This window comes from Calidris pugnax, unplaced genomic scaffold (assembly GCF_001431845.1).
Source record: "Calidris pugnax isolate Ruff unplaced genomic scaffold, ASM143184v1 scaffold15, whole genome shotgun sequence".
Classification (NCBI taxonomy): Eukaryota; Metazoa; Chordata; class Aves; order Charadriiformes; family Scolopacidae; genus Calidris; species Calidris pugnax.
This window is the reverse complement of record NW_015090774.1, coordinates 8,963,733-9,101,098: the sequence shown is the minus strand read 5'-3', so window position 1 is coordinate 9,101,098 and position 137,366 is coordinate 8,963,733. Positions and strand designations below refer to the sequence as shown.

Here is a 137,366-nt window from a genome sequence, read left to right as displayed (position 1 = left end):
CCAGCGTTGCGGGGTGAATAATCCGTCCGGAGCGGCGGCACCGGGCTCGGTCAGTCAGTCAGTCATGTTGCGGCCGGGTGTGTGTGCGTGTGTGTGTGTGGTGTGTGCGCGCGCGGCGGGCGGACCGGCGGCGCGTGGGGAGGGAGGCGGGGGCGGGCCGGGGCGGCGCTTCCGCGGCTGTGCCGGTGCGGTGCGCCTGTGCCCGCCGTGCGGGGCGGCCTGGCTGCCTGCCTCTGCGGTGGCCCTACGCCCGGCAAACACGCGTGTCCGCCTTCCAGCCCCCCCACACCCAACGCCCCGCGTCGCCACCTCACCCCGGGTGAGGCGGGGGGGGGGCAACGCGGGGGTCCGCAGGGCTCAGTGACGCCGCGGGGCGCAGAGGGGAACACGCGTGGGTTGGGGGGGGGAAAGCCCAAGTGTCCCCAGGATTGAGCACCGCTCCGGTGTGTTTACACTCACCCTCTGCGGGAGGATTTGTATTTATTCTTCTTTTTTTTTCTCCCTGCCTTTCCCGTGGGGCGGCGGAGCCGGCTGATTTCACTTCCTCATCCTCTTTTTCAGATGCGCGTTTTGTAATTATTATTTTCCAGTGGCTCCAGCGGCATCCCGGCCCAGCGCCCGGCCGGGGAGGGAGGGAGGAAGCGGCGTTTAAGGAGCCTTCTCTGCACCCAAGGCAGCTCCTCATCTGCACCTCTGTGAGAGCAGGAACCATTCCCCTGGAATATTGGGTCAGGGCAGGGGTCAATGATGTGGCACTTAAACGTAATGAATTAAGTTCCCTATTCAATTCAGAAAGAAAGATAAAAAACAGAGGAATAGCCATGTTCTCCGCAACTAATACTTAAGGAGCGTGACAGTCTTCGTGCTATGTTTTTTTCATCCCAATTTATACGGGATCCTTCCTGCATGACATACGAAAGTGAACTATCTTACCTCAGTAAGGACATCATTTGAGTAAATTAAATGACAATTGAGGAGTGACAGACCGCATTTCTATGCCCCATCCCCTCATATGAGGAAAAATAAAATGCATAACTAAATGCACTGAAGGAACACATGGATTTTTGCATACTTAAGTCTCCATAGGAACAAAGCGTGTTCTTCATTCTGTAACACCATTGCTCATCCTGAAACTGAGGGACCCAAAGAAATTTTAACTATTAGTATTATACAGAGAAATGCAGATCAGAATGGAGTCAATAAGAGGTTTAAAAAAAATTCTGGGTAAAACACACTTCCACAAAATACAGCTACAATGTAACAGCAACAATGAGGTTCTGGGGGAATTCTGCATAAGAATTGTGTGTGAGAGCAGCAGCAGTTGTGTCTGTGTCACATTTGATATGAAAGTGTCGGGAAACTGACTACTCATTAGTATGTCTTTACAAAAGCTAAACTTCCAAACAAGGGAGTTCACCATATCTAATTATATTTAAATATAACTCTGTCAATCTGTTCAACACGTTCACAAGACTGTTCTATGAAACATGATAAACCAAACCTAAAGATGTTTCTTCTTGGACCAGATAATAAACCTAAACCAGATAAATATTCTACAGCCACAGAGGAAAGTTTGATGTATGCAGCAGGTGATAGTACCACAATGATACTACATGGACAGAAACAGACATCAACATGGACAGAAAACTGTCATCAACATTTAAAAGGCAAAAAAACCTCATGTGAGACCACCTGAAAAGTAGGTATTTGTTACTGAAAATACCTACCTTCACAATTTGGGAATTGCAAACGAGTACGCGGTAACCAGATCGTTTTACTGAGAGCTCATTCACAACCCAGCGAAGCATTTGAGCATGTACTCAACTCTATGCACATGAGTTGTCTCAATGAAGAGTAGGGTATTTGCCATAACTCAAATTATGGGTCTGCTTAGCCACTTTGTTACGATCAGACAGCCTTGAAGTCGGAGGCAGAGGAATCTGTGTTCTGCTGAATCAGGGTTTTCCCAAGAGTCTTACATCATTTTCAAACTCTGTCTCTAGCCCTCCTCCTTTTTCCTTGTATTCAGCAGAAGATTCCCCGAGCCTCCTAATGGTTAACTCCGACTCTCCAGCACGTTTCTATAAGCTCTCCTGCCTGCCTTTTCCCTGAAAGGTGAGCTCCTGTGATAAAGCAGCACTTCCAGACACACTCACGAGTGATGCTTCCAGTGAAGCCCCCAAGGCTTTGATCAGCCCAGTGACACAGGCAGAGGAACAACAGCCAGCAGCTGGAGGTTGTACAGAATAATCGCAGCTTTTCCAACACTGAATTACATTCTAGTGAATTGGAGGAAAAAAGCTCCAAACATTGTAATAAGCTTCAGCATTGAGCAATACCTCTTTTGAAGTAGGTTTCCTAACAGAGACCCCAGTAGATAGCTACAGGAGGAGGAACACTTCTGGCCACCACACCCTGGACCTGCCCAAGCACACACAACCTGATTCTCTTCTCACACCTCTTTCCTACTGGTATGGCCCCATGACCTCAGCAGAAAGGCTCTCTGTGTGACAGGGCACTTCACCAAAATCTTCACTAAGTCTTGCTATCACAACAAAGCCTTAAGAGGAAATTCTAGATTGAGAGCCGTGCAGATTCACTGGGGAACAAGACATTCTTCTTGACTGAGAAATACGTGTCCTGCAAGTCACCACAGCTGACATGTCTGATTCCCTTGTATCATCTGTCTGCTTTTTCCATTCCCCCTCAGTCTGTGTTTGTTCTTGGTTGCCTGACCAATGATGTCACGTGATCCCAAATGCTTGATGTTGCCTCCTTCCTAAAAAATAAGAGGGATGTAGGTTTTCCCACATTTTTATGGCTTTCTCCCTCCCAACGCATCAGTGTGAATCCATCCCAGGGTAGGCACAGGGGAAGCTGAGGCACATGAGATCAAGTCAAACAGCCACATCCATCAGGGCTGAGAGCACATCACTGTGTAACCTTCTTCAAGGCCTCAGCCCTCCACCAGACAGGCATCTCTGTGTTCCTGAGACAAAGATTTGGCTCAGAGAAGTGCCAGCCTGCCTTATTCAGCAGACCAGACACTCAGTGGTTGTCGGCACAAGTAACGCTGACCTCATGGCGTTTGGGTCTGGCCATAGCTATAAACAGTCCTGTCGGGGTAAAACAGATTAATCTCTGCTTCATAGGAGCATTTTATGAGCCTCAAAGGAACCAGTTCTGGGAGGACAGCTAAGTATGCCAAGGAGTGACTCACAACCACAGGCTGGGAGAGTGAGCTAACCTTGGCAGTGGGGTGCTCCAGGGCATCTTGGGAGGTCCAGGGGATGTACATCTGTATAGACCTCACTAAAGGTTTTTCTCTAACACTACTATTTGAGCCAGGTTGGCATTGGGGGTGTTGCTACTCCACAGCAACCATGAAGCACTTTGATGAGGTTCTGTTTTACCTTATAATCACAGGAGAAGGCAAAGGAGGCCTCCTGTGCCAAATTGCTTCCACTCTTCTTTCAAGAAACATCGCTTCAGTGGAGCAGTCACGCTAATCGATATGTATTGGTTTTGTATTGCATACAATCATATCCACTTACACCTTTGGAGCAAGGATTAAACGAGAACAAGTGACCTTCCACTCGCTGTATAGTGCCACGTATGTGCAATGTACTGAATAAGTACCGTGGCTGAAAACCAGTCAGTTTGTTAGAAGCAATGAATTTTATCATGCTAACACTGAAATCTCAAAGGAGATTGAAGTCCACTTCAGTTAATCATAAAAGAATAGTAATCTGAAGCAGTTTTTAATTTAATGTTCATGGGCTTCGTCGCCTGCTTTTAAACAGGCTGTAAATTGATTTATAGTCTCTGTCACTGGGCTCCCTCAGAGCCAACGGCACAAATGACACCACTTTTTAGGAAGATAACCACCTTCACTACTGAGGTCAGAAAGAACAATTACAATTAGAAGTGGGGAATTTCTATTAATTCAAAGAGAGAAACGCTCCTTACACTCTCAAAATTTAGTTTGTTAAATTGAACAAAGAAAGGGTATTTTACTATCTGTGTAGCAAGATAACTGACATGAGTTTACTCTTGATAAAAAAATCCCCAGTTCAGCATTAAAGAAAGGATCAATGCCCCTGCCCTTGCTTTACTCCTTGTTTAGTCTATTAAAACAGCTCAGTTCTGGCTTCGCAATTTCCTTTCAAACAGTTAACACAGGTACTGTCATCATCCATTGCTGGAAATTGTGATGCCAGAGAATGTATAAACGTACTGCAGAAGGGCAGCAGAAATACTTCTCTTTAGCTAACCAGCTTTGTGAACACATTTTTTTAGCTAGCCCTATTTTAAGCACTGTCAATATGCAACCTTTGTGGCTTTACTGTTATCGGCATAATCAAAATGGTTAAAATCTTGCCTCTAATATTCATATAAATTACCTTAGTGGTATAGTTTATTTACATTTCCATACAGAAACATGCCATAACTGGAGAATTAAGTTTCGCATAAGCGTAAATATATTTATTTAAATGTTTTACTGTCAAAACTGTCACGGTGAAAAATTTCACAGTCCTAATACTCAGAAAGATATTTTCCCAGTAAAATCTGTGCACACTAGCTGAGGGTCTGATCCAACAGTAGGTGTGCAAACTCCTGGTTCTCCCTTGTAATCACTGAAGCTCCACATGGGTATGTAAATCTGAAGGACTCCAAAGGGCTTGGGCATTACATATTTTAATTATATTTTTTTTTCTTCAAACAGCAGCTAATAAAAGCATCCAGTAGCTGGCTCATGCGTTTGCATGCCCTTTTATTTGGACAACAGAAGTCTGCATAAAATCAGTGTTACTTTTCATTGCAAGGTCCTTCACTTGGAGGATACCCATGGCAAAATATTTTGGTTCTCCAGGCTACAAGGGTTTATTTGTTTGTAATTTGTCTGGTCAGATTTGTAATCTTTGTACTTAAATTGTGAAAATACTTTTATTATCTAGGGATTTTTAAAGGTTATTTTTATAACATTTACATGTTTGGCAAAATTGAAGTTGACAAGCATTCTTTTCAGCCTTGTTATGTATCCATTGTACAAAATGGGAATAGGAAGGAAACGTGCTGAAAGGGAAAACTGTATTTCTATTTGAAACAGATTGAGTGTTAGCATTCAAAACACAGTCTGAGGGTGGTATTCTGTACCAGAAAATAGAGGATTATAAAAGAATAATGTATGCCTCATTTTATCATATCTGTGACTCTAATGCATCATCACAGCAGGAGCTTTCCACAATACCACTGAACCTGGGGGGCTGAGCAAATTCTGCATTTAAGTCTCATTAATTAGGTTTGCCTTAGGCCTAAATAGCGACTAAAGTTGTTGAGCGAGTGTGGAATTATGAAAGTTTTCCTTGTATTTTTAGCAAGCACCAACTTCTCTGCTTTGCAGACAAAAGACCACATACAAGACAAAAAAAAAAAAAAAAAGGAGGTAGTCATCACCTGAGACTATGCAGAGGAATGTAGGATGTCCAAGTGTATACATCAATACACGGAAACATCTGAGGTGCACTCATATTACACAATGTAACATCCAACAGACTAGTTAATGGCGTAGATAGACATAGGGCCCTGCAGCCCATCCTTACAACTGTTACAGACACTCCATATCACAGATTTTGCTCGGTACCTTTCGTCCAGGTAGAGCAATGCTGGCTTTCCAGCACCCACTTCCCCAATTCTCCCTTTCATTTCCACTGTATATCTAACTCCTTTCCTGAAATGTCCACGTTTCAGGCAGCCATCCACCGGTACTGACTTTACACAAGAGAAAACATTTGTTTCACTACTTCCTTAGCTTGGTAAATTAAAAAAAAAAAAAAAATAGAAAGAATCTGCTAGTAAGAATATCTAATTAAAATTTAAATATTGGTCAAAGAATAAGAATTAATATCAAAGCCAGAATAATATATTATGTATTTTATACTGTTCAACTGGCTTGGATAATCCATAGTCAACATCTTAGCAACATCCAGAAAAAAATGTGTAAGCTCATTCAGTTACTAATGTTCTTCAGCACAGCCTTTCAGTTTCATCTTCAGTAGGAGGAATTGAGCTGGGAACCATCCTCAGAAAAAATGCACCAAAACTTTTGCACCCCCTCAACACATTATCTCTGTATATCTACTATGTAACAGTCACATTGGTAAAGAATTTGGAGAGCTGTACATGGATGATCACCAGAGCTCTCTCCGGAAGGCAAAGGATTTGGTTAAAACATCAGCTCCACATTTCCCCAGGCATGGGAAAAAAGCATATTAGTCTTTAGCTCTTCAGCAGCCACACAAGCAAACCTGTGTCAGACCTTGAACGCCTGTATAACAGTAAAGATGTACCCAAGTAAAAATTAGAGCATTTAGACTTAACTACCAATTTGGATTTTTTAATCCTGGAGGCAGACTGTTTATGGGCTACTACAGTACGATGTGTCTGAATACTCAGTGAACACATTCCTGTGCCCTGTCTGAGGCTGCAGCTGGAGAGTGGACCTATGGGACTAAATGAGCTGGGAGTCTTGCATTGGAAGCCCCCTGCTGAGCTGCAGGTAGAAGAAAGCTTTCTCAGCCTGACCCTGTTGCCTTTCCCACACCACCCCCCTTACTTTGCATTCGCTACCACGTGCAATGCAGTCTCAGGCTCAGGTGTGTCAATGTGAGATAGCATTTTTTAATTGAGCAGTACTTGCATGGAAATTTGCAAATTTTGTACCAAAGTCTGCCTTGCATTTCACTTTAGGTTGCCATTGTGGCAGGGGCAGCTTTCCTTCATCAGCCCTTGCACTGGGGTGTGTGATCACGAGGCTCCAGGAGAGAAGGCACCAAGCCACAAGCTCTCACAATGTGCAATCAAACCGAGATGCAAAGACATGCTAAGATGCATCCATTTTCCCATTCATGTCTATTGTGCCTAGGCTCATGCTTAGTATTTATGGAAGTGAGGGCATTTTCTTTATTCAAACATCTCATTTTAAAGTTGGATTCAAAAAATATTCTCGTCTCTAATAGAGATGAGATGACAGTTGCTGAAACCCAAGTTGTGATGCTGATTTAAGTGCAACCTCTGCTGCTGGTGGCTGGAAATCTAGTCTGCTTAATGAATTTATTGGGCTTTGGCTCACATGCTAAAGGATATTTATTACTCCATTACATACTCTATTATTACACAGTGTTATTGTTATGAACATCACAAACACCCGTGATGTATAGCTCTGTCATAGTCAGTACGAGGTTAAAAAAAAAAAAAAAAAGTCAGCACACTTCCCCAAATATAGAAATGCTCAGTGTTGCCTCACACGCTGAATATTTGAACAGGCTCATATTTTGGCTCTGGTCCCTGAAGCACATATTCCTTCCTAGGGAACATGCATCTGGAAGAGAGGATCTATGGTAACGGGACAAGGCTGGTGATCAGAGAAAGGCACCAGCTCCCTGCTGCTGCCAACAGCTCTTACCCTGTGGATGTTTCTTTCCCATTTGGTGATCAGTTTTAATGACCTGAAGGATGACAGCAGAAAGGCCTGCTAACTTAATTCTGGGTAGTTTAATTTTTTATGTTATTTATAGTCACATAAATGTGGTAAGTGGCATTAAGCAGCCAAATTTTCTGTAGTGTGAGTTTCAAAAGCATTAGCAAGCGCAGCAGCATGGAGGATGTGGGTAGAGAGGTACCAGTGCCCAAACGTTGCTAAATACATACACTTCACAACTAAATCAATAAGAAAAACTGTTCAAAATACAGAACTTACTTCACTAATACAGGGATAATTCACATCACAACGTCTCCTGACTTTTATATCCCTATTTACTCTTCCCCTGAGTGTAATTTTATACTTACCATGACAATCTTTGAATCATATACAGATAAGTAGGTTCCTTCTAAGATACATGTACAGAGTAGTTAAGAAAAAAAAGATATTTGTTACCATCTATTTGAAGATCAGAGTTTCTCAGATTACTTTAACTTGTCTGTAACTAGACCATTGACAATTAAGTGTCATTGAAATGAACATAAATAAAAATGGAAAATGAAAACCTGAGCGTTGTAGCAAGTAAGATATGCCAGTATATTAAATATGTGTTCATTAATACACACACAAATGCAGTGTGACTTTCCTTCCCAAGGGCAAGAGTAAGTTATGCCTCAACAAGCAGCATGGATTTATGCCCCTAACTGCTCCTCTCTTCAATAAACATTTGTATACCTGCCAGGAAACCTGAGGAAAGCCTTAGTTAATTCCAAGACACCAAGTTAATCTTTGAGGAAAAAAACCCCAACATATTATTCCATTCATTATGATATTAAAAAGCACTAGGACAAACCAAAATATTTTTTTCTATATTGTAGGTATAAGATTGTGGTGGGGTTTGGGGTTTGTTTGTTTTATTGTTTGTTTTTTTCTGTTGTTGTTTTGGGGGTGGTGTTTTGTTTTGTTTTTGGTTTTTTTTTTGTTTGTTGTTTCTTTTTTTAAACACACAAACCTGCAGTTACATATAGGATTCTTTCAGGCAGAAATTGTCACTTATTCTATGGTTTAGCCCAGCAGGATTCTGGTCTTCATTGAAAATATTGGGGATCAAATAAGTCTGAGATATTCTAGAGAGCTAGGAACCTAAATTCTCTTAAAATACTGGAAAACAGATACTAACTCCCACAGACTTCCTCACATATTCCACCCTCAATGGATGTGCACTTTACAACCACAGTTTCTTTTGAATCTATATGAAAGATTTCTTCTGTGAAAAGTAGGACCTCTGAAAATACCAACTGATGCCCACAGATTTTAGTCATAGAATCTATGACTCTCATCTGCGTTATATAAGACCACTAAATTTTAGGCCTTGTAGAAGATATACTGACCCAGTGAAAGAAAAGGCTTGCTATGGAAGCTCACGATCTAACAAACATATTTTGCTAGCACTTAGACAAAGAACACAAACTTGCGTCTCCTCAACTTGATGGCAAAGGTCTCAGTGATTTTAATAGGAGCAGCACTGGAGTTGTATCTATAACCACAGCACTAAACACACCCCCTTTGTAAGGATGGTGCTTATATTTAGAGTCCCAAGAGTTTCTCCCTGCTTCTTTGCCAAAACAGGAATTTAGGCATTAGCTATTAGGAATGGAGCGGGGCTTGAAACTGTATTTTAAAGCACCTGTAGCATTAATAGCCAGAACATAAAATCCAGATGGGAGAACAATTACTGTCTAATAGGTCTTAAAAGAAAAAGGTAATTACACATATTTGGGGCCTGACCTAAGCATTGTTAACTGCTTTTTTTTCTTGAGATGTTTTTGTCTGCAGAAATGAGCCGCCATTCCTTAACAACTGCTCCCACAGTAGTAGAGGTGGCAATAAAGATGAAATATTAAATTTTGTTCTTCTACAATAATGGCTTTTTAATACAAAAGATAGTAAAATATAAAAACATTTTTTAAAACTATATATATTCTAAATCTACAAATACTTAACACATATCCCTGTAGGCAGAGGCAGGATTTTGTCCTGTTCCAACTTTCACCGCCTAGCTTCTCCACAGAGACACGCTCTCAGAAGCACTAAACAGAACAAATGATTTATTTTTTGCAAACGGAGAAGTGTCTTTAAAAATTACTTAAACTTGCCTTCAAAATGCACGCAGACATTTCTGAATTATCATTGATACTATAAGCTGTGTTCAAACAAAACTCGCTGTTAGGCTCAACTATCAACATCACTCCGCTTGAGCTTTTAAATAGTGTGAAAAAAAGAGGGTGGGAGAAGAAAGGCAGCAGAAGTGCTAATGCAATTGTTTGATGTGTGTATACAAGAGGCAGAGAGGAGGAGGCAGGCGTTCTGCTAGGCAGGCTGCTGGCAATGGGAACGGCTGCGCTTTATATGTCTTCCCTTTCCCGCACCCTTTTTAGCGGAAAATAATTACAGCTATTCATAAAAATCATACCATTGATTTTATTGGTCTAATATTGCTATTACTTACATCTCCACTGAGGAGTCCGTTTTCCACTGATTTCTCTTCTGTCCCTCACTGAGGAGCGTGCATACCCAGAGAAGAGAGTCACGAACGCGCCTGCCCCTGCGCCATTCGGTGTGGCAGTTTGCCAATGGAGAGTGACTGACTTCACTTCAAAATATTTTCTGTTTAATTAGTGTGAAAAAAACCCAGCCACCTAATTATCTGAAAGGACCATGCAGGTTCCTTTACAATGAGGGAAATAATGCCAGTGACGTTCTCTAGTGCAGGGATATCTAGGTTATTTTATCAGAAGACTGATCAGATAACAGGTTTGGCTATGAAGCCTTGAGGTTCATGACTGCCCTTCTAGGAGGATGCTCTGTTAGGATTTGAACCCTCAAAGCCTGGGTTCAACCATTTCCCCTGCAAGAAATATTCCTCCCAGCCTACTGCCTGCACCTTCCCTGTGCAGCTTCCGAAACCTTCAGCAAGACATTTAACAGATAAAACCTGTTAAAGGAATCAGGACTTGAGGGTTAGCAAATAAGTGGGTAAATCTGAAGCAGGTGTATCCTCAGCACAGCGCTAATAATAGAAATAGTGTCCAGTTTTGCAGTACCCTTTCTGGGTCCAACATCCTATATCTACCAAAAATCAATTGGAAAATTACTTTTGCCTTCAATGTTGGGTTCACCGCAATCTATTTGCTCCTTGGACTTGATCCAGACTCACTTATTTCTATTCCACTTACATTAATCTAATTACACATGGAAGTTGGGCTGAGGGCTGAAGCTGGTTTGTGGAACAGTTCTTTTTCTTCTAATAAAATGCCTAAAAATACTATTTCTGCATGCTGTATATAAACTAGTCCATTGATTTATGATAAAATTGTAGAATTTGAAATGCACACTGAAATGTTTTACTCCCACAAAAAAAAAAAAATCATTTTCTTTTGCAATAGAAAGCCCATTACATCAATAGACTTTTATGTGTGCATGGGTGCAAAGTTCAGGAGTTTTACATAAAACTATCTGGATCTTACTTCTTATATTGAGGCAATATACTCTGACCTACCACAGGATGAATTTCTCAACATTCAGGTTCTAGTGTTTACTCAGCACTTAAAGGAGAGATGATGTTCATCACTGGTTGGAAAACTCATTTGTGCCCATTATTACAGCATTTATAGAAGAAAGCATCCTGACACTTATTGTAGAGCAAGATTTTCTTGAGGGAAAAAAACCACACACAGAGGCAGAACGCCTCCAGGGCCTCACTGTGGTTCTGCCAAGGGCCAGGTTTGCAGGTCAAAAACAAGGGCTCCTTTCAACTTCATTCAGGGACTACTGCTACCCCTCTGTATCAGGCTGGCTGCTGCTGTGGCCAGCTTGTAAATATGGTTTTGACATTGGTATGTGGAGAACTGCATATATAGGGGTGCCCAAAAGAGCTAAAGCTGTTTGAAGGCATGGCAAGTACCAAAACATCTAGTAGTGCAGTGAGAGGGTTGAGCCAGAGTCACATTTAGATCCCTGGCTCAATCTGGCTCTCTGACGTTCAGGTAGGCATAGTAAACTAGAAGCTATTTTCTATTTTTCCCAGTCTACATCGCATAAATAACTCCATATTTATTAGCCTGGTCTTTCACATCTACAGACAAGAGCAGTAACCTGTGGAGCCAGCATCCAGTTATTTCTTTCTCAAGGTACCTTCAGGTAAACACCTCGAAAAGAATAAACCATGGGAGACCTCAGCTCTCCAGAATATCTACTAGCCTGTTTGTCAGGACAGCCCTTCTGAGGAGTAAATCATAGGGATTCATGCTTTTGTGAAACTGGTAGGGCAGGAACGTGAACTTGGGCGTCTCACATGCAGCTGCCATACTCACAAGCCATTGGAAACTGGGCAATGTTGTGCTACGTCCCTCCACCCAGTCCCCACCGGGCAGGAATAATTTAGGTCAGAAGGGATCTCAGGAGGTCATCTGGTTCAAGCCCTGCTCAAGGCAGGGCCAGCTTCAAAGATGTATCCAACTAACCTCACATTTTGGAATAAACTCCCACAAAAGGGTCACACCATGGATCCCAAATGAAGGGGTTGGATGGCACATACGTAAACTCCAGTTCTTTCTTCTGATGTTCACTTCCTAGCTGTTACAAGTAATATGGGCTTTTCTGCTTTCAGAAGATCTCTTCCTCAGAATTTCTTTTTCTTACTTTTTTCCAAGGGAGCCTGGATTCCCAATTTAGGCCTGAATGCTAAATGCACTTCGAGTTTTGAGACACATGAGGAAGCACTGAGAAGTGACCCTAACCTGCTGAGCACCCTGGCTCCCCTGCAAGCTCTGCAGCACCTTTACCATGATGGGCATTTGCCTGCAGACCCTTCAAGACGTCAAACCAGTTCCTGCAAAAAGGGGATTGCCAGATAAAGTCATCAGGCAAAGGACAGACCACAATCAGTGGCTCTGGTATTACAGCTCTACCAGTGCTTTTACCTTTGGTATATTACTGCAAATAGTAGAGACACCCCACTCACAGCGTTTCACAAGGGATTTTATGAAGCACACTGTTTGCTGATTTTTCAATATCAGATATTAAAAAAAAAACAGTAAAACCTTACAAATATAAGCAGATCTTTACACTGGAAATACAGACTGAAACCTTAGCTAAAAGCTATTCTTCTGATAACCGATTCCAACAAAATCCTATTAGGATGTGAAGTATTATTTGAATAAGAAAATACAGGACAGAATGCGAGTGAAGATGATTATGGAGGAAAAGCCATAGGTACAGTAGGAGAAAGTATGAGTCAATACCAGTCACCCTAACACATGACAGAGCTTGTGATGTGGTAAAGAGCTGCGAGGGAAAGACTCTGGACTGACCAGCCTCTTCCTAAGCTGCCAAAAATTCTGAGGAAAATAAGGAAAATTGAACAAATGAAAGCATTTGAACATTAGCCTGGTAGCTACGCAGTTAATTAATTGCAATGGGTTAGAACCAATGGGCAGGAAGTGTCACATAATTTTTTTCCCCTCCATCTGTGGAGCCCAACCAAAGCCTTGGTCACCCAGTTCGTGACCAAAGGGTAGTGATTTACCAGTCAGTTATAGCTACAGCTAGACATAGCATAAACTCTAAGCTGAATCAAACTGTACTTTAAGGCATAACCTTAGATGAATCAGGTGATCATCTTGTTTCACAACTATTCCACCTAGATACCTTGATGCATCTGATTATTATAAACTAATTAATAGGGGAGTTGGTCTGGTAGCCAAAAGCCTGTTTTCTCACAACGGATGATGAGGAGTGCTGAAGTTTTGGTATGGCTACAGTGAATGCGATGGTCCGAGAGCTCATCCATGCTCTGCTGACACACAGCCACAGGAATCTGTATATATCTTGTGCCAGAAATAAATATGCTTTGATCTCTTTAGTGAACTTTGGTATGGCTACAGTGAATGCGATGGTCCGAGAGCTCATCCATGCTCTGCTGACACACAGCCACAGGAATCTGTATATATCTTGTGCCAGAAATAAATATGCTTTGATCTCTTTAGACCACGAGAAGCACAGCAGAACCAGATATTCAAGTTTGGCCGCCTCCTGGGAAACTGAATACCATCTCTTTGACCAGAGCACCTCCTCTCCCTCAGGGAGAGGCCGGGCTGGGTGCAAAGGCTAAGAGGAGAGGAGGGTCCTGGTCAGCCCATGGGGCTGGAGAGCTGCTTTGCCCTGGCTGTGTTCTCCATGCTTGCCACCTCCTTCAAGCATTGCCATGATTTAAGAGTGTCTGAGCAGTTTCTCACTGTCCTGCTTCTTCCTTTATCCCAGAGTGCGGCTTGAAGCCAGCACACATGACCTTCCCATAGCATCTCCTCATTTCTTTTTAAGTGGTATATGACACATACACTTGAATCCCATTTATGAACAAAAAACCCCACCCTTCTGAACAACACATCATTTTTAGGAAAAAGAAAATATTTCTAACAATACTATGTCAGTCCATTGAACTAATGCAAACCCATGTTTATCAGTAACAGCTAGTAATAACAAGTAATAACATTGCATATCTGAGATGTTTCCTTCTGTCTGCTAATCATATTACAGAGAAAGGTGAAATCATGTTCTATAATACAAACTGGGAATACCCTAGGAAAAGAAAGCCTATGTATTTAATTATTCTTTGCCACTGTGCGTTCAATCAAATCTTCTATCATAGTTGACAAGGCTAACTTTACACCTTCCTGTTGTTTTGTCACATAAAAACAGGGTATCATTCCACTGGGGAAAATAATTGTCAACAATAAAGAGGTGGTTTCTTTGACATTTGCTAAGATATTGCTGAAAAATCTCTTTAGTATGGATCACTTCACCTCACTGAGTAGGAGAACTGACTGGAAACTAAGCTCTGAAGCCTGATGCCTACCATTGTGTCTAATATGAAAATGCAATATCTACATTTCCCATAGCTTAGAAAAAGGCATACCCCCTGCCAGGCAAAATACACATGCATGTACTCTGTGTTCTCTGCCTCAAGTTCATGCTGCAATGTAAGAACTGGCTGTTCACAGATATTTAAATTCTATTCATGGGGGGGGAGGTGGGGTGTCTGTTGAGGGAGGATGGGGGGGAGAAGGGGACAGGAAAAATAGCACAAAGATCAAGATGAATATGCCTGCAACACCAGAATAATTTTTAGACTGGTTCAGAAAGCTAATCTTGAAAGTCCAGTTACAGTGAAAGCCCAGTGGCAGTTCCATATCCATAAAGTTAAGGAGTACTTCTCATTAAAATACTCTGTGGCACATAGCTCATATCTCAAAGCTAAATAAACCTTTGCAGCAGAGGGAGAAGGAACCTCAATCGTATTGCCTGACCTGACTCTCATTTGCCAACATTGCACATGACACATTCCCAAAAGCCACGGTTTTGTAGGGATCTTGAATTTTCTTAATTTCATGAAAAAATTGTTACACATTAGACTACGAAGCACATGGTTAGGTAGTTTGTCTATGGTTATCTGATAATGTATGACAATTTACAGTGATTGTCTACAGAGCTAAACACTTGCAGTGTCATCAAAATTAGTAACTGGGGTTTTACTTCACATGCAAATTAAGAAGCATGAAGAAATTAAGGAGATAGATACTGCAATTTCTTTTTTTTTTTTAATAATACTCAGGCAGATGAAAGAAGAATCTCAGAATGGTGTTTCATCTTTTCTGCCTTTTTTAAATCAACATCATGGCTACATTATGCATGGGCTTCCTCAGTCTGCACAAGAATAACTTAAATAACTGAGCGATCATATCTTAGTTCTTCCAATGCAGTACCAATTGGGCTAGGTCAGCTGGTGCTTATAAGAAGCAAAAGAGATGATACACCTTCCTTCAGTTTTCCATGGTGTTTGAGGTTCTCTGAGCCAAACCTGTCCTTGGCTTCTGCTGTAGGTTCTGGGAGGTGATGATAATTTTGGAGTCTGCTTGAATAAGCCCCCTTCAGACCAACCCACTGGTGCTCCCTTAGTGCCTGCCTGGAAGGAGCAGGAATAACAGCAGGAAAAACATAGCCCCGGTATCCCTTCCAGGGATTCCTGGGTATATATATTGCCCCGGTATTCCTGGGCAAAGCAGGAGCTGCTTTGTATTCTGATTTACAAATACTGAAGCCATACATTTAACTTTGCCTTATGTTTTCCATCTTCTTTTTCAATTTGCTGTTGGCCCCTACACTTAAAACTATTACCTCATTAACAAAGGCCAAGTACCAGCCTATTACCTTTAGTGCTTAAAGTCCCACCATTTCCAGTGATCTTTATTGCTCAGCTAACCTTAAATAATCTTGAATAGCTGCTGCTGCTTCTTTGTGCTGCTTTGACCACATTAAAATAAACCTTGCAGATGCTGGCTTACAAAAGAACAGCATTTACTACAACATGAACAGGGTTGGACCATGTGCCAGGTGTTTCCTTTTAAGCTGCATTTATGTTAAACACTCAAGTGTTGCATACATCACTGTGGATTAGTAACAAAAAAATGTTTCCATTATTTCTTTCAAGTCACTTCCTTTGCTAAAAGCTCGTCCTAATTTTTTTTTTTTTTTTCCCAGAGAACTACCCCTCTATATGTATTTATTGTAAATCTCTGTGGTATGCAGAAAGCTGAGACAAGGTTAGTAATAATTAAAACTAATTGTGAAACTTAATTACAATAGAATAGAATAAACATCAACAGTAATATCTGCATTAAAATACACTGTCTATAGGTGTGTGCATTTAAGCACTTACAGACAGCGTCAGATATTTCTTGTAGCTGCATATGGGTTTACCACCTAAGCAATTTACAGCATGTGTGAATTCATGGTAAACTATTTTAAGAGTGAAGCAATTAATGTCACTAGATAATTGCACAGCACAAATGGCAACACAGCCAGTGTCCATGTAAGCACTAGGGAAAAAAAAAAAAAAAAAAAAAAGATCGTAAGGACCAGTAGTGTTTCAGAGCCATATCAGATTAATTCAGAAGGGAGAATTAAATTGTTATGCCCTATTTATGTTTTAGATATAGAAGTCACAAAACAAATGAATGCTTATCCTTGGAATTCATTCTACTTGATACTCTGCTTTTCATAAAACCCATGGCTTGCCTGCATTCATGAACTACCCCATTGTAAATCAGATGCCACTTGACAGGGCATCTTTATATTCCAACTTTTAGTGAAGCAGAGCATCAATTGCTAAGGATTGCCAAGTCAATATGAGAATGTACATAAATGAGAGCAGGTGTATCCACAGAAAATGTGGTCAAGCACTCCTATTGTTATTTCAAGCCCATGAGGAGACAGACCTGTATTTCACTTAACCTCTTTACACTCCATTTTATATTTACAAAATTGAGTTGATGGCTGCAGATAACTGCAGGGTGATTTGTGGTTACAAGCTCAAACAAGGGTCCGGAGCTCCAGGGTCTGCACGGGGATCTTCCACCAGGACTGGTAGCAACCTCCATGCACTCAGTGTATTCATACCTCTCTTTAAAATCAGGTAAAGGTACTGCCTTATCTTGGCAAAGCTTTGTGTTTTTAATTAAACAAGAGGTAATTTACATTTAAAATAGTACTGTAACTGGCAGTTTTGCATTGATTGGATTAAAGCAGCAGTAAAAAGTAAAAAGAAGAGTAAAATCATAGGAATTATCTGTTATGTGGGTATGAAAACAGCATAACAGAAAGTTAGCCAAGGATCAGATCATCGTGTTACTAACTCAGGTAGGCCCACATGCTAATGGGTTGGAAATATCCCACCACACAGACTGAACAAGTTGAAGTAATGCTACAAAAAGCTTTGAAAGTTTTACCAGGAGTTGCAAAATAAGAAATTGAGTCTAGATTGTTTTCTGCCAGTACATTTTTTCCTTGTTGCCAACTATCAAGTCGTTTCAGCTCTGTCTATCAAAAGAAGCCATCAGGATACACAGAGGGTTTGGAAGGCCCTGTGCCTGTTAACAAGCCCATAATAGATAAATCTAGATGTGCCCATTTCACTTCTGTTATGAGACCACTGCAAGGTGGTTTGACAGGGAAAACCAAAGCTAACAGGCGTCATATGCAGAGTCCCAGATAACGTACTGACCCCCAAGAGCTAGCTCAGTGCAAACTGTCATGAGCTGCCTGAGTCTAAGTTTACCCAAAAGCAGCCTGGGAGTATCATGGTGAGCCTAAAAGCCTTCACCATTTTTGAACAAAAGTCTCTTCCTTAGCAATGTCAGTCATTCCCAGACTTCCTAGAACAAGCTGACACCCAGCACTTTCCAATGTGGGGAAAAGAAAAATTTAAAATTGCATCTTCATCATCTTCAGATGCCATCGTCTTATCAGGCATCCCCAGGGCTCTCCCAGAGACCAAACTTGGAAACTGTACAACAGCGCTGCCTCAAGCATGACCCCAGGCATAGCCAGAGGCCGTCCATCAGATCTCCAGCAGCAGGAGGCAGCTTCAAACAGGCGCAGATGGACGTTTGCAGACAGACTGTCAGGGTGCTGGGGAAGACACCCTGTGCATGGGAGGAGGTTGGACATGGAAGACTCAAGTCCACAGCCATTCTTCCTTCTTCCTGCGATTGCCATACCCGTACATCGCTGATGTGCGTTATCAGAAGCACGTGTTTGCAGAAGCATTAGCAATAATAAAATCCCTCAGTATGAGCAATCCAAAGATGGTTATGAGAGAGGGGGAAGGGTCTATTACCAGTCTTTTCACCTTTTTGCTGAGCTCTACCCTCATTTCATAAGCAGCACAGGGTTGTAACTACAGCCCACATTAGTGGGAATTACTGTACACTGACATGTCACAAACAAAACCGATCCTTTACCTTCTGAGCTGGCTCCTGTTTTATTTTCTTCCACAATGAAACATAAATTTTGTTTAGCCTACTTTATATAGCTAATTTTAAGCTATTTATTATAATATTTTCTTTTCAGAACCTTGGAAATATTCACAATGAATAGTTAGCAACAGTAAAGCACATACATTATTTGCTTTAGAGAAATTATGTTTGCTTTCAAGGCCAAAGCAGGGTGAGATTGGTTTTGGGAGGCACTTTACATCTGCAGCTCAAATGTATGGGGTGGGGATGAACTATGTAGTAAATGCTTGGGTCCAGTTGCAAGCTGCTTCCTAAGTGAGGACCTGCACTAAATTTGAGACAATTCCCTGCAACAGGTAATGGTATCAAAAAGGAAGAAGGCTCTACGCACTTGCTATGTCCCTTCTGCCCAAGTACACTTCACTCTTTCCTTAGGCTGCTACAGCATTTTGTATAGGAGTAGGAACATTTGAATATGCATTTAGAAATCACTTTAACCTACCAGTCAACAGAGGACCATGTCAGCCCTAACCATAGCTATTATAATCTAAGCATGTGATAAACCAAAAATTTCCTTAATACAGTTCTTTCAGTGGGAGATGGTATTTAAAAAAACAAAAACAAGTCAGCCTGAGCCTGACTGCACTGGCCAATAGAAGTATGCAGCACCACTGTGGGTCTACACAAAGAAAGCTTTAAATCATTTTCATGTCCTGTAGCTCTAGATCCACTCCCCAATCCCGTGGCTGTCACAGCACTGACTCAGACTGAAGGACACCAGGAATTTTCAGGACTGCACCTGCCCTCGGAGAGGTCAATGGCACATGAAATAGCGTAGTGACAATGTGACATACGGCAGCGTCTGCATGACACAAATGAGATTTTACATCCCATTCTACAGGGACAATCACCAAATATCTTAGAAATGCCCATCACCTTGTCCGAGTTGTCAAACAGTCACTGATGAACAGGATCACATAACAACAATAAGAATCTATTTGCCATATGAGGCCCAGGCATAGTGAAATGTTTTAACAAGGCAACACACTTAAATCATCTTTTCTCAACTGCAAAATAGATTTCAGAGTTTGTTATGACGCCTCTAGTTCCTGAGCTCAGTAAAGGGTCCTGCATTAGCCAGAGTCATCTCACATGATACCTTTACCTGAACTCAAGATTCAGCAATGCTTAGGAAATCAGTTCTTACAAGTTTTTACTGACCACAGTACACAACTCCACCTTTCTGACAACTGCTTTAGCTAGAACAGGAAACTGCATTTGATCCTGCTCCAAGAGAGCAATCTGGTGGCTCCTTTCATATATCAAAGGACAAAATGATACCTCTAATATTTTTAAGCTCACTACTTAAGAGGAGATATTATAAATATCTCATATGAACTCACATACTTTACTAGGTTAGTGTTAAAATCTAATCTAGAAATGTCTACATGAAAAGTAGGTTTTGCTTGAGCCATATCTCTCCTTTAAAAAGATATCCAGATCTAAGGATGCCAAATGAAGGAAAAACCAGTTTTTTCCCCAGGCATTTTTATTCCAGTGGCTAATTGCTCTTAAAAGTAAATATTAAAATTTATAATTTGCTTTCTGGATTACTCAGAATAATTTGATCCTTATACTATTCATTTTTTATGTTGCTTTTAATAAGCAACAGACAGCAGGCTGGGGAAGGGAAGCAAGCTGTATTTTCTGCAGGAGGCGGCGAGTAGAAATGAGAAAACCCCAGGAAAACACAGATCCACCACTGAATGGCAAAATTTTCACAATGTGAAAACCTAGAGAGCTCCACTGAGCACACTAATTGTGCCAATTTAGACTAGTTGGTAACTAGATTTTATTTTTAATGTTTAAATCTATTTTAACTTATTTGAGTTTCTGCAACTGGCAAAATATCTGAGCAGAGTCTGGAAAAAGGCTTGCAACTTTCCCAGCAATAGTTTTGTAGCTTGAAGAGAGATTCTCCCAAGAATCACTTAAATTTACTCCAGGTTGAAGTTTTACATTTAGATCAGCAAAGGACTCTTGTTCCAATACTCAGAATACAGCTGCTCACACAAGAGACATTCACAGCCATAATTCAAGTCAGCTTATACAGCTCTGAAAATGCAAATTAAATCTTGAGAGATGTGACTCCATAGGTTTGAAATCTTGTACTATTAAACAGTAATTCACTCTCTCCAGCTGTCCCATATAATTAAGCCATACACCACTGTAGAACCTGAAGGCTGTAGAGATGTTGAATACAACATTTACCTCCCTACAGCAAGAAGCCAGTGGAGGAGCAGGGAAGGGATCAGCAGCTTTGTCACTTACTGCAACAGAGGTGTCTGCTATAATTAATGGTTAGATATTCTCCATCTTGAGAAGTTTTTCACAGGCCAGTGATTAAAAAACAGTAAGAAAACCATGGGTTTTCACAGGTTTCTGCTTGCATGTGTGCTTATCATCAGAGGCATGTTTTAGTATGTGTTTGCCAGAATACAGACAAACGCATCACATTTTTAGAACAGGAATAATATTTTAGCAGGAGCATCAGCAGCAGGTGCAAAGCTATCTATTGTTCCTGATGTGGCACACCTTTTCAAAATAAGCAGAAAGAGGCAAGTTCTGTCTCACCCAGTTATATTCATTTTTGGCATCTCAGAGTGACATGACATAGCAGAAAAGTTAGGGTACTTTTACATCAACTGATAGATGAGTTCAGGTTTTAAATCCAGATTAGTAAAAGCAGTTACCTTCTAGCACTTTTTCCCTTTTTTTTTTTTTTTATTTGGCAGCTATAGAGAATAATATATTCTCCCATAGCAGCTTAACAGATCACTAGTATGTCCAGGTGTTTGATACTCAGTTTTATGGCCTGTTTGTCACCTGAAACCAGAAGTTTGATTTTTAGAGCCAGCATCTTCAAAATTCCCAGCCACCTAGCAGAAAAGTTTCATGTTTGCTGCTTAGCTCTTACCTAAACTACCTCCCAGCCTCCAGAAAGACAACCTGGCAGCAGCAGCCTGTGTCCCTAACTTATACTCCCTATGGGCTCTGGAGGGGGCAGACAGGTAAGTTTGATGACACCAATAACCCCTAGGATTCACATGGCAAGCCCTTGATTTTCAGAAACAGGAAAGCAATAATTCCCTGGGTACATTTTATGATATATTAGTTTATTTTTTGTTTCTGACTGTGAATCCACAGACTTCAATGAAATGAAAACAGTAAAACAACTGATCTTTTTTAAACTCTATAATTTTTTTCCCCAATGAAGCTTCTATTTCGTGAGATTAACCTTAAAGCAGTGAGACCAAAGAATTATACCAATATGAACAAATGTAACTATGTAGAAAGTACGGACGTCATGAATTTATAAGGCTGAAGAAACACTTTTATGGAAAGTAGATCGCAACACAAGTCAGAGTAGATAATATCGCATACAGTATGCCCAGAACTTATCAACTGTTCAGTATTTTCTTAGGAAGCTCAGAAGTTAAAATTAAAATCACTAGAGAAACAAGTTCCAGTTTGCCTGCCTTGTATGGTCTAGTGCACCCCTAGCTCTGGGCGTCAATGAGAAGGCAGTTGCGACAAGACAGCAAAACAGTAATTCTGAGATCTGAGAAGTCCTTGACAGGATATAGCAAGACGTGCACTGCAGCACTGTATTTGCTGACTTCTTGGACCACACAGACTCTTGGAAAAAAAAGGAAAAAAAGAAGAAAGTTTGTATCTTCTTTTAAACAGCAACACAGAGGAACCATTTTTCTGTGTTCTGTATGTTCTCTTTTTGCCTTAGCAGTAAGTAACATTCGTACAGTACCTCTGCAGAAAGAATCTTGAAAGAGAGCCATAACTTCCTAAAAAGATTTGAGAATAGACACTAGTGACACCTTCATTAATAGAAATGGAATCTACCAAATAAGAATTTCTGTCACTATCATACATGTATCTCAGCAGAAAATACCCCTTTTCACCCTAGGTGGAATATATATTTCATTCACTTAACTCCTAGGAATATTGAGTTTCATTACATAGAACCATCCATCTTCAAAACAAATTTTAATAGCTGCACATCCAAAATAAAGAACAGTAAGAGTAAAGTTCTAGAAAGAGCTAGCAAATGTCCTGTCATTGTCAGTTTTCTGCAAATGCGTCTGCAGAAAAAAATGCAACCCCTTCGTTTTAGTCTTCATCAGCCACTGCATATGCCATGGGGAGGGAGGACAAACCAAGCACAGAATGGAAAGGAAATCCATCAAGACCCTAAATGCTGGGATAACTCTTCTGCAGGAATGAGTCACAGGGTCAGTAAGGAGATAGTGGGGCACAGAGCCTTGCTTTAATATCATGCATAGTGATGCATACAAGTAAGTATGAAGATCTACTATTATATACATGGCAAACATATTTTGTATAGGTATACGACTGAATTCAAGAATAGCCATCTTATAGTACCTTTGGGTTATGGGGTATAAGAACATTCAAAATACCTGTGATCCCAAACATATGAATTCACAGCTAATTTGTTGAATATTTGTTTGATGAACCAGGGCTTTGAGTAGGGTGATTGCATAGATGCAAAAGACTTCTTTTTCTAGATCCAGCCTTTCAAATCTATGATATCTATATTAATAGTATTAACTTCACAGGAAAGACTTCATAATTACTTGTTCAGAGAAAGGAGCTTAGGCAGCTCTTAATGCATGGCTGTTCTCTAAGCTGACTTCCCAATACCTAGATTTATCTGCTGTATTTCAAAAGCAGTTTACAGAGATAGGATATTAAGAGGCAATACTTTTCACTACATCCTTCTTCTAATTTTCTTCTGTATTCTCATTTTGTTCCCTTAGATAAGAAAGCATTTTAATTTCACATTCTCTTAATTAACTATTATCATAATAAATAAAATATTATGGATGAAGCCGAGACTACAGTGTGAAATTTCACATCTCCCCAGTGTACCAGGTTGACAATTATACAGAACATAAGCACAAGCCTGCATGGCAACTGCACAAACACTCCAGATCAAGAACAGTTTTATAGGGCTAACGAAACGAATACAGGAAATAACTGTAAACTATTTTCCTTAGTCATTTTGCTACAAGTTACAACATGGCTCGTGCAAAACAAGGGAACTCACCATCTCTTCCTTGCTACTTTCCAGCTCAACTAAAGAAGGTGTTTTCTGTTCATTGCTCATTAGATTTACCTTCGCGCTGCTGCTTCTGCTCTTTGAGATGTAACTGGAACTCTCTAAAAGTATCAAGGCAGTGCACTTGACTGCTTGCAGTCATACTTTCTGGATACTAAGACCAGTCATAAGAACTTCTCCCCGGCTCTCTCATACCTCCTCTTTAGGTCTCACTTGCAGAGGGCACAGGTACACACGGGCAGAGACAAGGTCTGCTCTGCCTACCTCATCACACAGCAGATGAAAGACACCTGACCTGTCCTGCACAGCCGTTAAGAAACAATGAGAAGATGAGCAAGATCTCGTTCAGCTGGCATAAACTCTGAATAAAAGACTCATGATGTAGCCATGTGTTGCTGGTAAACATGGCAATCAAAACATTAGAAGCCTCTTGAAGAATTTCCATTAAAAACAGTACAGAAGAAAAGAAGTGTCTTTATAAATTGGAATTAAACTGATCTCCTGACTTTTCCCAGGCATCACAAATTGGAAAACAGTACCATATTTCTTCCAGGAGTGACTGTTCCGTTTCTTTTCACCTGAGATTTGTTACAGCTCTTAACTAGCACAGGACAATTGATCACCAGAACCAGTCCACTTAGCTGAACCTTTTCTCCACAAAATGAGTGGAAGAAATAGTATGGCTATAACTGCTGAGAAAGATGAAAATAACAACTCTTTTATTGTCCTCATTTGGTCAGGCCGTGGTAGCCCTCAACTGATAGAAGAGTTAAGCCTAAATCAAGCCTCAAAGGCTTCTTCTCACCTGAAACAAGACCATGTTTAAACCTCTCAGCTGAACTGATTCACAGCAGTCAGCACTTGTTTTATTACAGAGCAGGGCTAGCATAACTCTGCTGCAGCCACTTTTAGCTTATTTCAGGAACAAAATGGGGTTTTTTGCCCTCAAGTTGAATTTTAACAAATATAATTACTATAAAATAGAAAAGGCGGAGAAGTTTTCTGGAAAAGATAAAAGTTTTCAAACCATTTAAAATGGGTATAAAGTGTTCATTTCATTCCATTCACAAAAGGTGGTTAAATAAGGTGCAAGTGGAAGTCCTTATCCTGTATAGAAGAAACATTTGATGTTGGACAACGCTTTTATTCTTAATTTTTGTCTGAAGTTTCAAACGAGTGCCTTTTTTTAAAGGGGTGAATGCTAAGATCAAAATAGGAATCAGTAAGAGAGAAAGAAATCAAATGTTACAGAAAGTTGGGGGGGTGAGGGCTGAATTCTCATTACAGTAATACCTGAGTGTATTGCAAAAATTAATTAAGTTTCATTGCACTCTTTGTGGGATGCGGGAATGATAGTATCTCTGTGATACAGCAAAGAAACTGAAGCACAGACACCAGCAAAAAAAAAAGACACTTTCACTGTGAGGATCTCATTTGACAGAAATAGCACATGATTTTTCAGAAAGCACAGTGTTATATAGCACTTAGTATAGCTAAATCCCAGCCTTTACACACTAGTTTCTCTAAAAAAAATTAGTACAACAAGATCAATCAGCTCTTGTAAACGGCACGTTTAGAACTTTCTCAGGCCAGAATAAGATTTAACAGTTAATAGTAGAGGGCTCCGCCTCATTCCTAAAAAAAAAAAAATAAGATTGTAAGAATTGCAGTTCAGTTTCTGTAATACCTAAGATTGTGAAGCACTTAGTAAGACAAATCAGTTTAAGAAGAGACAGAAACTTTGGCAGATAAAACAGTCTGTGTGTGAACTAACGCTGAGCGTCTGTTTTCAGGGTTGGCTAGCCTTCGTTTCCTGAGATTGTATCTGATGTTAATGATACAACAGGAGCTAATTAGCGAATAGTCAAGTGTGTACTAGAGAAATTCTACCTTTTTTCCCCCACTTTTCAACTTAAAACTCATGGCCTGCTAATTGCACTGTATGGATTACTTAAGTGCCGAGGTAAGCTGCATGAAAAAGATAACACTAAACTGGGAGATGAGTGAAAAGGATCTGACCTTCTTAGTCTAGGTCATTGATAGTGTAATTATTCTGATAAGCTAGGCATAATGATCTCACGTGCTATCAAGACACCCAGGGTATTCAGTTCAGCAAAAATACATTGCATTTTCCAGTACACAGTCCATGCATAATGCTTTTAAAACATGTATCCCAGGTCAAAGCCACCCGTGCTGACCTGCCTGAGCACAGGACTGTGTGGTGAGGTGCTGCTGCCACTGGAAGAAACAAAGGTATTGGAAAGGGTTCATGCATGCAAGGCTGCCCTGGACATCCCTCCTACTAGACAAGCAAAAGCAGGGGGATCTAGATCTGAAATTTTCCACTGTATCCCTGTCACAGAACTCTGGGAGATCAAGGATGTGAGTGGTACAGCAGAGCAGCCCCAACCTCTACTGCAAAAGAGCCCAGTGTCAGCGTAGGATGTCTGAGAAGAACCATCAAACTCCCCAGAGAGGATGCAGCAGCAGCAGGACCAAGCTTCATCCGATGGGCTACTTGTCAGGACAGGGCCAAAGCTGAGGGGGAGACACCTCACTGTCCCTGCCAGAAATCCTGGCTAAATCAGTCCCCTTGCCTTCCATGGATTCTCACTGTCCCATCAGCTCAAGTGCAAATTTAAGCCAACATAAAAGAACTAAAGAGAAATTGCCTGCTCTGTGCAAGTGGCCTCTGATTGCAGGATCAGATGAAATGAGCCCAAGTGGGTTTGTGGTGGGGTATAAAATTCACAGGGAATTACTCTCACTTTCCCAACAAACAGTGAGTTGAAAGAAAGCTCAGCCCTCATAATAATCCCTGAATTTAAAAAAGCCTTAATCTTTATTCACAAGAAAATCACTTATGCATGCGCAGTTGACAGGACAAATGCAAAGTTTCATTGAACTTCAGGCTGGCTGCACTTTTTTCTTTATCATTCCTTGGGCTCTACAAATAAATTTCAACACACCCAGGAAAAACAGTGTTATACCATGTAGGTTCCTATAAAAGCAAGGTAAAGATTTTCAGCACATAGAAAACACATCTAGCACGTGACTAAGACACTTAAGCAGCATAACACAAAATATCGCAATGCTGGCGAGGACCCGTATTTAACCCGTGACCAACCACCATGGACTGTTCTGTGTGACTGGTAGGAAATTATGTACCCACCACCCTGGGACGGCCATCCCCATTGAACAAAAGCAGCTGGGGAAAGGGCTGGGCTGCTCATGGAAACTCAGCCAGCCAGCATGAAAAAGGCTTCAGAAATAATCAGCCCTCCAAGGGCATGCGGAGCCTCCCACCAGAGCTGAAAGCCCGTGTGGAGAAACAAGACTGCAAAGAAATAATTCCTTAGTATTAAGATTAAATGAGAAGAATTTCATTCCAGCAAACAAAAGCAGTGATTCATGTTCCTGAAGTTCTACCAAAGCTCAGATGTCTTTTTGGCTCCTTTTTCTGCTGCAGCAATGGCAGAATATGTATTTATTTGATAGGAACAATGTCTTTCCAGCCTCAGAAGGAAATACAGAGTTTCCTATTGCAGATATCAAAATAATAGGCTGGTCTGTGACTTGTTCTGTGTATTTGCTGCTCAGTAATACAATATCACCTGCTCAGTAGCCTCTGGGCTGGGGTAAATATTTGTGCTGGCACACTTCGTCTTCTGATCAGCAGGTCTTCTCTGCTTTTGTTTGTTTGTTCACAAGAGTAACATACGCCGAGGTAAATCAACAGAGATTTAAATAAAACAATCATAAAAAACCATCACACTGTAGTGGAGTGTTTTTCCCTCTCTACCTTTACATTTATTTCATGATCTTACCAGCAAAGTCTGCAGCTGCTCATGGTGTTTTCACACATCCACAGAAATGCAAAAGATGCATAAAAAATACAAGTTGATGGTCAGACATTTACAATGGAGGATAACAGACAATATATCCCCCTATTCCAGCATAGCTCCTAAATAATATTTTTCTTCTGTTACACATGTTTTTACTCTTTGTGAAACTGCTGAGGCTGGTTTAAGAGTTAATACTTGATAGCTTGCAGAAAACACTGGTGTGACATTTCTGTCTTATTCCCAGATCTAGTTCATGAGTCTGAGGCAAGAAAAGTCCAACAAGCACTGTGAAACAATGAGGTTTGGGAAAATAATCTTCTTGACCATTTAATTTTCACTTAACTGCAGTCCCAAAAGACGAGATAGAACATGTGTTTTTCCCTTGGTGACCTGGCTGCTTTAATCCTTGGCTACAGTCTATCAGCTATTCTTTTCAAGCCCAGAATATTTGTTCTTTGACTCCAAAATAAAATATTCTCTCATCTGATTTCACACAGGTACACCCTTTCTTCTTGATTTCAGGTCAAGGAAGGAGCTAACTACACTCTACACAATAGAACTCTCTGAATTGCTATGTAAGCTGTTTGGAAAATTAATGTATTCAAGTCTCTGCAAACCTCCTTCTTCCTTAATCCTCATTTCGGGGTTGGCAAATCTTCTTTTCCTTGGTGACTTTACCTTGCCCGTGGAATATGTATCTTTAATTACATTTTGCTATACATAATCCAAGCCGTCCAATGTCATACATGTGACAACACAGAAAACGGCTTTGTAGCTAGGATGGCAGTTGGGCTGAAGGAAAGCCTGTCAGCAATACAAAGAAATACTGTGTGGTGTTTTACATTTTGAAGGATTCAAGGGTTATAGGTGAAAACAAAACCTGAAATCTAAAGTGTTTCAGATTTCACTAGTTTCACATAGTTATGTTAACTTGATAATGAAAAAAAAAGCAGCAAAAAAGACTTCAAATTTACCTTGAAACCTGTCTTAAAAATTGTATTCACTTTTTTTTCTCTAGATATCTAAAAATCTCCTTTCGCCTGCTTTGCTTCTTAGACAGAAAGCTTTCCCTGAAAAAGAAATGCCTTTTGCTATGTGTCTGCATAGCATATTTCACAAGGTCCACAGTAGTTGGGATCTTTCAGTGCTTTGGAAAAAAATCAGTTAAAAACTACTGCTTTAACAGGAAAAACACACTCCGTAGGCTTTTATGCAGCAGTCATCCACCAGGACTAATTTGAATATATGAGAACACAAATGGCTTCTGAGGGCTGCAACAGTAATCAAAGGAATTGCCCGGACTGGATAGGGAATCAAAAGCAACAACATATGCTTCGTGATGGACCACTGCCCACACAGGCCAAAGATGATATTTGGAAGTTGCTTTTACAGCAGCTAAGACGATGAAAGACTGCTGTCCCAGATGAAATAACATTTCTGGAGTATCACTCAGGAGCAAGCAGCATCTGGATTTACCTTGTCATTTGGCTCATGCTATATCCTCCTCCGAGCAAGTCTGGGGTGCCCTGCTTTTTTTGAGAGTGTATTTTGCTCTGCCTTGCAATAATTATGCAGTAAGTACGCAACCATTTAAACATCATCCCCTTTAGAGGTGTGGCAAGTTGGACAGACAGAAAAATCAAGATATTCCTAATAACTAGTCATTTTCAAATCCATTAGCCAAAATCTTTTAAAAGCAAATCCCTGTTACAAGTATGTTAGCAGTGACAGGCATTTTCAGAGCTGCCTTGGGTCCTATATGCCATTAAAACATTTGATAGGAGGTACTTTAAATATGGCCTTCCTATTATACTGTCTGATGCTGGATTTCTGCCCCAGATAATTAAGCAAGAATTTTCCTTTTTTTCCCCTGTCTTTACCGAATTAGACTCTGCTCACATTAATCTGCTCCATATGGTCATTACTTCAGTTATATTTCATATGCAGGATAATAAGATGGGTTTTATTGTAGACATCCCACAATTCCAGATGTGGCTGCATGGTCAAGGGTTGAAAAAGTCAATTCCCCTCTCTGCTCCCACTTCATTCCTGTGTCAGATATCGCTTCTGAGTAGCCAAGTAATATGCCAATACAGTCTGACAGAGGGCACAGAAGAATGCACACCTTAAATGCCAAATTAATAAAACTGGTGGTTTTCTCTGATGAAAAAGCCTGTAAGCTTATTTTCAGCTATGGGGAAGCAAATATAGCACAAGTGAACAATAGGTATGGATGGAAGGATTACAAATTTCTCAGTTCCAAACAAATTATCTTAATTAGACAAGTCTTTCTTCTCTCTTCATCTCTCTTTTTTCCCCCTGCAATTATTTTGCTCAACAATGAATACTATACTCTGTCTGCTACAGAGTAATGGAAAAGAACAGCTGTGTGTCTATGTTTCCACAGCAATTGAAGAAAAAAGCAAATAGTCATATTTTCCTTTTTTTTCTTTCTTTCTTTTGCAATCATGTACTTCTGATACAAGTGGTGGATTTTAGGCATTTAGCCCAGTGGATGTAAAGAATGCTGCAGTGATTAAATATTATCTTGTCACATCTATTTAGAAGCAATACGTATCTCTCAAAAAAATCTAGGTCATGGTAGCTTATTAGCCACCCATCTAAACTGGCAAGAAGCAGTACCTTACATAAGACTAAGGCCCATGCTGGAGATAGAAAGTCAAAGAGAGATGTGGGAGTTGCTAATGATAAATCTGAGAGGAAATCTCGTATTTGCAAATAGAGGCTCCTCTTGTCCAGTGCGATGTCCCAGCTGGTATGTAAGTGGGACTTTAAAAAAAAAAAAGAAAGAATGAAAAGGAAAAAAAAAAAAAATCACAGTGAGAGGATTAAGCAAATAATGATCCTATTATAAGCGGCATGCAACCATACCATGGTTTACAGCACTCTCCAGAAAAATTAAGAGAGCAAGACTCATTTCTGACAAGTGACAACAGAGAGTGTGAGCTCTGGGTTAAGGTCTTTCATCTGGACAGTTTCTCCAAAACTGACTCTTTTTTCTATAGAGTAGATACAATAAGACTTTCTCTATATGGGTGAGGTCTATTAACAAGACTGTACAAAAAAAATATTGTCTGATCCTGGTGGATATAATATGTTGAATAGCATACTTCGTTATAAAACTTAATTTGCCAGGAATGGGAGTGGAAGTACATTCCCCATGACAACTAATGTCCATGCATTAATGAGCTGTCTGCATATTCTAGCTTGCCCTACCAATCATGATGCTCTCTTAATGATGAATACGAGTATTATAGAAACATACAATTTTGTGGTATTTTTTAGTTTTGGGAGGGAGCTATTATTTATTTTGTGCATCTTCTCTCTTCAGCATCTTTGTGTTCAGGGAGGCAAGTGGGCAGTTGTTCAAGTGAAAATAAGAGAACTCCAAGACTGACAAGCTTTTAAGTGCCTCTGGTCTGTATTTCCAGCTATTGGTATGGAAAGACTCAGAAAAAAAGAGTATGGCAGGGAGAAGGTTATCATGTTTCCCATGTCTTTTTCAAGGTGTACAGATTTACAAAGAAAATAAATACTGGATGACTCCTTGTTCTCTACAATCCACATACCCACAGGTCAAGTAAATTTGTGCTTGCCAATGCTTTCCTGGGAATGGGCTTCTGAAATGAGATGCCGGCTAGAAATCAGTGAAGCATCCTTACATCAGTTTAGGCATCCAGTCTTTATATATATATATATATATCATTAATCCCAACCTCCAAGTTAAATTTTTACCTCATATTTGTCAAAGCCCCTTGCAGTCTTCCTTCAGCTTAAGCTGAGATTTAACACGTTTTGAAGGTGGACTCCTGCACCCAAAGAGCCTGGGTCCATAGAGAGGGATGGCATGGGCTGGAGTCAAAGACTGTAAGCTCTGCCTTCTTATTTAGTTGCATAGAACCTTGCACATGTTTTGGATTTTGGGGGTCTTGCCATAGAAAAGTAGTAATGAACAAAGAAAAATACAGCAAAAAGTAGAGTAAGTGCTTTGGAATGGGTAAAATCATATTATTATTTTTTTCCAAGGGTTAGAGGAACCAGCGTTTGCCTACTCGGCTTTTAGCCAGTAATCTGACTGAGAGTAACTCTGGATAAAAACAACAGTCAGAAATCTTTGCCAGTGATACATATTTAAGTAGAAGAAGCTGACACAGATCCAGCTGATACAGCTGTATGCTTGCGGCTTTTTCTCCCATTTCAATTGGGGGGTGTTGTCTTACTTTGCTCTTTTGTGATTTGTTCCTCTCCAGCTACCAATTTTAGAGATTGGGAGGTTTTAACATGATGAGAGCTCTAGGGAAATAAGCAGCAGAATTGCTTATTCCATTTCTTTTGGGACTACTTCTGTGTTTTTATTCTAATCCTAGTGTTTTGGTCGCATAAATAGAGATTATGTGAAAGAACACAAAAGACGTTAAGCTACAGAATTTCCTCCCTCTTGTAAGCGCAGACTGGCAGCACCTTGGTTGGAAACCTTTCAGATGTAGGAGATCAGGGGAGGGTAAAGGAGATTTGGTTTGAGTGATGTAGGCTGGGTTCCTTTTTTGGATTTCAGTCTGATCACTCCGGTTAACAGCAAAGAATCAGCAGCAGTGAAGTGGGGGCCATAGCAGCTGCCGTTCTGCACCATGTGCGTTATGTGGCACCCGTCACCAGTATTCAGTAAAAACATCTGGGAAGACAAAAACTCAACAATGCACTTATCAGAAAGGGTATGTGAAATAACAGGGTATAAGACGACAGAACCTTGTACCTGCTTGTCTGTGTGGTGGCAGGGCTGAAGGAAGAGCACAGGCTTTCCAGCTGTGGCTCCATCAGAAGCAAGATTAACAGGACCTTCCTGTCATGTTGAAACCACCAGGAGATTTGTAGTTCTACTTGAATGAGAAACAAGCGTTTTATAGAAGAAACTTGTGAAGCAACATGTAATATGCTGCCAAACACGGCATGCCAAAAATAATGGCAGGATAAGGAAATACGTGGGAATTTCTTTCTTCTCTCCAGCATAAACGCGCCTCTTCTGTAATATCTTTGCAGTTCTTGATTTGTGATGTGACCTCATTTTCAGCAGTAAAAATGAATTGAGCTCACAGTCACTGTCAACAGTAGAAAAAGCTTACTCCTGAGGCTGATGTGCCCTGGACCTCTCCAAGGGGAGATAGGCTGAAAAGTGATGGAGGTTTGCAGAAGAACATGCCCAGGGCACACCTTATATCTTCTCCGTACTTTCAGAGCTGCCCAAAAATAGGGAAAGAACCACCTTATCACAGGTGGCTAGCTAAAAACATGCATGTACCATTGCATGCATGTTGCAATGAGAGCTGCAAGGAAGAGACACACAAAGATGGAAGGGGGGGGGGGGAAAAGAACAGAGCATAAAATAACCAGCAGTGGACAGAAGACGGGGAAAGGAAAAGATGCATAATGAGCTAGTGGTAGCTAACAAAGCTGGGGTGGTAATAAAAGCCTGTTTAATGGAACAGGCATAAAAGAAGAACTAGGGAAAAGCAGGTCCATTGATAAATGAGGGGTATAATCAAATTAACAAGAATTTTATAATGGCAGGCAAAGGGGGGAGGGGGGGGGGGGAAAAGAACAGAGCATAAAATAACCAGCAGTGGACAGAAGACGGGGAAAGGAAAAGATGCATAATGAGCTAGTGGTAGCTAACAAAGCTGGGGTGGTAATAAAAGCCTGTTTAATGGAACAGGCATAAAAGAAGAACTAGGGAAAAGCAGGTCCATTGATAAATGAGGGGTATAATCAAATTAACAAGAATTTTATAATGGCAGGGTTAATGAACTGTTATCTTATATCAGTCACTCGGAAGATAAAAAAGGTGAAGAGGTATGAGGGATTATGCATTAATGAAGCCCTAGATAATAGGGAAGAAGCAGTTGACTGAAGCAGTGGAATAATCTTGTGGAATTTTTAGGAAGAGATTTTAGTTAAGATACAGGAATAATAAAAGTGTGTCAAAAACTCCATTATTGTTCAAAATCAAGCTATAAATTGTTCTGGAAAGCTAAGAAAAATTGCTGCCGTGAGAGGGCCCTGATTCAAGGGCTGATAGAAATAATCATGTCCATTAGCAGTGAGACACTGGTTCCTTGCCTTCAGCAGGTTTGGATTCAGACCTGAGCAGGTCATGTTCTGCAAGTTGGAGACACTTTGGGACCCTGTCCAAAAAAGCACTTCAGTAGGCGATGCCTTCCTTTCTACCAATTGACTCTGAAGTTGCTTCTAGTTAAGCATGAGCTTTGCTCATTCTGGGCCCAACTGGTCTGCAGTTTTCAGGACTGACCCCATCTGAATTTGGTGTTTCCATCTTCCCAGATTTTGTAGTCTGAACTTGTTGGTAGCTAATGCATGGAAGCTGCCATGTTCTGCAATACACCTTTCCCAAAAGGGAAGGAGAGAACTAAATCCATAAATAAGTTTTTACGACAAGAATTCAAATGAGGGTTATTTGGTTTGCAGAGGATTTATCCTTTTCTTTTCTCCCCCAGTGTCCATAGCAGGAGACATCACCTTCAGGAGACATCAAGGTAAAGTGTCGTAAAAAAAGTAGCCACTGGTAATTGGTTCTTTTAGTAATACTCTGCAGAATAGCCAGTGTTCTTGACACACATTATAAGTGAGCACTGAAACTGCAGTTTCTCCAGACATGCATTTATAACTGTGTTAAAAAGCAAATATGTTCACAGTGATTTTAGTGATGTTCACACAAAAGGATTTCTGTACCCAAATTACAAGTGCACAAAAGAGAGAAGAGTAGGAAATGCAAGACTGCTTTCTAGATTGTTACTGATTTTATATGTGGAATTGACAAACAGATTTGTGATTGTTAATTAGGAAGGGGACAATTCCTTAGCTAGGAAGACATTTCTATTCAAATTCATGTATTTCCACATTAAAAGAGGATTATAAAATTATTAACCTTTTTATGTTCCAGTTAGCAATAACATTTCCTAACATCTCAACATTTAAATTTAAACGATTTTTATGCACTGTCTGGAAAACGATTTGTATAAATACTTTTTCTTTTATAATCTGTATTAAAAATACAGTCAGACAACATTCTGCTGTTGGCATGAGGCAATTCAAATCATCACCCTCACAGTTCTTCTAATCCAGTTGTGTGTTTACAGAGGAGGAAGTGCACATAGGTACCTTGTGTCCCCAGCAGAGTAAGACTGCTAGAACTGGAGGGTGTTTTGTCTATGGATTTTGGCTTTCCTAAAACATGGATTTTCCTGTAATGCATTACAGCTGTTCTTGGTAGGAAGACCCTGAGAAGGCAGAGCTGCAGCTAACAATGAACATTTCAAGGCGTGTTCTGCAGCTGCCAGCACTGCTGGTTGGCCGTCAGCAAGTCCCTTCTCTCTGCCTGTCACTATCCTCTTGGTCAAAGAGGAACTGGAGTCAAACCCCCTTTTCTCCAGCAGATCAGCTCTACTGATTGTGATATACGACTTCCTTTTGCTCCACAAGTTTATCCACTTGGATTCATGCCTAGAAGTCTCTGGCTCTGTGACCATGCTGTAGAACTGCTCTGCTACTGGACCTCTGAGATGAGGGACTGTGCGAATAATACAGTAAAAGAATGCCTCCTGCAAGCCTGATATCATCCTTTCTCCCTCTTCCTTCATTTCAGGTAACTCATCAGTGAGATATAATAACCTTTCTTACTTCCTGCTTTCAATTACTGTAAAGAAACTTCAGGTAGTAATTGGGTCCACTAAGGATGTGTACTAAGTCCTCTACTAGACTTGAAAGAATATTTTAATTTGTGCTTACTGGGCTGAGAAACAAACCCAACCTAACATCCAAGAAGCAGTCATGCTGAAAAGCAGAAAACTCCAGCAGTTTTATCAAATGTCAGATTTACAGTTTTTCTGAGCACTAGGATGCTTGTGGAAACAGATTTCATCCTTCCAGAAGTCTTGGGTTAGTTCAATGTTAGCTTCATGTGAAGTAAGAGCTTCCTGGGATTTGACAAGTGGACATAGGATTTTATTTGAGCTTTTTTAAAAAAAATCATCTAATGATTACACTGTTTGTGTTAAAAATGCTACAAAAGCACAAACCTGTTTCTTAATGGGCTAAGAGAAATGAACTTATTTAAGTCTGTAGTATTTCAAGTGAATGATTGCTCTTCAAAAACCTGAGCATCTACAGAGTTCTTCCTTCCTGCCCAACCTGCCTTTTATTTTCCAAACAGTCTCCTCATAAAATGATTGTCTTGTTTCTCTGTATGAGACCCTAATTCATTTCAACTGACCTGTCTTCTTTTTTGTTAGAAGCACTGTCAAATACAATCTCAGAAATTGCTTTCCTTACTGGAGGGGGGGGAAAAGAGCTTTCACTGACACATGTTATCATTCTTACCTGATCCAAAAGCAAAGCATCTCTAGACATTTTAAAAATAAAATTTAAAGAGGATTTCTGTATTAGTCTACTTTCAGTAGTTATTCACCTAAATTTCTAAAATTACTTACATATAATTATATACCTAAATTCAATACAACATTTTGTTTGAAGTCTTACTTTCCTAATCCCCCTGAAGACACTTACAATTTTTGTTGTAGGTGCTGTTGATAGTACTATGCTGTTGATAGTACCATGCTGTTAAACATATTAGCACATTTCCTGACTCACCAGGCGAGACATTCAGATAGCATGGCAATGTGAGTGATTTGGACACATCGCATGCATTCATAAGAGCCATTCATTAAAATTTTGATGTTTTTCAACCCCAGACACAGGACACAGCTTGTTTCAACACATCATGAAGATTAAGTATGGAAGCTTAAGCATTGATGAAATAAGTTTGGAATAGTTAATTTTCAGGTAAAGGTTTTCAAAATTATGATGGATGCATCCACTAGAATTCTCATTTAATTTTCAGGTAAAGGTTTTCAAAATTATCATTGTGTTTTTCAAAGTCCTATGTCCAGGCATCACTTGCTGGCCTGATTCTAAAGTGTTTGAGCCCTCCTGCTTTATAACACATTCAGTATATTCAAACACCAAATTTTCTGTTTCTACTTGGAAGTATAAAAACCAAAATTTGAAGAAATATTCCTAATACAGAAAAAGGCGGTAGGTACTATACATCTTGTTTTTGATCTCATTCATGATAGTAATCCTTATGCAGGTAATTTTGATAATCTAGTTTGGGTATTTTACAATTTCAGAATATTTTGAAGGAGTCCTAAATGCAATGGAGTAGGGAATACAAAGGCATGACTTCTGTGGAGAGATGCTAATAAGACAGCATGTGTAAAACATTCACCTAGAGACAGTATTGATCATAGAAGATCACCTTAATCATAGATGAAAGAATGCCAATACTAGTTAAATACAAAAAATGATTGCTAGAGGGCAGGGGAAGGGGTGTGTGTGCTTATATATATATTGCATAAAGGTATAAATTAAGAGACATTAGGGAGATAATAACTGCAGAACAGTGGTACCAAGCATTTCCAGAAGTACCTACAATAAGAACAGCAGCACTATCAGATTGTGCAGCTTCAGTATAGTTTTTAAGCATCAGGGAAAGAGAAAAAACAGGGCTGTGACAATAACATAACAAAAATAAACTAAACCAGCAGGGAAATGAAGTTACAAGCCAAGATGAGAACACACATTCTTGTTTACAAGTCTTGCATAAGAGTGGCAGGGATGAATGTATAATACAGGATCTGTTCTGCTGCTGTTTTGCTACAAGTCTGAACTAGACCTGGCAAAAGGATGAAAATACTATTTGGAAAAGGCTTCAAGTAATTCAAAATCTGCCTTGGCTTCAATATCACTTGCAGTGAAACATGGCAAATTTGAAATCCCAAGGAAAGAAATATTCTGGGAAGAAAATTATTTTACTTGGAATAAATTTTTTTGAATAAAGAAAACATTTCATTCTGAAAATATTAGAAGATACAATAATAAAGAACTGGAAACTGAAAAAACAAGTCATTACAGTTATAAATAATTCATTTCACAATGTCAAAATGGCACCAAGCTTTGATCTTTTTAGCATCAGTATTGGAGAACAGGAGGGTTGCAGAGATTTGGCGAAGGGAGAGAGCACCTCTGTTCTGGAGGGGGAATGTACCAAGCGGAAGAAGAGGATTAGAGGGCTTCTGACTGTGTCAGGTGAAGTGGGTACTGCTGTCTTGGAAGGCCAGGGTTGCAGTATCAGAAATATTACCAGATGAGCTCTATTTTGTTCTTTCCCTCAAGTGTCTCTCCTCATCCCCTCCCCCAGCTGCAGGTTTAGCGTGCATGGTGGGCTGCTTCCCCTCACACACTTTCATTAACCAGATCTTCGGTTCATGCTTGCATCTCTCACTTAGTATAGTTGCTGTCACCAATAATATATTCTCTTTGATTCCCTTCATCACTTTCTTCCCTCCATGGCCCTCCAGAAGACATCAGGAAATTTGCATTCCTATCTTAACAGTGCACGACTCAGTGAAGATAACTCATGACACACACAACTGGGAATGGCATCACAGACAAGTCTTATTTGCCATGTATGCAGGCGTGCCCTACATAGCTCCCTTGGCAAAGCACTGCTCCCCAATCAGCCAGATTCCTCTTGCGGTTACAGCCATTCTGTTAGGATTTTCAAAGCAATCTCGGCATGCCTTCAGTGAAATGGGAGAAATCAGTACTCCTTCACTCCACCCTTCTTCCATCCCCCAGTAGGGGGATTTACAAGGAAATAGTTATTTTTAAAAGTAAGTATTCAAACAAACAAAAAGTGCTGGAAATGTTAACATAGCTGTATCACTCACATTATCATACACTTTATGTCAAAAGTGGTTTCAGGCACGCCTATATCCTTCCACACATGACATTTGTTACTTGGAAAGTTAGTCTTCGGTCTCTTTTGATTTCCTTATTTTTTTCAAGAGAAAACAGATGGGTTTGTTTCAACATTTAGTTTTACAATGCTGCATGAGTGAGTGTTTTATCTTGATACATTATTTGCTTGGAAGACTTTCCAGGCATCGCTGGTTGCATCCAAGGGTCTCCTCAGTCAGCCAACATACGGCAAAAGCAACCAAAGCATTTAGTCACTCCAGGACAATTGTAGGTGTGCCTAAAATTAAGCTTGTGGTTCAGGTTTTTTTACGCCTAATCTGGTGACAGAGCACTGAGCACCTCCAAAGGTTAAAGCCTTCAAAGCCACAATTTCAAAGTGCCATCTCAAACAGATGTTTTTTCTTAGACTATTCAGTAAAATAACAGACTTAGCCACTTTGTTTCTCTGACGTCTGCTGATGAATTTTTAAAATAAAGATTACTAGAACCATGTCATTGTACTTCTCAGATTTGTATTAACATAATGGATTGCTTGTCAGCAGAAAGGAGCTGTGAGTCACAAATGGTGTGACAGTGGGGAAAACATTGACATGAGGGGATTAAATCTGAGGTGTGACCGTCTTTGCCATTCAGAAGGATTTTACAGCCACTCAGATTAAAATACAACCTTATAATAAAGCTAAAAACAGATTAATACAACCTTGAGTTCATGTGCAGTTATCTAGTATTCAAAAGGTAAAAACCTAGCTCAAATATTGTAGAGAAATACAGTTGAGTTCAGTGCAAGGGTAAAAAGTAATTACATCAACACACATTGACCCCTAAAGGAAGGCAAAGCGAGAACTTCTTTCTGATCATAAACAATTAGCAGCTGGCTGACGTCCCACAGCAGGAAGACTGGCATCCTTTTTAACATTTTATTCTAATGAGTGCAACTGTGGAAATAGCATTATTATTTATGTAGGCGCTGGTCCAAGACAGCACTTAATCTTATCAGCAGGAATTTTAACCCCAACATACGGCTGAGGCAAATAGGTTAGTAAGATTAAGGAGAGATTAGTTGTTCACAGCCATGGTTCAAGAATGCGTTTGTGTGTGCAAAGGACACTTTGCCGTGTAGGCACTGGAGACCTCCAGCCCAAGATCTCTTGTTGGCTTTCCCCTGGAAGGGTGAAGGAGCAGGGATGGCACCTGCAGAGGGGGCAACTTCCCCAGGACACTGCAGAGTCTTGGGAGTGGCTTGAGTAGAAACAGGCTAAAACAGCACAGGCCAAAGCATCAAGTGGCACAACACGGCTTTCTTTTGCCTCTCTCTTTGCTTACTCTGTAAAGTCTTGCTTGGTCATTCTGACAACTGGTTCAGTGCCTCAAGAAGTTGTAGTTCAGGCTACACAGCCTTTACGGCTTTCTCTCACTCACCCTTGCAGCAATGCAAAGAAATCACCAAGAAGATAAAATTAGGGGTTTACCCTTTGGATGTGTAGTGTATTTGTTGATCTGAAAAGGAAACCTGGTAGGAAACAAATGAAAAATGCAACTGAAGACATGCGCTACATAAACTCTTACAATTGGTTTGGGTGGGGTTTTTTGGTTTGGGGTTTTTTTTTTTTTGGTGAAAGGCAGTTTGGTCAGAAAAGCTCAGTTTTCCATTCTGTGTGTTAGTATCTCCTGGAGAGTAACATCTACCTATAACTTCAAAAATTATCTTTGCTTTAATAGCAGTGCCTTCCAGCCTGTGCTACAAATTTCTTATTTTTTTACTTGACATTGTAATTTTCATATCCACTGTTTGTTTTAATTTACTATGTTTAATTTTACTGGCCTTAGCCTGACCATTGGGTCTAGCTGAAACAATACTAAAAAAGCTGTACTTGTAAAATCCTGATACTTTCTTTTTTAATATTTATCCAAATATCCTCTTTTTCTGAATGTCTTTCCTAACATCAGTATTGTATTTTCAAAAGACTCTAAAAGTCCTTAAATTTTACCTTGGAAAATTCTTAGCCTTCTGTTTCAATGTTTTGTTTCAAGGTATTGCTTCATTTTTTTTATGCATGGAGGAAACAAAATTAATGCAACTAGAGGGAAAGTCTAAAACAAATCATGTGTCTTGCTGCTTTAGCCTTCTGATACAGCTCTGCTGTACTACTCAGAGCCTTTCATCTGCTTTATGAACACTCATGATTATTTTGGAACAGTTTAGAGAGTTGCTGCCCAATTACTTCATTGCAACATCCCAGCTAAGCAGCTTTTCTAGGCTGGGTGAAGGCTCTGAGTCCACTTAGAAAAGTTAGCCAGGCTATTCTGAAATGCCTTCAGTGGTGATTTAAATTAATTTGGCCCACTGCCTTGAAACAGGCTAAGTTCCCCAAGTCCATCAGAACATGCTGCCTCTAGGAAGACTGATGGCACAGACTAGTAGAACACACTTCGGTTTAGCTACACCATCACAGAAAGACAAGTAAAATTACCTTCATGAAGCCATCAATATTCCTATTCACAGATCCACACTGAAATGGCTTTCTACTGCCATCTGTGTTCATTTTGTCACCGGGGACTCTCTATTCTATACATTGTCAGATATATGCTTGGCATACAGTATTTGAAATAGTTTCCATTTTGTTTATCTCAAGCCAGAGAATCACAGTAAATAACCTATACACTTGTGTCTAGGATCAAAGCAATATCTCCTAATGTAATTACAAGCCCATAAAAGCTCGAGGCACATATGCAGGTCCGTAATGCAGTATTTATCACCACAATAACTAATTTAGAGTTGCCTGTTGATTCTACCTTGTTTTACATTAAAATACACTGAGACATCTGTCTTTTTATTTTCCCTTTTAGACACTAATAAAATCCATAGGCCTGCTCTAGGCTAGTGCCTTTCATTTACAGGGACACAAGCAGGTCACATTTGTGAGGTCCTAAGTACTTGGTGTGCATTACTTACTGCTGATGTTACCAGAAGGCAAGCCAGATTTTAAAATACACACACTGGAATATTACTTCTTACAGACCAAATATTACACAATTTTCTTAAGGTCCAAGTATCAGACAGGTTAAAGCTTCTCATTCACAAAAAAAATTAAATCAAATCAGCCAAATTTGGTGGCTGAAGTGTTGTAACATTATATGTTTGCTCTTTTTTTCTTTTTTTTTTTTTTGCTTTTTAACAATCTAATTCATAATCCTTAACTCATACAGCATGTTATCTTATCTTTTTGTCTGAGACTTGAATGGTATGTGCTGTTCTATGCTCTGAAAAGGCTAAATTGCCATTTTTAAGTCAGTGAAGTAAGCACTCACATACTTATCACCTTGAGAATGGCTGAAGGTGCACAGAAGCTTTGGCACACCTTCCCATATCCTTGCAGCATATTACAACAAATGTTCTTGACACAGAAAGAACTGAAGTCACATGCTGTAATTGCTTAAAGGAAACACCAAGGTGTGCCAAAAATTTGGTGTTTCTCAGAGCAACCCAGCCCATCCCAAAAGTATTTTTTAATGCACTCAGCACCCTATAAGACCCTGGCAGGAAGATTACAATGGGTTAAAGACGACCCTGTGAGAAGCCCCTGTATAGAGGCAAGTTTAACTCAGGGGAAAATATGATTCAGTCCCCTAAAAGCAGAATTTGGCCTGGAATCAAAAACACAACAGCAGAAATTCTTGCCTGCCTGCCTCACTGACAAAGAGACACTTAGCCTGCTGTTTGCAATACAGACCAAAGTCACCTGCACTTTTCCTGCCAACAAAGTTATCAACCCAGCTTTGATATTTATTGCTGGTGATGTAAAAACTATGAACACCCCAAAGCAATTTTTCCATCTCAAACTCAATTTGCAGCATGGATTGCAAAGCTCACAAAAACAACCTTTTCCTCCCTATGGCAAATTGAGCTCCCACTGGATTTCTGCTATTTTCTTTCCTCCACTTCAGAGAAGGAATGGAGTGTATCTTCCACACAGATTGTTTGTGTGGAGGTTCTCATCTCCATCAGAGTCCCAGATCTCCCCTTCACTTGGTTAAAGTCCCCTTGAGCCCCAGCTAGGGGAGAGTGGGGGAACCCTGTTCCAAGCTGACTTATCTTCCTTGTAGGACCTTCAAAAGGACAAGGAAAAGGGATCCCTCTAAGAGCCTGCGTTCGAAAACTCCTATGTACATTCTCCAAAGTGATCACCCTGGGTGGTTTTGAAAGAAAAGGGTGATGCTGACAAGGTAAGAGACCCTTGTGAAGGGAGATTTCTGCTTTCACCATTGGTGGCCGTCATGGTCCACAGAGCAAGGATTTAACTTAAACCATAAATATGAGCTACTGTGCAGGCTGAGTTGAAATGCCCATGGTGATTTTGTGAGAGTTCCCTCTCCCCTAAGTATCAGTCAGTAAAATATGTAAAATGCATTTCAACACAGGACTAAGAAAATTTTGGTTTTTACTCTTAAAGTTACTGAAAGAAATGTGTGCAGTACTGGTTTTTTTGGGGGGTGGGGTGGTGTTATATCAGATGATGGGGGCTTTTTTGCTAGGAAATTGTTTTACTGTTAATACACATATTGACGATCCTAAAAAAAATAAATCTCAGTTCTCAGATTCTTAAAAAAACATATCACATTGATCAAAGTACGGCAAATATTGTAAGAAGGATTCATTTTAAATTATGCAGCGTAGAATCAACCTGGAAATTTCAAAGCGCGTCATAAGATGCTTTGAAAACATTTCAATCAGCCTTCACATGGCTCAAAAATCCCTCCATTCAGATTCCACATAAACAAGCTTGCCCTGTCCTTACTGATGCTGCAAGGACTACCAACAAGGTACTAATGAGGATTTTTTTGTGTGTGCGCAAGTAGGGATGTAGCTCTTAACAAAGAATTTGACTAATCTGACAAGGTCACTTCTATATAAGCAGCCAAACATCTGTCAACCTGTAATGACTTCTTCTGATCAATAATGACATGGCCAGATTTGAAACTGGCAACCCGGAGGCAAAAGGCTTTGTACCCTGTTACTAATCTCCTGAGCCTTCCAGTCCCCTCTGAGGTGCTGCTTTCTAATGAATACATTGTACATTCAAAATGACAAATGGCTTCAATTAAAAAAAGATCTTTGGGAAAACATTCCCGTTGTTGAGTGAACGACCCTACAGTATTACTTATTTATTCTTTTAGGCCACTGGAGTTAATATGTCAGTTCTGTAAATTAAATGTTTCTGTGTGAATCATGAAGAAAGATGCCTGTGAGCTGCATCACCCTGGGACATGAGCCATTCTTATGCTCAGGATGAGATGGGAAGCACAGGCTGGTGAAGGCTGGGATCGAGAGATGCACCTCTGAGAGAACCATTGGCATTTATAGAATTGAAGCTCTGCCTCTTTAAAGACTTCATAATTGTTACAGGTGCCACTTATAAAAGACAGCAAGGGTTGCAGAGACTGCGATAGTGAGGGAACTGTTACCATGAGAGGGAAAGCTCACTCTTTCTCTCATTACTCTAAAGCTGTAGGAATGACATAGAAAGGCCAACTTCTGCAAAACTGAACATTTAGCAAGGAGTTTTGCTTCTTTACTCCTCATTCCGGATTATTTTTCATGCTGTTACCTGCACACAAGCACTTTCTTTCAGCCTTGGTTGCTGGCAACAGATGGAAAGCTAATGCAGGGGTCTAAGTCCACAATAGCCTGCTTTGTGTGCCCCACAGACCTTCTGACCACTTCCATGGTGCGCTTTTCAAAGTTAAGCCTTTAATTCAGATATTCAGGGTCTGATCCTGACGTTCCTCCTGAAGGCTGAGGTCAAGTGAAAGCTGCACAGATCATAATACTCCTCACAGATGTACACACCAAGCAGTCCTGAGTCCAGCCGAGTCATGAAGCAGCAAATTCAGGAGATGAAGAGGAGAGACTATGCTAAAAGAACTATAAATCTTAGCTTTGATTTTGAGCAAAATATTTTAAAAGTACTGTATCATTGTGGCAGGGCAACAAGAAATGCAGCAAAGTTTACTGGCTCGCATAACTTGATTAAGCTTAAGCTTTGCTGCTTAAGCATTCTTGAGAGAGCTGAATGGGGACAGAAGCAGGGACTCTACAGCAGCACTGAAGCTTTTTGTCCTGAGCTCTTCACTGCTGAGACTTACGGAGGATTTGCACCCCCCTGCACCCCCCAAATCCTCAGAGCTAGTCAGGCTGTGATCAGCTGTCCCAGGATGACTTTGAGCAGCCCCACCAATTTACATCCCACTCTTGTCTCGCAGCTGGATGCCACAGGAGCCGCTGACAGATTGCCAGGCTTCACTCAGCACGTGCTGCCCTGAGATGTGTTGTGCAAAGAGGTCCTCATCTTGCTCTGTCATTGTTTTCTCTGCCCTTGGATTGCTCTATCAGGTCACCATTTCACTCTGATGGTTTCCACCAGCATCTTAAACTTGGTCACCAGTGGAAAACTGGGCCAAAAGTGTTACCATGTCAGCTCTTCTAAAATGGTTCATAACTTCTTCTACTGGCATAAATGGGACAAAAATGGGCTGTGAGAAATTAGACCAGAAGCTTTAAAAGTGGCTGCAAACTGAGCCAAAGGGTTATGTTGTCTGTAAAAAGAGGACTCACAGACAAGAAGTCACATTACTGGTTTGGAACCTCTTGTGTTCATGACATAGCTGTGAACTGTGAGCTTCTTCTCTCCAAACTGTTGGGAGAATTTTCTATGTCTTGACTTTAGTGAAAGGTCATCTAGATGGTCCAGCAATTTCCATCTGTCTCTTTTTATAAGTTCAGGGGTTACCAACTCTATACTCATCTCAGCTCTTTGAAAAGCCTTTAGAGATTATCTACAATTTGGATCTGAAAGCTCCAACAGAAACAAAGTTGTTGCTTTATAAGGAAATACTACAAGGACATAAAGGTGATCCGTGTTGTCAGTTGAACAGCTGAAAAAAGCCCTGCATAGTTGAAGTGCTGCAGTTCTGTTTCCTGTCTGTGCTCATTTCTGTAGGCGCCCAGAGTGCAAAATTACATTGGCAGTTCAAATGAGATCCTGATCAGCTGGAATCCTCTAGATCTGACTACACTCCAGGTCCAGGAAAATTAGTATCTAAGGGCAGTATCTGTCTTGTTCACCAGCAGCAATGCTACTATTAAAGAGATTGTGTAAGGGGCAGCATTTATGCAGGCTATGTCCATGATGACACAAAATTAGATGTGACCACAGCATATCCTAAATGCTTAGCCAGTACTATACAGTTTGTATGTGAAATTATCCACCTCAACTTTCACAAGAAAAGCTGTGCCATAAGATCAAATAGCAAAAGTTCTTAGTACCAAGAAAAAGTGAGCTAATAGTGAAAGACAACACACCATAGTCCTATCTTAAGTGTAGCATGCTCTGTGGCCTGAAACTGTAACAAAGACAAATCCACAATAATGATCTAAGATGCCATACAGCTGAGGAATAGGTTTTGGCTAAACTCTTAAAGAATTTTTGGGCACACCATTAGTCTGCTGTACCTTGTACATACCTAGAAGCTCTATTGTGTACATACATGGTGATTCTACACGCCTCCATTAACTGAATCCAGGATGTCCAGCTCACTAAACATCAATCTGGATATACATCAATCTACTTAAATGAGAATTTAAATGAGACATGCATCCAGTATATCACTGTTTACATTCTACTGCCCAAAGCATGGCAGTAGGCAGATATAAAACCTTGGCCCAAGGATTTTTTTTGGCTCCGACATTGAAAATCTGGAACTTGAAATCCACCTTGGCAAGATACCTGTGCTGTAATTTATTTCAGCTTTGTTACAAATTTGAATTCTCTGATGCTTCTCTTCTACTGTATGAAATGCTGAGGAGTCTGTTCAGATTTACAGTTCACTGATCCGTGCTGAAAGTATCTATTATGATAAGCACAGGAATGAATGGAAGGGAAAATTGTCTATCAGCACTCTCAGAGAGGTGAAATTCTAGAGAACAGCAATCATGAAAGTTATAAAACAGCTACATTTTGCAAGTGTAGGTCTGAGAACATTTTCCCAACAGCTCTAGTAAATTGCATCGTACTTGGGTGTATCTGTCAGTGTATTAATGCTGCTATTAAACACCTTACAGAAACAGGGTGCCTGCAGAATCTGAGAGTGTGAGAAATTAACACCAGCAGTAGGACAGCAATTCAGTGGTAAATGCGTTCAATTTCATTTTGGAAGCAACAGAACAGAGAAATCTGAACTGTAATTCAGAGATGTGAGGAGCATTCAGAGGGCTTTAACCTGAAGAAGCACCAAATGTCACTACAGTCACTTACACGGCAGTTCAAACTGCTATATAAGAAGTCATTTAAAAGCTTATCGTAGTTCAAGGATTTGCTTGATGCTTACACTGTTATTTCCATTGCATCTGCTTTATAGTTTCTACTATTTTTACATCATTTTTATAGAGACGATTTAAAGCTCTAAACTGTCACCTAAAGGCAAAAAAACCCACCCACATTACGTATCTCAGAAAAATCAAGACAAACTTATGCACCATCTTCAGTCCTGTAGCTTTCTAGTTCATGTAAATATTATGATTGGAAGCACTAAGAGAAAAAGCTCACCTTGTTAACCAGTCTATATCTCCCTGAATACATTCTCAGAGTCATGATCCAAAGGCTTGAAACCTTTTAAAATTGTATTTTATTCTTTTAAGTGCTGCAGAGTTATCTTAGCAAGAGCAATGTGAGGAACTCTCCCGACTCCCACACAACATCAATGCTAACCAAACACTATCAGCCGAAGTCTATACCTCAGCTGCACCTAAAGCACTTGGGATCAAAATTATTGGCAACAACTGCTGATCTATTTGATTGTTATCACACTTTGGGGTGGCACTGCCTCCTTTCATGTCTGTCAGCACCTAACAGACAATAACAGTTAATTGTAATTAGTAACCATCACTAAACTTGTGCCAAAACTCAACTTCGTTTCAGATTCCTGGCTGAAATACTAACAGCACTTATAAACTGTACACAGCTTTCTGCTCTTTACTCCCCAAACCAGGGAGGCTTTCCACTTTTCTGGGCAGGATCAGCTGGTGGATCCTTAATGTTTACAAGACATTATGTGATGTTAGAAGAACAGAGGAGGACAATAAAAGGACCTAGACCTTATCTGCCATGTGTGCTGTGTGGCTGCAGTTTAGCACCTTGCCAGCCGTGGCAGCTCACTGAGGTGGAGCAGGCAGCTTTGGAAGGTCTCACTGGCTCAAGCTCTTCTTGGCTCTTTCCAGCTACAGCTTTAAATAAAGAAGTGGAGACTTCAACCCAGTTTCCAAAGGAGAAATGTCAGCATTATGAGTTATCACAATGAGCACCGAGTATCTCTGACACCCTACAAAGCCAAAACCAGCTCAGGGGTTCGGCAGTGCAGGATTTAAATTGCACCTGCCCAGTGCCATGACTTACATGTTGAAACATCTCAGGGCGTTAGCTCAGACAGCTGACACAGTGCAGTCACCCTGCTGAAAAACAGGGCTAGCCACCACCACAGGAAGGACAGGGTAATACTCCAACTCTCGTACATCTCCTCCTGAAGGACAGGCAGCCTGTCAGTAACATGGACAACAGTTAGTGTCAGTGACCTAGTCTTGAAGTACCCTGGCATTACAGTAGAAGCTGCCATTGCATAATTAAAGCTTCCTCTCTCTTCCTTCCGCTTGGGAAGTATTTTGGGAAAGACAAAGTGAAGTGGGAAATACAGCTGCTGAGGTAAGCAGGGACACTAGTGGTCTCAAATTGCTGCAACAAATGAAGATGAAAGGTGTCAACTGTTAAAATGTTTGGACTTAAAAGTGGATGACAAACTACATCGGGGGAACCAGTAAATGCTGCCTATCCAGTACCTGCATTGTAACTCAAATATCAGCACCTCCACAGCTCATTCAGAGATGACTGATCTTACTCAGGATTTCCAAATCACGGTGGGAAAGCAGTAGGTGTACAGCTGATTGTGATGGATTCCTATCCAAAATAGCAACCAGGAAATAATACAACTTAAAAGTCTACACAGGTAGAGACTGGACCACTAGTGATACACTTGAATGGCCTGGAAGCTAGCTGACAGGGCAAGGAGTGTTGCAGTCAATATAAGATGGCAATCATCAGCTCTTTTTTTCTGAAATTTCAATCAGAGGAGAGGAACCTACAAAAAGCTGGAAACATGGAGATGTCTCTGATCGTATTTAATCATGGCATTGGAGAGCAGCCTTCCATTTCTGTTGCTGCTTCCAGGCAGATGTGTGTAGCACTTCACCTGGAGTTCTGGTAGCTCCTGGAGGAACCTCTCACCCCCTCCAATGCCAAGCACTTTGTGACCATTGCCATATGCCTTCTCAAATGTCTAGTTCTGATTGCCCATCATGGTGCCACTCCCCCTCTCTTTAGCCTTGTTGAGAGCATAAAGAGAGAGAACTCCTATCCACAGCCTCCTCATTATGACCCACAGTGTGGTGCCCTTAAATAACACCTTTTTTGTATAGGTCTAATTGGCCAATATATAGTTGCTGCTATTGGCTCCTCTGAATACTCACACAGCACACTGGGCACGCATGCATGTAATTTATCATGTCAAACTCATTTTCTTTTACACAGTATTGTTCCTGCCTGCCTTATTCCAGAGACTTATTATTCTGGGTGAATTTCCTTTGTAATTAAGTGGCTTGGTTGCCATTCCCAGCTCTGGAAAAATGACAAAGGGAAAAAAACGAAAGAGCCACCGCCTCAAATTGGTTTGCATTCAGCAGGGTTGCCTGCCATTTGTGGAGACCAGCAGATGTCAGCCTAAATTGAAAAATGGAAAAGAAATACTGTATCATAATGTTAGCATCTCCCATGCCAGATGGGAGCCTTACACAACATGGCAGGAGCAGTTAGCCAACAGTGGTTAAAATTCAGTGTTGGAGCAAGTACAGTTACGCTGCACGCACCGATAACGTATTTTGATTATGGAACTTAATTGTATCATAGATCAATGATAGTTTAATTTATGAGGATTGATTTTGTTAATTCAAGCAGTTCAAAAGGCACTGTTAAAACTTCAGTTCATTTAACTATATCTGACTTCAGCTTTGCTCATGCTATCAGAAGATAAATGACTGTATATAAACTAATACCTTCACCCCCCAATTCATATATTTATTTCAGCATCTGTCACTAACTGTGAGTTACATTTAAATGCAAAGTGTTAGTCGGGCAGGATACAGCATTGAGCCTTGAATACTTAAGATCCAGTAACAAAAGCATCACATGATTACTTGCACATGCACATTTACTGATCCTTCTGACATTTTATTATTGCCATATCCCTGAATTTCATAATATATAATTGTTGCACTCATATTAAACTGCAACAGGACAGTTGCGAATGCTGTGTCAGAAGAAAAAAAGGACGGGCAAGCCTATTAAAGACATGTTTTATATAGACCGTAACTTATCAGCTGTGGTACACAAACTTGACATCCAGTACAAACAAACAATGTTGTTTCCAAGAGTCTCTCAGTACTCTTTCTTGAAGGTTCAGACCACAAAACCAGAGTTTACTTGAAAACCTTAACATTTACTCAAAATTGACATTTCCCACCAATCCACCACACACACATTTCTGTCCCTGATTTTTCAGGCAAGAGATCTGAGAGTTAGAAAATAAGGAAAATAGAATCCCAACCAAAAAAACAACTTGATGATTTTTATGTAATTAGAGTGAGCGTTTTGACCCTTCAGAGTTCTCACTGTAAATGTGGAAGGAATTTCCTGAAACAAGTCAAATCACAGGGAGGGACTGGTTTCAGCTATAAATAGACTGTTTTCAAGGAAAAGCATTTGTATATTCCCCTTAATTTCACACTGATTTTTGCTTCTTCCTCTGTCTCTTGCTTAATCTGATGAAATCAGTCAATACTCACACCACTTTTGCTGCCTGTGACAAGCCAAATCTACACAGGATGCACCTTGCTGCAACCTCTGCACTTTGCAGTGAGGCTGAGTAGACTTTTGTCACCACAGCCAGGCAATCAATAAACATGTTTTTTTCACTTCTTTGTTTTACACTTTAATCCCATGCTTATCCTGTATCACTTGCAGTGGAGTTGGGGGAAGGAATAGAATCATAGAATATCTCGAGTTGGAAGGGATCCATGTATTGATCTGATGAAAAATCAAGAAAAGGAGATGCATTTTTCTACAAAGATCCAGTAAATCAGGGAGGCTTCACCATGTGACAAGCATGAACTGTGCAAAGATGCTGGAAAAGCAAATAAATCATCTTTCTGTCAACAGAGTGTCATATCACAGGAGACTAGAAAATGGACAGCTTTCCTAATATCTATTCTGATTCAACAGCATTGATTGAAAAATGAGAACAGAATCTTATCTATCACTATTAATTTTGTGTTGTAATGTTAGGGGAAAGTTCCTCTTCCCTCTACCCCCATGCCATATCAGCTCCTCAAAGCAAGCTCTGCTTCACCTGTTTCAAATCAGTTGAACAGTGCCGACTCAGAAACACTCAATGCTTTCTTGAGCTTTGGAAAGAACAGCAGAAAAACGTTCTATTTTATAGTTGACAAACATAGCATCACCAAAAACACAAGTTACAAAATGAAATCAGAGCACAAAGAGAGAACGGCACATGGGGAAAGATTAGCCCACAAAGTGTAAGTTGCATTATAAAAGTAATAACGAATAAAAGGGATAAAAAGTGAAATGCAAAAATGGTCCAAAACACAATCCTTGTGTTCATTTCTGTCCCCTGTCTATTCTTTCCAAATCTTTAAAGTCAACACACAGATAGCCAAGTAATTGTAGTTCCAGGGGTCTCACAAACACAAACAAGGTCCACCTGGGCACACTGGTGGCTCACATCAAGCCAGCTGTCTGCCAACGCCCCCAGGTCCTTTTCTGCTGGGCAGCTTTCCAGCCACTCTTCCCCAAGCCTGTAGCACTGCCCGGGGTTGTTGTGACGGAAATGCAGGACCCGGCACTTGGCCTTATTAAGCCTCATGCCATTGGCCCTGGCCCAATGATCCAACCTGTCCAGATCCCTCTGTAGAGCCTTCCAACCCTCAAGCAGAGCAACACTCCCACCTAGTTTGGTGTCATCTGCAAACTTACTGAGGGTGCATTCAATCCCCTTATCTAGATCATCAATAAAGATAATAAACCAGACTGGCTCTGAAACTGAGCCCTGAGGGACACCACTGGTGACCGGCTGTCAATTTCTTCCCTGAGCAGGGGCCTGTTTCCATTCCCACCCCTTCTCTAAGATCTCCTCCTATTGCTTGGTGACAAGAGGGGAGAGGGTCCTCTGATTTACGTGGGGCCTCAACCCATTCCCTTACTCCCAGGGAGCAGGCCCACCAGCCAACCTCTCTCACACTCCTGCAGCCAGAGGCCTGGACGCCCACATGTTTGTGTGGGGCCTCTGGCCGGGTGTCCACAGCTTTTCTAACAACAGCCTTCGACCGGGGAGCAACCACAGCTGGATCTCTACAAGCAACTGACACCTTGTGACTTGAGGGTCAGTTGGGATGAGCCCCCTAGTCCTCTGGCCACTTAGAGGGACTGAACTTACCTCATACACTGGTAGAGGCTCAGCGTCCTGCCATACAGACTGCAGCCTCCTGAGGCACCCACCAGGGCACAGGCACTGGGTGCTCACTCTGTGTTCCCTGAGGCTTTTTATAACCTGGTGGGTTGATCAACTGGGGTGGTGGTGGCTCCACCCAGGCTCCCTTAGCAGCACCACCCACCAGCTGACAGCCCCATTACAAACAGAGGGCTTGTCCCGGCTTCAAAAAGCCTCACAAAGAGCTTCTCATTGTCCCTTTTTGCTGCAGATCCCTTCCCCAGAGCAGACTTAACTGCCCTGAAGCTGGTCTCACCGGGCCTTCATATTCCCTTTCCTTTTCTTTTCTCAGATTTCCTTTTTACAGGACAGGTGGGAAAAGGTGATTGAACAACTCTGAGCTCCCAAAAGATGTCATCTCTCCCCTTCAAACCACCACAAAGAAGTGCTCTTGCTTTCTGATGGAGAGCAGGTCCCCCTCTCCCCCGTATCTCCCAGCAGAGGGAGGTTCATTCCCCGGAAGTGGCAATCTTTCAGTTCTTCCCTTTGTGGCATTAAACCAGCAAACATGATATAAATGCATCATTTTGGTCAAAGGGGTGTGCTGAGTAGCTAAAATGGCACCACCTAGCTAAAGAACAGCTTGAGTCACACCAAAAGAAAATCAGCAGCGAATCCCCTCAACCCCTCTGTGAAGAGGCAGTGGAGCTAACAGATAAAATACATTAGCAACACTAGACAAACTCTGGGATAAAACAGAAGAAAGTTTAGACTCACTGGTGTGACCAAATGAAAGGAAAGATAACAAAAGCCATACAGCCATCCTCTGTCCCATTCTCCAAATGTAAGTGATGACACTGGAAGCCATTTCCCCACATCTTGCACTACCAGAACAACTGAACCCAAAGCCACAGGGTGCCTAGACGCTGTTGCAATAGGATGCAGGTGCAGATTACCTGAGATCACCCGTGGGTATGATGGTAGGACAAAAATACTTTTGCAGAATTTCTCCTGCTCTTTGTTTTGTCTTTCTCACCAGCTGGCTTCATTCCCCCTTCCTTGAGAAGGCCTGAGCTGAGTTTTAGCTCTCTGGAAATCACACAGATCCTGTGAATGCTAGCTAATGAATCACTGCCCACAGTCATTTTTTCCATGTATTTCTTTTTTCTCTTAATCTTGCTTTTTTTTCTTACCATATTTTTCCCCTCTGTTTCAGTATCTCTTGTCAAATAATTGCTTGTCCTTTGTCACTTGCTGCTTTCCAGTTTTGGATGCTCTCCGCCAGCAGCACAGCAGCCTTTAGCACACCATACATCTTCTATCCTTTCCCTGTGAGGCGTTTCCCTTAATGCTGACTTCTCACTCCAGTAACATACTTTCTTTCATCATTATCCAGAGGCATCTCACACCTAGGCTTTTAAGATTTCCTTGTTGTACATCCCCAACACAGCTTCTCCTTTTCTCCCTCTCCCACTTTCATTTTCTGGTGACATTCCCAGGCTTGGATCCTGCCGTGCAGCCACCTGTTAGGAAGCAGAGAGCAGGAGCCTCTGGGGAAGGGACTGTCATATTTATCAGCTCAGTGGGAAGTTACGGTGGTGGGCAGGTGGCGGGCGACTCATCACGGCACGGGCACGAATGTATTAGGCTGGCAGCAACGTTACAACTGTTTAAGGGGTGCAGATCGTGTAGGAGAGAGAAACTGGAAATCTGAAACAGAGCCACATGGTTACCAGAGGAACATAAGTGAACTCTTGACACTGTAATTATACTCACCAGAGCACTCAAAAATAATTGCTATCCTTAAGAATCAAGATGCTTGTTTTAATCTTAATAGGGAAAACTGTTTTAGATGGTATTGGTACAAAGGAAGGAGAGGCCAGACAAAGGAAGAAGCTTTCCTTTTGTTTTCATTGGGTTTGTCTTTCAGTCTTGAATTGTTACCCCTCTGTACAGCTGCACAATATAATAATTATCCAATTAGCTGCTGTAAATCCTGAACTCATTCCATATGGTTGGATAAAAGGATCGCAAGGACACATGTGTGATAAAGATATTTAATTTGGAAGATTTTAGATTTGCAGGCTTATCTGACAATTTGTGTAAAACTGGCAACGTACAAGTAAATCAAAGTGAGTTTCCAAAGCAAAATGTCACTATTCTCTGAAAGATTATAGCAGTTTGACAATCTGGATAGTTTTGCAGAGGAATTGGTTTCACAGCTCCTAGGAGAATAGGGGGAAGCTTTGTGACTTCAAAATGTGCAATTTAGATCTGCAAGCTGCAAGGAAAATTAGTTCTGTAATGCACCAGGGTGTGAAAATGAGAGGATTTTTTTAAAAGGGTTGCAACTCTTTCTGTGAAAGCATTTTTGTATCTATTTATTTGAGCAAAGCCTCTTTGAATTTTAAAGTGTTTAGCTTCAAATGTTTTGGGAACTCCAGAGGAATACGTAGTTTCAAGCTAACTGTTTGAAATGCTGTGACAAATAGTCCCACTCCAACAAGAAAGTATCGGACATCAAAGCAATCCCAGGAGGAGAGAAAAACAGAATCATTCAATGTATTTTAAATTACTTCTCACAATCAAAATGAACAAAGCCGTGTATAACACCAGATTAGGAGCTAGGGTCTCAGTAGTTGCCAGTAAGTGTAGCTCTACTGAAGTTAGTTTTTATGCTGAGAAAATTGCAATTTTCTCATTTATTTTTTACTCTGGGCATTTGTGGCACTTTCTGGTTCCATGTGAAACCCGCCATCTAGAAATTGTTCCTGTTGACACCCTTCTCAAGCTGGGTGTCCCCAAGCTGGGCAGGAAAGCTCAGGCTGGTGAGATGGAAATTGCAATTGCAATCCCTGTGTCACCGAAAGAGGCACGTCCGCCAGAGAAGTGGGGAAGGGAAAGGTGCAGCCTTGAAGGGAAGCTACCCCAAAAGGAGAGTTTAAGTTTTTAAGGCCCATGTGAACCAGCTTTCTGGGGTGACTGAAGCGATATGTTCACAGACCAGACCCCAGAGAGGTGCATGGGCACCCAGTTGTTCTTGTACAGTTTGTAAGACAAAATGGATCAGGAATCCCACAACACACCCCCTTAAAAACAAACACGAAGGTGTACTTAGGTGGTAGAAAAGATGCTGTTCCCAGGGCAATTCCTGTTACATTCCTGGATTTTGGAAGTAATAGGATTTGAAAGCAAATTCCCAAGCATTTGCAAAATAAGCCAGTGAATCTTTGGCACAACAGTGATGGTGGAAATTATGTCGCATGCTGCCTGCTCCAAAGAAATGTAGATGCTCAGAGTGGCACGGATGTAAAAATTGAGCCCTCATGAGATTTCACAGAGAGTCTGGAGCGAACTGGCATGGAAAAAAACCCCCAAAAAACAAGTTAAAAGCATAGAAGTGTATGGAATTCGCTACAGAGAGATTGAAATACTGCAGAAGTATTGACCACTTCAGAGGTGAACTGCTGAGATCAATTCTGTCAGGTTCAAGAGACAGCTCCAACAACATCAGCACTTGCCGCATGCTGTTCTCAGCACACACGAGCACGCACGCGGCTGGTGCTGCAGCTCCGCAGAGGTTAGTCGTCATGCTGGGGGGAAGATCAAAACCCAAACAAAAATTTCTCATTAAAGGTGTTAGCTGGGAAGCCGCTTCATAACTATGCTGTTGTTGCCAGCACTTTTGGAAATAATTGTGAGAAGAAAAGTAGTGAATTGTGTGGTGATGAAAGATTACTGCAAGACAGTCCTTTTTACCACCAGACAGCATTATTTTAGACAATAGTTGAGAAGCAAGAGCTATCCAATTTACATAGACAGCAGCGTAACTAGTTATAGGCAACACTTCACCCTGAGGTCAGTGATTCACCCTAATGCTCAGTGGCTTAGGAGCAAGCTACCAGCATTCACTAGTTTTGGTCACAGTCCTCATAGATGGCAAACAGACATTACTGTTCATAATAGTCGCACTAGTTGCAGGCTGTGAGGCTCATGATCGTATCTTACAGAAGCCTGAAGGTGAACAGGTACAAACACAACAGGAGACTAACGACAAAATGACTTGAGCAGGAACCTGGCTCTTAATCTGTCAGTGCTGTCAGGCACTTCTACTTCTCTGAGACTTCAACTTTTTATATGCCTGCTGTAAATGTTAATTTTCTTCTGTCGAGCACATCGCTCTCTTCAACATTATTGCAGCAAAGTACCTGCTGTGCACGTGTTGCTCCATGTAGCTCTAGTCCATCAAACAGGGAGAGCAACACACATGCAGTTTGGTATTTATTCATACGTGACCTTACCCATTGCTATAACCATCTAAGCCTGAGATCTTAAAAACTTTTCCCTGCTAATACCGCCACTAGCACTGCTGTCTGTGTGCAGGATGAATAGCCTTCCTCCCTCCTACGAGTTCAATACAGTTACCAGAGCTAAAGGGCTACAAAACTAACTCCCCATTTTCAGCTTCAGCCTCAATACTTACTGAAAAATTGTTGGACATTTTTGCTACAATTTTTAATGCCTATCTTGGGACTTCCAATTGAAAAATGTAATCTCATTATTTTCCTAAACAAATATATTTTTAATAGATATTACCTGGCTTAAATTCAACTGAGCAATTCTCATTTAGAGAAGGATTCAATTTTTTGCACGGTAAGTTGTTGCAAAAATGTATTCAGAATTGCATGCAGCTGATATCAGGTAATTTGACATGAGATAGACACTTCACTCCATGAGTTTATTTTTATCAGTGCGTATAAGCCAAGGGAAGCTCTGAACATACACATCAATGCACAAGCTGGAGTCAGGCTTGTTACATACCCATCTGCAAGTTACACTCCAGTATCTATCTAATACTTGGAGATGGCACAAAAAGAGCTGACATTGTCCAAGATGCCTTAGATGCCCCCAGTTTAGTCATGTTCTTCCCAGTAATAAAGCGAACAGGCTATTCAGATCCACTCAGATTCAGTTTTGCCTCTCCTGTTGATAGATTCACTGGCAAGGTTCAGAAGTTGCATCATTCTTCGTTCTGTACCCGCCTTCCGCCTTCAGGTGCGCATCAAGATTTTACTTGTCTTTAAATGTTTTAATGAAATTTAATTCTACAAATCTATATGTCTTGCCATTCATTCTCTTTCTTCAGTAAATAGGAAGTTCTTCTGAGCAGCACAGAAGAGAATTTTTCACCTGACCCTCAGCAGTGGTAAAAAGCTCTACAAGTCTATCCTATACACCGGGCAACAAATTCACATCCCAGCTCTTGACTAACTCTTCTGCAACATTTTAATTATTCTCCGATTTTGACTGTCTTCTTCCACCTTTGTGTCATTGAACCTGCTTCTAATCCTGTTTCAAAAAATAGATCAAGGTCTACTTGCTGGCTACAGCCTTCGGGCAGCTCTGCTGGGCGACCAACAATATATCTTAACCTCGAAGGATCTCCAACTGCTCTTGTAACAGGTCAAATATTTTTCTCTGCCAATGCAGGGCTTTTGATGTACACATATTGTCTCATTATCAATTACTGGGAAAATAACCTCAGAGAGAATAATTTGCAGACAGAAATTTGAAAAAAATCTGTCAAATGACTAGTTAAGTTGCATGTACATCTATAAAAATGAAATGGATGACATCAACTTTAAAACAGGGGACCACTAGACAGCTTCACAGCCATGTACAATTTCTCCTCTAACAAAAGTGTATGTCACCTAGTTGAAAAGTAATTTCTCCCCACCAGCTTTTTCTGTTATTGCCTGGAAAAAAAAAGGATCCACACAAAAAACAGCAATGAAATACTGTGCTTGTGTACAAATAGATTGAAAGGATACTCTACCACTTCTTCCACATGAGCTTCTGGGAATTGTGTAGTGTTCTACAACAGAAGTAAAATGACAGTAATTGGGGTGTCTGTAGGAATAAGCAAACCAAAAATAAATAAATAAAAAAAAGATTTTGGCTTATTTTATAGCTCAGAAGAAATCTGGTGGAAGGATACTGCATTGTAAACAATTTCCAAAGTCGCTGCAGTGCGATCATTCCCCAAACCAGCAGGGAAGTAGAAAGAAATGCAAGGTATAAGACAGGAAAGGCCAAGAAAAGGCAGGGCTGTGGTTCAGGTCAGAGTCACAGCAAATGCCCACGGCTGCTGGGAGAGCCTGAAGAAGGTGTACTGAGTGCACCAGGCGCAAGGCTTCACGGGAGCAGTGGGTCAAGCTCTCAGATGCCACTGAAATTTGTAGTGAGGCTTTACACTTGCCTGGTAACACCATATGGGTAATACTATACGCCCACCAAATAAGCTTCATATCACATCACAGAGGTGAAGTCCCACAAGAAAATCTACTTAACATAGTGAAACATGGAAATTGGTTTCCTAGACAACAACTCCATAAGGAAAGTTAGTTTCTATTCTGAAAAAATTCAAAATTAAGCCTTTCTATGCCTTAGGGGAGAGTGCTATAAAAGCTCACCATTCATACAGCCCCTCTCAGCTGGTCATCTTATCGATGAACAGTCCCTTATTGGTCAAATATATTAAAATATCTTACTTTTTATTTCTTTTTCTCTTCGTCCTTATTTAGGAAGTCATATGTGCTATTATTTATGCATTTTCTTTGAAGTTTTCAATTGTTTAATTGTGCAGATTTTTGCTGGCTGAAAAAAACAACTTGAGGACTGTTTACTACGTGATTGTCTGTGAGGTGCATCAAACAAGCAAAAGGGTAGGAATTTATTTTATGCTTCACAAGGTACAAACAGGGCCTGTGTTATTGCCCTGGCTTATGCGTCAGTGCCTTTCCTTTGCCATTATTTATGCATCTGAACTTCCTTCGGGGAAAATGGCCGTATGTACTATTTAAGTCAAAGTCCAAACCTATGCAAATAAGACAAGCCCACAGACAAACTGAAGGGTGTATCTAGAGCTGTATCTTCTGCTCTAGAAGCCAGGAGTTGCTCATAGCTCTCATTGTATTTCTGTTTAGCTCACACAACTGATTCAACATGTAAACAGATGATGTTTAGCACTTTTTGGCCAAGATAGGCTGTATTTAATGCATTGTTGATGGCATTCCAGTTTCCTTTGCTGCCTTTTAACTTTCAGTAGGATCTCTTTCCTCCTGTAAGCATAGTTCCTGTTTTTTCAGAATTAAATATATTATGATAGTGTGTACTTATTAATAAGCTCTAGTAATGCCCAGGTGTTCGTGCAAAGGCAACAGAGTGATCAACTTAGACCCTAGAAATTTTTGATTAAAAACATACTTATGATCTACTATGTTCTTCTAGAATGTGTCTGAACCCTGAGCCTGAAAGTTGTCTCTTGCTTGTGTAAGCTGGTAATGGCACTTTCTTTGTCAAGAGGTAATTGTAAACAATTTTCACACATGTATTTTTTCACTTCAGTAGGTAGCAATAAGTAGCCTAGCAATGGATGGCTGAACTTTTTTTTGTTCCCTTCCAAGGTAATTTGCAGAGGAGTCAGAGGAGTCAGGTGGAGCTGAGGATAATTCGCTGTCTAAACAAGTCCATCGCTTTTTAATTGCCTCCGTTCTTGAATTTGCCATTAGATAAGAAGGAAAGATGATCCAGCAGGTGTTTAGTGTCAAATATGTGATTTCATTTGAGACATAGAAACCTTCATCATGCTAAATCTGCATGGATGGGAGATATACTGGTTTCCAATACGGGGTTCAAAGAGCTTTCAAAAGGCTTTTGGTACTTATAAAGGAATAACAAGCTTCCTGGAAGTACATGTACGCTGTTTGTAAACAGCCATGGTCTGTTTTGCTTGCAACTTGCATTTTCTAAGATAAGAATCTTCAATAGCAACCACCGCAATAAATATTTTCAGAAACACTTTGGTTTGTTTACGAGGAATATGTGAATGCAGAAGCCTGCGCTCAGCTAGCAGCCACCACAGATTTCTGAGGGTGGGGAAGCAGGGCAAGGAAGTTCATTACAAGGCAGGGTGTTGCTTGTAACATATCTATAGCAACTTCAGCTAGGAAGCAGCTTGCTGATAAAGTTTTCTTACCAAGCACTCTTGTCTGGAGTCCCATTTAAAGACAGCTTTTCATTATATCTCACTTTTGACAACTCTCCTGGCAGTACCGCTAGCATATAAAAAGGGAGAATGGCAGCTTTGCAAAGAGAGAATGCATGGAGACTTCTCCTGTATATTTGAAATACCAAGTGGTGATAAATACTTGTATTTCTTATAGAACTCTGATGAAAATGTGATTACCTCAGGAAGATTTAGTAAGTACAAATACTTCCTCCACAATAACTCAGGAAGAATCCTGTCTTCTGCTGTTGATAACACTCTGGCATGGGAACAGGAGCTCGTGCTTTCTAGGAGTCAGCTGAGCACAGAAAGAAGTATGAATTAAGCAAATTAAAACTGGATGATAACATGGAGACCTTGCCAACTCTGTGATACATACGGTGGCCTGAAGGGGTTAATGAAATCCAGGGAGCTGCAAGGCAATAGCTCCTGCACCTGAGTAGCAGCCATCAGTGAAAGATGTGTAAAGCCATGGGATACATTTTTGTTCTTCGGAAATGTCAGAAGTGGGTGTTTTTCTTATTTTATTTTGCATTGTTTTGCACTCTTCTCCTCACCTGCCCAAATTTGGCTGCTATGAAGATTCAGCTTTGCAGGTGTCTCAAAGCACTTGTTATCCCACTGTCAAAGGAACTTAATCATCAGATACCCACTGATTTTGGTGGGATTTAGCCGCAGCGCTGCTCCTAAAGGATGCGTTCAGGTCAGTGCTGGAATTCAGAAATAATGGCTTTCTTCCCTCTTATTGCAAACATAGATGTTGTTACCTCAGAGAAAAAAATGTAATTGAACAAAAATATCCCAGATGCACGGACAGACGGCAATACCCATAAGTCAGCATCAGGCAGGCGTGTGTTTGCAGGGAGGTTTGGCATGAGCTGGAACGAAGCAGGGTTGTGCTGGCTATTCAGCTAGAAAGGTATGCAAGGGAAATAAACTGCTGATCTCAGCATGAATGCTAAGCATATGAGGGGCTGGGGAATACGTTCAGCGATAACTTCGTCGGTATAGGTGAGGAAATGGTAATGCAAGCTCTGGAGTAAATTGGACAGGCTTGTCAATGCCAAACCAGACAAAATGTTGCCATGGTTATTGAGTGACTCAAATAAAGAGAACACTGCTCACTCTGAAGTACAAAGGCTCGGAATGGCTTTGTGATCCCTCACAAGGACTGTGGGTAGAGATGAATGTTCAGATTTGCTGCCTGCTATCATTAGGGAATGCAAATTAGAGCGTGAAAATGAAAGTGGAGGGGTGACAAGGTGCCTCGGGAACCACCTTTCCTGGTTGATGCCTAAAAAGTTCTCCTGGGAGTTCAGACTGATTGCTGTCTATTCTGCATAATGGGTAGGCTGACTGATTTTATTGATCCTCAGTTATTTTTTAATATTGTTTGCTTCATTAGTCCAGGCAACCAAGGTATATAGTCACAAGTCCATAAATAAGCCTCAGTGGCCAATGCAAACCTATCTTCATGGTGAAGAATCTGCATTTCAGTTCTTAACAATAGAAAAAGCCAACTATACTCAGTTTTACTATATCTAAGGAAAGATTTTAATGGATTATTGCACAGTATAAAAAAGGGAGTGTAAATTTATTATATTTTAAAATTTTTTCTTCCATGTTTTAAATAGCACAATGAGAATAAGCTTCAGTAATATTTTCTATATATATTTTCTATGTATTATTCCTACAGATGTGGTTTTAATCAGAATCCTTACTCTACCTCAATGAATTTGGAGTTTTGGGAGAAAAAAAGGAGAAAAGAAAAGAGGAAAGAAAACCTTTATGATGACATAGAAAGTATCTGGCTGCCAGGGGAAAATAGTGCCTGTGAAGATGAGGACCCAGCTTGAAGAATTTAGCGGCAAGGGCGGCAAGGGCGAAGAAAGTCACATTAAAACAGAGATGCAGTCTCTGGTGGGTCATTTGAATTTCATCTGCAGAGTAATTTTCATGCCATTTAGCAATAGCCACAGCAGGAACAAAGAGGACTAAACACATTAAAATGACAAAATCATACAAGGAGGGATTGGGGTTTGTGGTCATTATATTTGATAAAATTCAATGATGCGGTAGAGTGAGTTAGTGCCATATCAAGTATTTTGAGTGTTTACAGAAAAATATGGTATGCAACAGGAGAAAGGTCTGTAGCACACTCATTCACGGTTCATGGTACATTAATAATCCATCAGGTGCAAAGAAGAAAGGATTTTTGGCCTCAAAAAAATACTAAAAAAAAATACAAAAAAGAGAAAACCTCCCAACCTGTTAACAAGATGCAGTTGACCCTTAAAGTAGTGGCTCTGGCTTTTTTTTCAGATCCTTCAAGGAAACATAGGAATAGTTAATAACTATTTATATGCTGCAAGATCTCCTAACAATTAATTAGTAGATGTAGGGCCTCAGAAAATGGTCTTGGTTTGAAAGCTTTCATCAATTCTCAATAAGAAGAGAGCTGAAGATTCTCATGTGTTTTCAAGAAAAGTTCCTGACAGTGGTAGACAAAATAATGCAGGGAGCTTCAAAACATTCTGGACTTCAACAAATTGGCACAGATCACTGGAGCATGCTGATTAATGATAACTGTATGTAAGGGCCCAGAAAGGAGAACATCTTCTCCTTTAAGGGTAGCTGGTCAAAGGAGCGATAAACAAGAACATGCAGAGACAAACCTGACATGTGGTAAAGGAGGCAGTGAGGAGAACAAACCTGGTCAGTCATGCCAATTGGTAAGGACATGTGGAGTGTGAGAAAGCTTATTTTTTCAGCTGGGAGGACAAGGAAAGAGAGGGAGACAAACACACAGAGATGTAAAACCTGATCAATTACCATTAACAAAGGCAATAACCAGAAACAAGCCTGGTCAGTCACACCAGTCGATGGGATATCAAGAAACTACAGCAACCTGGGACTTTGCAACTGGTAAGGATGCAAACCCGAGGGTTTATTTTTTCAGGCAGCCATAGCATGAACTAAAAATACTTTTTTTATTGCATTGGTGGTGGAAATCACATTCTGGTCTATGCAGACAAGTTCATTTCATCTTGCCTCAGTTAGTGAATATGATGCAGAAGCAAATGAAACCATAGATTTATAGAGCTTAAACTTAGAAAGCACTACTATCATTATCTCATTTAAGCTTGTGTACTTTACAGACCAAAGCTTACATGCTAAAATTTGTGTGAAGCCACTATAACCATGTGTGCTCAAAAACATATCACCTAAGGAAAATCCAGCTGTGGTTTAAATGCTTCAAGCAAGAAAGACTCTAGAAAATCCATCATAATGTTTTTCCCATGACTAATTATATTCACTGCTAAAAACGAGCACATTATTTCTAATCTGAATGTATCAACATGCAGCTTTTAAATACTCCCTATTGTTTTTTTCTGCTAGATAAAAAACCAGTTTGTTATCATACTGGTTACATACAAAACCATGAATCAATTAAATGCTGACATAGCAAGGTAAGTGGTGAATAATATCAGGCAAAATGAAAAAGAAATATATTTTTTCCAAACAGAATATATACATGATTATCACTTGATACAATGAGCTAGGTAGTAACCCAGCATCTGAGTCATCAAAGTCGATCCATCATCTTTGGTATGGACTCAGATTGTAAAGGAATAACCAAAACCAGCTTCGATTTGTCTTGAGAACTGATTCTCAGCTACCCTGTGTAAGTATGTTTATGCAATGCAAATGTAGAACATAACTAGATTTGTGCTTCCCGGTCACACTTACACAAGGAAGATGCTTATTTTCCCCCTACCCTCAACCTGTGGACTCTTTTTGTAGATGTGCACATGGCTACAGCCAAGCTATTTCTTGGAGGATCTGCACTTCAAAAGCCATCATATTGGTTACTTTGAGAAACTGTTAAAGAAACAAAGTATTTAAGGGCAAACATAAATTCACATGCAGGTTGCTTCATTTGATGGTGACTCCTTAGGTTTATGACTAACTTAGGTACGATACAACAAGTAACCACTAAATGTAGTTACTGGTGGGTACTTGGCTGGTATAGAGCCCGTTGCAAGTCTGAGCCAGACTTCCTGACCGTAATTTAACTCTAATAAAGCATTTCCAGTAATTACTCGGTCAGTGTACTTGTTACTATTAATATTTTCAGCCTGAAAAGTCAGCTTGTCTATTCCATCAATGACCAGATAGCCAGAGGCACGTGGACTAAATGATTCGATAGTATATTCAAAAACATAGACCCCCAGATAGGGAACGTGGAACTTCCCGGTTGCTGGGGCAAATGAAGCTCCGTAGTTGACATCCAGATTGTTAAATCTGATGGGTCCTGGAGTCGTCATTCCATATGTATGAGAGGCAAAAAAAGCCACCATAGGTGCATATCTGTATGATCCTTTTGAAAAATCTGGAAAAGAAAAAAGAATAGTTTCAATTAATGTTACATTGTATAAAGGCAACTGGGACCAGCCAGAAGATCAGAAGCAGTTTTTCTGCAGTCATATCATCATCCAGTAGCTTGAGCAACTGATACGTAGTATTTCTGCACAAACACAGAGTTTTTATGTATTGCACAAAAAGTAATTTTCTACACAATTAGTGCTAGGTGTATCCACAAAGGAATAATTTTAGAAACAGCAAGGGAACTTAATGTTTGCATATACTATGTTATCATTAAGGGAGCTGCTATTTTTCTTTGCTTTCTCACCCCTTTCCCCCTGCCTCGTCCCTGTTCCCTTCTCCCCTCCCCACCCCGCCCCCTCCAAAGTTTTTCCCACCCCAGGATCTCTTTCATTGTTCATCTGTGTGTGCTGAAGCCAAGAATTTTCTCCACAAATCTTAGACAAACACTGGAAAGGTTTAGCACTCCTGATGTTAAATGAGGGAATAAAAGTATATCTTTTTCTCTTCCAGCTGAGCATGCACACTATGACTCCCTGCCACTATACAAATGATTTTATTCACTATTCATATGCTGTCACGAGTGAGAATCAGCCAAATGGCTGCTGAAAGCTGCATAAAATTCACATTCTATGTGGCCTGGGTGTAAATTATTTATTTGTTTTCTGGACTGAATAAGCACAGTTTCCACTACTCTCTTTCGAAATCTTTTCAAGGGCTGCATCCTTTGCTGATGAAAATCGGAAGTTTGCCTAAAATGACTCCTTGAGGCTATAGTCCCACACATCATGGTAGCTACTGGTATTTATAGAGCATTTATGGCTGCACTGAAGCCTAGTATTCCCCAGTGATGTGATTTTATCTCCCCCCTCCAAATCCATGATATCATGTTCAAATACATCTATTGCACACCCTCCCACTCTGCACAATTCAGCAGGGAGCTTTCCAGCTATTATGGCTGGTCCCAGCCCAATTTAATCCCATCATCAGGTCATATGAAAGAAAGAGATCATGAGTCACCTACAGGGATTGATGTCTTTGGCACCAAAACACAGGACACTACTGCTTGAGTTGGCACTCATTAAAGTGAAATGTGAGACCTTTGACCAGCAAATGCTCTTTAATTAGGCCCTGGGGCAGAGGCCTGTGCTGCTAGCATATTGCACTACTAAATTCTTTACTTGCCTACACTCAGAGAATTGTCGTTCACAAGCTTCGTACTGCAGTTGACTCCTCCAAATGGGTGGCGACAAGCACAAATAAAAGTCTGTCTGTCATTGATACAGGTTCCTCCATTCTGGCACGGGGAACTGATGCAAGCTGAATACTGCCCTGCGATAGAGAGGGAGGAAAACCAACAATCTCAGCTGCAATGTCATTACAGTGACACTTACCAAGTTTTCAGTATATTGGAAAGCCTCTTTGTCAATTCATAAAGCTGGTGGAATTTCTGCTGAGATCCTGTGTGAAGACCAACTTCAGATCCTGCCCAGGCTGCTCAGATCCTTTGTTAGTCCAACCTTCCTCTTTGCCTGAACACAGCATACCTTCAGGTAGCCTCCAAGATATCTAGAAATACCTACAAATGCTGAGTTCTGCTTGTCTCAGAGAGTCAAGTACATGTAATAAAATGAAAGATATTACAAATATAACTTCTTTGGAGCATCTCAGTCATCAAATATTATGAGAACCATCAAAAGATTGGGACATCTGAACAGCTGTAATCATACAGTCCCAGACACCCCTGTCAACAAACATCAACCTTTCCTTGTTCATTTCTTCCTTCCTGCCCTCCTAAATTTAATGACTTCCCACTCTGCAGTGTAAGTCTAAAGCCAGCGAAGCCCGGCTGCAGCCAAGCAATAGGAAATTCTCCTTCTGCTGTTCCCTACACAAACAAGTCTTTCCATCATAATCTAAGGCAGGTGGTCCTCAGGACAGATTCAGTCTGGAAGATATTCATTTCCACAGGGAGATGGGGAGGCTGAGAATCCACCTCTCCTTGGCACAGCCTGAGACAGAGACCTGCAGTCCACACAGCATCAGCTGCTCACTTCCCCCTTCCAACTGGTCACAGTGGCAGTGGATGTTTTGTGCTGAGCCCCACACAGCTGGCTCAGCCTCCTTCTTCCTTTCTTGTACAGTAGCCCTCAGACACTACAGCAAACCAAGATACAAGTGAAAATCAGGCAGTCTGCAATCATGTGATTCTAGAAATATGTTGGATCAGCTAATTAATGCTTACTAAGAACAGGAATGTGCCAAGAGGCTTGGAGGTGACCATAGTGTAGGAGCCCTTCAGAAACAAAGAGCAAAATTTGGAAGAGACAGTACTGACATATCTAATTTTATTTCCTTCTTTTGGTGAGACAAAAGAAAGAGTTGTTTTCCTGCTGGTTCAGGCAAATCTGTGGTTTGGTTTGGTTGCACTAGTGCAGGCACAGAAGGCTGCTCTTTTAGGACGGAGTCAGTTTATCCTTGAGTGTACCAAAACACAGATTTTGTACCGCTTTTGTACAGGTTGGGCTGTCCTGTCTATGACATTACTCACCCAGATGTGTCACAACCATTGCAGGAAGGTCTGACTACTGGTGATGAAAGATCTTAAATGCTATCCCAACCACTTTCAGGACTTCTCCTTGCCCACAGATAACCCGATTCCAGGATATCTACCAAGATTGTTGTAAAAGTTTTATATTGCAAGCAACATAAATTATACCAAACAGGTGAATCTGCAGAGCACCCTCACTGAGATGTCTTTGCTTCTCTTCCAGCCTGTGTATGAGCTGGCCAGATCACACCCAGCCAAGACAGAGAAATCTGTCAGTCTAGTGCTGCTGAGCTCTGAGACAGTAACTACTGGGTGTAATTGTATAATGTGTTGTCATAGCAGTTTGGGGCGAAGAACATTCAGGCCACTTTAAAAATTAAATATTGCTATGAAAAATTTGGAACACAAAGCATTCCCAAGCCATACATTTTCTTTTTCTCTTTGCTTTGGTCAAATAATAGTCAGATGTTGCAGAAAATGAACTTTTTCTTTGCCAGGAGCTACCAGCAGAGTTCTGGAAAGAGAACTCCACACAGTCCTATGATCGTAAATCTAAACTGGTAGGTGGGAACTGAAAAAGCCTTTCATAAAAGGGTCTACTTATTGCCAGGGAAATGTTGAACTGGATCTTCACATAGATATTGCAGTAATACATAGTTATATTCAGATTCCCATCCCATCATTTCACAGACTGCTGCATTAAGGCAAACTATTTCTGTGAGAAATTTTAGTTCAGTGAGCAGAATGTTAAAGCACATTGCACCGTGCCACTTGAATTTGCACTGATGGAGCATATGAACTTAAAAACACAACAGTCATTCTTTTCACAGAAAATAACGTCCATCCTGTAATGCCTGAAATAAAGCAATTTAGGGCTGTCATGACTGGGGTCACAGCACAGGCAACTGGACACCAGGAAATAATGTTTTTCTTCTCAGATAATAGTTTTGCTGCACATCTAATTGAAGCTATTTTTCACTCATATTTACCAAGCATCTACAACATTTCACTCATATTTACAGAGCATCCACATATTTATCAATTGTGAAAGGAAAGCAGAAAAGGAAGGAAAACAGCTGATTGTGCTGACTCTATCATACTCCCAAAATACAAAAGCTTTGTGTAAGAACACAGCAGCCTCTCTGCTAATTGTTCTCTACTTATCATAAACAAGAAGTAAATCCAAGAAACAGGAAAAAGGTCACAAAAAGGAAATGATAATGAGATTGAGACTAGTGTTTTAACAGTCTGCTGAGGGATGATTTTGCCTGAACTTAATCTTGGAATTAAATCAAAAACTCAGACATATCTATACGTACAATAAATTAACCCTCCCAGTGCAGCAGTGTTTAACAGCAGCTGGGGAGCCTGTTTATTTGCTACCACTAAGTGAAGCTGTGAAAAGGTTTGAGCCAAATTAGGATTTTCAGAGTAAGAGGCAAATGTCCTAGATCTCCACTGAGCAGGTAATCTCTGTATAACTTCCATGTGGTCTTACACTAGCATGGTTTTGCTGTCATTTCTAGCCCAGGTGACCCCTCCATCCAGTATTTTCCTTGCTAAAGTGAATCCTGAGACACTATGTTGGTATCTTCTGCTTGGGGTAAAGATGCCAAAAGGTTCAGATTAGGGAAGAATTTCCTACTATAGTTCATATCCTATTTTTAATTGGTCTTTCACAATTTAGTAATGTAGATGAGTAAAAGAGGGAGACTTTATAAACTACATTACAGGCTTAAATTGCAGCTGTTAACAGCAGAGAATAAACTGAATGCAGTTGCTATTTACACTCAGCACGGTAGGAGTGAGGAGAGCCAGGTAATGCTGAGGTTTGCTACTCTTCAGGAGGGCAAGCAGTCAGAAACTCTTTTGGGAAACAGACTGCCAATGCTGTACAAACAAATCTTCAAACAAATAATGAAGCTCTGTCAGTATCTACTGGGGTGTTGTTTAAAAGCAAATCACATAGTTAGCAATTTAATGGTCTCCTTATGGAAAGAAGTGACTTCAGTTGTTCAGTTTGGAAAAGTCTAAACAGGAAGTAACTTACCAACATGTTCTCAATATTTAGTAACTGTCTTTCAGGAAGCCCTGGGAAATTGGAAGAGCCTGGGAATCTACTAAACCACCCTGCTCACACAGGGTCAGGCTGGCTGTCAGTCTACAATTATTAATCACCTCTGGCTTAGCACTCTCAGTCTGACAGTGATAAAAGCAATGAGCATCACCAGTAGCCTGGATGGAAGGAGTGCCAGAGAGCAGCAGGAGAGGGCAGCCCCACCAGGGCAGGCAGCCAGGAACTGAGGGTGACAGCAGGGCTGGTGCTTCACCTGCAGAGGTGACAGGCAAACTGTGGCAGGTTGATCGTGGCAACCAGCACTAGTCACAGCCCAGCATAACTGAAAAGGCCTGGGATTTTGGCTTAAGCTGAAACAGGGATCCCAGGTCCATGGCAGGGTGTGCAGTCTGGGGGCTAGGTCAGGATGCCCAGGGTAATTAAGGCAATCATTGCACCAAGGGCCCTGACAGAGAATGCAGATGTAAGTGCTGTGTAGGGTGTTCATGGTGCAAAAAAGCACAAATTAATGCACAGTGTGCAAAAAGCAAGAGGGAGAGGTGCCACAGCTGTGCTCTCCAGTTTTGGGTGGGGGCAGATTGTCAAGGCTGATCTGAGCTACTTGGACTGTGACAACTCTGCCTCTCTATTAAGCAGAGGTATCTAATGCCTCCAGTGTCATGATTTCAGGGTCACTAAATAAAAAACAATGAAACAGTTTAATCTGCAAGTTAGTCTAAAGAAAACATGCAGAGTTAATGATGTCATAAAGTACGTCATCAAACTGAACTAGAATAACCATCGAACTGGTGCAATTAAAATACAAGATGCAAAACATTTGAATAGGTTAATTTCACTGCAGGCTTGAATCATAAAGTGACAATGGAAGCTTGCATTTCTGTTAGGAGTCAGAAATCATGTGAAGACATAGAGAAAATGAGAATGAAAAGAAATTACCTCCCTCACATGGATGTGCTCTTTTGAATATATAAATATAACACAGCTGCACTCTTAGTTATTCATGTTGATGAGAGGGTGGTATAATCTGAATAAAGCAAACCCGCAACTAGCACAAAACATGCAACAAGAGAGTGCATTCACTTCTGGAAAGCAGAGCAGCCTCTAGTTTCCCTAGAGAACAGACACAGCACTAGATGACAACAGGCAATGGGAACTGAGCTGAACTGCCCTCATGCTGGATTACGCATTTCTGCAGTAGAACAGTGCACTGGAAGGTAGGACCAGACATAATCCACCACCAAGTCTAATGAAGAGTCTGCTGAATATTTTTTCTTTAAAGTCTGGCACCCCCTCTGTGTTAGCTACTTGAAGCTGTCTAGAGACCATTGTTTTTTTATTCACTCCAGGTTGCCATTACAGTTAGTATCAGGTAAATCGTTAGATTTTTCATCCCACATACACGTACTGCAGCCTCTAAATGACAGAAACTTCTGTTCATTCCACAACACAGGACGTCTCCAAACCTATACGTCCCTGCATACATAATGCAAACTCACATTGTTTCCCCTTGATTTCAAGGGACTACTGAGGAACGTATTACCTCAGGACCAAATCCTGAACACATTAAAGCCAACAAAAATCTCGATCTGTTAGAATAGGATCAAATATTGAACATGTTGGAAACAATGAGAATTGTCATTCACCTCTTTCTAGAACCTTTTTCTAATCTCTTTGAATTAGAAAATATGATCTAAGATCAAATACATTTTATAATTAGCCAATTATGCCTTAGGAATTCTTCTGGAAACTTTAGCAGAGTCAGCACATATCTCTGGATAGTCTCCTGGAAGTTAGAGAGAAAAAGCTTTCCTGGAGAAATAAACTCTACCCAGACAGAAGATGGATACTTGTTAATTAGGATAATGGTCTTACTTCTTTAACTTACAGAAATGGAATGTATGACTTTGCTAGGCATGAAATAATTGAGTGCAAAAGCTCATTACTGATGGAAATGTCTGCATAAACATTGCTATGTAGAAAACTTGTTTAAAAATGGTGATTTTCAACATCTGCACAGATTTGCACTTTTTGAAAAAGCGAGCATACAGCCAGTGTTATCAAGCAAGCTCTTTGTTAAAATTCAGCATGAGATAAATAATAAATAGAAAAGACATTAATTCATTAATGTGGAGTAAGACACAGAGCAGGTGGCAGCTTCCTGTGCTCCAGGCTGGTAGCACTAGTGACATTTTCCAACAAAGTAGAAGACTCAGGAAGGATCAAAGGCATCACATCTCCTTTTCCCTTACTTTTAATTGAGAGCAAGGGTTTTGAATTTCCATCCTGTGCAGTGGCAGGAACAGGCAGAAAACAGAAATGACTGAGGAAGGATTGCCATTTTAAATATAAAAACAATCAAATTACTTTATAGTAAGAATTTGGCATATCTCACTGCATTTTGAAGTGTGGCTGTCTGTTGGAATAGCTGTGTGTCATCTCTAACTGAAAACATAACCAAGGACTGAAATCCTCCAATGTGGATGGCTTTCAGCAGAAGCCAAGCTACTCATGGGACTGAGGCTTTACAAAGGATCCTTTTCATTGACTACTGAAAAGTGCTGGACCTAGGACAGGAGAAGATGAAGGATGGAGGGTGGGAAAGGGAGGGAAGAAGAGTGGAGAGGAAGAGAGAAAAGGAGATTGCTCACGGTCTTAGTCTGTGAACAAAAGTGGTAGCTCTTACTGCTCCTACATCTGATTACAATAGGGACCAAATATAGTTTCAGAAATGTTCATAAGTTTAAAAATGCTTTACAGAAAAGATTTAGGTCTATGTCTTCAAAAGTATCTGGGCATCTATCTGTCATTTGGGGATCTGTCTCAGTTATTTTAATATGAAGATTTCTAGTCATTTAACCACCCTTCATTTTCAGTATTTTCCCAGAAATGGTATTTCCATAAAACATTAGCTTGTGCTATTGATTTTCACTCAAGTCTGATTTCAAAAGTCATAACTCAGAGTTCGTATTTCTGTGAATTCATCCATATGAATTCATTTCGTATAATGACATTTGAATTTTAGTTCAGGAGGGAAGCACACTCAAAATGTCTTTTTTAAGAATGGCAACTCCAACTCAGCTGAGCTGTTCTCCAGATGAGCTTGAGTTAAACCTACTTTATTGGCTGGGCTCCTGATTCTGCAAGAACACACTGTTGCAATTGTAATTGCACTAATAATCTCAATGATGTATTGAAGGAGCTGGCAAAAGCCTCATCACAGTCATTTGGTGCATTCACTTGCTTCAGGTTTTTGTTACTTTCCATCCCCACTGTAAACTACCGCAATCCCAGATTTCTCTCCCAGCTTGCATGGACCTTTTTTTACTGAAATTGCTAATTGAGATGCAGGCACAAAATTCTTGTAGTTTAGATTTTGTCTAAATTGACAGTTACATTTGGAAGGTCAGTTTCTCAACTGAGTGTGTGTACATGCACATATATCTTAAACTGATCAGATGTGAATTTATTAAGGAAAATTAAATGGAGTTCTAGATGCCTTAGTGCAGAGTCTTCTCAAAATAAAAATAAATGCTCTTGTAAACGAGAGACTAGAGTAACCTTGGGTTCCTCTGAAACACTTTTTATGGCAGTTTTTTGGACTTCTTATTCATTCTCAGTCAAGTTTGGCCACCTCAGTTCATTGTAATGGTTACATAACTCTTTATTACAAAGACCCTAATTTTTAGTAGAGCAAAATGCATTACCTGGATCGATAGTATTATCTGTGTTTCTCTGACTTCGGCTTGCCAGGCTCATGGTGACATTTGCTGTCCCCTTTTTCACTGGAGCTGGTTTCTTCATAACTGGTTTCACCTGTTTCTGAAGTTTGGTGACATTGTTCATTGCAGTTGCCACCGACTTGTCAACATGCTGGGTTAAATTTGTCAAGATAGTTCCTGCTTTTATTTCAAGCACAGATTCAATGAGTTCTTTGAGGCCTCTCTGCAGCAGAGGGATATCTGGCTGAGCAAGTTTAATTAGCACAGGTATACTTGCATTCACTTTTTGGATGCTGCTGTTGGTATCCTGACACAGTCCCCAGGCCTCATGAGCAGTCTTGTTCACAAGTGGAATGCTGTTTGAGAAGCGGATCGACTTGGCTTCCAGGGCCTTGATCCTGGAACTCAGTGTCTGGAGCTGAAGTGTGACCACCTGTTCCTTCTCTGTCGAGGCAGCTTTGGTTTTTTTCACTGAGATGCAGTTGTTTGCCAAAAACTTGGAAATTTTTGATTCCACGCTCAGAAGGCGAACCTCATGATCCTTTGATTCCTCCACGGAGTCAAATAGTTTTTCTTCCAGGCGGCTGATATCTTGTTGTTGTTTGTCCATTTTTGATGATGTTTCATTTAAAATATAGAAAAATCTTCTCAAGTTGTGGAGGATACTGTTGTCAGACTTCTCGTATGGAAGATCAGAAAGTGATGGAGCTACTCGTGAAGTAAATTCACGCTTCTTGCCAATGAGCAGTGTCTGGAGGGATTCATTCAACTGTTGGAACTGGGGAATGAAAGCCAGAAGGCTGTCCAGTTTCTCAGCTCTGCCACAGCAGACTTCAGTCTCATTTCTTAGAGCATGCAGAGTATCTTTCAGTACATAATTATCTTGAATAGAATCAATAGCACTGTTTATTACTATCATGGTCTTGTTTAATCCATCTTCTATTTCCATAGAGCATTCATTAACACGACTCTCAAACAGTTCCTGATAAGCCTGAGATTCATTTTTAAGTCCTTCCTGAGTTTTGGAAAGCTCCTTGATTTCAGAACTCATTCTATTAATGACAGTTGTGAGGTTTTCAAACTTCTCATTGATTGCTTTAGCTTGGATTTGTTGTTCATACTCTGAAGTCAGACTAAAAGGTACCCCTTGTTCAATCAAGGGTTGCAGGATCTCCATATCATAGCACAAATCATTAATTTGCTCATTCATTTTGTCCATCTTATTGTCCAATGGAAGGATCAGGTCAGAGAGACTTTTGTTTAGGACAAGCACATTCTCTTGGGTTGCTGCCAGCTGTGTTTGGAAATCCCTTCTGCTCTCTGACAACATGTCATCACAGACTCCCAGAACAGAGTCTCTCTGAATTTCCAGTGTAACACTGAGATTGCTGATCTTGCTATCCTGGATTCTTAAGTCATCATAGATCTGCAGCACCATCACGCCTTGTTTCCTCACTTTCTCATGCAGTGTGAACAGGTACTCTGTAACATTGTACTCTGTGACTTTGTCTGCTGAAGGCACGTTTTGGCTTGAAGACTGTTCAGCTGATAACAGTTGTTCATGAGCATCTTTCATTTCAGCAAGAGTCCTATTTAAAGATTCATAATAAATGATACTTCTTGACTGCTGATGCTCCAAGTTATCTTCCAAGGATTTCTGCTTTTCCTGTAAAGCTTTCATAGGCTTGTCACAAGTGAGGGTCATTTCCTCTTTCATTTGCACCATATGACTCTTTAGCTCCAGAATGTCAAGCTTTGTTGGCACACTGTCTTTTTCCTGGGCAAATATTTTTTGGGTTTCATTCAGCTGCTTGACTGATTGTTTTGTTTTTTCAAGATCATCTGACAAACTAGATACAGTCTTGAAAATCTGAGCCATGCTCTCTTGGATTTCACCTTGAAATACTTTAAACTGTTCTCTGACAATGTCTTTGACTAACTCATTAATACTTTTGGATTTGAGACCTTTGGGAAAAAAAGAGAAATATGGAATCAATCAAACTCATTGTGTTAGAAACATCTAAGTTTTTTTCCATAAAGTGAGCAAACACAGCGCTGAACATAAGTGAAACACATACATCCCTGCCCTACCCATAGAACCAAATTTAAAGCTGAGGAATGTAGAGGATGGCTAATAGTGTTTGAAGACTCATCCCTGTTTCTACTGAAATCAATGGGAGTTTTGCTATTAATTCAATAGGGCAAACTTCAACTCTGCATAGGTGGTATGGACTTTGATCTCCTAGCTAAGCTGTTGCTGAGCACTGAAATGGGGAGGTCTGTGTGCTTTTGTGACTAGCTCATAAGAAAATGATGTGCCCTTTCTCCACTGAGAAAGTATGGAAAAAAGACCTGCTTTATTAACACTATGGTCAAGAAATGAAAGCAGTTTATTACCTTCCTGTTGTACTGTATGTGGTAATTGATCATACAATACACCATAGTGAGAAAGAAGCAAAATAAAAATAGCTTTATTGAGTATCTGGAGTTACTAACGTGACAACTGCTGCAAAAGGCAGACATTTTAAAGGTACAAACCTCTAGTTACTCTTGTGTACTACAAATCTGAAATAGCTCCTAGGAATACTGATCCTGAGAAGCTCTAGGCAGAGGTGAATTTGTGGGAATTCTGCTCCTGTGAATAACATCAAAATACATCTCATAGATAGCCTTAGGTGGGTTAAGACAGTCATAAAATAATGTTCATCAGGAGTGCTTCATAACATATTTGAATTAATTAGAGCAGTAGCTCTTCTCTGATGTGAGATTAGAAGGATTTTTAAAAATTTGTTCTCCAAAGGTAGCCCTTATGTCCAGCTAAGATACTGAAGCATTCTTTGCACATTGTTTCTAAACCCTATGAACACTCACAGCCAGCTTGTGATATAATGGTTAAACCCTTCAACCTCTACAATGCCTTGATGACCATCGGTTCCCTGATTAATGCTGTATTGATAAATGCAGAAATTCTCTGTTGCCTTCCTTTCTTTTCCCCTCTCAAATACTTCTATAGCCTGGATTTTATTGCTTCACCTCTAAAACAGCAAGGCATGTTCTGAAACTTTATTTGAAAATACCTTCTCAGCAAGAGCAGCAAAATGGCAGGAAATCAGACCCATGAAACACAATGTCACTTTGGGCTCCAGGGGTGCAAAAGGATTCCAAATAAAAATTATTTTTTTCAGCAAGCTAGAGAGATGCACAGTACTTTTTCTAGTCAGGAGATCCATTTGAATTGTGCATGTGTTTCCAGCTGGAAACAGAGATAAAGTAGTTGATAATATTTGCTTTTTATGGACTATAAATGAGTCTCAGTCTTCATTAAGTCTGGTAAAATGGACAGTAAACACCTCTGATCCTTAGGGGAGAACTCTGTCACTCGTTCAGATGGTGGGTTTTTTCAAGGCAGGTTATAATAGGCAGGAACAATAAGACTGCTAGCCTAGAAAAGAGCCATTTCAGAAATATAGCATGAAGTTTCCTAAGCAATAAACTCAATGACTGTCAACTGTGGTCACAGATGTCACAGCAATTTTTACACAAAGTATAAAAAACAACACAGTGATAATATTGAGATTGCCTTAATTATTTCCCTTTTTACTACCTAAACAGCAAGTAAATGACTAGACAGATGTATACACATGAATGTGAACATGAACGTGCACACTTGCACACAGAACTTTGTCAGTGAAATTCAGTGAAGAAAAAACAGTAAAATAAGATACCTGAGAATAAGGATGCCCTGGCAGCTGAGAGGAAGAACCAAGATATGAATACAGAGTAGAATAACTGACATGTAGAGAAAGCATTGTAACTGATGATTTGTATAAAGTAACTGAAGTTACTTTATGATGCTGAAAAACGTTCTGTGCTTTAAGAGATACAGTGAGCTTTGAAGGAAAGTTTAAAGGCTGCGGAAAGAAACAAGGTTACTCTACACATTCTGTGAGGAATTAAATTTCTTCATCTCAGCAACAAATCTTGATAACAGGCCATCCTGCTCTGAGAGGTCTTCCACAGGATCTACACTGGCCTTTTCTTTCTGTGGCAGCCAAGAAGTGCCAGCCTCACTTCCTCTCATTCCTACTCTATTTAGTTGGATCGTGGGTGTTGTATGGAGCTCAGCCCTGGTTTTCAGATGTTCAGGGGGTGGAACCTGACAAAACAGACAGCTCTGGGTTTCTCTCCCTTATTTGTTGGCTAGAACAACTAAATACCTGGTAAGAAAGTGCTATTCCGAAGTTCACCAGGGATTGTGGAAGCCTACTTCTCCACAGAAAGACCTGACCCAAACTTGTGTTGTAGGTGACAATTGGGTATGTTCTTAAGCTTGAGCTGAGAATACACAAGAGTATATTCATGGATGTAACTCGACTTCCCTGTTGCTCATTTTGAAATAGTAAGGTACTAACTACCTGTGAACATTAGAGGTCTCTTGCACTTTTTAAATAGTAAGGTACTAACTACCTGTGAACATTAAAGGTCTCTTGAGATTATAAATTTTAATTTTAACTCCCTGGCTGAAATCCAAAATGTGTAATTACTTTGTGTCAACATATGCTCCCTTTGCAGTTTCATTTATTTAAAGAATAATGTGCAAAATAAATGTATGTACACAGGAGACTGAGTTAAGGTTATATATCCAGCTATAAATGGCATTTCTGACTGGGAAATGATTAACGCTCCATTGTTTAGTTCATTTTTAAAGGAGTGTACATTTTAATAATGATGAAGAAGGGAGTCTATAAAAAGGTTTGATGTGGAATGAAAGGAGGAAGAAAAAATAGTAAGGCAGAGTTTATTAAATTAAAGGGAGAACATCAGATTATTTTCTCTAAGTAAAAAGTAGGAACAGTCTCCTGAGTACTGAGAACAATTTAAAAAATGCACAACAGGTTTCATTAATAAAATTAGAGGAGCATACCAGTTACTCCAGTGAGCGTTGCCCTGTATGAACATATGACAGGTTTGTGGGACCCATGTCTATTTACAGATGAAACCAAGATAAAAAGACTTTGTAAACTGCATCGAATTCTTTGTTCACAGAAACAGACCTTCATACAAAGGTAGGCAGCCAGTATAATTTGTGTGATAAGAAAAAAAGGTGATTAATGAATATGAGCAAAGGACCTGGGCACCATTGGGAAAAAAATGGAAAAGTAGGGGAAGAAGGAAGAAGTCTGAATAGCATGAAGCAACTACAGACTTAACTGTGCTTTAAAAGCACGTTGCTTCGGCAGTGATAGTGGGGAAAATTGTATTCTGTTTCAGGTGAGCTTTTAAGAGTAATTTTTAGCAACTCTGACATGCCTGTAGTGCAAACCTGTACCAAGTTAGAGGGCAGCATGGAAACTCCTTCCAGCTCCTGCTACTTTAGGATGCTCTTTGCCCACTTGTAGTATGACTGACTTACACTCCCTGGACAGAAACTGCAGTTCCCCTTTCACATTACATATACAAGCCAACAGAAACACTAACCTTATTCTCTCTCCCTTCCTCCCCTTATTCCTGCTGTTTATCCATGTACAAGCCAAGAATAACCTGTATTGGAGTGCCCAATATTAGAGTCAAGGAAACTAGTTGATAGCAGCAATTTCATTAGAGCTACTTGATTAGGAGATAGATTGAGAACATAAATCAAAAAAGGGCCAGCAACTGGAGATTTCATCTAAGCAGGTAAAATATAGAGCATTGCAGATAAAAACAATAAAGGTTTGAAACACATTTGCAGGCAAATGTGAAATAATGTGGGGGGTTTTGTACTGCACATTTTAATTAGGATTTGGACCCTTAAATAGAGATAGAGAATGGAGAAGGAGGAGTACAGGAGTATAGGATGCATGTACCTCTTGGAATAGCATGAAAATGACAGCTAGAATGACTGGAATATAAAAAGGAATGAAGAGAAAGCAGAAGGGAAATGGGAAATATTCAATGACAAATTAAATGTATGCCCAAGGGTCAAGAATGCCATCTAGCAATATATGGAGAGGTGAAAGCAGGTCAGTGAGAGAAATGGGATAAACGTGATCCAGGGTACAAGAGAGCCATCTAGCATGTGGCACGAGCAACTCAAGAGACAGAGGACTGAAAATACAAGAAATGGGACCACATTTGGTAAATTCAAGGGAGATAAAAATGCACTTATTGTTTCATTTAGTTTTATCTCAACATAAGGAGCTCCAGTTCCCTCATTCTATTTTTAAACAACAGAAAAGTCCTCTGGATTCTAAAATGTATAATGCAAACAGTTTGGGGAATATTTCTGAAAAATGAGAAAAAAATTGCACGTCAAGGAAATGAAAGCTTCATTGCCACTCTGCCTGTTACGCACCATTTGTAGGTGGGTAACAATCAGATCTTGCTGCAGGATTCAGAAAGAAGGGATACATAATTCTGCTGGAGAGGGTCTGCCCAGCCTCCTGATCCCTGGCTGTGTCTTTCTCATCTACTGAACATGAGTACAGATGTTTATCAGAGGTTGCCTAATATGATCAGAGCCAAATTATTCAGCTGCGTGTTTACCGTGTTATAAATACAACTACAGAATTCCTTATACATTTCCCCTGCATATGTGAATTATGTATTAAAGAATATTACTTAGACTTGGTAGCAAAGCAAATACTATATCCTTTAGCAGCTGTCAGATAAATAAAAAACAGAGATAAGAATATTTGCAGAAGCTCTAACTAAATGTAAATACCTTGAGAGTGCCTTAAATTACCATTCAGACGATGTAGTACCCAAGAATGCAAATTTTTTGTCACTATAAAAGACACCGCAACAAATGTCAAAATGAACAAACCTCTCTAGTAGGAAATGAAAATAAAAAAGAGTTCTCCCTATAAATGTGGAGCAACAGAATAGGTCAGTCTATGAATGTTTTTAGCATTTATTTTTTTTTCTGGCACCTTTAACTGGGTGAGTGATTACATTAATTTATTTTTCTTACCTTTTAGAAAAGACTGGAAGTCTCTGCCCTTATTTTCATTGATTTTGCCTTCCAGAGAAGAAAGCATCTTACTCGCATCATTCATTGCTGCAGCAATGCTGTCAACCTTCTTCTGTAGAAAAGTCAGTTTCCTCTCCTGGCTGCTAATCTTCTCGTTAATTTTTTGTGTAAGTGCTTGATCAGAAAACAAAATGAGGAGAAAAAAAAAAAGTAACATTAAAACATTGTGGAGGGGATAAAAAGAAAGCGTAATTGACTTGAGAGACATTAGCTGGAAGTAGGGTGAAAAGTTTCTGAATTTTTAGTCTTGAGTGAATCATCTTGATTTTTGTCATGTATCATGTATTAGTGACATTCAGTAGCACAGCAGTAACTAATTACTGAAGCATCTGTATCCATTATAAAGTATTTATAATTGTACAAGAGTATTTTGAATGGTTAGCATATTTTAATCAGCATAATGCCATTCTTCCTCCACCTAGCACCCTACAGGGTATTCAATTAGTTCCCATTTAGTCTATCTGCTTTAACACAATCACAAAAGCACTGATTTTTACTTACCATTTATAACATCACTTCATGAATTTGACAGACTTGTGTTTGAAGGAATATATCATCTTTTCAGTGTTGGGGTCAAAATAAAGATTTGTTCAACACGGCAGCAAGTCAGAAAAATAGATAATAGATAAATGACTTTGGAATAATCATTAGTCTGTCATTAAGAAAAGATACCCAATCTGTGAAGTCAAGTTTATTTAAAAACCTGCCCGAATTATTCCTGACATTTGTAGTCTCATTAGATATAAAAAGGCCTAGCTGGATGCTTTTAAGACAGGTAATGGCAGAAAAGGCCTTGGTCTTGCAAATTTAGACTCCATATGAATTCAGCCAGCCATCTGAGTTTCTCAGCTGACAGGAATGAGACTTAGTCTGGGATTTTCAGAAGATGCTGATAAAATTAAATGTTCTAATTCCTGTAAGCAAAGTTACAATATCCCTTCAGTTTCTTCAACAATTCAGACCAAATAGCCTACATGATATACAACCCTACATGATCCAGGCCATATTATGACTTAATAAATGGCTATGCAAGAGATTATTTAGCACTACATACAAATATTTAATAGTGTAAATTTACAGTATTGCTATTGATCTTATTTCACTTTTCATTATGTCATCAGCATCTATTCCCATGGCAGGAAAGAGTTACAATCAGAAATCATGTAGAAGCCTAAAGACTACAGCAAAAAAAAAAAAGCAATTTATATGTAAAGGGGCATATTATTCTGCCTTGATTTTTATTCTTCAAAATTCTACTATGAAAAAATAAATATATTATATCAAACCTGATAGCATTTGGGAAAATTCAAAATATTCAGTGCAGATGAAGTGTGCCAACACCTGTGAGAATGTCCTCCTGTAGAGGCATGTTGGTTGTAAAAGTCATAATTGGTACAGCATAGTAAATATGGTTGGCAATTTTAGGGAGGATATTAGCACCTTCAGTTGCTTATTTTGGCCATGGTGTCTACTTACACAGACACAAAATTGTGTTTATAACTCAACCACATAGTTTAGAGTCCGGCAATTCTCCCCAGTGGCACTGTGGAGACAAGCTTTTGATCAATCTTCTTTGTCTGCATACTCTTCATCATAATACTACTCCTTGACAGACACACAGGTCTGGAAAACTCTGCTCCTGGTTGTGAGAAAGTGATCTGAATTCATTACTGGCTCATGCATAGTCACCCAAACTGATAACTAACCTTCAGGGTGCAATGCTTTCTTCAGTTTGGTTTCTGTCAGTTATTACTGAAGGAGGAAGACAAGCTGCATAGATGAACCCGAAAGTGAGGTTTATAAGTGGCACGGCTGCATAGCGGGAGCTGGAAACAGAATCTGGCTTGTAGACTCCTGGCAGCTGCTGATGGAACCAAAGACCAGGGCAGTCAATCCTGGCCCCAGGTCATATTTGCAGGGTTGGCAGCCAGAACAGGTTATGTCTCTCCTTCTAAACTGACCCCATTTGATTTAAAAAATAACTGTAAAGCAATTAACATGGAACTCTGAGATTCCAATTTCAGAGTTATTTTTCAGAGCAGAATTCCAACTAAGGGAAGTGGCATGTTTTAAGGCTCTATTGATCAAGCTTACCTTATCATATGGGTCCTATTTGCTTTACTGGACAACATCCTCCTCCCTCCAGCACTGGGAAACCCACAATGTCACCAAGGGCCAACAGCCTTCTCCTTTTTAACTCCCATTTGAAAATGCCTTTCTATGTCTCCATGCCAGTTTCAGTTTTTACCTCCCCTGCCTGTGCTTTCTAGTTTCCCTGTTCATCTATCATGATTTAAAGTAAAACACATATATGGACATAAGCACATACATGTGTACTGTCTCCATAAAACCCCGTGGCAGTCTGGCTGCTGACATTCTGTTCTCTCAGCATGTATGAATCTCTCAGCAACAGAACAGTGTATTGACAACTGCAACATACAGACCTGAAAACGTAACTTGCCTTACTATTTGGTTCCCCCTTTTTTTTTTTTTTTTTTCAGATATAGGCCAACTATGTGGGTGACAATAACACCATAATGTGTAACAGCTGATGATTATACAAAAAGACAGTGTAGACATCCGTAATTGAAATATCAACAGATTCAAAAGAAAAGAGAGGTAGTAAGAAAGTTCAAGCCACATGCCTCCTTTACGCTGTCTTTCACATCTTGTCCATCTTTTGGCTCCTCACCATGTAAACTACAAGCTCATTTGACAGCATGTAGTGAATGCTGCCAAATAACACATATAATTTCCTACCACAAATTTACCTGAAAAATGCAGTCTTATTCGCTGCTGGAGAGTGTATCACAAGCAGAGAATAATTTTGCCAAACAACTTCCTTATTCAAGTATGTTTCACGTATTTCTTTTGTTGTTATTTAAACACGATATGCTAATTGTTGGCAGTTCTCTGAGCACACAGACTTTCTAAATAATTCTGCATTGCCAACATGTCTATACCCTCAAAGGCATATACATCTTCAGGTTGTACAGACTAGAATATCGTATAGTCTGTCAACTACTTGAATATCTCTAAATCATGGATACCTTTTCATGTTTTTTTATAGTGAACATTTAATATTTGAATTCCTGGTTAAATGGCATGATCTGATAAACCATGATTATTTCTGCTCCCAGTTTAGTGAGTGTGCAAACACGCCTGGCATGAATAAAATTCCGTTCCCATGAATACTTATGCAAACAACTATGAAATTAATTTTCTGGAACATTTCTTCTGGTAAACTTTAAATCATGCAGATGGTAATGGAAAATAAATATAAAGGGAAGTGATCACACCCAGCAATTCTAGAGACTAAGAGATGGAGAAGTAGCATGCAGCAGTCACCTAAGGTAACTTCTCAATGTAGATCACTATTTGAATAAAAGCATTACTGTTTCTAACTAGCTGTTACAATGCTGAGGTCTGTATACACCCTTGCAAGAAAACACGGACATTTTGTTCCAAAACCTTATGGTCTAGATAGGTTGAAGTAAACATGGTAGTGAGCAAATGAACAGTGTAATAAGAAACAGTCTCAAACATCTGTGGCATAAAGCTGTAAACTGTCTCTGTGTTGCTTAGCTATTTGATCATCCTAGACATAGTAGCTAAAACACAGCTAAGTTGCCCTTCCTCAAGTTTGAAGTGTCATTGCACCAAAGCTGTAAACTGTCTCTGTGTTGCTTAGCTACTTGATCATCCTAGACATAGTAGCTTAAAACACAGCTAAGTTGCCCTTCCTAAAGTTTGAAGTGTCATTGCACCAGTTTTGAATAAAGCATCAATTTTTATAAGAAAATATATGACAATAATCATGCATTCGGATAACACAATTAACATCATTACATTTTCTTTTATAACCAATGCTGTTTGATACAACTGCTAGATTTGGTTTGAGGTTTTTTTGGCTGTGTTGTTTGGGTGTGGGTTTTTTCCTGTTAATTCATCTATTTTACTCAGTAATATAATAGTTTGAATATTTCTATGCAGAATGACTGTCCTGGTTTTAGCTTAGTCACCAGACACTCTATAAATGCTGAGCTACTGGTACCTTTAAATTCACCGTAATTTAAATACCTTAAATTTCTTCTGCTTGTTTTTATCAGAGAAGCATACCACTGAACCATGACTGGTAGAAACTGATGGTTTATTCAGGTCCCTTCAGCAGAGAGGGATTTTTCTCATATTGTTTTTGCAGTGATCTTAGTAAGTCACATGGTCAGTGATTGGACTAGAGGTGATAGTAATTATAACCGCTGACCTGGCCCACTGGGGTCCTGAGGAGCTCCTGCTGTCCTCTCACTGACAGCTCTGCTGCTTTCAGCCTGGTTGCTGTGCATAAGTGATTGTTGTTCTTGAGCTAAGAGAGGGAGAAAAAGGAAAGGATGTGGGTAAAACATGGAACTTGATAATCAGGATTCCCCAACAATTGCTTTTTCTCTCTGTGTTCTATACCAACTGTACCGAAGCCTAATCATCTGCAGTGATTCTTGTTATCTAGTCCATCTATAACACAGTGTGGGACCACATTGATGAAGACAGTGAATGGCTTTATAAATGGCTTCCTGAGATTGTTAGGGGTTGGTGTTAATACTAAGAAGTCAAAACTTATAATGAACACAATTTTAAAATCTTCAGGGCTAAAAATTCTAGAGGAATATTTTAGATCAATATAAAACAGCATTACAAAGACAATATAGAGACTGTCAGCTGCAAAATTAATTAGGTTTTTTTTGTAGGCACCTTTTAATCATGTTTGTTAAAACTGACTTTTTTTTTTGACAGATTACACAAATCTTCAACCATGGAAATTTTCCTACTAAAAGCAATAGAGATATTACATAGTTGCAGCACCCAAAAATATTTCAAAGCATAATCAAATTCCAGCAGATTTGTGACTCAGATGACACATTAAAAACATTCAAAACATTCACATACATTAAAAAACGTCATGAAGCTGATAGGTTTGTAAATATTTTCTCTGGTTATGGCAGCCAAGATTTTCTGTGCTTATTTTAGATCTCAGCCCGAAGATCCCAAAGCAAATTGCAAAAAGCTAGAATAACATTATTATTATTATTACTTAAATATTAGAGTTGGGGAAACTGAGGACCAGAGAAGTAAAACGCCTTCATTCACAAAAAGTAGGGAACAACTGATAGAATAGTTGGGAACTGAACTGAAATTTCCAACTTCCTGACTTCTCTAGCCATTAGGCTTAATGGTGTCGCTTTCATTTCATTAGTGTTTTAAAAAATGAAATACGTACAAAGTAGGTTGTAAATTTGCTCATGTAAATTCATACCAATTTTTATACGCTTGTTCACTTCATGAAGCATTTTAAAGTGGATGTTGTTCCAGCCAGAGCACATCTAAGCAATGCCACTTATGTGGCACTGATGTGATTTCCAGTTTTTAGTGCAGTACAAGCAGAATAACTTGGGTATGGTAACATTAATTTCCAGTTTAAATATTAAAACCTAGTCTGGCCATAATGTGAGTTTCCAAAGAAATAGAATCAAACCCTGAATCAAGAAATTCCCTGCCTCTTGGCAGTATATATGAGGATCAATAGATTACAAGGATGATGTAAGATGTTTAAGATTGTAAATTATTGGGGGAGAAGTAACAATTGGGACAGGGACTCAAAGGAAATTATCATATGGACTGAAAGTTTCAGCAAATTTTTTGAAATCAGCTGATAAGAAATACAAAATTCTCAAATAGTTATCATTTCAATAGCTTCTGTTATCTTTCTGTGGCATGGTTATTGACAGGAGTTAAATACTTGCATTCAGCCCAATTCATTACTCAGGATTTATCAGGTGGTGATGTGATGATATGATCTATGACAAGGGATCTATGACACAGTTACTTGCCTGTGATAAAGACCAGCCAATCAATGTTCTTTTATTCTTTCATTTACCAATCTTTCTGTTCCTCTAAATGTATTCACTGCTGCTACTGTTAGTGCTGCAGATACCAGATTTTTTTTATACTATCCATCTTATCTTTCATTCTTCCTATTAAATCAACTGTCCCACTCACAGCTTCACATTGTGGAATACCAAAATCCTTACAGTTTTATTCAGTTTTAGAGTTTCAAAGTCCCACAGCTGAGATACCCCATCCTAGATGCTGAACAGCAGCAGATGTGATGGGAGCACCACACTGAAACTCTAATACATATACTCCTTAGGTCAGAAATAGCCTTCAATGACTCGCATTTGCTCAGTTTAAGCCAAAAAGATAAAATATAAAACAAAAATTAGACTTCTAGACCCACCTTATCGGTGCCACTTATAATAAGAAAGCAACAACAACAACAAAAAAAAGCAGCATTTCAAAATGCTGAGCAACGAAGACCACTTCCAGTTCCTCAAGGAGCTTCAGGGTCCTCAGAACTTCTGAGTATCAGGTAACGCACACAGGAATCCAACACTGAATATATTGGCCTAGATGTATAATTTATTGTGCCATGTATTTTTAAACACAGCGTGCAAAATGATTTCAGGGAATATTAAAAATATGGAAATTGGATCTTTTTCTCCATATATATTTTTTATGAAGCGGGAGTAGCTGAAGGGGAATCCCTGTGGGGAGTTTGGTAGTTTCCTCTCATTCCCCGTGTTTCAAGGTGAATTGCTACCTTTTGTGTCTGCAGCTCACCCCACGCAGAGGATAGCGCTCGATCTTGTGCAGAACATTTTACAGCCATCTGCTGGAGAAATGACATCGCTGCCATGCAAGAGAATTCAGCACTAACAATGGCTATGGTATTGTCAGCAACTCTGAGAGCCAGCTGTTTGCTCTAAAGCACAGCCAGGGCAAATGGAAATGAAATCATATACATGTCACCTCAGCCCCACACCACAGCAAAGCTGAATTCAAACACAGCGTGATCTACATTTGAAGATGCATCTTCAAGTTCTTGAAATAATTTGTGACACGTAATATAGCGTCCAGAGACCACATGTGCGTGAGCAAACTGGGATTTCTTTCCCTCAGACATTTCTATAAGCACATTATTTTCTCCAGCTTAAGGATGAAAAGTCAAAATAAAGCTGTGTTTAGCAAAAATGATGTTGTGAACTTTGCAACTCGGAACGTACAAGCCCTTTCATTTTAGCAGTTCTGCACCCAGGTAGGCGTTTTGTATTCCCAAATCAAAATAATGATGTTTTATTTGTTGAATTGTCCTTATTGCATCGTTTCATGAGGCTTGTAAGGTACAATTTCTACATTTTTCCCTTCTTAAGTTTCTTGTAAATTTGCATTGTCCATGGTGGACTAGGATGTATATCTTATCCAATTTGGTCATATGTTGCCACATAGAAAGTTAGAAGTAGTGATCTGAACACGTCTCTTCCCAAAAGCTCTTCTGTCTCACTTACTACTACGTTACCTTGGGAAGCATCTGTAAACAGGCAATTACAATAAGGCTACCAAATATGGTTTACAGATGTCTAGTAATAACTATCAGACGGTGACAAGTGTTTCCTCCTGCCTAGACCATCAGACTGAAATAGTTATGTATGATTTCGCTTGGCTTGAGAGAGAAGCTAAACCAGAAGGCGCTTTGAATTAGCATTTGCTGCAAGCAGCCCACATCACACTAACGGTGCCTTCCCGGGATCTAAAACATATTGCCAGAACACCCCAATTCCTTTGGCAGAGAAACCCTTCGATAACAGTTCTGCTGTCGAGCAGATCAAGAGCAGAGAGGCCAAGCAGAGGGCTCAGCCACTCTGGAGAGCACCAGTCATTTTCTCTTCCCCCCGCCGCCCCCGCCGCTGCTGTAGAAGCCGAAGAGCCTGAAGACAAGGCCGTTGGGCTCCCAACTGCTCGAGTTCATTAGCTGACGACAGCCCTTCAAGGGAATTGAATAATACAGGCAGGGCTCGTGCTGGTGGTCTGCTCCTCATGGGAGGCAGGATTCCAGAAGCGGGGAAGAAGAGCCTTTCTGACACAACACCTTTCATCCCAATCTCTTTAAGCGCTTCTACAAGCATTAATTAATTAAATATCCCAGAGCCCCTGTGAGATAAGTGTCATCTCAATTTTCTAGATGGGTAAACTTGGGTATGCAGATTATAAGTGGCTTCCCCAAGTTATTCAGCAAGACAGAAGAGGTTTGAAAATAGAACCCAGGAGATGTAATTTCAAACTGGCTCCTGTAACACTCGACAACATTTTCCTTTATTCTTATTTTTACACAGATGCCACTACAAATTGAGTTATACAGCTTGTTTTCCTGGTTAATGCTTCCCTGTTTTTTTGATGCCTGCCATTTCAATTTTATCAACATTTTTTAATCAACACTGACTTCCCTCTTCCCTCCCAATCAACATTGGCATTTTTTAATCTACTTTTGCTAATGTGTGCATTTTTAAAAAGCAAACCTTTAAAACATCTGATCCATGCTCACTGGACAGCCTTGCTGACCGACTGTGTCCTGTGTTAATATCTGACTCCACGCTCAGCTGCACAGAAGAGAATTCTGTGCTTGCTGAGATTCTGGCTCTTCAGCATTGAAATTTTCCTCCTGGATGTCAATAACAGTGATTTCTCTTCATTCCTCTACATTAATTTTTAATCACAGCCCCTACTTTACCACTGCTGATTGAATTCCCTACCACATCTAATGGCCTTTCTTGTAATATTCATTCATTTAAAATATGTATGCTGATGCCATATCTTATTTTTCAAGGGCTGCTTGTTTAAGGCCAGCAGCAAAGAAATAGCTATTATACAGATGTTAAACTACAGTACGTTGCCATATGTTTGATCACCAGGGCAGAGGTAAAACACTCTATTCTGTCAAAAAAGGGCACAATTATACAGGGATCACGTGTAATACCTTGGAAAATTCAGTCACTGTCAAAACGAACAACAAAAGTCCTACTCAATTCAGAGGGAAATAAAGTTGATGCATTATTTTATCATGTCTAAAATATATTCTTAGAGTCTGAAACTGAAAGCCAAAAGAGTCACAGTACTGTAGATTAATTTTACAGCAAGTATTCAATAGAGAACCTGGATTTAATATTCCAATCACTGCAATACCCAATAACTAAAAGGTCAAAAGTAGAGATACACAGAATGCAAATTCAATATTTCAGGAAAATGGAATAAGGCTGAAGATTTTATGAGTTTTATTTAGAGTGAAAGAGAGGAGAGGACACTCTGCTTAGCTACTTTGGAAATTCACGTTCAGGGAAGAGTCAACATCCCAAAGTATTTTAGTTTACTGTGCATTTTTCCTAGTTTTAAATTAACAGGAAGGACTGAATTGATTTTCAGCAGAGTCATTTGCTTGCAAATCAGATTGCATCGTTTTCTTCTGTTAAAGTGAATTGTTTCAAATCTTTACAACTCTACGCACCTTTGGGTTGGCAATTTTGCCCACTGTACCCAGGACAGCACTTCCACTCCAGTGATGTGACTATTTTATGTTTGGTTCTGTAGGCTTGGTGTGTTGTTGTCTGGGACCTGCAAAACAAGAATGTTTGAAACCTATTTCAGATGAGCAAACAGGAGTTGTAGGATACCTGTATAACACATTATGTTATCTTACATATCAAGTGTGTCCTTTCATTAACTGCTTGAAGCTGAAGATGAAGCCTCAGTAGGGTTTTCTGTTTCAATAGCAATCACAGTTCTAGTTCTAATATTTTAGCCTTCAGATCCTCTGCACAGACTTCAAGGGAACTTGACTGTTGTCTATTTAGTGCTGTCAGACTTCTTCCCTGAATATCTTATTTGGGAGTCAAATCCTGCTAATATCTACTAAACTGGACTGCATAAGCCAAAAATACAATTGTGAAATACCATTTTCTTTGAAACCAGTGAAAAAAAAAAGCATTCACAATGAATTCATGCCACGCCAGTTCACATTTAGTGCTGGCTGGAAGCTTTCCATTCTGATTATTTTAAACAAGATTATACAAATGTTAATCCAATAAAGCGTGATAATTTCCACTCTGGAAGTGAATGTAAGGAGAGTATGGCTTTGTAATTGTGATGCCTCAGTTACTACTGTTACAGTATGTAACTGCAGAGGCAGCAGCAATTTTGTTTCTGTGTTCCAACACGTTCTGTGTGTCCTGGCTACGCCATCACTTCTTTTAGCTTTCGTAATTTCACAGAGCAATCAGTGTAAAATGGACATGCTGCAGTAGGGCATACAAAAGAAATTTACTACAGCAAGTCTACTTGCTTTTTAATATGTTAAACACAAAGTTTGAATAAAAAGAATATCAGACAGTTCTGCTAGTTGCTCAACACTGCCATGAAGAACACCTCAAATCTCAGAAAATACAATGATAAAACAGTCACAGAACTCTTTTGGACACACAATCCCTGTCTAAATCATTTCAGAAAGCAGGAAAAATTTGAAGACTGTCAGACCAAAAAAGTATCCTTTCAATGAATTAAAAAATGCCATCTTGCTTTACACCTTAGTTAATCTTGTCACCCCTTCATAAGTGTTGTAATATTATATATATTAAAATTCATAGTGGCTGGCAGGAGCTTTGCATGTGTCCCCAGCCAGCTTTGTCTCTGAGAAATGGCTTTTTCAGCAGCAAGAACTCAATAAAGATTAAGGTGAACTGAAATCAAGAGAGTTTTTGGTTCTTCTGCTGTATGGATGGTATTATTTTATGATAAAACTACCGTATTCTGCATTAGCATAATCCATTCCTGAAAGCACTTATAAAAATGAAGTGTCCATGAAAGGAGTTCATCAGGAATAGCTATTTCAAAAATAACTCTCCACGTAGACACGCCCCAGAACAGTATATAGTAGAGACTTATTTACAGGGGCAGCACAAGGAGCTCATTTTCCTACAAAATCAAGATCAGAGTTATTGTGAATCTTCTAGGTGGAATGTGAAAAAAAAAAAACAAACCAAAAAACAAAAACAAACCAACCATAAAACTGGCAACATTTTAACCACAGGGTCCATTCCACCAGTTTGCAATGCGATTGACTATATTTAGAGTCACCAAATCCTAAGGATACTCTATTCCCAGTTTCACCTCAAAGCTTTAAGCATGTTCTGCCATACCACCTAGAGGACAATACCCAAAACAGTGAAACTGACTTGTAAAGGGCTCTTCAAATTTTTCAAGGGAAAAGAAAGTAACAATTTCTAGTTTGTTGGTGCCATTTCAGTTTGCCATTTTCCTGGCCCATGCATTAAAACCCAATTTCATTTACCATTGAAATCTAATGTTTGGAGAATACAATGAAGCACCCAAAGCACAAAGAACAACATAAATATGTTTAACAGAGTCATTATTTACAAGTTTTATCCAGGCCAACTGCTTTCCTAGGTCTGCTACCTGACCAAAGCTATGCCAGAAATAAGCACCCAGCAGAGAGGTAACAACAAAAAAATGCTTCTCAGAGGAAGCCTCTAGCTCCAACAAAGCACAAACTTGGAAAACTGGTCAGAAAGGATTTTATTTTCCACATATGCTTTAAAGCTTTGTACATGTGCACATTTACTCGCAGTATTCCAGAAGAGGGGAGCAGGCAGTGGGCTAACTTGAAGACTTTGAACAGATCAGAGGGTGCCAAAGTGAAGGCATGCCAAGCCTGTATTGTGGAGTTCAAGGATGCTTCCCAGTCATGAGACACTTGATCTAGGGATCTGTGAAGACGAGACCTGAAAACATGCTAATCTGCCTCCTCTTGTTTTCATTTTCATTTCTGAAGTCATGGTTGTATTAATTATGCAGCAAGGACTTGCAAGTACTCTTTCTTCCAAGCTCTACAAACCTCTGAGCACAGGATCCAATATGCCAAGTGCAAGGCTTTGCTCTGCCCGATGAGAAGGTTTCCAGGTTGTCCACTACCACTGTAGGTAAAAGTCTGGTATGGACATAAGCACACCAGTTCCTGTAAGAGACAGAAAGTAAATACAATTAAAAGAACAAATAATGTTTTCCACAATATGAACAGAATACAACAGACTATTTCAGTTGTAAGGGACCTACAGTGATCATCCAGTCCAACGCCTTGACCAATTCAGGGCTGAACAGGTTAAAGCATGTTATTAAGGGCATTGTCCAAACGCCTCTTAAACACTGACAGGCTTGGGGCATCTACCACCTCTCAAGGAAGCCTGTTCCAGTGTTTGAACACCCCCTTGGTAAAGAAATGTTTCCTAATGTCCAGTCTAAACCTCCCCTGGCACAGCTTTGAACCTTCCCATGTCTCCTGTCACCGGATACCAGGGAGAAGAGATCAACACCTCCCGCTTCATATCTCCTCCTCAGGAAGTTGCAGAGAGCAGCCTCCTTTCCTGTAGAGAGGAGCTTCTTCCCCTCAGCCTTCTTTTCTCCAAACTAGACAAACCCAAAGTCCTTAGTCACTTGTTTTAGGACACCCTTTCCAGCCTTTTCACCAACTTATTAACCTCCTCTGGATGCACTTAAGGACCTCAACATCCTTCTTAAATTGTGGGGGCCAGAACAGCACACTCAAGGAGAGGCTGCACTGAATACAGTGGGATAATCACTTCCTTTGACCCGCTGGTGATGCTGTGTTTGATGCTCTCCAGGATGCAGTTTGCCCTCTTGGCTGCCAGGGCACACTGCTGACTCATATTGATCCTGCTCTTGACCAGCACCCCCAGATCCCTTTCTGCAGGGCTGCTCTCCAGTCACTCCTCTCCCAATTTATACTTGTGCACAGTGTTACCCATCTTAGGTGCAAAATCTGGCATTTCATCTTGTTAGATTTCATCCTGTTAATGATAGCCCAGTTCTCCAATCTACCTAGATCCCTCTGCAGGGCCTGTTGCTCCTCAAGAGAGTCAACAGCACCTCCAAGTTTGGTATCATCAGCAAACTTGCTAATGGTGCATTCAAATCCTGTGTCCAGACTGTTGATAAATATATTGGACATGACTGTCCCTAGAATTGAACCCTGAGGAACACTGCTGGTGGCCAGTTGCCAACCAGCTCCATTCACTACAACCCTTTGAGTTCTGCCCTTCAGCCCGTTCTTCACTCAGTACACTGTGAACCCTAGAATTGAACCCTGAGGAACACTGCTGGTGGCCAGTTGCCAACCAGCTCCATTCACTACAACCCTTTGAGTTCTGCCCTTCAGCCCGTTCTTCACTCAGTACACTGTGAACCCGCTCATCCCACAGTTGGACAACTTGTCCAGAAGGATGCTGTGAGGGACAGTATCAAAAGCCTTACTAAAATCCAGAAAAAACTACATCCACCACCTTCCCTTCATCCACTAGGTGGGTAACCTTATCATAGAAGGATATCAAATTAAACAGGACTTCCCTTTTGTGAACCCATGTTGGCTGTACCTGATGATTGCATTACTTTTTAAACACCTTTCAACAGTGCTCAGTATAACCTTCTCTGTAATTTTTTCCAGGAACTATGATTAGACTAACAGATCTGTAGTTCCCTGGGTCTTCCCTCATGCCCTTTTTGTAGATTGGAATAACATTGATGACATATTGGAATGCGATGATATCTGATACTTAAAGGGGAAAATTAAACCCATAATTTAGAATAGGACTAAGTTATGAAAATCAAGTTTGGTTTCTCTCAGACTGCCAGGGCAGTCTTAAGCAATTGCTTAGTCTTTGTACTTCAGCTACCCATTAACAACAAAGAAAGCAGACAATAATTTCTCCATCTCTACATACATTTATATTGCAAATCTAAGTTTTTCTTTGTAAATGTTCATGGAGCCCTGAGTACAAAGAAGCTCCTCCAGACTGCAGTAATGACAGGTCTTAAAATACACCTACATTTCAGATTATAGAAACTGTTTATCCAGAATTCAAAGGATTGTTTAGTAAAGTTTTTAACCACCCATAACTTTGCCTTTACGGATAGACATTTCTACTCTTCCTCCCCTTCCCCAGCATTGTTGTGGGTACATGTAGACTGTATTTTGCAGTGCACTTTGAGGTCAAAGCCACACACAGCAATAATGTGGCACAGCTCCATGCTTGCCTGTGCCATTGGGCACCCACCCAGAGATGGAAGTCACATACAAAAGGATCAAACTCTTGATGGCTGCAGCGCAGGATGTAGAAGCCGGTAAATGCAAGGCCAGGTTTCGTTTTATTAAAAAGGATTCTAAGGAGATTGCAAGAACCTGCAAACTGTTAAACTGGATTTTGAAACCAGGTGACTTGGTAGAAGCTACAGCAGAGAACACAATTAAGTAGAAATTATAAACTGATTAAAGGTTTGGGACAGATTTGTAGAGGGAAATCATGCCTCAGAAATCTATTGGCATTCTCTGAATCAGAAGCAGGTAGGTAAAGGGGTGATTTTTAGAGGCTTTTGGCAAGGTCACTCACCAAAAGCTATTGGGGTGGGGGGGGGGGGGGGGGGCATCAAAAAATGTAGCACCGCACCAGCAAGAGGGTGTGGGGGGGGGGGGGGGGGGGGAGAGGCAATCAAAAAATCTGTCACATAGTGAGAGGATAGATCCTGTTATAGATTAATAAGGCATTAAATCAGAGAGGTAAAAAACTAGTTAGCTTTCTCAAGAAACAGTTTATCAGAAGAATCCCACATGGATCTGTAACAGATGCATTCGTTGTTGAGGGGGAAAGCAGGTGAATAGGGAGATGACGCTGATACAAAGCTAAACTAAATCATTTTGTGTAGTAAACCTAAAGCTGATCTCGAAGAATGGCAGAAATCTCATGATACTGAATCTCCAACTAATTAAGCATCAGAAAAGGGTCTTGTGATGCTGAGTCAGGCACAAATAAAGACAGCCTTATACAGAGAGCATGACTACTTAAATTAACCATCATCAAGAAAAAAGATCTTGGAGACCTTGTGATTAGCTCTTTGAATACACTAATTTAGTATTTTGCATAAACTAAACTAGTGAATCAAATATATGAAATTACTAGGGAAAGACTGAAGAACAAACAGAAATCACCACTGTTTTCAGTACATCAACTCTCTGTTGCTGTATATGAGTCTATGGTTAGCTCACAGTTTGCATACAGAACTCAGTTTTGTTCCTACATCCTAAAGAGACGTGAAAAGAAAGATACAAACAGAAGATGAAGAACAGGTGGGATGGGAAGACATGATGTTCATTATTCAGTTGGTCTTGTTATGACAAAGAGGCATCAAAACAAAACAGGTTTAACTTAAAGAAAAAAATGGGGTGGGGGTGTCTCCACAAACATAGACTGTGCCAGATGTGGAGTTTTAGAAGCCAAATAGGATTTTAAAAAGCAGTTAAATGATTTCATGAAAGAACATGCCATTAGGGTGTTGTCAGTTTGTTGGGTATTTTAAACATGACATTGTAGCTGTAATCTTTACCTCAGGTACCCCCAGCTGCAGATTGCCAGGCATCCTTAAGAAAGTATTATTGCATTTCTGCTGATGGAACAAATGTCTGTTTGGTCTAGTAGTGATTTTTTTTCTTTTCCCCTAACTTAGTGCATCCTTTCTTAGGATCATAAATTATTCCTTTGTTCATGCTGAAAAGATTTCATTTTTGACTTGGAAAGTTAGTGACAAGACATTGTTTCAGTTGTAGGGCTGGTGAACTTCCAAGTACTTCCATACCAGTATTAGCATATGAGAATTTAGAGTTCATCTTCCTGGGTCATGTTTTGCTGTTAACCTTTGCTTCCACTTGTAGTTCTGTTAGTGTTTCAAAATCCAGTAAGGAAATATTTATTTACATTACCCAGCTGGCCCTGAAATCAGTATCTTGCTATGGGCTCCTTACAGTGGAAATCAAAACACAACTAAGACCAGATTAGTTCCATTTACTTAACTGGCATTAGTAGAGATTTATACCGCTTCAAACAAGAACAATGGCACAAAACATAAAATAGTGTCAGAGTCTATTCTTAAGTGATTGCTTTTGTTTTCCAAGATCCTACCAATGCACTCGCATCAAGTTCAGTAGTGCTTGACTGGGAAAATAACTCCTGAGGAAGCAGCAGGGTAAGCTAGGAAGTAAGATGCTAAGGCCAACAGACTGAGCCTCTCAGTATTTCTGCCAGTATCTGCTGCCTCCTCACACAACACATATTGTTTAATTGATGAATAATGTGTTTCATATAAAACGAGGTTTTATTGAGTCTCTTTGATCTGATTTCGCTCGCTCACTCCCCACTTCCTCAAGAGTTTTCATTAGGATAATATTTCTTTTTAATTGGCTATGAAAAGGCTGCGCTTTTGTTTGATGCTTCCTTTATGTTCTGTCTCCTCTAGCTATAGCCTTTTTGTCTGTGTGTATAAATTAGAGACTCCATGAATAAATATTTGCCAGAAATTAAATGCAGCTCTGAACCATAAGCGTAAAGATTAGGTACTCTTCTCCCTACCTCTGTGGAAGCCAGGAGCAACTATATGCAAGTTTGAGACACATAGAATCGGCAGAATCAAAAGGAGAGTTAAGTCTTTTGAGTTTTACAGAGGGATCATGAAGTTACTTACACCACCTCTCTGGTTGGGGCATATGGGTCCTTTACAGTCTACTGTAGGCTGAGAACACGGAGACTAGCAGCAGTGCCTATATAATAATGGTATCTGTGGTTAAACGTTGCCAGCAGTTAGCCAGAGAGAGCGCTTGTAGCTCCATCCCTTCCAGCACATCCCTGCAGGAGCAAGGGAAGAGAGGCACCCCCTCTTGCCATGTGTTGAGTAGGAGCAGGACATGGCAGGGGACAGCTCTTCCTTGGGGGTTCCTTGTTGAGCACCAGGGAGGAGCAAGAGCAGGACTTTTCCCAAGCAGGAGGTGAGCCAGGAGGGAAGGAGGATGACTACAGGAGGTAGGTGCTGACCTCACCAGCAGCATGCCAGTACTGCAGCACCGGAGACTGGCAAGCAGCAGTAGGGTGCCAGCAGCCCAGTAAGCATCAGGCAGTGGCTAGGTAACAAGTGAGGTCCAAGAGGACTGCTAGACAAGCACCTTTATGAGGAGAACAGGCTCAAACCCAGGATTAAATGGAGCCCCGACCCATGAGTGTGTGTGGAGATTTCAGGTGAGGTTGCTCAATACCCTGCTGCTGAGCCTCTATCTCACTACAGGCATGAGGTCTCTTCCATTTCACGGCTGCAGTGAGGGTTCTGCATATTCATATCCAAGATTAAAAAAATGTATTTTGCTCTGAAGTGCAACACAGAGATTAAAAAAAAAAATCTCTCTCAGCATATGAATGGGACACTCCACATGGCTTAACAGATGCAGAAAGCGATACCGGGCCAGACTGACAGTGGTCTATTCAGGAGGAGTTCTGATTAAGCATGGTGGTTTGCTTATGATTTACTTACGATTTAAACTTGGCATAGAGAATGTAAACATCTAAATTCCTGAATAACTCTCAGTAATTAACTGATGGCATATAAAATCTGATCAGAAGACATCTGAAGTGATAAAATCACCTCAAACAGTTATGTAGTACCACACCTCTTTTGCTGTTGCATGTTAGCTGTCTGGAAAGTGAGGAAGGAAGAGCTAACACCTCGGGCAGCTGGGCACTAAGCGTAGCACCTCTGCAAATCCAGAAGCCAAATACAGCAGTCGGTTTTTAAAATCTAGGCTACAATGAGCCAACAGTGAAGTTAGGCCCTGAGCTGGTGGCTCCGTAGCCTGTGCTCTACCCTCACATGCAGACCCGGCAGCTCACCAGAGGAAGGGATTAAGCTGAAGACATTCAGCAGTGTTACCTCTTACAGCAGTGCCAACCTCTTCTGCAGTGCACACAGTTGGGGTATAATTTTTGATAACTGAATTCTACTTTACATCTGAGCAAATGTGATCAATGAAAAGATAAAACAACAAAAACAGGCATAAAAAGCACTTGTAAAACACATGAAAGCCCTTGAATACTGAGAGTTCAGTTAAAAAAAAAACAAAACCTTTTTAAAATTCATAATGTAAATCCACTAATTATCATTATTATTGAGGATGGCTAGCTTCAAGGTAACAGCTACTGGAACTTGCCCATTTGGAGACACCCTCCAAAGGAAAACACGGTACAATTCATCCCAAATGTATCAGTTAGGGACTGTGCTTTGTTTTTAAAGACTGTCTGAACTCAGTCTCTGGTCTCTATCATAAATTTAACTCAACTTCAGCAGATTGTTTCTATTTAAAATATTTAACTCTTTCTTAAGCTACATGAGTGCAATGTCTGAAGCTGTGGTTCTCATATGGCCCAGCAATCTTTGATCAGGCTAAATTGGAGGAAATATTCTCAGCAAAAGAGCCCCTGGTGTGACTTATAATTAGGTTTACGCTACCAATGAAATAAGCTCATTAAGAGATGTTAAGAATGTAAATATAATTTTGAAATCAAATTGTCTGAAAAAATGTAGATTTGGAAATAGAAGATGAAGCGTGGCAGAAGAGCTATGACAGGCTGTGTTAATGCAAAGGCAAAACAGAAGACAACTGATTTCCATAACAGGACTTTAAACCTGAAAATCCTCTTTACCCTCCACGGAGTAATATATTCCAGATCAGCAACACAGGCTTCTAACATGCAGATTTTGTTGAGAGCTGCAGAAGCCTGGCGTTTCTTTTGCATTGAGCCTGATTTCAATCAGGAAAGCTGTATTTAAAAACAAAACAAAATTCTTGTAACACACAACAGAAATCCAACCTGGAAAGAATGGTGCAACTCCCCCACTGGCATAAAGCCCGTGTGACAGATTTCATCCTCCTCTTGCATATGTTGGCCAGGAAAACTCACTGGTAGCAAGGTGTGGGAGACTACCTATGAGTTCCCAGGCCTTTAAAATAGCCTTTTTGCTCATGGTATTTGCAGCAGTATTTCCAGCTCAAATTAAAACACGGCTACCCCAACTCTACATCAAGTGCTGTTTAACCCTATCTGAGAATTAGGGCATAGTATGAAGAGCAGCATTTGTTTCTTTTGCAACCAATAAGCACATCTACACCACAGCCTGGGCAGGTCTGAGTCCTCTGGGTTTTATGGTCATTGCAAATTCAAAGTCCTGAGTTGCTAATGGGCCATAGAGCCTGCCAGATCCGTGGCCCATTTAGGCTGGAGCAAAGCACCTTGACTGGCAGGGCATTAGTGACACACAGTGCCTTTAACTCTTTTAGCTTTTGGGATCCTACACGTCCCATACAGCTTATTCAGATCTTGTCTTAATACTCTCTTGGAAAAGTTGTCTCCTCTTTTGCTTATTCCAGTCCTGTTTCTTTTTCCACAGAGAAAACTTTGCTGTGAAACGTTTCTTCATTTCCACAGTTGGTAAGAAAATAGAAAGGATGCAGCTTGGAGATAACTGTGAAATAGAAGTAGTTTTGGGGTAATTATAAGTGAGGACTGCCTGCACTGTGTCCATAGCAAGATGCCCAATGTCCAGTCTACATGAATATGTACCAATAATACAGGTGTTTCCCTCAGCTGGGAAAAAAGCTGATTTCTGAAAGTCTAAGGCAGGCTACCGTACTGTTTCCCGGTGTTCAGCTGACTCACCCTCAGTGATTATATTAACCTCATGATATGAAGGTGTGTATGTGCTGTGAATTACTGGGCAACATCTTTCACCTTCAAAGGGATGCTATTCGCAGCACAAAGTAACTTCCCCATCTGCATAATGAAACCACGTGGCCTATGGAAACTTGCCCTGCGATGCACAGCTAGGGGATGAATTGCAGGTAACATCTCAGCATAGCTACTTCTTCCTGTTTGTGCTTTCACAAGCAGTTTCTTAATTTACTGTGCAGATTTCTGAAGCTGGACTTGACTTTATACGATGAAGAATAGCCCGCTTGGTGTGAAGTAGCTGTATAAATGTGTATTCTTACGTATATCCCTGGGTCCTGATTCAGGGGACACATGCCTGACAACACTCAGGAGCCTTTACACTCACCATAGTTTCAGCGGCATGTTACCAGCACTCTTAAAAATCACAGAATGGTTTAGGTTGTCAGAGACCTTAAAGATCTAGTTCCAACCAGCCTGAAGGACACTTCCCACTAGCCCAGGTTGCTCAAAGCCCTGGCAAGCCTGATCTTAAAACACTTCCAGAGATGGATGGTGCAGCCGTAACTTCTCTGGGCAACCTGTTCCGGTACCTCAACCACCCTCCTAGTGAAAAATTTCTTCCTGATATCTAACCTAAATCTACCCTCTTCCAGTTTGAAGCCATTGCCCATCATCCTATCACTACTCCCTTGTAAAAAGTCCCTCTCCAGTGATCTTGTAGGTACTGGAAGACCGCTATAAGGCCTCCCCAAAGACTTCTCCAGGCTGAACAACCCCAACTCTCTCAGCCTGTCTTCACAGGAGAGGTGCTCCAACCCTCTCCATCATCTTCATGGCCCTACTCTGGACAGCAATTAGCACAGCTTACGCTCTGCTTTACCACCTCTTTTGGTGGCAGCCTGGGCGCCCCGTCTCGCGCTGCCTGCCCTCACCCGGGGAAGCGGCGGGAGGTTCACCCCATCGCCCCCCGGGAGCTCTACAGCCATTTGCCTGCCGCTACCGACAGCCGGCAAGAGAGCCGGGCTGAGACCTCTGCCACCCCGCCAGCAGCCAGCAGCCCGGTACCGGCTTTCCCCGTGAGTCGGGAGCGGGCGGACCGAGGGGCGGCGGGGGTGAGGCGCCGTGAGGGGAGGCGGAGCGGCGTGAGGGGAGACGGGGCGGGCGTGAGGCGCTGTGAGGGGAGGCGGCGCGGGGCGGGGCCTGTGTGAGGCGAAGCGGTGCCGGGCAGGGCCGGCAGATGGCGGCCGTTGCCCGCGAAGGCGGGAAGCCGCCGGCGACGGTTGAGGCGCCGATGGGTCGCTCCGCGGCGCTGGCGGCGGGCGGGGAGGTGTGGGCCCGTCTGTCCGCCACCGCCACCCGGTTGACGGCTGCTGAGGGGACCGGGCGGGCGGTGTGACCGTGTTAAATTCGGGTACAGCCCGCAGCGGAGCTTCTTCGCTTCGCGCGGCTCAGCCAGCACTAGCGCTGAGGGAGAAGCCCCCCCCTCTCCCGCCTTGCCCTCTGCTGAGCTGCCAGAGGCTGTGGGGAGAGCAGAGGGCCTGCAGGAAGGAGGGCAGCAAAAGAAGAAAATAAATGTGTTTAACTCCAAAGAAGGGGTGCTGCGACTGCTTGCTGGGTCTGTGACAGGGTTGTTCAAAATAGATCTGCAGCCAATGTTCCTGTTTAACTTCAGCAGGCTTTGAACCAGGCCTCTGGAGGCTGTGATACCCAATTTGGGCGAAAAGCCAAGTAAAGTACTACACTAACATTGAAAAATTATAATTTCCTTAGGGGGAGAGGGTGAGTGGAAGTTTATGAGACTGCGACAAAGATGCAGTGCTAAGGGACATGGTGTAGGGGAGGACTTTGTAGAGTAGGGTAGATGGTTGGACTCGATGATCCCAAGGGTCTCTTCCAACCTAGACGATTCTATGATTCTATGATTTCCACTGTAAACTGTTCTTTGAGTATCATGCTGAGAAAAAAACCAGACAAACCCTTAGAAAAACTGCCAGCCCCAGAGCATCAGGTATACCTGCACGCCATTGCTTCCCCCCGCTTGTGTGAGCACAGATCCTTGTAAGCGGTCCTAAAGCCACTCAACAGGAACACTGGTGGCAGCAGGTCCGCAAAGGGCATAGATTTTGTTCTTCTCTTTTCACATTATATCTGAAAATGAGTTATTTTTATCCGTGAGTAAATTAGATTACCTGGCTTTTAATAGAAATACTATTGAATCAGCGCAGCTGAACACCACTGATTCATGAAAATGAGATTATTGTGTTGCTGAAGCAATACAAAAGGAACCAGAGCTGGAGCTGTTGTTAAAGTCCATGCATGGCTTGGTGGTTGTGCCTCATTCACATTGTATGCAGTTTACTGGTATTTCACAGAATAGTTTATGAAATACTAATCTCGATTTTACACCTGTTTTCATTTTGTATTGTCCTTTGCACCTTGGAAAAAGGGATGTAGAAAGATGCTGTAAGCATCTGGAGTTAGTAGATGCCTTGCAAGGAAAGGCTGAGGGACCAGGGCTGACCAGGTCAGTCTGAGGAAGGGAGTGCTTTAAGGGCAAATAACTGCAGCCCCCTGGGCCTTACAGGGAGACTGTTTACAAGCTGGATCTAGGCTCTTTCCAGCAGTGCATGGCAGGAGGGCAAGAGAAACCTCGCCTAAATTGAAACAAATTCAGACTAGGTATGAGAAACTTGTTCCCCACAAGGACACCCAGGCACTGGAGCAGGGCTCAGAGAAGTTGTGCAGTCACCAGCCCAGAACGTGGAGCTCAATACCTACCTGGCTGGATCAAGCCCCGAGCAACCTGGTCTGATCTCTCACCTGGCCCTGCTGTGAGCAGGGAGGTCACACTAGAGACCTCCCAAGGTCCCTTCCAACCTGAACCATCCCATGGTTCTGTGAACCTGTGAGCTTTGCTTATATATCTGTCTCCTTTGAGTGATATGATTGGTTTTCTGAATACAGTGGGTTAAGTGCATTCATGCACAAAAACATACACCAACGTGATGTGGAAGAAATACATTATTTTTTAAGCTAGGGTCTTTCCAAGTCTAAAAGACTATTACACAAAGATCAGAGTATAGTCCCTAAATTTACATTGTATAAAAGTACATTGCTGAGATAAATTTTCTGTTTGCTTAACAACCTGCCAAGTTTGGATGAGAAGAGAAAATGTTGATTGATATGAACACTCAGATGATAATGATAGAAAGCACTCTCACAAGGTTTTATTGCTATTGCACGGAAGACCAGGCTCTGGTTTGAGCAGCTTCCTTTGAACTCCACTAGGTGACTACAGAGACCTCTCACCTTTTGATACTAGTGATATGGTAAATTCTGTATCCTTAAATGAAAATCAATTATCTTTCAAAAATGCTAGTTCAAAGAGCAAACATAAACCTGAACCAATTTTTAATTGGTTATTTTTTTAGGTTCACTGCCTAGCTTCCTATGCTCTGAAATGTATGAATCTCAGCTGAAATAGAAGTTCAGTACTTACTAGGGACTGACCATAATCAAATCAAATTGCGAAATCTGTTTTACATGTTGACTGGAAAGGAAAACCTGGACAGCCTCTGAAAAGTCCTTTTGATATGCAATATAATGTAGTATATGATGGTAAAATACTTTACGGGGTATGTTTTTAGCCCTGAGAAATAGCTGACTTGTTGACACTGAAGTATCAGGTGGGGTGAGTCATACCATTTGTTTAATGGGTTTTTTTCAGGACTCAGGGTCCTGACATTTTGTCCTGTCTATCACAAAACATGAATTCTACACTCATCATTCATTTCCTTTTTTTGTATGTACAGTGCTGAAGCCTTGGACTGTGAACAGCCTGTTTGTCTCATCCAAGCTTTTATTTACTGTTGTGACCAATTGTGTGTCTTACCTTGTGCTGCAAAAATTAATTCACATTTTCCACTTACCTTGCACTTTACTAATCTGTTTTAGCATTTAAAAAGTTGTCTTCTGTGAACCAGATCATCTCTTTTAGACCCTACCTCCCTCTCTGTGATCAGAGCCCTTCAAAGTAATCGAATTTTCCCAAAGATAGAATTTAGACTTATGAGAAGATATCCATTAATCTGCTTTGAGAGTCATCCAGTAAAACACATTGGAAAACTCAGACAAACTGCTCTTTGAAAAGGTCTTAATTCTGCACTTTTACCTCTGGAATATCTATTTGTTTTCTATCATCTAATTGACCCAGAGTACAGAATTCATTAAGGTAATTCTGGTCGGTCCAGTTTACTGTCACTGCTTCTCAGATGACCTCCAGTGGTACTAGTTTTCACTGGTTAGTTAGTCCTTTTCTAATCTACAGAAAAGGAGATTGCAGTATGTCAGTGGTGGCTTCTCTACTTTGAGAAATACTAATCAAAAATAAGTATATATTGTAAGTAACCAATAATAATGTCACTTTATAAGTGACAAAATGAAAATGTTAAAAAAGAGGATCCATCCTAATTCCAAGGGTGAATATTGTTCTTTAATCTCTTTATAGTATTGTTTTGGGCAGTTTCTGTTTTCTTATTTAGCTTCATTAAATGGTTAAATGCCTTGCCAGTTGTTTTGTACCTGGTTTGCCCTTACTCATGCAGAGCGATATCTTTATGCTGGCACTGATTGATTTCTCAGGGGGCTCCTGAGCAAAAAGTGTCTGAGCCAATGTCTATGAAATTCAAGGTGATTTTTTTTCACAGAATTTTCCTCATTACTTACCAGGAGTGTAATACAGAATAGACACTTTGAGATTTGGCAGAAAAATTGTTTTTTGAAACACTTGCATTCTCTAACTGGCAACAGAGATAATGCCTTTGGAAAATATATAGGGATACCTTGCTTCTCTCCTTTTCCTTGCCGTTTCTATTCTACGAATTAGTGTCAGTTCCTAAAATGTTAATTATATTCAGGGTTGTGAGAATACGTATTTTTCTGTGCAGACCTGAGCAGATGTTTCTGGTGTACCTTAAATTAAATGCTGCAAGGAGTGTTTGCAGTGGCTGGGAGGCAAATCCCAACACTGTGTCGGGTTTGTTACAGTAATCCTAATCTATGCAGTGGGGTGAAGAGATGTTAGCAGGGATGGAAAACAGCCTGTTCCTAATCCTTGCTGTTCCCATGGCAGATGAAACAAAGAGCAAGAGCAAAAAGAAGCATGAGCATCACTGCAGTGGTTAGTGTAATGAGATGAACAGAGACCTTTATTATATTTATTTAAAGATTTCAAAAGTCATCTGTATAGTAATGCCTTATCTGAATCTGATCACAGAAAAACTAAATACCCAGGCTCTGAGAAGGCTAAGGCAAGAAGATGCTGGGGCTTTTTGTCTTTTTAAGTATTTTGCAAATGTCTCAAAAGTAACCTGGGTGGAGATTTGATATTTTTTTGTTCCCAGTGTTATGTTTCCTGTGCTACTGACAACAGTCTGTCACGACTCTGCCTAGCCATCATTGCTGATAGGCTGTCTCAGAAAACTGAAACTTTGGCTTTTGTTATTTCCTGAATTTTTGTCTAGTTTTCCAAAATCATTATTTCATCACCTACGGTTCAGAATTGCATAGACATGTGTTTACCATTTCTTCTCTCCCTGAAAGACAAAGCATCCTACAGGGTCTCTCTGGGAGGTAGTGTAAGGTGGATAAACCATCTTCCACAGTAGCTTCTTCCCACCCAGGTACTGGAACCGCTTGAAAAGTGACCACCACATTAAATCAAACATATCTTTTAATTCACTCTCTGCATGGGACATCGGCAGTGGAAAAGATTTCCTCAATGCATGGGGTTTAATAGCACTGATATAAACAGTCTATGAATGGACCCTGTGCACTCTTGCCCCATCCAGGTCCTGCTGTAGAGTGTGCAGTAGTACCTGACCTGCACAACCTGCTACAGTGTTTTGGTGCTTCAAGCCAGCAGTCTCAGTCATCTGTTAACTCTTATACTTCTGTGCTCAGCAGAAGACAGCACTAATCTCTAAATACTTGCATTAAAATTCTCTTCGGATGGCTACATTTTCTTGGTACCATGCCATATGCATCGTTATGGAACTGCATAATTATGTCCTTTGCCCCATTTATTCTGTGGATGAAATAGCAATAAAGCAGTGAATTCCAGCACTTGGGTGAATGATTTGCTTTGCCCTTTAGGACTGCAATGGGAGTAACACTGCATTCAGCATGTGCAGCAAAATTAGATTGTGGGCTTACAGCCAAGAGTCGTAAGTACATTCAAGATGCTGCTGGCAAAGAGGGGCTCACTGCAAAGGTCTTCTGCATGGCTGGAACACAACGTTGTGAGGGCAAAGCAAGCACTGCTTGTCAAACATCCTCTGACACTTTGCCACCAAGGCAACCTAAGTACCAGTGTAAGAGGTTCTTCCTTCCAGGTCATAGTGAATATACCTAGTGAGGCAGAAACCTAAGCCATGCATGACTTTATTTATTGTAAATTCACCATGATGCAAAATCCTAAGAAATTGATTCAAGAATTGTTCTTCTTGCTCCATTAAAAAGTGACATGATCAAAAGAGACTGAACCTTGCATTAACTAGGCAGTAAAATCAGGTTTCTATGTTTCTTGTGTATGTGAGCCATCTGCTGAGCTTAACCATTCATTTTAATTTGTCAGTACACTAGAAATTCTACCAAGCTGATACAGGCAAAAGCAATTTCTGGGGAAAAATGCAGACGTCTGGTCATGAGAATGAAATATTTCAGCACTCCTACCACATGTGACAGATAAGCAAATCTGTCCCTGGCGCTGACTTTATTAAACCCCTCTGTGCTTAGTAATAAAATACTGTCACGTCACCACTACCCCGGGTAATAGCAGGGGAAGTCTATGAAGACCCTCAGTGGATTCATGATAATTGGAAAATGTGTAATATATACATACTAAGAGAAAAGAATAATGGCGAACCATCCGAAAATGTGGAGATAGTGTGGTTAATTTACAGCCTGAATGAATGTCTCATGCATTCAGGAGCTGCCTGGAATAGTAATTAATAAAACTGGGCTCAGAATGAAAAGGTGGGTGTGCTAGTCTCAGGACTCTGCCTCAGACTTGCTCCATAGCACCAGTTATTTAAGCTGCTTTATACAGTGAAATACTGCAATTCTCTTTCTTCATGGGCTAAAAAAGATGTATCTCACATGAGGTCAATTGAAAAAAATGTATCATCAATTTTCTTCTTTGACACCAAATTGGTGCTCACATTTAATGTCACTGAACTTTGGAAAAACTCTCTTGCTGCTGCTGAAAGAGAGCTCTAGTTTTCCAGCATATCTTTACTCATTGATACGGTTAGCATTGGTGGTTGTCAGAAATATTCTTCAGGTGCAGACTGTGAAAACCTATGAAGTATTTCCAAATCATGCTCTTCTGACATTTTACAGCAATTTTGCAAAAATTGAATGAACCAGATCTTTTTTCTAATCTAGTTCTAGTATGCCTGTGATATGTGTACATAATATTGTCCTCAGATAATCTAGGGTAGAGATAGTGAGGGAATTATCTTTGTAATTAAGCCAGTAAGGCACACGACTTCCTTCAGAAAGGGGTATTTGGGTAATTAAGCTCGTACAATGGGCACATATTGCACATTTTGGGTAATCTGACAGCCCTGGAGACTCCCCAACAAAGTATATGTACTGATATTTTTAAAATTATAAATATATTAAAAACAAAATGCTTATTCTTGTTTCGTTTTCCTTCCTCTTGTCTCTCCCTGACCTCTCTATTGTTCCTTCTCTATGGAGCCTCTTAACATCAGCATCTCTGCACATCTGTTAGCACAATGGGTTGCCATAAAGAGTCTCAGGCAGTTTCTACAAGGTCAGTCAAAAACTCAGGTTGGAATACAGATTATAACCAAAGAGCTGCTTTAATTCAAAGTAAAATCAAAGGGCAAATTGTGCTTCCGAGTTTCCTTAGAGGTAGTACACTTTACAGCTATGAAATCTGCTATTGAGGCGTTCATGCTGTGCTCAGGCATTAAATGAGTAAACTTTGAAGAAAGCTGTATGTCTTTAGTGGAAGTCTTACAGCACCTCTTGCACTTTATCTGCAATAAAGATGCATTTATTTTTTTAAAAAAAGAAAATATATGCTAGAAATGGATTTAGGGTGTAGTCAATAACATCTGCACATAATAAAAAAAAATGCTTTTGTCTTATGCATACTTTCTCAGGAGCAGCTTTCCAGGTGTTTCACAGCAGTGATCGGTAACACTGAGCACACTAGACTTGGCATTTTTTCAATACTTTACTGAAAAAAAGAAAGAGTCACAAGCAACTTTATTATTCTTCCAGGTCTAATTCTTAAGGAAAGGGAGAGAGAATAATGAAGTGACTTAGTTCAGTCACAGTCCAGGTCAGTGACAAAACTGGAAGAAAAGCTAAAATCACCTTAGCTGATTGTAGAAACACCTATATGTGGTAGGAAAACCAGGCTTGTAATACAAGAATCTTCATACAGAAAGGATGGAGCCACACCTAGAACTGTACACTCTTGCTAGAGAGTAGCCCAGCAGTTTGAGAAACAGAGTGGGGATTGGGCATTCCAGTTTATGCTGAGTTTTCATGCCACTACGCATTCCTGTAACATCGATACGCAATCCTACCTTTATCTCTAACTTGCTCAATGGACTGGAAAAAAACCCAAAAAGCCCTATGCATGTTGCAGAGCAGGTTGCTCCTCAACCACGCATGAAATTTGCTTATTTTGCCTCTCTGAAGTTGCAACCACATCGCATTGTGCTAAATAAAATATGAGATCTTGTTGACCAGAGACTAATTTTTTGCTTTCTGTATTTATATCTTATGTAGAAGGTAGAAACAATACCTGAAAATTCACAGAGATTTTCTGAAGATTAATTTCACTGGAATACTATTCTTGACAAAAGCTAAAGCTCTAAGGTTAGCATGTAGTAAGACCTATTTAATGGAGATGCAGTTATCGGCTTTCATGTAGAAAGAGAATTCATTTAATTCAGGTTTACTCGGACACCCTGCCAAAGACCGCAGTAAGGTGTTGTAAGGGATGACATTCACGACTGAAGGAGTGTGCTAGGAAAGCTGTCTGGGAAACGCAGCTCCTTACTGTGTTACTGCTTCCAGGCTGAAGTAAAGGACTCCTTTCCTTTGGGTCTTTCTGCATCATTTCACTTATGCATGGTCCGAAACGTGCTCAGGTCAAGGGGAATCTTTTCTTTGAGTTGAAGGAACATTAGCTCACAGCCACATGTTGAAGATAACTGTAGGAGTATTTCTAATCGTTCATCTATTCTCTTTTGTGTGAATCTAAGAGGAAGAGTTTTTCCTTCTTTTGGATCCTAACATTTGGGCAAGAAGAAATCTATATTCTGAAAACCCGGTCTCCATAAATACTATGGAAAACAACCAATTCTTTGTGTCTTCCATTTTCTACCAAGCAGCAATGAAGTGAATATTTAGCAAGTACGTGAACCTTGCAACATCTCCAAAGTCAGTATAACATCCCCATTGAGAATTGAAGACATTGGGGAACAAAGGAAATAACTGGGTGTTCCACAGATATAAAACTAGGCAGTACGATCTGATACACTCTGTTATGCATAGCTATTATGTATTAAGTTATACAGTTCTGAATGCACATTCACCTGCACTTTCCATAAGGTTTTATCACAGAATAAGGTGTTTCAAATTGTCAGACATTGATGCATTTTGTACACTTAATTGCTTATATTTTCTATTTAGTGGAGAAGCTTACAAACACAATAATCCTTAATAGGATTATTAATGGGATAGGAATAAATGTGCATTTGCAAATTCTTTTACCCACAAGAAAAGAAAGAAAAGAAACAGCAAAACTCTACTGTGCATAAAGGGAGGCATCTGTTGTAGTCCTTTCCTACCCATATGTGATAATGACTTTCCTGTTGGTTTTGAGATAACTACCCCAAGGAATAAAATATTGCAGCATTTCTCTGTTACAAATTTATGGGTTTGACTGCAGGTTTGGTCCCCTGCTTGTTTTAGATGGTCTTTAAGAAGCAAACATTTTACTGAAATGACTAGAAATTTTGGGAATTATTTTGCTGGGAACAGGAAAATAACTATTCCTAAGCAGTACCTAGGAGACAAGGAAAAAAAAAAGTAAATTTCCTTACTTTCCCCTGGTAGTTTCAAAGCTGGATGCTTTGGAGTTGTCGTCCTGCTGGATACTGGTGATAGCAGTGCTGTGGGATGATGGTTTGAGAGATCTGTTCCTTGTAGCTGTATTCTGGCTTGTAGTGACTTCTTGCTGGAGAGGCATCTCTCTAGCATCGTTCTGTAGAGATGCCCCTTTGCTGCTGGATAAGCTTCTCTTCTTATCTTCGTCAGGATCACCATCACTGTGTCCACTTGACTGGCTTGTAGGGGTAGAGGTTGTAGGATTGGAGGCTTTCTTCACTGCTTTCATTCCCAGAGGCTTGTTTGAAGATGCAAAAGGAGGTCCCTGTGAGGCACTCCCTTCGGCAGCTTGGCTCTCAGAATGGGGTGACCCCACAATTGTGGTCGGAGATGGAGTCAAGTCTGAGTGACTTGTCTGGGTTTCACCATCCTGGCCTGTGATCCAGAAGTTTCCTGGAGTATTAAATCCAATGCTGGCACTCTGTAAATTAAATAGGACCAGCAAGAAGATTATCTCCTTCATTCTGCTGTTTTGTAAATGCTACAGGTTATCTCACATTTATTTCCCAAACAAGAAATCCTGTAGCTTCTCCCTCCTCCTGAGCTGCTGCTCGTACAGTGAGCCTACCCAGAGGATGCCCTGACAAGCTTTATTTTTGTAGAAAGGAAACAGGTTTTGGTTTCAAAACTGACTGAGGAAGCCTGGTTTCCTGTTTCTGTGGATTCCTCTGCAACCTGTGACCCCTTGGAGAGCGGGAGCCTGGCAGCCTTTGTGGGGGAAAAAAGAAGTTTCTGCAGAAGGCACAGGACAAAGATTAATGGCACAATAAAAATGTGGAAAAATATGTTCTGTGAAGTCATCCTGAGTGATAAAAACTGAAATTATTAGGTAATTTTCCTTTCACATGTACGTGTATGGAGACTTGACACGTGCCCTTTGGATGGTTCGTACTTGTGACCTTGTTATTGAAAAATAGTTGGTAAAACTGGTGTGCTGCATGAAGCTGAAAGTTTTCTGTGTCTCCTCTTTTTGTTTGAATGTTTAAGCTCACTGCTGCCAAAAGTGGGGAAGTGATAAGGAAGAGGTTCACACTATATTCATCATTGTACCACAAGCCTTCAAATGCAATAATTTACCTATAGGTCATTGACCATTTATGCTGCATCGTGTTTCTGGAGTTCAATCAACGATGTGTATGAACTATCTCTATAGTATCATTTCCCAGAGATGCAATTCCAAATTCTCTGGGGTACGAGAAACACCTCTGTGGGCATGGCAGAGGTGGCATTTGATCTGTGGGAGACACGTGCCCTTCTGGGACAGGGTACTTAAGGGCATTTCAAATGGTGTTAAAAGTTTACATAAGGACAACTGAATCCCATCCTAGATCCCCATTGACTGTAACTGGAGTTTAGGCATGTAATTCACATGCAGATCCATATTTATGAACCACTAAATCCGTATCTCTAAAATGGAGAAATCTCCCACCCATAGACAAGACTGAAAGGAATATCCTGGATCACCGAGTCCATCCCTTCCCTTTTACTGCATACTTTTACAATTAATTAATTGCAATTAATATTATTCTAAAGTAGTATTATTCTAGAATAATATTACTTGCAGCTTAAACATAATATTGGGAGCTTTACAAGCAGAAAAGATCTGGGGAAATGACTATTCCATACAAAGAGTAAAGATAACTTTTTACACCAGAAGGATAGACAAATACTGGAGTACGTTACTCCGAGAGATAGTGGGATCTCGATGACTGGAGATATTCAAAACTCAGCTAGACAAGCCACTGAGAAACATGTTCTAAGCTCTGCTTTGAGCTGGATTTGGGACCCGATGACCTTTGGATGTCCTTTCCAATCTACATTACTCTATGAAATTATGCTTGTTAGCTGCCAGGTTGAATACTGCGGTCAGGGAAGAGGAGAAGGATTTTTTTCCTCCTCCAGTGCCATTCTCCAGGTCTCTGAGATTAGGAGGAGTTAGTTTCTTGTTGAAGGAAAAGAAAAGGAAAAGGTAATTGCTGATGAAATTGCATAGAGAAACATAACACAAAATTTTAAAGTAGGGAGAAAGCAGTAACAGAATAGACCTGTCAGGAACTAAAGAGATCTGAGAGGGCATTGTCAACCTGTTCAAAAAGCCTCTAGCCACTGACACAAGTGCTGCACTAAGGACTGTGGACAATGTATGTATAAAAGCAACCTTACACACCTGGGAGCAGAACTGCAAATCCTGGGCATGCCTTGTATTATTTGAAAATTGCCTCTTCTCAAAAATAGAAGCAAAATCCCTATTCTGAGGGAGTTTAATGATTAAGAGTGACACCAAGAAAAAACTGATAAATGACTTGCAATTCTTTTCAGACGATATTTAAAAAACAAAACTAAACACAACACAACAAAACCAACCTGAACATGGAGGATAAACCATTAGCTCTTATTGCAGTCAAGTAAATCTCTGTGATGGCTGTTCCTGTTGAAAGATTTGGATAACAATGCCTTGCTTTCAGTTTCCAGGCGATAGTCTAGCCTTTTAGCTGTGCTGAAGGGTTGGGTTTTCAATTTGCTATGATTTTATTTTTTTGTTTTATTGTCTTGGTAAAGTGTAGGCTTCTCCTATACAATGAAATGGATGCCATTTTGTGATACAACATCTTAGCAAAGAAACGCAATGGGGCTCTTTTTTGGAGACTTTATTTCCCCACTCTTTTTCTTATTCATAGTGAAAATCTATAAATGCTATTTGAATGTAGGACACAGGAGAGAGTCTGATGAGCAATCATCTCCTTTAAAGGCTAACATAAGCTATTTCATGTGAGTGTTTCTCTTTCTGAGCTCTATATTTGAGATTTTACCATTACGTGATTTAGCATTTGTTATCCTTTATTTTTAGAAATCCCAAGATAAAATGAGAGATAAATTAGTCTTGACCGTATTTGCAAATTAAATGCAAGCTGGCTTTAAAAAAGAAAAATCACAGCAGCTGCATACTGTATTTATTTATACAGTCGGAGTGCCTAATAACAAACAAAGCTTGTATTCTGCTCCGAGTTACTCCACTGCAAGTGTTAATTCTGCCTCTAAAGTCAGGGAAGCAACTGCACATTTCCACCAGTGCAGAAAAGAGCAGCATAAAAGAGTCTGGCTTTTGGCGGTTGGCAGATTTCATTACCTCGGGGTTTATTTCCCTGACTGAATACTCCAAAATGAAAATTTATTGTTGATATGATTTTATTAGTACATGTCTGGGCTGTTGATTAAAAGAAAAAAATTGTTTGAAGCTCTTTTTATTTAGCAAAACAATCTTGGGACTGTAAGAAACTCAGGATATCCATTTTCAAATTGCTGCATGCTGGATCTGAATCCCAAGCTCATTATGGATAGTATTTCAGCGTTAGTTCACATCCAAATGCAGCCTGTCTCAGCACAAATTGAACCTAGGAAAGGATAAGCACTTGGATGCGTTTGGTGAAACTTAGGCAGAAATAGGTTCAAAATTATCCTGAAAACTCCCACTCAACTTGCTGCTTACTCCCTTATGCATAAATCCATAGGTGCCACATTTTTTTATTAGTTGTGTAGCAGTATTACTAAAATCTCTGCATGTCAGGCTGGCCTCATGGGTTCTTACTGTAAAATTTAAAAGTTGACCTTGCAGCAGAAGCTGGACCTCAAGTTCCCAGTGTATATTATGTGCCAGTCCCACAGTCTACACTCATGCATGCTGTTGCACACATACTCTTTCACCCAATGAGTCTGAACTTCTATATTGGCACATTCGGTAGGAGGGATGGAGAGTCTCTCATCTCCTGGGAGAGCACAGGACAGTGAAAGAAGCAGTTTCCTGAGAGGTGGAAACAGGGTCTGAAGATTCAGCTGTACTCCTGGGGGTCATTTAAATCACCAGCCTATATTACGTAAAAGAGCAGTACCCTTCTGCTCACAAAAGAGTTACCCTTATTTGGTATTATGGAAGAAAGAACAGTATTATTTTCAGGGTCCCAGCTGTGGCTCTCCAGATAAGGCAAGTACTTTACTGAAGCCTGAGTAAGCTGACCAAAGGCTGGGATTTTAGAAACACTTTTATATTTAACATCTGCTAATGGCACACACTCAACACGGTGACTTCAGACAAATCCCTGCTCATCTCATTGAATCACTTGAACCATCTTCAGGGACTTTCAGCTCTCCCCAAGCACTGCAAAGGGAGCATCAGCTTCACTCTCTTCTGCAGTTATCAGACTGTACAGCCACTTTGGCAGAGCTACTGTTGATTCTCCAGATTATTTAAGAAGTTCTATAAACTCACCTCTGCTACACTACCATGGTCTGTCTCACAGCTCTCTGTCATCCTCATTCCTTGGGGTTTACTAGTAGTGAATCTATCCCCAGTCTTAGCAAGAGTAGTCCAAATCCACGGGGGCTTGGCACCCCAGAACTATCTGGGCCAAGGACTGCACAGCCAGATCATCTTCTCTACCTGTGCTGGAAACTGCAACAACATCTGTAGAAAACTGCTGGGATGATGGGCTGTATGCCTGCCTGCTTAGCACCTACACACGTGCCACAAGTGCTATCTATGGGTAAAAAATATGAGTTTCTATGTGAGAAAGCTGGTATTGAATAGCACTTTATTCCACTGGTGTGCCTACTACTGGGAGAAATTGGTTTTCCCTTGTCCCAGACATAACACAGTTGTATTTTAGATAATTTTTCACATTGCTTGAAGTACCTCTTAGTACCAGTTGATCTGGTCCAGTGAAAAAGCCACTTCACTTTCTTCTCTCATATACAGACAGGATAGGGCAGCACTAAAGACACAAAAATAGGCACATCAGGATCAGGAAGAAGAAATCACTTCTGTAGTCATTCTGCCATGGTGCAGAATATTCTCATCCAGTTATATGAAGAGCTCTAGTACCCCACTATATCAGCAAATAAAGTTCTTGTCACAATGTTTCCCCTGTAAGCTCCAAGAGCATATTCAAGGCTTCTGAACAATTCTGAATCCCCATATTTTACTTTTTTTTTTTTTTTAAGTTAACAGCTTGTATCCAGTGTATATGGCTGGTTAGCATTAATTAAAAGGACAGAATATAAGAGATGCTATCATGCTTATTTTATATTTTACTGGTTGTAACTGGTTATTGCATTATAACTGGTTATTACATTTTACTGGTTTTACTAGGCTACATTTTACTGGTTATAACCATTGTGTACTTAGACAAGAATATTTCTCCATAAAAGTCAACCCAGGAAGTTAAATTTTACATCTAAAATAAGATTCAATGAATCAATAAAATTTCTTTACGTTTGTTTTGATTGCATAATACAGAGCCCTGTGTCCCTCTCAAAAAATAACTCCTTTGAATCTTACTTTGCTTAAAACAGTGGTAACAGAAAAAATCATTACTTTGTGTAGAAAGGACATAGCAGCAGAAGTATTTTCCAATTAAAGGTCAGTATGTGTAGTTTGCATGGTTACAGCATGAATTCTTAGTGATTTTGATGACTCAGCTGCAATGTGGCTCCAGCTAAGGCAGAATTATATTCCAGCATCAGCATCACTCTTGATCAAACTAAGCAAACAAAATACCCTACAGTATTTGAGGATGCTTTTGCTGAAGTATCATGTAATAGCTGTGATTTTACAGCGTATTCCAATATATTCTTTTCCTTTGCCTGTGGGCAAGTTTTTAGCCTTCAGAGATGTTTATGTATTGAAAATATCTTTTATGTGGGAAGTGTGGCAGCAGATGAAGGAGATTGCTCTCTGCTTTGCTCTAACTTCAGCCTATCCTTAGGGTAAAATTGACATCAGGTAGGTGGGAATTGGCAATGGTCTGGGTTACTTTAAAAAAAAAACAACCCTGTGAGTTCTTCCTAGCATTTCCTTTCTAGAAATCGTTTTTAATATGCAAATATACCGAAGAACACTAGGATTTTCCTAGAACAAAAGAAATAACAAGTTGGTACAGAGCTCTAACCTTGGCCATTTCCTTCCCTGTAGTGCCTTCCAAGTGTGATGATTTCAGTGAGTGATGTAGCCTCCTTTAGCAGTCTCTAGGGGATGGTGCTAAAAGACAGTTTATCTTAGGGAATTCTCACATTACTCTGGAGACCAGACCATTCCCAAATGCCAAAAGATCAGCAAAAGACATAGGAAAGCAACAGTTATTTTTTGTAGCCTTTAAATCCAACACTAAGTAAAGTTTGGCTAGCCCCAGGAGTCAAGGCTTTACTTTCAGGAAGGTGTAATTAGCTGGGGACTAAGTAATCATTTGTGGAGGGCAGGAATCTTCCTGGATGCACTTGTCATCTGTCTGGTAGTGTGCGATTCCCACACCTGTCTGCTACAGACAAAGCCTCGTTAGCAATACTCTGTGAAAAAAACTGATGCTGCTAGAGATGAGCACTGAGAAGCTCCCATGCTAGCTCATTCCCTAGTATATCGACCAATAATATTCTGTGGAAACTAGAAGGAAGCCCGGGCTGTGACAAAAGACCAGAGGAGTAAAAGTTTCCTCTACTGGTAAGGGTTTCCTCTACTATCTGTGCTGGGCTGCTTTCTCACAGCTGAGGGTAGCTCCATGAGGAGTGATCAACCTTCCCGACAGCGGTGCTGCAAGTGACTGGAAGAGCAGCATTTACCTGAACACTGGAAGCAGCCAAACCCCTTGGCTTTCTTATTAAGGGCAGGTCATCAAGTGCTGCTAATTCCCCCGGAGCGTGAATCCCATCTGTTTTGCAGGGTCTAGTGCTAACAGACTGCATTCAGCATGTGCATCCCTTTCCTCTGGCAAAAATGGTTGCCTGGTTTGTCTGTGTGTAAGGAGGAGAAGGCAGATCAGGATGCTTCCAGTAGCAAAAAGAAGGGAACAGTGAAGTGAGAGAGAGGCAACTGAAGGGGAACAGGGCATCCAAAGGAATGGAAATTTGGATTTGCAACGTCGAGCTTTCCTAGAGCTCGGAGGTGCTTTTAATTCCAAGCTTTTCCTGATATGGATGAAACAAAAAACTTCAAAAAGTAGAACACCAGAATAATGCTTTCACTGCTTTGTCTCCAAGGGGTTTCCAAAGAAGTCCCTCTCGAACTTCCTTATACTGTGTGCCTGTGCCAGGATGTAAAGAAGCAACAGATAAGTAAATAAAATGATTCTATGATTCTATGTGCATCAGGGCTACTGCTGGCCTCACAAAAACAGCTGGGAGTCCAGTGTAAGGTGAGAGCCCATTCTACCCTTGCTTTCTCCTTTCCATTTCCTGATATATAGTAAAGGATACCTAGGACATTTCAAAAGTAGCAGCCAGAAATGACCTGTTATTATGAAGTTAATAAAGCTGGCAAGTCTATCAAGGTGCATGAGGAGCAGCCTACAGTTTGCTATGTCTGCATGCTGGAAATATCAGACTGAAGTGATAGTTGATATTCCTCCCATCACTGTGTTTCTTATAACTGCTGTTTCCATGGCAAATATACAGACTTGGCTTTCTACAACCACATTCCTTTATCACTTTTCTTGTAGATATGTATTTCATAGAAAATAGATTTCTTCCCCCCTCCCTGTGCAGCTCAGTCTGGAATGAGAGTCACAGCTTGTTTAAGGGATGGTGAGAAGCCATTTGCCTTTTTTTTAAGCAGAAGGGACTTTGTGTGAGGTGAGCAAAGAACAAGTCTTAATGGATACGACCAAGATAAAAATTTGCTATGAGAAGTCTGCATGTGATTTCCTAAGACCACAGGAGTTCTGCTCATGATGTTTTGTTTTTCTGCATTTTGCTCATCTGAGGCATCTATGGGTCGATTTCATTTTCATTATTTTATAGACAGAATTGCTCTGTTTCCGTTTTCCAGCACTAAGGTCCCAGAGTTGCAACTGGTAATGCGCAGATAGCTGTGAAGTGCTTCCATTATGCATCAGGCTATGGCCTGGTGCCAAAATCTGCCTGGGGCATTTGAGAAGGCTTAATGAGATAGAAACCTAAAAAGGAAGGTGATAATACAGCTGTAAACATTTCAAGATACATACATTTATATCTGGGTTTATCTATAATTCTGTCTGCTAATTTTTTCTACTGTGCTTGAAATTTGTCCAGGTTTGGTTGGATACGTGACTGGAGCTTGTCACTGTTCATAGTGTGGGTGTATGAATTGCACAAGAATAAATGTGTCAGTCTCTCATTTTTGTAGTGAGCTTTGGTTTGACAATGATGTTCTAGTTCAGTAGGGAAAGAAATTTTATTTGCCTGGTGTTTCCCAATTGGCACCTCTGTGGCCTGAAGAATATTGGGTCAGGCAATGGTAGTGTCTTAATTTCATTCAGATGTGACTCAGAGGTAGGTTGAGTATCCCAGAACTGAACCAGTTAGCTGCACATTGCAGGGGGATCTGTAAAAGTAGCTTTCTCTGGAATGGAGCAGTCCTGTGGCAGAGAGATGTTTTGTCTAGCTGTACCTGTAACCGGGTTTTTATGTGAATGGGCTTGGTAGAAGAGCTGAGGATGCAGAATGCCTATGCAAGAGATTAATCTGATTTGCAGTGCCTGTCTGGAGCCAATGTCCGATGCTGATTTAAACCTACTCATGGAAGGAGTAGGATGCCTATGCAAGAGATTAATCTGATTTGCAATGCCTGTCTGGAGCCAACGTCCGATGCTGATTTAAACCTACTCAGTCTCTTTTATGGAATTTGCATCATCATGTTTTTCACCCTTTTCCTCTACTCATTAAGATACTTAAGGATCTATGTTCCTTAAGATTCAGCATCTGAAGGTAAGGCAAATTACCGCCAGATGTGTCCAGTGAGGTTTGATTTTTCCAGTCAGAAAATGGTGTGTAGCCATGGGGAAAGCCTAAAAACATGGATTTATCAGCAAAGATATTCCAAGCCCGCTGACATTTACTCTTCATTGTAGCCTTTGACACAAGAGTTCAGAAATATCCTTTTCACACAGATTTAAAACCTCACATTCTGCTACTGTGGGGATTGTTACTATATAGGGCCATGCTTTGTTTTCCTGGAAACCTTGATAATATGTGAAGCTTATCTATATTGAAGGCTTCTGATCTTGCAACAGAAGGATGTTGTTCCAAGCTCTAGGAGTGAGCCCTCTGCTATTTACAGAGAAGCTTCCCCCATCATATGGAAAATAGATTTGAGAGACTTTTCTCTGGCCCATGCAATTCTATTCCTAGAAAATTAGTTAGCAGTCTTGACATGCCCTGAGAGAAAAACAAAAGGAGGGCAACAGGAACCTCTGTGTGCAACCTCCATTTTGAGCAATTCTAGTTTTGTTGTAGTGACTAATTTTTCCCTTGAAGCCAAAAAGCGAAGGAGGGTTGACTAATGTGCCATGCTATGGTTGCTGCATCTGGGAGTTTAGAGTTGGACTGGAGCCTGAAGGAGCCTAATTTAGAAAATAATGAGCTTTAGAAGTGAGTATTAAATCTAAATATATGCATGTATGCTCATGTATAGTAGCCAGGACACAATAAGTGCCACGTGCGTGTTTGGATTTGAAAGGTCTCTCTTTTTTAGCTGTATCAGTAAGAAGAAAACTGGAGGTTAAGACCGGGTCAAAGTACGTAACAGCAAGCAACCAGCAACTGATGTCAAATGGAAGAGCTGGAAAACCTTGTATCAAGTATATAAGCATGATTCCTTATTTCTCACCCTGGATTCTTTATTTTGTTCACATTTCAGATTGAAACCCCAGGAGCATGCCAGTAAATCTACAGAATAGGTTTATTTCTTTAAAAAAAAATGAAGTCTTATTTCTTCAAAATGTTTGGGGGTTTGCTGTTGTTAGAAAATCCCCAAATTAATAAAGTGTGTTTTTCATCACTATGCCAGTCACCAGTGGTGAAAAGATGAAAGGGAAATAAAAAGGAGAGAAACAAATTGAATAACTGAGAAAAAGCTTTCAAAATAAAAATCTCTTACAAAACAAAACAAAAAGGTGAATGTGAAATTGCTCCACTTTCTAAGCTAAGAATTTTAAATTTCAAAGCTTCCCATGAAACCCTTTACCTCTCTTCTGTCAGCTTTGCTACAAAGCTAGACCGGAGATGCATTGAACCTGATATGTTTTATCATGTGTAGCTAAAAGGTAGGACCTGCTACCAGCTCTTTTAGTAATTGAGAAATGTAAGACCGCAGGATGACACCTAGCATGGTGTTCCTACAGGAGGTACAGCAATGTGGGCCTGAATGATATATCTTCTGTGCTTATGAAAAGATCAGGCAGCATCCCTGGGCCTTGCCAGGAAGGCACTGAGATTTGCTCAAGCCCTCTACATAATACTCAGACACCGAAAAAGAACAGAAAAAGACATTTTCCAAGCATTGGGCAACTACATAGTTCAAACTTGGTACAGGAGCAGCAAAGGTGCTTTGGGAACACAACCTCTTAGAGTGCTCAGCATGAACCCATTTTGAAACGGATCAGCAGAAGAATTAGGAATGGGAAAGGCTTGATCTTCCCTCAAGACTAAGGCTTAATCCACCATTTCCCTTTCTAGATGGAACAGGAAACATCTATTATAGAAGGCTCTGGGGTTTCATTGCCAGTCATCTTGATGGGCCATAAGCACCAGGATTTTTCAGAGACCTAGAAACAACACAGCAGCCACTAATTAACCAGCTGCTTCTTGGCCTGGGAGGGTGGAGGCCTGGACTTCATATATAGTATTGCAGTGAATCTCACTGGTGAGAAAGGTCACGTAACTTTTATACATAATTTTAAACTCTTCCAATCTAATTTTAACAGAGAAATAAATCCTGTCTTACTCCTACAACATTTGCAGAATTGCTTTCTCCAGCTGATCCTACTGCATGTACAAGTGTCTTTCCACTCATGGAGAATGCTGGAGCTCTGAGCCCTTTGAGGACTGATTATTTCTATCTCCCCTACCTCTTTTTTTTTTATTTAGAGGAAGGAGGATAAGCTCCTCTTCCTTTCTCTGTACCAAAAGGCATTTCTGGAATTTCTGAACGTGTGTTGGTTTCCTTGAAGCTTTGTTTTATCTTGTTTGGTTGTAACAGTAATTAGCTAATGACCAGGTAACTATTAGTGACCTTGTTTTAGTGTTTGCTTAACTTTGTACAATTGTATTGTGTAATTCTTATTGTTATCTGTACTCATACACAGAACAATAGAAAGCAGCTATTGTGTGTAGAATGAATTATCTATGACTCTCAAATAAAATGCAGCATAAAGGACCACAGGCATAGAATCAGAGCAGGAGCTTTAAAGCACAGGAAAAACATCATATCAGGGGATCCACGACTGTCAACAGCTCAGCACTGGTCAAATATTAGTTATCAAAGGAAAGCAACCTTGGCAGCTGGATAGAAACAGTTCTAGTAGCAAGGGAAGAGAACAAAGAATTAGTATATAACATGTTAAACACACAGATGTGTCTATAACATGATATCACAGACCAAGGAAGAAAGAGCAGAGTGTAGATGCTGTTACGAAACATAAAAATGACCCCAACCCCAGGTCCGGGGGCGAAAAGGAAGAATCAGCACCCCATTCCTCCCAGAGAGGAGATGCTGGCTGTGCTGGAACTCCCTTCCCACAGCCATCAGCTTTCATACCCAGAGGGACAGTGAGCTGAGCACTACAGCCGAGGAAGAGGAAGGTTCTAGGAAGTTTGTGAATGTGGCATTTTTAACTGCATTTCATTTGAACTGTCTAAGTATTGTTGTAACTGGACTAAAAATAGCCTTTAATATGGATGCAGCAAATTGGTAACACAGTGCAAAACAGAGTCTTTACTGCGAGTACAGACTGGAGGTAGAAGGGAACAAACATCAGTGCATGTTGTAGCCCAGCACAAGCCTTGCCAGTAACTGGGACCATTCACCAGGGGTGTTTCCAGCTACTGGAGGGAGCCGGTCAGTGGTTTAATTTCTTGTAACAGGAGCCACTGTCAATTATGTGCATTGCTGGTGAAAATCCGAAGAAAGTGCCACAGAACAGGGCAGACCAGGCTGTGCCCGGCTTCCTGGGAAACTGTGGTTCTATAAAATGTGTTGTGTGATCTGCTGGGAAATACAGGCTTGACAAATTTACGAGGCACAGTAAAATGAGGTGATGAAGGCTTATTCCTGGCTTTTCAAACTGCTTGAACTGAGTGGCGCATTTTACTGCCATGTGGCAGGGTAGGGCCTAAGGTACCTGCTTACGATTGTGTGCGAGCAATGCTCACCCTTTGCAATGATAAAATTTTCCCTCTGAGCCCCATTTAAATTCCAACATGTTCTGCTTCACTGTTGGTTTGCCACTGCCAGCTACATTTGCTGAGTTTCAGTCAGTCCTAACTGATAAATTTGTGAGACAGAGGGGTGGAAATGATCACTGTACTTAGGGATGATGGTAGCTGTTGCTGTGCAATGAAATATGCATATCTAAAGCCACTCAGGCAGGCGTTGTAGGGTATATAAAAGAATATGGGGATGCCTGACTGAAAGTGCATCATGATGTTGAGTTACCCACAGTGGCAGGCAGGCAATAAATGTGTTTAATACACAGAATCTCTGTATACCCCCTTTAGTGTGCCCCAGCCTTGTCCAGATCAGGTGTGGGGTGGCAATGCATCAGGGCTCCCCTAACCTGAGTGCTGGGTCTCCTTCTTAGTGTTGGGTCTCCTTCTTAGGGCCACCAACAAACTGGTGGAGAGGCTGGGAGGTGGCTAGGGACCTCTAATTTGACCAGGCTATATTTCTATGGGGTTTTTCCCCATTTGGTATGGTGAACTTAATGTTGGTAAAAGAGGAATGAACCACCTATTTACTCAGAAAGAAGTAGGGGGAGTCTCAGAAGTACAAGCCACTCCATTTTAGTAGTATGTTTCCAAGGGGTTTTTGAAGTCTTAGGCTTCATAACATATGGAAAATCATTAAAAAATTAAAGCATGGTTGTTCTTGCAGGATGAGATGAAGAATGCAGGTATTTTAGACATGGATGTGAAGGAAGTATTCATTAAATATTTTTTTATATAAAATAAATTGGAGTGATTGGTGGCAGGCTTACGTTACCATTATTTTCATTACTCATTTAATTTCATCACATGGAGTGGCTCTTTTCAAAATTGCTTCTTTTGCTAACACATCCAGATCATGGCAGCTCCCTCTCCTCTAACCCTAGTCTGCTTCACCTGGGCTGTGGTGAGTCTCCTGTATGCACAATAAATAGGAGTTTTTGTTTAAAATAGTGACAATGTTAGTGCAACAATATGCATTCAGATTGCTCTGTCTCAACTTATAAATTTGGCGTAAAGAAAACCTTAGTCCCTCGCAATATATAATTTCTCCTTTTGTTTTTAGTTTCCTACAGAGGGAATGCTATTTCAATACTGTTTCACAGAGATCTTCACTTTTTCCCCATAAAATTACAAAGTCTATACATTGTATCATTTCATTATTATATCCTAATAGTAAAGTCCATACCTCTCTCTTTGAATCTCAGCTGACTCTGACAACCAAGACTAGTTGTGAGATAGGATATGGTTTTAAACACATCTAAAAGGGAGATGATAAAATCAAACATGTTTCTTATGATTACTTAAGTTGGTTGGCTGCTCTTGTGCCCTTTTCCCCGTGTTGCAATCATGGGGTCCATGGGGAGCAGTCATCTCCGATGGAACAGTACTCATCATGAAGATGAGAATACATCCTGTATGCAACTTTTAGATAGTAAAAGTAGTTAAATGGAGAAATCTTTTGCAGAGAAAATAAGCAATATGCAGCCAAACCCCTCTATTTCTCTGGGTCCTGAGGGCACAAAATGTCCTTATCTGCCCTGAGCAGCTTCATCTGACCCCACAGGGTACCTGTTCCCAGCCTTAACCCCAGCCCCATGATGGAGTGATCCAGGCCACCCTTGTCCCCTTGCAGTGTTCTGGTTGTCCCTGGGCTGGCAGGAGCCCACTGCTGCCACCAGTCCTATCCTGCCTGTCAGCAAGGTCCCTGCCCATGATGGACCCACCCAGCACCCTGTCCCATCTCATCCCTGCTGTGGGGGGCAGCCCCCATACCTGCTGCTCCCTCATGGTGAGCTCAGGCACAGCTTTGGGGCCTCGGACCAAACTTAAATAGGACTCCTGTGCGCTTGCGCAGGAGGTATGGGGTGGGAACCCCAAACGAGGTTACTCAGGGCAGTTAAGGCTATTGGTGCCCTTAGGGCCATGATGCTATTCTCATTAGCAATGCAAACATTCATACAGCCTCGTTATGCTGCCCTGAGATCCAAAATGTTTGTTCAGAAAGAGCTTTGTTGCAGAGAAGCAGCTGTGTCATGTGCATCCTTGTAAATCTGGAGATATTACAAAGCTCAGATATTGAACCGAAATCCCCCACTGAAGATGGTGACAGCCTGAGCATGCACAAAGAAAATTACATATTTTAGCATGGAGTAGTGACCAGAGTGCTAATGGCACGGTCTGTCTAAACTGTAATGCAGGGTTTGAGACTTTTTTCGTCTGCTATTGGGATTACAGATTTCGGACAGAGAGCCTGTATATGACAGAAGGAAAAAACCTGTGAGAGCCAGAGCTGCTTGAGAGAAGAGGGCTTCCTGAGAGAGCAACACATTTAGCATTCATGGCAGAAACAGCAGAATAAAGTTAAGCAATATAACAGCAGGATCCTGTTGCAGTATTCCCTTGTAATTATAAGTAGAGAGGAGGATATTTCTTGCAATAAACCTCAGTGTATGTAAGTCCACAAAGAGACTTATTCTTTCTAGCTGAGAATCTAGTAAAGATCAAATGTGTTCTTCTCAACAACAATTCTGCATAGGCACGTGTAGAAAGACCTCAGTCTGCTGGAGAGAGTGAGATCAGCCTGGGAGGCTGTAAAGCAAAACTCAGCCCTGCTAAGAGGCTAAGTGTGATGTACAGCTTCCAGATTTAAGTAAGCGTGCATGGAAACGAAGGGGACCTCTCTAGCCAGGGGTATTCTACCTTTGCAGGCTTAGCTAGGGAAAAAGTTAGCTTGTCTGTGTTGCTGCAGGCTCTATAAAACTGTTAGTGAGTCTCATTGACAGATATCAGCTTGCTTGCCTCCTGCGTGTTAGTGTCACCAAGCTTTGCCCTAGTGTCATGGTTTCACCCTGTTGGGCAGCGCATCAGCATGCAGCCATTCACTCATTTCCCCCCAGAGGGGTGGGGGAGAGAATCAGAAGGGTAAAAGTGCAAAACCTCGTGAGTTGAGGTAAAGATGGCTTAATATGGTTTCACCCTGTTGGGCAGCGCATCAACATGCAGCCATTCACTCATTTCCCCCCAGAGAGATGGGGGAGAGAAGGGTAAAAGTCCAAAACCTCATGGGTTGAGGTAAAGACAGTTTAATAGGTGAAGCAAAAGCTGCACACACAAGCAATGCAAAATTAGGAATGAATTCACTAGTTCCCATTGGCAGGCAGGTGTTCAGCCATCTCCAGGAGAGCAGGGCTCCATCACAGGTAACGGAAGACAGATGTCACAACTGTGAACGCCCCCTTTTCCACTTTTCCAGGAGAGCAGGGCTCCATCACATGTAATGGAAGACAAATGTCGTAACTGTGAACGTCCTTTTTTCCACCTTTTCCTCAGCTTTTACTGCAGAGCAGGACATTGTATGGTGTATGTGTGATGCTTTGGTCAGTTGAGGTCAGCTGTCCCAGCTGTGTGCCCCCCAAGCTTCTTGTGCACCTTCAGCCTACTTGCTGGCAAATGCTTTGGTCAGTTGAGGTCAGCTGTCCCACTGTGTGCCCCCCAGCTTCTTGCGCACCCTCAGCCTACTTGCTGGCAGGGTGGTGTGAGGAGAAGACAATGTCTTGACACTGTGCAAGCACTGCTCAGCAAGAAGTAAAACACCCCTGTGTTGTCAACGCTGTTTTGGTCACAAACCCAAAATACAGCACCGTACAAGCTACTATGAAGACATTTAACTCTATCACAGACAGAAGAGTACAATTATTTATGGCTGAATTATCTTTCAGTCTGGTTTGCAACCTTCTAGGCTTCCTTCCAAACACGTGAACTGTCGTTATCCATTAAAAGCTCAACTCTGCATGTGTTTACCAGGCTCTAAGCTCCGAGATGCTCTGCTGTGTCACTACCTCTCCTATCCTCTATTATACTTTGTGAGTTACAACCTTGTCTCTCTATAATGTACAAGACTCGCATAGGGGCACATGAAAAGTATGTCATTATGTAGTGGTTGAAGAAGCATACTTTGTGAGTTACAACCTTGTCTCTCTATAATGTACAAGACTCGCATAGGGGCACATGAAGAGTATGTCATTATGTAGTAGTTGAAAAAGCGGTTCAATAGCTGGAACAGTCTCATTAACTGTTTTCTCTAAAGGATTAACACGTCTCTGTATTTGACCTTTTGCTATGTTCTTTCCAGTTTGTAGATACTGAACTCTCTAGTCAGCCAAAACGTGTCGAGTTCAATGAGAATTGGGCTTACATGAAAATTTCTGCTGGTTCCTTCTTCTGTTACCTTAACAACCAGTATCTTTACCTCACAAGTAACATTTTCATCTGAAGTGCCTCCCTCTTCCACATACATTTCCATTTTGAATATTCACTGAAGAATGAAACTGGAAATGAAATATTACAAAAATTTGTATATGCCTGTTCTCCCATAGGAATTCAAAATGTCATAAATCAAGCAGCTCTCCTGTCAAGTTGTGTTTTGTTTTTTTTTTAATTTACCCCCATCAAAAAGGGAAAACTTCTTGTTTAAGCAATTAAACACCAAAGACAAGATTACAAAATGGATGAGATCAGTGGGAGGTTCTCCATTTTCTCCAGCAAGCTTTGGATAAGGATAAGCAGGGGTGTTTCAAAAATAATTTCCTTGAGAAGCAACCAGTAACCAAAGTAGAATTAATAACTGATCTTCAATTTCTTTCTAAGAAAGAAGTTCTGCCATGTTCTACACCAGTAACTCCAGGAATGGCAGTTTTCAGTGCAGGACTGCAGATTTTTTAGATTAAAAAGAAATAAATCTTCAAAATTCCGTTAAAGCTGTAAGATTCTCAACAACTGTACATGTAATAGTGCCACCAAATATATACTAGCATGTAGTCAGCAATATCCTTCAATATAGAAAGGCTTAAAAATTGTTACATGCCAAGAAGTTTTGTCTGGTAATCTGCCTGTATGAAAAAAATTCTTTATATGGGAACACTCGTGCTTCAGGCTCCTCAATTCAATAGTGCACATCAGCACATTCTCAAATTTAAAGTACGCACAGGAGCAACCCAGACTTAATGTACGATTAATGCTTGTTTCATTGACAAGAGTCCTGATATTACTGACCATATTCTATACTTTTCCAATGGATGTCTGTCTCTGGGACTTTTAAACTGTTGTAATACTTTAAACTCTATCATGAATGTACTTTGAGGATATAACTAATTCACATTATGCTTGTGAGTTTTTTATCCTTCAGTACGGTGTGCAAATTTTCAGTTAGTAATCTTTTTCTGACAGATCAAAACCCCTAAGTCATCACATTAAAATGTCTTGCAATGACATTATACTTTTAAAAGGTATGTTTCAAACTTGTTAAGGCCTCAATCAAAGAAAGCACTTAACCTTTCCTGAAGCACATGTTTAAACACATTCTATCAAGTCATAAAATAATGGATTTATAATCTCTTTGAAATGTGTCCGCGAGGTTTGAAGTGGGGGAAAAAAACCCAAAACAACAAAAAACCCACAATATTTTCTATTACATTTGTTTTGAAATGGATAGTACTTAATTTTATTTTGTCAGCAGGATAAATTACTTTCCTTAAAATTCAAATGAAATTTTATTTGGCAAGTGCTTTATGACAGCTAGGTGCTGCTGGAAAACCCTTGGCTAAATTCATAACGCTTGCTACAAAATAGGTGACTGCACTTGCAGTTCTTGCCTTGATTAGCTCTTCTGCTGAAGACAGGCGGGTAGATTAGACAGACAATCAAGTTTCTTGCGTTCTCCTCTTCCCACTTTCCTCAGTCTTGTTAAGTCTCAGATTTGCTCATGGGCTGGAGTTTCTAGTTTCATCTCCAGAGCTGATGACACTTACCTCAGTCACCACACCAGATGAGACAAAACAGAGAAATAGAGCAATATATATATAATCAGCTATAAGCTCTGCTTCCAGTTCATCTTTACCCCAACTTCTTCCTCCTCTGTTCTTAGTGGTTTATGCAGGTCTACACCTGCAAGAGAGTAGATTCAGATTTTTGTTTTCAATATCATTTCCATAAATCTGTATTGGGGTGACATATGTGCCAGGAAACGTGCTTGAAGATTGTATAAATCAGGTATGCATCTGTACCCCTTGCTGCTTATAGAGCAGAACTTTTTAAATGCTTCTGAGCATCTTGAAATAAGAAAGCAGATTAACAAAAGAAAAATCCTCAACCTCCTCCTATTTTGCTGAACACAACAACTGGTATAACATTAGGAGCACCACAATTTCTATATCATCATCGAGAATCTCAGTTTACTGGTTTTAGTTTAATTGAGATGCGTTTTACACAATATTTGAAGCTAGCAATACCAATTATCTTTAAAACTAACCTCTATTTCATCTGCTCAGGTAAAATTGACATAGAAAAAGAGGTAGGATTGTGGCAGAATTACAATACAATAGCTGTGTTTTTTTACAATATTGGAAAATCCTCATTACAGGTGTACTGAATTGATCATACAATGTAATAACAGTATCTTCTACAATCCAGATACCACATTTTTAGCAACAAAATAGACAACAAAGAGATATTCTCTTACAGATATGAAATGAGCCTGTGCTTATTCTATAGTTGTGTGCATTTGTGCAACTTGGAAGAAAACAAAAGTGAGTTATACAAAATGCATTACTGGATCCATTGTTTTGTTGCTGGACAACAATGTTCAAAACCCGTGTAGGCCATAATACATTTTTCCTTTTATTCACGACTGTATTAGGGGAAGTTTCACTTCAGTGCATCTACATTACTGTTTTAGATCACATCAGGAGAGCACTTTTGAAACAAACCTCCCACTCCTCCTGACTTACTGGTTTGCATCACAGACCAGTCTCAGATTACGCAGCTTTTCTATTTGGATGAAAATGAACAAACAATATATCTTGTGGACACTGCATTCTAGCACTAAATGTTTCCACAGATCTTTCCTTACGGCACCTTACTGCTTGTATGTATAGACATGGCCAGTAAAACCTGGTCTGGAAGACCCATGACTGGGTGGGGAAAAACTTCTAGAAAGCAGGAGGAGATTGCAACATCTTTTGTGGGGCTAGTGACTGTTTAGGGAGAGAAGGTCCTCTGGCATAGCACTATATTATTTAAAATAGACAAAAGTAGCAGCGACTGAAACATAATCTTTTAAACTCACTACATGGAAATTTAATACTCACCATTTCTTTAAGGTGTTCAGCTCACTGATTTTAAGTGAAGAACATTAAAGTTCATTTAGGAAGCTGAATGCTCATTTTAAAAATATGTCATCAGACACATTTCAAATTGAAACAGAGGCTTGCTGATGACGGGGAATGCCTTCCTTCAGCAGAGCATTCAAGCTAGTTATAGAATAATGAAAGCTGCATTTGGCTCATGAATAGCAAGAGGAAATTCTTTACAGTTCCGATTTATGCCCTTTCAAGTAGTTCTGAAACAGTTTAATATTTGGAGACAGTTTCATAAGTACCTAGCAACATGACTATGAGGACACCTGCAGAAGATAGTACTGATGAGCATATGCCACAGATACAAAAATTTTACTGCTTGTTTAGACACTAGCAGTAAATAATAATTATCATCCATTGATTGAAACAGCGAAAACACATTAGCCCTTTATAAACAGTTTATATACAAAAGCTTAAGGTAGATTGTAGCCAAAACATAAAAACGTGTTAGGTATTAGAGGGGCCTGATTAGGGTTGGTAGCAGTTAGCTTCTGCTGCTTCTAACCAGGACAGCACTGTAGCTGGCAGCATGGAAAGGAAGATATTGAATGGGTTTGTGTGTGGTGTACAAAAGGATGCATCGAGTTCAATGCATAACAGCATAACCAGGAGTCTTTTAATTGCAGAGCAAATCAGATCAGTCTCCTTTAGAGATGCTTGAAATTGCAGCAACAAAGGTAGCATCTTGAGGTGTGTTTGCCGTAGGTTGAAAGTGTGCAGACCTTGGCTGTGAACAGCAGAGGAGATTACAGTGGAAGCTGAAGAGAAACAATCCATTCCATATTGCAAGTTCACCTAAAAAGGCTACGGGGATGCTAAACTCTCATTTCACAGGGCACTTGGTACCCAGGCAGGCAGTGATCTGTGATTATTGGGTACTGTGAATGGTTCGCCTGTTTCATTCCACTCCTCCTCACATCCTTAATCTGTGCTTTATTTCCTTGTTTGTATCTTGTCACGAAACCAAGATAATAAGTCTTTTGAGCAAAGAATATTGTTTGATCATGGTTGTAAAGCATCAAGCACAATGGGGCATTCATCAGCAGTTATGAGCGCTAATAAAAAGTGAATGCAAAAAAATACATTGATAGGGAAAACAAATTTTATGTTGAAAAGATTTTGAGTATCTCCTGTAGATAAGGACCGTGAGGAGTGGCTGAACTCCCAAGACACAAGTTCTGCATCTGTGTTTAAAAACACAAAAGGAAATATGTATTTTGGCCTAGGGAAAAATGCAGGTGCCCAATATGAAAGCAGACCAGTCTTACAGGATGTTTTTTCCTGGAAACAGATGGAACTGACTACTTGCTTTAAAAAAGGAGTTGCAGGTGAGATCATTTGGATTTCTTACACAGAGCACATAGCAGGGGAACGACTACTGAGGGGTCTGAGCCACAACACCGGGTATTGAATGTGCCTTCAGGACAGTGCAAAGCCTTTTCATTGTCTAAATGAAAAAGCTTATTTAGATAAACTAAATCAGTAGGCCAGTGTTGGGGCACAGCCAATTTTGGGCTGTTACAGGCAACAATGCTGCAAATCTGGCCACTTGTTTAGCCACTTTAGGTGACTGACTTCACCCACCCAAGCATTAAACTCTAAATATCTCTCGGTCTGACAGCAAGTCACTTTAGAGTCACTGGGGGTACAAACAGCCCAGGGAGCAAGCACTCTTACAAACTTTTATCCTAGTAGAGGTTGGATGTGATTGCTGTAACTCTGACCTTGCTGTCTTGCAGCATTTAAAACAATCTGATTGACAGCTTGTAGGCTTTGGCAAATACAGCTTCTACTCCAACTTTGGCAAATACAATCTTTATCCAGTATCCCCTCAATAAACTGCTGGAGAAATGATTTTCCTAGCACAGTGGTTCCACCATGTCACCTCTCTTTGTGTGTCCTCACTGTCCCTTCTTTTCCCTGGACAGCACACCTCAAGGCTCCCTGTGACCTGTCCTTACCTGACTGACCACCTCCTGTCTGCTGCCAATGGGCCAGTTCTTGCCTCCCTTCTGCCAGGTGCCTGTGCCATCTGACCATTAACCATTGTCTGAAAACATTTCATGTTCTCTCTCCACCAGCCTTCATGCATGAAAAGCCATTCTCCAGAAACCTCAACTTAGCCCACTGACAATTTGCAATTCATTTTTGGACAAACCCCTCATTGAGATGCCTAGAAAAGTTTGCTTTGAGGTTGACCGTGGCCTTTCATTGTGACTACTGTCACCATATTTGCTGCTTTGTCCTCCGTTTGACCCTTACCTTGCTGACTTGTCCCTTAGTTAAGTGATCTTTCAAGTCTTTTTCTACTGCCTCCTGGGCATCACTGCAAATGTGAATGCTTCAAACTGCTTGTGAATTGAAACAAATTGGAGAGCCTAACAGAAATTAAATGTTTTAAATGTAGGTTTTTTCCTAAGAACTGAGCTTGAGGCTGTTCCTGGAATGGTAATTTAAATTAAATTAAATTTACAGGTACATTGATTTTGCACAGAAATATGAGGAAAAATAATTTTTTTTCTGTTGATTGTCTATGGTGCCCAAGTCTGAGTCTACATCCCCTTGTGAAGAACTCTGAAACGGCTCCCTGCAGTCACTGTGAGCCCTGCTTACTGCTGCGTACAGATAAACCCTAACACCCCATGTGTTGCCTTAGATTTAATAATTTTAAATCAAGACAGTTTTCGGGCAATAAAAACATAGGCAAGAAAAGTACCAGCCTGTGGGTTGTATAAGATAGGATTTCAATAAGCGATTCCATGTAATAAATAACAGATCCAATGAAACTGGAATGGATAATAATGTTCTTATACAGATATTTCCTTTGTTATTCTTGGTTCCCCCTCCAGAGTCATTCTCTGCATTAATGTCAGCGTGAATGGGAGTCGAATTGGACCTATACCTATAGTTGGTACTAGAAAAAAAAGGCTGGGATCTGATAACAGTGTCGTGATTTTTTGGGGATGGGAGCGGTACCAGGAAACGGTACATAAGACCTACTTGGCTGGGAAGCTTGCGTGTCAGAATCAGAAAGATGAGAAGAGAATGATGTGTTGCCTTTTCCGGAGAATAATTTAGGTTTTTCTTATGGGTTAATACAGCAAAACATAATAAAGCAAACTTGTTCTGTATGTCATTGTTCACATATATAAGTTTTGCACATGCTGAATGTTCAAAAACAGGAATCTCCATTTTATGTAGCAAATGTTGGTGAACATCAGATACATAAAATATTTCTGACTGAATGTATCAGATAACAGACTTCTAGCAATAAAGCTACAAGTTTGTTTGCAAGCAACATGAAAAACAGAAATTTCTGTGTGAAGATGCAGTCATGTGTTTTTGATCACTCATATGTTTATCACCTCTGGATTATTAATACCTCTGGTGACAAAACTGCAATCTGATTGAGAATTGCCACTTTTCTTTTGTGTGAGGTCTACTTTCCCTTAGAAATTGTAGAAAGAAGACAGTTTGATAGAATGAAGTATGCTCCTGTCTGGGTTTTGTACTTGTTTAAACTGTTTGCTTGTGACTAACTTTAGTATCTAATTAAAGCTGCTGCCTTCCTGATGTATCTCTTGAGAAATGCTGCCATCCAGGTAATTAATTTGCTGTGCCTGTACTGACTTAGATACCTATATTTGCAGCAGGCTACTTTAGAGTGTGCAGTCTTATCATTCACCTTGGAGACACCTGGTGCTGGCCTCTTGCTCCAGACGGATTTGGAACAAGACAGGCATCAGACCTGACCCTGCATGAGGATTCCCACTTTTCCAGCATTAGCATTTTCAGTTCTATGAGATATTGCTAACATGTTGCATCACGTGCGAGGAAGGTGATTCCTTATTTCAGTTACAATCAGCTCATTGGCTCTGTGTAACGGGAAACATCTTAAAGAATAATCAACACTGATTTTGCCAGGCACCCTTAGGTAGCCTCATCTGATGTACTGTGTGTCTCTGAGTAGAAACGTGCTGCCAGATGGCCTCCTTGGCACTTAAGCTTTTCAGATTACAGCTTTTCTTAAGGTCCCAGGTGCAACAGACAGAGTTGCTTTGCCCTTCAGCACTGAATTTCTAGCCCAGATAAGTTAATTACTTTATGAAATGTTATCATTGCTTTGCAAGATGTCATGTCACTGTATCTTCAAGTTAAGGAGGTGAAGGTTTTGCCAGTAAGAGAGGTGGTATAAAGCTGAGAGACCCTTCTTTCTGTTGGTTAGAGTTATGTCAAGATTAGTGTAGTTGGGCTGATAATTACCAGATCAGAGATACACATCAACCTTCTTTAAATATAAATATACATACACACATGCATATGTGTGTACGTACCTTAAACATGGTATCTTGGCATATATATCTGTCTCAATTAAACCATTTTTAATATATATACCTTGTAAGTATTCTCTCTCACATATACATATACCACCCAAAATGGCTGAGCTATGCCTGAGTAGCTTTGGGGGGAAATTTGATGTTTTACCTGTGCTAAAATATTCTGGTGAACTTTTCTTTTGAGAATGTTTATATTGTTCATGTTTGGAAAAATAAATTTGGGGCTTAGCAACCTCAGTTGAGATATATATATGGATATTTTCAGATGTGCTTTCAGTTCCAGCCCAATTTGTTCAAATGTTAAGACTAGGGAAAGAGGCCCTCCTTCTTCCACGGTCTCCACCCATGCACCTTTTTCTCGGTTAGATCTCTGATACATGCACCTGCACTGGACAAGTTCTGGCCTGAAGCTCAACATGGCTTGGGCTGTAGGTTGCAGACATGAGATGGTACATGCTGTGCTGTGAGCAGGAAGGACTAGACAGGTTGTCTGGTCTGACTATGTCAAACACAAGGCCTGGAACTGTAGAGAAATGGGATTTCTGAGAAGCTCCTCTCTGGCATCAGGTTCTAAGTAAATCTGAAGCAGAGGAGAAGCAACAAGAATAAAAGTTGGAGCTAGGTCTGGTCATGGAGGTCTATCTCTGTGAAGTGTTCTGCCTGTGCTCTGGTATTGATCTGATTAAGCACAAAGACATGGAGAATGTCGATCTGAACTTCAGACAAACCTGCTTCAGCTCTATTTGTGTCTCCTGTCAATGTCTGCATGGCACGACAGCAGACATCCAGTGACCCAGCCCACAGTCAGCACCCAGTTACATCTAGCAGAACAGTTCACGAGCAGAAAACTTTGCAATAGGAATTGGTTGGAAATGGCAACTGTTGCATAATAAGGGGTATGAATTTTAAGTTAATAAACAGAATCCTTCACTGGAAAACTAACTCTGAAATTATAATTTGCAACTTGGTTGTATGAAGGCTTTAATAAATGTGCTTAATTTTCAATTGAGTAAATATCACTGGAAACACCATGCAAGTGAGGCACATGCCTGCTCTGGAGTGTTACATTACAACACTTATTAGTATGCTAAGTATTAAGATAATGATGTGCTAAACCTCAGGCTTACTTGTAAGCGAATGAGAGGTCATATCCAACTTTTTTTGAAAGTGAGCATGTTTTAGAGTTCTCAGAAATGGCTCATGCACACAGGTAGTTACAGCATGGTCAGTGGTGACAGCAGTGGCCCACAGAGGGGCCTGAGTGGGAAATGCAGAAATGCAAACATGATGATGCAAGAGTCTATGAAAATGGTCTGAACTCCCAGTTGCCTCTAAAGCGATGCAGATGGTCAACTGTTCTGTAAGAAATCCAAAGACTGAAATATATTAGCATAAAAACTGCACTGCTGGACACAGTTAACAGATTTATCAAATTAAGCCTGTTTTCAGATTACCTGCAATCGGTAGAAAGACCCTTCAGTGGAATTATCAGTGTTACCCGTGAATAGCCTGCCCTAAGACAACTTTCCTTCATACTGCAACTTCTCAGGTTTTCAAAGGTACCTTTCTTCTGAGTAACATGCTTTATCAGTGCTGTGGTATCACAGGGAGCCTGCGTGAGTCACTCAGAATAAACAGGGGAAAACTTTCGATTTAGCATGTAGTGTTCAAGGGGGGGCCCTTTCCAGTGTTTCCACATGAAGAGTTTTACATTTGAATTTTTTAACCCAAAGACAGTAAATTCTGATTGGCATTACTCTGCAACATTGTTCAATTTCCAATAATTGTTCTTTTCATAGCAATAAAGTAAATTTACTGAATCGCTAGCAACTAAACCAATAAGTTAGCCTGCAACGCAAGATGGATTGAAGGAGTTTTTATTAGTACTTAATTGATTTTTGCTCTAGATGCTCATACAAAGTAAACAGTGTCATTAAATAAAGATTTGTTTTAAATACAATCAGTGGGCAATCTGCTTGCTACTATCCTTTCTTCAACAGGAAAGGCTTCAGGGGAGAACTTACTGTGATACTAATAGTACTGAGGAGACAATCTAAAAAAAAAAACCATCCAGCTGTTGTAGACAATGTGGTTTAAATAGGAATTACCTTGGAGATGCGATGCTAATTTCCTACCATATTTAATTCTGTTTTCCACTTAAGTCCCATTCATTTTCAGAATGAAAAATTTCTTGTGTCAACATCAGTATTCTATTTTTTTTCCTTCTGTGTCTTTTAACCTCTGATTTAGAATTTAACAGCTGCTTATCTTGAATACTACAGCTGAAATTTTAAGCTTTATTTCTGCTGTGGTAACTGATCCCTCTTGCTTTTACCTCTCTATTTCTAGCTTCATGATTTTATGAACTGACAAGCTGTTACTTTGTTTAACGGCAAAACATGATACCTCCCTTCCACAAACACAAGGCAAAAAAAGAGCCCTTGCAAAAGCTAGGAGTTGCAAACATCTGAGCTCTTCTTTGCAAAGTTTTCAGGAATAGAGCCATAAATATACAAGGATATTTACCATACTAGATTCTCTGTTATTGCTAACATAATAAAATAAGTCTATCCAGATTTATATCAGCATAATAAAAAGCAACATTTCATGCTCACAGTCACTTGCATGCTAGAGAAAGAAAAGGCTTCTTTAAATCTGGAGGGTAATACTTACAAAAGGAGTGCAATATTCACTTTAATTCTAATTTGTGTCTAAATTTATTGGCCGGATAGTAGAGAATGACTGAGGGTGTGGCTTTCAATTACCAATTTATATACTAAGGTATATAATTTGCTGGGCCAGTTAACATGTGGAAAGAATATGATTTTGATTCACTTTGATTTACTGTCTGAATCTATACGTATTTTCCTCTCTGCCAAAATTGGGAGGAAATAGCAATACCATAATACTATAATAAGTGGTTCTTGTACTACTAAGTGTGAATGTGCTGCATGGGATAAATGAGATGAGGCACCTTATGTAATTTAATTCCTGGGCTCCTTTTCTTCTTAAAAAAAAATAAGGCTTTTCTTGAGGGCAGAATTATGAGGGAACGATTTGTATTCTCAGTCAGCACCTTCTTACACAAAGAAATAAAATATATTACTGAATGCTTGGTTGATTAAAACTAGTGGTGGAATGAACCACAGGAAAGTTTACCAAACAGCATAGAAATACTAAGGCTTATAAAGAAACCTGACAAGAGGAAGTACGTGTTCAGAATAAAAACAAAAGCAGGGATGTATCAGCTGTCTGCACAGGATGATGGATGAAAGATGTTCCTTGCAGCTCACAATCTTGTATCTATACCATGTTCTGTTTCTCCTTTTGGAGTGCAATAAAAAACCAAACTGTTTCTGTAGGTCTTGCAGGATTTTATACAGCACATGAAGTGATGTACTGAAACTGAGGGTCCATCTGTTCTAATGCCTTGTCTCCTACTGGTCTTGGCTTTTCATGCCTAAATTCTGCCACCGAAATAGACAACTTGAGTAGCAGTAGCCATGGATAGTGATGGAGGATGCTACTAGAGGCATAAGGGTTGGGTAAATCTGGCAGGAGCGAGCTGGGGGCAGGATGGGGGGGCTTCTTACAGCATGCCTGATTCGGGATAAAAATTTTTGTGTGTGCAGTAGGGTTAAGACTCAAATTCAGTTGGAAATACATCATCTCCTGCACTTAAAAATGAACTGGGATCATCAGTCTTGTGCAAACAGTAAACTGAACTCCCGTCACTTGGGGCCGAAGGTTTGGAAGCAGAAGAGAAAGCCCTCAGGTGCTCAGGGAGGTTTTCTAAGGCTTTGGCCAAGTGAAAGGTGAAGCGAGACCCAGGTGTACCGCATTCCCCATCAGCACCTGCCTTATCCTTCCGAGATGCGCCGCTCCAGCCCCTTAAGCGATGGGGGGGTGCGCGGAGTTACCGGGGCACCGGGTCACCTGCTTTCCCCTTGACTCTCGCCCTTCTCTTGCTCCGCGCCGGCGCAACAAGCGCTCCCGGTTGATCCTGGGCAGGCTCCCGCGGAGGAGGCGAGGGGTGGGTGGGCGCAGCCCCCCCAGCGGAGGGTGGGCCAGGCGGGGGGAGCCTCCCCGCATCCCTCCGCTCCTCCTTCCCTCCCTTCCCTCCTTCCCGCGGCGCATCCTCTCTCCAACCCCTCGCCTCTCCCTCCCTCCCTCCCGCTCGCCGCCTGCGGGGCTGCCGTCGGGGGTGGCTCCTCCAGACCCGGCCCGCTCTCTCCCCGCCTCGGGATGTGCTGAGGGAAGGGGCGGCTTCCCCTCGG

General features: G+C 40.5%; 1 protein-coding gene across 1 annotated transcript; it reads right to left on the bottom strand.

Moving 5' to 3' along the window:
- Window positions 1-61,555: 61,555 nt before the first annotated feature.
- On the bottom strand, window positions 61,556-109,881 carry MMRN1 (multimerin 1). The gene is made up of 8 exons (XM_014945388.1): window positions 109,271-109,881; window positions 91,400-91,519; window positions 88,997-89,103; window positions 83,873-83,971; window positions 79,549-79,722; window positions 72,582-74,561; window positions 65,435-65,581; window positions 61,556-64,256 (listed from the first exon to the last, which is right to left on the bottom strand). The coding sequence occupies exons 1-8, from the start codon at window positions 109,795-109,797 to the stop codon at window positions 63,835-63,837; spliced, it is 3,576 nt and encodes a 1,191-aa protein (XP_014800874.1). The 5' UTR covers window positions 109,798-109,881; the 3' UTR covers window positions 61,556-63,834.
- Between the last annotated feature and the right edge of the window lie 27,485 nt (window positions 109,882-137,366).

Excerpts from the sequence above, each read along its gene's own strand:
- MMRN1 (XM_014945388.1), bottom strand. The coding sequence starts at position 109,797 with ATGAAGGAGATAATCTTCTTGCTGGTCCTATTTAATTTACAGAGTGCC. Across the intron at positions 74,562-79,548 it reads CTTCCAGTCTTTTCTAAAAG|GTCTCAAATCCAAAAGTATT; the intron begins GTAAGAAAAATA and ends TTTTTCCCAAAG. Across the intron at positions 65,582-72,581 it reads AGATAATACTATCGATCCAG|GGCAGTATTCAGCTTGCATC; the intron begins GTAATGCATTTT and ends TCTCTATCGCAG.